Consider the following 144179-nt stretch of genomic DNA (forward strand, 5'->3'; position numbering starts at 1 on the left):
ATTTCCCCCACACAAATGGTAATTTACTGCATAGACTCTTTTTCTCCTTGCTTTTGTTTTCCAGTTAATAATAGAGTTTGGAGATCTTTCCGCATCAGAATAAAAAGAACTTCCTCATTCTTTTACAGCTGCATAGTGGTCCATTATGTGGATATGCCATAATCTATCTAACCACTCCTTACTATGGGACATTAAAGGCTCTGCTGGGATTTGAGGGGGTGACTAACAATGGCCTTACTTTCAAGGGGAGAGGGTGCTAGTCACAGTCATGGCTGAAAGGGGCTTCAACTGAGCAGCAGTAGGGTAGAGGCCAGATTAGAAAGGGATGATAAACTAGTGAGCACAGAACATTACTGCCATTCTTACAAATTCACAATTTCACTGTGCTCTATAATTTACAAAGGGCTTTCAGGCACATTTTATATTAAGATATGTTGAATATTCATTAACTTATGAGAGCCTCATAAAGACTTTGAGACAAAACAATCACCTATTATCTATAATTTGCAGATAAGTAAATTCAAGCCCAGAGAGGTTAAGTGACATGCTTGGGGGTGAATAGCAGCAGAGCCATCTCAGGGTCTTCTCCGTTTCCAAATTCCGGCATCTTGTGTCTTAGCTATTTCCTTGGTCCAGAAGGTGGAAGCAAAGGGAAGAAGAGGAGCTGGACAGAGCTAACATCATTAAATGAAGATTTTTTTTTTTTTTTTTGCTGTGTGTGTGTGTGTGTGTGTATGGGTGTGTGTGTGCGTAATTTTTTTTTTTTAAGATAAAGGAAACCTGGAAATACATGATGGAAAAGTGAGAGGAAATGGGAGAAGGCTGAGGATACAAGACAGTGGGGAGAGAATGTGAAAAATCAGGGGAGGGTTAGGCACTGCATCCTTGCTGCCAGGAGTTCTTGAACCAGAGCATCTGAGAATTCCACACCTCATATCCAAATGGGCCACACACCTTCTAGAGAGTCAGTGGGGCAAGCATTAATCAGGATCCCAGGGGTATCTGGCAACGGTAACCAGAACGCTTTCGTAGCTCGAATACACATGAATTACATTCTCATAAAATAATAAAGTGTGCTTAAGGCATCTGACATTAAGCTGCAAATGCTGAAGGAGGCCAAGGAAAAAATAACTGTGACAGAGGGGTCCTGAGTCTTGTGCCTTCTGTGAATGTGCTACCCGGAGAGACAGCAGTTGGAAAGGATTCACTTGCATGGATTTGTAGAATTCTTTCTTCAGCTGCTGGTAAAACCACTTTCTCCAATGCACAGCTTTCAGGTATTTAAGAAAAAAGCAATGAGAGAATAAGGCCAGTGGGTTGCAAGCAGGTAAGCAGGCTTGAGTCTGGTCCACAAGCCTATTTGCTGAGAGAATCATTTATCCCAAAGGGGCTGTCATTTGGGTCTCCTCAACATGGGCTTTCTCCATCCAAGCAAGAAACTGGCATAGGTCACCACAGAAATGACTGTGCAGAGGTAGCCCAAGCCCGCAAGGGACAGTTTGGGTTTTCTGAACACTGTGTTTTTCTGGTAAACGAACCATGAGGACTGATCAGCTCTGAAAGGTCTAAAACCATGGCCCATGGACCAATAACATTCAAGGATGTGGCCATAGAGTTCTGTCAGCATGAGTGGGAATTTCTCGACCCTGCTCAAAAGAAGTTGTACTGGGATGTGATGATGGAGAACTATAGTAACTTGGTCTCAGTGGGCCATTCCATTTCTAAGCCAGACATAATTGTTTTATTGGAGCAAGGGAAAGAACCCTGGATGGTTGTGAGGGAAGAAATAAGAAGCTGGAGTACAGGTTTGGATTCAAGTTATAAAATAATCAGCGATAGAAAAACTTTTATATCTGGAAAACGTTCATCTCTTTTTCTGCATCAGAGAATTCATAGTGGTGAGAAACTCTATGAAGATAAAGAATGTGGGAAGGCCTTTAGTTATGCCTCAAACCTTGCTCAACATGGAAGAGTTCATATTGGAGCAGATAGCGAGGACTCCAAGATGGCATCAGTCATACCACTGAAGGAGAAGTTCCTGGATGTCAAATTAGGGGAGCTGCCACGCTGGATACTAATGCAGGATTTCATCCCTAAATACATTGCTGGAGCATTTCAAAGAGGTTATTACCAGTATCACCACAAGTATTTTAACGTGAAGAGGGGGAGTGTTGCTGGGCTTTCTATGGTGCTGGCAGCTTATGTGCTTTTCAACTACTGCCATTCTTATAAGGAACTTATGTGAATTCCCTGGCGGTCCCATGGTTAGGACTCCACGCTTTCACTGGCTAGGGCCTGAGTTCGATCCCTGCTCATGGAACTACGATCCCGGATTTTGGGGTCTTGGTTCCCCAGCTGGGGGTCAAATCTGAGTCCCTGTGGTGGGAGTGCCAAGTACTGACCGCTGGACCACCAGAGAATTCCTGGCCCCAGGGAATATTAATTGGTGTGAGCTCTCCCGGAGGTCCCCATTTCGGCACCAAGACCTGGCTCCACCCAACAGCCTGCAAGCTCCAGTGCAGGACGCCTCATGCCAAACAACCAGCAAGACAGAAACACAGTCCCACCCATCACCCATCAGCCTAAAGTGGTACTAAGCTCACAGACACCTCAAAACACACCCCTTGACATGGCCTGCCCACCAGAGGGACAAGACCCAGCTCCACCCACCAGAGCACAGGCACCAATCCCTCCCACCAGGAAGCCTACACAAGCTCCTGGACCAATCTCACCCACTGGGGGCAGAGAACAGAAACAAGAGGAACTATGACCCTGCAGCCTGCAGAAAGGAGACCACAAACACAGTAAATTAGACAAAATGAGATGACAGAGGAATATGTTGCAGATGAAGGAATAAGGTAAAAAGAAAAGAAATCTTCCATAAACATGAGTAGCCAAATGAGTACCACTGAAGAGGGCACACTCTACATTCCTGACCATGACATTTGCCTGGCAGCCCAGAATCCTTTCATATCCTAATGGAAAATTAACAATAAAAGATGACTGGTTAAAAAAAAAAAAAGGATCTCTCAGCAACTTTCAAGTATGTAATACAGTAGTATTAACTCTGCTCACCATGTTGTATGTTACATTCCCATGACATTTTATAATTGGAAATTTGTAGCTTTTGACTACCTTCACCCATTTCACCCACTGCCTCTGGCAATCATCAATATGTTCTCTATCTATGGCTTTGGTCTCACTTTTGGGGTTTTTTTTTTTTTTTTTGGATTTCACATATAAGTGAGATCATACAGTATTGGTATTTGTCTTTCTCTGTCTGACTTCACTTAGTGTGATGCCCTCAAGATCCATCCATGTTGTCACAAATGGCAGGATTTCCTTCTTTTTATGACTAATATTTGACTGTATATATGCTACATTTTAAAAAACCCATTCATTTCTTGATGAACTCTTGTTGTTTCCATGTCTTGGCTATTGTGGGTGGTGCTGCATTGAACACTGGGTTATAGATATATTTTCAAGATAGAGGTTTTGTTTCCTTTGGATGGATACCAAGAAGTGGAACTGCTGGGTTATACAGTAGTTATAGTTTTAATTTTTTGAGGAACCTCCTCACTGTTTTCTGTGGTGGCTGCACTAATTTGCATTCCCTCCGGCAGTACACAAGGGTTTCCTTTTTTCCACGTCCTTGCCAACACTTGTTATTTCTTGTCTTTTTGGTAATAGCCATTCTTACAGGTGTGAGGTGATATTTTATTGTAGTTTTGATTTGCATTTCCCTGATGATTAGTGATGTTGAGCACCTTTTCCTGTACCTGTTGGCCATTTGTATGTCTTCTTTGGAAAAATGTCTATTCAGATCCTCTCTCCATTTTTTAATTGGGTTGTTTGTTTTATTTTCTATTAAGTTGTATATATTTTTGAAAATATATTGTGGACTGTAAATCAACTATACTCCAGTATAAAGTAAAAATTAAAAACAAAAAACGTGGGATTTCTCTGAATGTAAACGTGCTCATGGAGATTGTGCTCTCTGACAGATAGGGAAAGTGGTTTTCTTCTGGAAAAGAAAGTAGAGTCTGAGAGAGTCAGCCACTGCAAAGTAACCTGGGAAAATGAGAATAGAGAGAGGAAAGGAATAAAAAAATGTTTTGAGTAAAAATACAGACAAAAGCAAACTGGCTTGTCATTTACTTGGATGTACACAAACCAACATGTGAATGAAATTGATCATATCTGCTTCATCTTGCTTCCACTAAAGTATTTTAAAGTAAATTACAACTATCAAAATGTTTTACCGCTGAATCCTTCAGTACACATCTCTAAAAAATACGGACATTTCCTACATTTTATTTTATAAATATAAATAAGTATTGCTGTTTGCCAGCCTGGACGTGCTAGGCATGGGTGAACAAGATAGCGCTCATGTTCCTTTGGTGGGGGTGAGAGATAGAGAGGTGGGAAGAGACTTAAACCATGTACCACATCGTTAGATTTGTTTGGTGTAATCAAGTTATGAAGGTGATGCTCTGTGCTGTAACCATCACCTATGGAAAGTAGCCCCTCCCATAAGGGAAGGTGGGAGGGAGTGGTCCCAGAAGGCTTCTCTGAGGAAGGCACACTGTGGGTGGCCCTGGGGTGGGAGGAAGACCAGCATTCTGGAGCAGGGAGCAGAGAAGGATAGCTTGGGGTTAGGTATGGGCTCTGACACCACCTCCACTACCTATTAGTTCTCTGTGCCTCTGTTTCCCCATCTGTAAAATGGGGCCAGTAACAGGGGTGTTTGAAATGATGGTTGACACTTATTAAGGAATCCACAGTCCTACCCAAAACCTGTTGGTTAAGGAGATGGCATGTTGAGCAACTGAGAAGCCACTGTGGCTGCAGCAAAGAAAGTAAGGGTGAAGCCCTGGGATGGGCAGGATCAACTGCTAGACCAAGGGCAGCGAGAAGCATGGAAGGCAAGTGGCAAGGTTGGGTCTGTGTTTTTAATTTTTCAGTTACTTATTTCATTGCAAAGGTAATACATGCTTTCATTTTGGATTTCATGTCCCCCCACCTTTGTTAACACTTCACGGGATTGATCTTTTCAATTTCTTACCAATCATATATATTCTAAAATGGCAATGCTTTTTAAAAACTGCATTTCTTTTTTCTTGGCTGCGTTGCATCTTCATTGCTGTGCACAGGCTTTCTCTAATTGCAGCGAGCAAGGACTACTCTTTGTTGCGGGCGTGGGCTTCTCATTGCAGTGGCTTCTCTTGTTGTGGAGTGTGAGCTCTAGGCGCACAGGCTTCAGTAGTTGCCCTGCATGGGCTTCAGTAGCCCTGGAGCGCAGGCTCTAGAGCTCAGGCTCAGTAGTTGTGGCTCACAGGCTTAGTTGCTCATGGAATGTGGGATCTTCCCAGACCAGGGATAGAACCTGTGTCCCCTGCATTGGCAGGCAGATTCTTAACCACTGTGCCACCAGGGAAGTCCCTAAAAACTGCACTTCTGTGATAACTTACATCAAGCGGCTATTCATACTGTCCCCTGAGAAAAAATTGCACAACCTAACAGTTTGGAGTTATGTTTTTATTCAAGGAACTTACTGAGGACTATAGCTTGGGAAGGCAGCCTCCCAGATAGCTCTGGGGAACTGTTCCAAAGAGCTAAGGGAGGAGCCAGGATATACAGGAGCTTTTGCTGAAAAACACAAAACAAAACATGTAGTTGAACATCAAAAGATTACTGCTAATGCCCAAAACCAGACATTTCAAGTTAATGATTTTAGTGCTTTAGTATGGGAAGATGCAAGAGTCTGGGCTCATTGAAATTATTCCTTTGATATGCACCTTAGCTATGAAGGGCCAGCATCTAGTTTTTCTCTGTCCTGAGTTCCCCTCAGGGTGCATCATCAGGGCAGCTGCCTTGGCTGAGGGCGTGATGGCTGCAACAGTAATTGTTTACTGAAATGCCAGGCAATGCTTTTTGTCCACAATATTTACTGACAATTTGCATTTTTTCTGTGAAGTACCTGGTTCATACTCTTAGTTCATCTTTCTATTCATTTGTCATTTTAGCATTTATTTACAGAAACTCTTCATATATTACAACATTATCCCTTGTTTGTTAATATCTGAGCAAATTTTTTCTCAAGTCTGTCTCTTGTCTTTCAACCTTTCTTTCCTTCTTTTTTAAATAAACTTTTTTTTCTATTATTAAGATTCCATACATAGAAAAGTAGAAAAGACTAGTGACTCTCCATATACTCATTACCTAGATGTGGTAACTGATAACATTTTGTCATATTTGTTTCATTATCTTGTTTCTGATAAAGTATTTTAAGTATTATAAATTTTTTTTAATTTAATAAAAAATTATAGACATTAAGACATTTACCCTAAATCCTCCAGTATACATCTTTATTTTTTTTCAAAACCATAATACCATTATCACATATTTATGATATCTTTCAAAGCCTTTTACTTTTATGTAGTCATAACTGTCAGTCTTTTATTGTTTTGCATTGCTATCTGTTTTAGGAAGTGCTTTCTCATGCAAAGATTATTAAAAAACTTATCTTTATTGTCATCTGCAATTCTATAGAGGTTTTTTTTTTTTGCACTTAGATCTTTAATCATCTGGAATTTACTTTTGTGTATATTGTGAGGTAGAGATCTCACCATTTATAGAATATTTAGGTAATTCAACATTTACCAGAGTTTTGAAATGTTGCCCTTAACACAGACTAAATTCCCATGGGGACTTCCCTGGTGGTCCAGTGGTTAAGAATCTGCCTTCCAGTGCAGGGGATGTGGGTTCAATCCCTGGTTAGGGAACTAAGATCCCACATGCCGAGGGACAACTAAGCCCACGCACCACAACTACTGAGACCATGTGCTCTGGTGCCTGCATGCCACAACTAGAGAGAAGCCCGTGAGCTGCAATTAGAGAAGCTTGTACACTGCAGCAAAGAGCCCATGCGCCGCAACGGAAGGATGCCACATGCTGCAACCAAAACCCAACACAACCAAATAAATAAATTAATTAATTTAAAAACTTCCATGAATATGGCAACTTATCTTAATTTTGCTTAAAATCTTAAAGACCCACTGTCTTTAGAATAAAATTCTAATTCCTCATCTGGGCTTAAAAGGCCTCCCCCTGCTTACGAAACTCATCTACCACTCTGCCCTCTGCAGACTGTGCTCTAGCCCCAGGGACCTCCTTCCATCTGGGCACTCAGAGCTCATACCAGGCTGTTTCACACTGATTTCGCATATGCCATTCCCTCTGCCTGGATGCCCCAGCCTCTGTGCGGCTGGCTCTGGGGAAGCTTGCAGCTCTTAGTTCAAATGGCACTTCTTCAGAGTCCTTCTCAGACCACCCAGTCTAAGCACCCACCCCAGGCACTATTACATCCCTTTTATTGCCCCAAAGCACCTCTCACTATTTGAAGTTACCTTGCCTTTGTCCCTCACCCTCACTAGAGGGTAAACTCCATGACAGCAGGAGACCTTCCAGGTCTGGTTCCCTGCTGTTGGGTCAAAGAAAGTAGACTTTCATCATTTTGATAGAAGTCGCCAAATTGCCTTGAGAAAAGCTTTGCCACTTTACTTTCCCCTTGATAGTGAATCAGAGCACTTGTCTCCCTGTACCCTTGCCAGAACTAGAGTCCTTCCAACTTTTTACCACCTCCAAAATACAAAAATCAAGAAACAAAAACAGACAAACCCAAAATAACTAAGGGTATCTTATTTAAATAAATTAAAATTTAACCTCATAAATTGCAGTTCTTCATGTTTGAGTATGGTTGTTATGCTTATTAGCCATTTATATATATTTTTTTCTTAACTATCAGCTCATATCCTTTGTCAGGTTTTTCATTTGGTTTATTTCTAATAATTTGTCAGAATTCTGTTTATTAAAAAAGTCTCTATTATATGTGTTCCCAGCATTTTTCCTCATTTTGATCTTGTTTATGACCTTAAATATTTTTTGCCTGCAGAATTTTAATATTTCTAAAAAGTCAAATTTATCACATTTTTCCATTAGGATTTTCAGGTTTTGTGCCATTCTTAGAAAGACCTTCTCTATTCCAAGATAGCTAGATAGCTCTTTCCATATATGTATATGTATACACTCATTTTTTATTCTAACATTTTTATGATTTTATTTTTAAAATTTGAAATCTTTAATCCACCTGGAATTCATTTTGATATCAGGAGTGAGGTGAAGAATCTAACCTTTTTTCCTTTCCTCCCCCAGGGTGGGGAGCCAAATGTGCTAAGACCATTTGCTAAAAAATCCATGTTTCCTCATGGATTTGAAATGCTACCTTCATCATATATTCAGTTTCCATCTACATTTATATCTATTTATGGGCTGAACTATTTTTCTTTGTCTATTTTTCTTTTCTAGTTGCTTTAATCACTGTAGAGTTAGAAACATTTTCACATTTGACAAGGCTAGCTCCCCTTTAATTTGCTAGCTATTGATGCATATTTTGCTTTTTAAAAGGATTTGCACTGGGAATTCCCTGGTGGTCTAGTGGTTAGGACTCTGTCCTTCCACTGCTGGGGTCGGGGCGGGGGGGCCCATGTTCCATCCCTGGTCAGGGAAATAAGATCCCACAAGCCACGTGGTATGACCAAAAAATAAAATAAAATAAAATGATTTGCACTACGGCTGCAGGGTAAAGAGAATGGAAAAGGTGGATGTGGCTTGACCTGATGGAACTTCCTTGCAGTATTCCAGGAGAGAGATGGTAGAATAGAGAATAGAACACAGAAGTTACCATAGATTACCCCATTGTATTCCAAATTTTAGTCATTTTCCAGTATACCACCTTTCATAATTATTGATATATCTAAATGTCACCTACACTATTAATTTAATTTTTTACTACTTCAATTCACTTTAAAATTTTAAATACTTACATTAGGTGTATCCTACGTAATATCTGTAAAAGCATAGATCAGACATAGTAGTTATAATATTTTATAGTTATAAATGAATAGATAACAATGAAAATAAACATTGTCCATCTAGCACCTAAAGTTCTTTTGTGTACAACCAGTGGTTTGAGAAACGCTGATCTGAGCAAACCATTCTGATCAGTTCTTTGAAAATCTCCACTCAGCCTGGGCTGGCTGGTAGTGCCTGCTGCCTGAGCAGGACGCTGGTTAACAGGTGGGTTCAGTTTGCAAAAATCTTCAAGATGTTCACTTATAAATACTTTTCTGTGTGATTATCACCAATAAAAAGTTTAAAAAGTAAGTTTTTAAAAGTTTTAAAAGTATCACTGTATTGTTTCGTGCTAATTACCGGTAATAAAATCTATTACATATATAGGTCATGCAAAGAAACAGATTAATGAAGTGAATAACAGTCACACAAACTTAAAACACTGGTAGCAGTTCTCTTCCTTAGAATTCTGAGGTTCCTGCAAGCAAATCCATCCTCCCATAGATCTCTGAAATGGGCCACAGATGATATCCTAGATAGAATGCTCAGAGGATCATAAGATGTCAGTGAAGTGGTCTGTAGGGCAGAATTAGACAATGATGCCAGAGGCCAGAGCCTTAATATCCTTATCTCTTAGTCTTTATTAAAGGTAAACAGTGATAAATGGAAAATGCCATCCTAACTGCATGAAGATCAAATTAAGGAGCGAGATTGCAGGGAATCAAATATTTTGTACTGACCTGTCACAAGCACTTACTCAGAAACAAGTAAACACACACCACAGTCTTTTTTTACCCTAAGGTGGTCCTGGTTTTTAGACTTCTAAATTCTCTGCTTTCAGAGTTTACCTTTTTTCTGAACAGCCACAGCACTGATATTAATAAAGTTTACAAAGTCACTGATATTAAAATCTCACTGCCAAACAGAAGCTGCTGCTTCCCAGCACAGAAATTCAAATAGCTTGTATCTTTTATCCTTCAAAAACAGTATAAAATAATCTAGTTTCCTTCTGTTGGTAGCCATGGAAACTAAAGTCCAATATTTCGGTGACAGAATCATGCTACAGACTACAGCATTCAAGGGCATCTATGGATTTGCTATACATCAATAAACAATAAAACTAGCAACTTCAAAATTCAACCTGTAGATTTTCAATTATAAGTCCCCCTGGTTTCATAATTATTGGGTGGGGGGCCATTGAATTGGAGAAAATGCAGATGATTGCTTGTCAGAGGAAGACCTGGAGTCTTGTTTTCTCAAAGACATGTTCATTTCCTATTTCCTTTCTGTTAGGTCTCCTTCCAGTGGTGCCTGCCCTTCGAGGTGGATAGTCTTCCTACCTCTAATCATCCCAAAGCTGGAAGCCTGACTATGTAATTCCTGACTTTTAAAAGGGCTTCTCTCTCCAGTCAAGAGTCCCTAAGAGACCCGGCCTGAGAGGGTGCCCTCACTCTTAACATACACATGTAGGCTGATCTATTTGCATAATCTGCTTTCTGGAAATCTTACGGAGTCTTATGCCAATTAAATTTCATCCAGAGTTTCTCAAAATCAAATTGTTCAGTATTTCCAGCTTCTCTCACTGTTCCCCCAGTCAAGTGATAGAGCCCTTTCTGTCGGTACAATTTGTTCGAAGGGCCTTCGAGAGAGGGATTAGTGCAGGGATTAGCGCGAGGCTTCTGATTACAATTTCAGGGAGCTCAGTGCAGGGAGATGTCCTTCTACCAACCAAATCTCAAACGAATATTCAGGACACAGCTGAGGAGGAGAGGACCTGCCAGCACAGGCCTGCTCAGGCTATTTAAAGCTGCTCTCCATAAAAAAGAATGAAATAATGCCATTTTCAGCAACATGGATGGACCTAGAGATTGCCATACTGAGTGAAGTGAGACAAAGCAGGACACATATCATATGATATCACTTATGTGTGGAATCTAAAAGAAAGGGTACGGGGACTTCCCTGGTGGTGCAGTGGTTAAGAATCTGCCTGCCAATGCAGGGGACACAGGTTCGATCCCTGGTCCGGGAAGATCCCACATGCCGCAGAGCACCTAAGTCCACGTGCCACAACTACTGAAGCCCATGCGCCTAGAGCCCATTCTCCACAACAAGAGAAGCCACCGCAATGAGAAGCCTGCACACCACAATGAAGAGTAGCCCCTGCCTGCCTCAACTAGAGAAAGCCCGCGTGCAGCAATGAAGACCCAAAACAGCCAAACATAAAAAAATTAAATAAAAATTAAAAATATTAAAGAAGGGTACAAATGAACTTATCTACAAAACAGAAATAGAGTTACAGATGTAGAAAACAAGCTTATGGTTACCAGGGGGTAAGGGTGGGGAGGAATAAATTAGAAGATTGGGATTGACATATACACACAACTATATATAAAATAGATAACTAATAAGGACCTACTATACAGCACAGGGAATTCTACTCAATACTCTGTAATGGCCTGTATGGGAAAAGAATCTAAAAAAGAGGGAATATATGTATATGTATAACTGAGTCACTTTGTTGTACACCTGAAACTAACACAACATTGTAAATCAACTAAACTCCAATAAAAATTTTTTAAAATTATAAATAAATAAAGCTGCTCCCTGGCAAAGCAAGGGAAGGACAGGGGTGAGGGGCCAGCCATTCAGAGGGTGACAGAGGGTGCTGGCAGCAAGCAGGCAGAAGACAAAAATAATGAGAGGAACGAGTCCACTTGGGCAAAGGATTCCTTTTTCTTTTCCACCACAAATTGACAAGGCTGCATCCATCAGCCTAGCCTATCATAAGTGAGCTTACACATACTTTGGTGGGTGGTACACAATTTTTTTTTCTCACCTTTAATGTTTACAATCTGGTGGAGATGAAAAGACTTTTTAAAAAAAATTTGCAAATCTTAGCTGTCATTTTAGATGGTTCAAATGTTCCTTCCATACCCAGTTAATGTTACAAAACAGGAAACTCTGGTTTTGGAGAGGCAAAGGTATGATTAAGATGTGATGCACTTTTTGGAACCATATTTAAATCTTTGTATTATCGGGGGACGTACGTTCCCAATCACATGGTCACAGTTTTACAATTTGGTAAAATTCTTATACTTGATTCAGCATAAGGCTTTGTTCCCTTCAAAAAAACTCACTGAGGGCTTCCCTGGTGGTGCAGTGGTTACGAATCCGCCCGCCAATGCAGGGGACACAGGTTTGAGCCCTGGTCCGGGAAGATCCCACATGCCGCAGCGCACCTAAGCCCGTGCTCCACAACTACTGAGCCTGCGCTCTAGACCCCGCGAGCCGCACCTACTGAGCCTGCGTGCCACAACTACTGAGGCCCGCGTGCCTAGAGCCCATGCTCCACAACAAGAGAATACTGTAACGCAATGAGAAGCCCGTGAACAGCAACGAAGAGTAGCCCCTGCTCGCCGCAACTAGAGAAAAACCCCCATGCAGCAACGAAGACCCAACGCAGCCAAAACTAAATAAGAATAAAATAAATACATTAAAAACAATAAAAAAAAACTCATTGAAAGGAAGCCTATTTGCTTAGGTCGGCTTCTTCCAGAAGTAGAATCTGAGTCAAGGGTTCAGGTGCAAGAGTTTTATTAAGGAAATGCTCCCAGGAGACACCAGTGAGTGGGAGAGGGACAGGGGAAGGAAGGAGCCAGGCAAGAGTGAGGTTTCATGCGAAGCCCCAGCCTTGGCCTGGTCAGGGGGAGAGCTCTGGAACTTGAATCACGCCTCAGAGCATGTCCTTCCTGGAGACAAGGAAGCTGGACTTTCAGACTCCCAAACCAGTTGGTCACCAGCCTTAGGTCAAAGGGTGGGGTAGGAGATGGGGTGGCCATGGAGGCAATAAAACCCCCACACACTGCTGGCTCTCCATTTGGGCCGAATTGGTTCCAGGACCAGATCACAGATGCCAGCCTTTGCCTGCAAAGCACTTAGCTGGGGGTTGGGCACACAGAGCTGGCAAGAGACCTGAGGGGTTCTGGGTGATGCACCAACAGTCTCAGCCACAGGGCTACCCCCCATATGCTTGCTCTCACCACCAGGCAACAGTTATGGGTCTTTCATCAAGTTCTGCTGCAAGAGGAAATGAATAATTTCTTTTGAAAGTCCTGGGGTCAGCTTTTCATCCTCCAGAGATGCACTTCCTTCTCTGGTTGGGTAGAAGTGGGCGTCCCTGGAATGCTTCTGTAAGATGGAGCAGCCGTCCCGGTTGAAGATGACCCGCGCCATTTGAAAACTGCGGAGGGTGTACTTTTGGTTCTCCTTGGCCTTCAGTTCATTGATTTTCTGAGACAGGCACTGGTAGACAGATGTGGAGAGTGAATTTCCAGGGGCTGGCTGTGGATGGCCAAATACTTCATAGAATCTGTCCAGAGATTTCCGAAGTCCAGCATCCTCTGCCTTGGTCTCTGGTGGGCCCTTCCCAGAAGGGTCAAGCCAGGAGTTCTCAGAGGTCCAGGAATCATTTTGTTCAGTATTTAAGTTACTACTGTCTGCAAGACAAAACATATTCCAATACTCAAACACATATTTTAAAATATCAGAAAGCAAGGCAAGAACAGATGATGTTTCTTTTCAATGTAACACACTCATTCTTCCTGGGCAACTGGCAATGGCCAGAATTAGCTGATTTCAGAATCTGTTCCCACTATCCTGGGATTCTGCCACTTGTTTGCTCAAAGTAAGATACTTGCATGTATCAGGGGTTCTTAACCTGGGAGTCCTTATATAGAAATTCAGGGTGGCTGTGAACTAGTATGGGGGAAAAAATCTTATTTTCATTAACCTCTACCTGAAATTAGGAATTTCCTTCCATGATGAATGTAGGCAACAAACTTATTAGCAGCAGCACCTGTAACCCTGTTACCAACAGATCACAGTTCTTTTCATTTCAGATTAGAGCTTGTTGAAGATGTTTTAAAAATACCATTTATGCGGGGGCTTCCCTGGTGGCGCAGTGGTTGAGAGTCCGCCTGCCGATGCAGGGGACACGGGTTCGTGCCCCGGTCTGGGAGGATCCCACGTGCCGCAGAGCGGCTGGGCCCATGAGCCATGGCCGCTGAGCCTGCGCGTCCAGAGCCTGTGCTCCGCAACGGGAGAGACCACAACAGTGAGAGGCCCGCGTACCGCAAAAAAAAAAAAAAAAAAAAATACCATTTATGCTTATCATTATGCTATAGAACAAACTGTGTCCCTCCAAAATTTATATGTGGAAGGCCTAATCCTTAATGTAACTATAATTGGAGATGGGGCTTTTAGGAGGTTCTTAAGGTTAAATGAGGTCATAAGGGTGTGGCCCTAATCAGACAGGACTGAAGGCCTTATAAGAAGAGGAAGAGACCCCTCTCTCTCCCTATTGCCTCCTACCCCCCACCAGATGTGCAAAAACCAAGGAAAGGCCATGTGAGCATGTGAGGACACAATGAAAAAGTGACCTTCTGTAAGCCAGAAAGAGAGTCCTAACCACAACATGACCACGGTGGCAACCTGATTTCAGACTTTCAGCCTCTGGAACTGTGAGAAAATACATTTCTGTTGTGTGAGCCACCCAGGTTACAGTACTTTGTTAGGGCAGCCCGAGCAGCCTAAGACACACTACTCTGAAATCACCATAGTTATTAGTTCGGACACTAGATCTTATTATGTAAGTCTTAATAAAAAAGCATTACAGGGCTTCCCTGGTGGCGCAGTGGTTGAGAGTCCGCCTGCCGATGCAGGGGACATGGGTTCGTGCCCCGGTCCGGAAAGATCCCACATGCCGCAGAGCAGCTGGGCCCGTGAGCCATGGCCGCTGAGCCTGCGCGTCCGGAGCCTGTGCTCCGCAACGGGAGAGGCCACAGCAGTGAGAGGCCCGCGTACCGCAAAAAAAAAAAAAAAAAAAAGCATTACCTATTCTTTACAATGTCATATCTTTGTTTTTTAAATATTTTAATAACTACATTTCAATATTTTTTCCTTAGTAATCCTATATGTTTTACTTCATGCATTTAAAAACATTATTCTGAGAAGGGGTCGAGAGGCTTCACCAGATGCCAAAGGGATCCATGGCACAAACACAGCAGTGACCCCTAATGTAGATGATTCCGGGCATTTATGCAGTTCAGACATTTTCTTTTCTACCCCCTACAATAATCCTATAGACTCTTTACCTCCAAATTAAATTTACCACCTTTGTGCTTTCTAAAGGAGGGGTAACAAACTAAGTGATTTAATAATAGACAAGAAGAAACCAGAACTGAAGACAAACCCTAGTTCTTGTAACTTTCTGTAACAGAAAGGTAACTTTCTGTACCTCTCTGGGCACCCTCATTCTTAACATAGGAATCTCTTAGGTCTTTTGAAACAGAATGTTCCTATCGATGTGTTCTAGAAAAGACTTCATACAAAAAATTAATTTGCAAGTTGTAGAATTCCTTATAAAACTACCAGGTTTATTCTTTAAAATTTCATACTTTAAATAAAAATATATTTTCCTTTTTTCACTCTGATATAAGCTTTATTAAATTACTAACTTTAATTCCACACGCACCCCACCCTTGCTAATTCAACAAGTAGTTATAATAAAAAATATTTGTACTTGCTAATGATGAAGAATGTTGAATGATGCAGTGGGTGAAGTTTTAGAAAAGGAGGCAGGATTTGGGGTTTTGCCTCTAGTTTTACTACCAGGTAGATATGACACCCTTCTGAGCTTCGGCTTTCTCGTCTACAAAACAAGAGTTTTACTAAACAATTTCTCGCCTAGAACTTCTATGGTAATACAGGGAATGGAGAAGTATAATCCAAAGCATTAGAGTATCCAAAAAGAATGTGGACACACGTTCTGTGAGACACACGCAGGGCCACACGTGGACAAGCATTCACTGACTCAACACACATTTACAGAAAGGTGATGATATAAATGTAACTCATTACAAGTTGCTACAAGATAAACAGAGAATGCTGTTTCTTCACCTGAGATAGTTAGACCTTAACTAGGAAGAGGAGACATACTTCTAGACATCAAACAACTGGAAAATACTCACAGGATATACATAAATACACAAAGATGTGATGACACATTGACTGGGGACAGTGTGGATGCAAAGACAAATGCAGAGTAAGGGAAGGATCAGCATGTAGCAGAATTAGTGAGGAGTGCCTCTTTGGAGAAGGCTACGTGCAGTCTTACTAGGAAGGGACCAGAATCAGAAACTGTGGAAACAGGAGGGTTAATGAACAAGGCCATGTGGCAAGAAGAAGCAGAAACTAAACTACTCCATGGCTGGTTGTCGTTATCCCCCTCTGCCAGCTGGCTGTACCTTCAGCAGCCTGAGACCCAGCCTGGAGGCAGAAGGAGAGAGAATTCACAGAGTGGCCAGACAGGCTCCTGGGACAGACAACAGCGACCATGCTTTTTAAAGAATTCAGTGGCAGGGATGGCTTCCATTACACTGGATTTCAGCAAGCCTAGTTTATGTCCCAGGCCCCTCAAGACTAAAAAATAAAATAAAATTTTGAAAAAAGGACAAGAAATTTCCTTTGCTGCTGCTATGCCCAGAGCTCCTGCCTAGTTCTGCCTAAGTTCCTCCCAACAAGCCCATTGCTGAACTGCAGGCTCCTGGACGGGCAGAGGGTGAGGAAGGCAGAGGCTGGCCTCTTTAGAGTCCTGAGTCAGAGAAACTGCAGGAGAGGGCTTCCTGGCCACCTCACTTGGAATGCTGAACACACTTTCCAATAGCAACTTTCTTATCCACATAGGTCAATAGGTTCTAAAACGTGGAAGGTGATGTGGATAGACAGAGTGGAAAGCTGGGGATAATCTAAAGCAGAGTGATGTGTAACACAGTCTCCAAAGTCAAGCAGACCCAAGTTCAAATCCCTGCTCTGCCAAATTCAAGTTGTGCAGCACTAAGTTACTTAACATCTCTGAGACTCGGTCTCCTGGTGTGCAAAACGGAGACACTACCAGTTATCGGCTCATGATTCTCATGTTGTGAGAATTAACTAAGATAATATATGCAAAGCACTTAGCCCACCTTGAAGAATGGCTGATTCCAGGCTGGTGATAAGAAAGTACAAGATGAGCCTGGAACATCTCACCGTTCTCTAATGCTCGAAGAATGCTGGGGGCACAGCAAGGGGGAGCTGAGGCCGGCTCAGAAGGGATGACCTGGCCAAATCTGGAACAACTTGAGCATCAAAATAATGAGAGTTAACAGATTATAACCCATTTATTAAAACAGAAAACCATGAATCCATAAAATAATTGAAAGTTTGAAGAGGAATGGGATACTTACAGCCTCAGAGTACCTCCCCATAAGATACTTATTAGTTACAAAGGGAAAAAGAATAACTTTAAATATAGTGGAGAAGTGTGGTAAATATCACCATCCACAAGTCCCATCAGTAACGGGACAAATCAAAATCATGTGCCACCTGACCAGGTGTAACGGGAAGACCCAGCATCACTTCTTGGATAGTCCTGCCAAAGGTGCATCACCTGAACCAATATGAGGAAGCGGCAGACAAAACCAAATCAAGAGACATTCTACGAAATAAATGGCCTGTATTCTTCAGAAGTGCCAAGTTCATGAAAACCAAGGAAAGGCTAAGCAGTTGTTCCAGACTGAAGGAGACTACAGAGACAGGACAACTAAATGCAGCACGTGATTTCCTCTGGCTCCTTTTGCTCTACAGAACATTCTTGGGCCCCGTGAATGGGGTCTGGGGATGAGATGGTAGTAACGTGTCACTGTTAATTTCCTGATTTTGATGGTTTCATTGGGCTTTGTAGGAGAATGTCCTTGTTTGTAGGAAAATCAAGGATGGTGGGCAACAGGTTGGTGGCTTACTCTCAAATAATTCATGAAAAAAATGTTACTTGTACTTGCAAGTTTTCTGAGTTTGAGATTGTTTCAAGAAAAAAATTAAAACAAACCTCTGGAGGAATAATTGTTAACATTTCTTTGGGTGGCCTACTTTCAAATTAAAACGAACAAAACAAACTTAGTCCAGGGCTTGGCAAATGTACTTGCCTAATGAAGGTACTGCCATTAGAGAGGTGAGGGGGAAGGGGAAGGGGAAGGGTCCCATCACGGCAGGATGGGGTGTTCCTTCCCACCTTCTTCCCCACAGATGATCTGGTCCTGGGGGGTAAGGCAGGAAGCCAGAGGCTGAGAAGTGTCCATGGGAAGAGTGGGAGAGAGAAGGAGAGCTCAGCAGTGACACTCCAAGTAGCAGGGCATGTACTTATTAAGTAACTGGTCAATAACTTTGATATGCAGATTTAAACTTTTTCATCTGTGTCTCACTGTTATAGTTCATTTAATTTTTGAAATTCAGTATCCACGAAAGAACCTAAAAAACTAGCCTGTCTCCTCTATTTTACATGCAAATGTCAAGTAGACGGCAGCTCATCTTCAAAGAAACCCTCCTTCCCCTTTCTAGAAGAGTAATGACAATATGCATTGAGTTATTTACTACATCCGTTCTTTTGAACACTGCCTCCCGTTCATTTCGGACTTTGATTTCCTTTGAAAATCTGCTCTACTTCCAACTACAAAGCCATCTCTCTAATCATGTGGCTCGTGTGGCCTTTTGGGTATATTAAATGTTTGGGTAAATTATTTAAATGTAAAACATTTAATTTAAATTTAAACATTTAATATGTTTGGGTAAATTTAATCTAAAAATTCATAAGAGTTATTGTATGCTGTTCAGTTGCTAGGGAATGCACTGCCATTCATGCATGCTGCACAAAGCAGGTGTCAGCACTCACTCAGCATTGACTGTGCTCCCACTGGGTGTGAAGCACGGTCCTGGTGGAGTAAATCCAACCAAGAATGAGGCTCTGAGGCATCTAGGCTGTCTTCCTCACTCCGTCCTGGGAGGAAGGCATCCAAATCATTTTTAAATGTTTTTATTCTAACATAAAGTAAGCCATCTCTTGATCTGTTCTCTAAGACATGAACTTTTCTGTCAGCTCTATCCTGTTGCTGTTGCAGTTGAAGGGTTTTGTTTTGCTTTGATTTTTATTAATGTGTAAAGAAACCTGCTGCAATGATTTCACAGATGAGAGACAGGCAGAGAGATACAGGGGTTTAAAAATTTGCACAGCTAGTTAGTAGTGAGGCTCACACTTGACACTGGGATCCTGACATTTCATTTCTCAGATAATTCAAGGATCAGTTTTGGCTTGCAAACAACTCCTTATTTTTACATTGGCTCATACTATTTCTTAGTTATTTGTACCCACCATTCCCTTGACCCATCTCCAAAAAAGGTAAACATTTCATTAAAGAATTCCTAATTAACATTTATAGTACAAATAAAAAACATTATATCATGAAAAAAATTATTTAAATTTAAATTTACCCAAACATATTAAATGTTTCTTCACCAGTATACAAAGCCCATCACTTCTCTTCCTACACATGGACAGAAGATGGATCTCTGATAACTTGGTCAGTTCCTGCTCAGTGGAGCATCCTCACAGCTATATTCAAACCCCACTTTATTCTACCTGTTGTTAGAGCTCAGACCTGTAGGGCTCTCAACTGGGGACTCTGCTCTAGGGACAGACGGGGGACATTTTGTTGGTCAGTGCTTGGAAAGCGCTACTTGCATTTAGTGAGTGGGATCAAGGATGTAAACATCCTACAATGCACAGAACAGTCCCATATATCAAAGAATCATCCTCCCCCCAAATGCCAGTAGTGCCCTCCACCCCCAGAGAGCAACACTGGCTCAAAGGATTCTGGAAGGAGCGGGAAGTGAATGCTGAATCCCACTGAGTTGTAATAGATTGATTTGTCTTGAGCTCCCCAAGGCAGCTTTGCTACTGAGCCCTGCATAGTGAAGGCCCTTCTTGCTGGCACCTATTTGCACCATGGTTTCCTTCCCTCTCAGACCTTGAGATGGCTTTTTTTTTTTCTCAGTAAGGGCCCCAGTCCTAATGATTTTGGCATTATATAAATTGGGTGGAATTTCCCTTTTTATTTCAATATGCTTTCCATCAGGAATAGATTTCTTTAGGATTTGCAAAAAGAGAGAAGGATGGGGCTTGACGCCACAATGCTCTTACATGCATTGCTTCCAGGTCATCTATCCACCAGAACATCCGTTTGTTAAATTTTCTTCTGACCAAAGAGAGGAGAGATAACGTATAGATATTTGAGATTCTTATAAACCTAAAACTATGTTTATATCTTGAGGAGTTACAGAGGTTATTTGAGTTTAGTAATCCGAGATAGTGAATTAGCATGGAGCATTTGAGATTCATGGATGCGTTCTGAGATTAATGCCATTGGCCGTCAGAAACCCGGATATTTGATGGGGGTTTCTTCCAGTGACACTTCTGTGCCTACTCCTGCGGCTGGTAAGTGCACAGCGGGGTTTGACCTCTGCAGCACATTTTAGCTTCCGTCCTTAACAGGTTCCCTTTCAGCGGGGTTTGACCTCTGCAGCACGTTTTAGCTTCCATCCTTAACAGGTTCCCTTTCAATGGGCTTGACGTCTAACTCTGCCTCCTCCAGGCAGCAGCATCAATAGACGCCCACTCTGCCTATTTGTCCAGAGTTTCTTTTACCAGCAACTGCTAATTAGGAGGATCTGTGGCTTAAAGGCTGTACAGAGCTGAAAGAAATCTACTCTAAGACAATAAAAATATGGCAAATTATCAGGATTCAAGGAAAGAAGGAACATGTGGTTTGTATGGTCTTCTATGTTGCTTGGAGGGGAAGCTGCCCCTTTCTCAGGGCACTGCATGGCACACTCCTAAGGGCGACCCTGCTGCCTTGGTTTGTCTGTTGGAGGCTCTAAGAAAAAGTCGCGGGCATGAGAACAAGGTGAATGGGAGGAGGGCACACTTTGGAGGCACTGACTCATCTTCTTCCTGACAGCAGTCAGAGGCCTCCCAAGGTCTCCACATGGGTGAGCTACCAATTTTAGTATATTACGGTTTGTGGTCCAAGGATGTGGGGCACCACTCTGCTAGGCTGCATCTTCCTTCTCACCTACCTTTCCTTCATATCCTCTCCTATGCTTCTCATGCCTGCCTCCCCGCCCCATACTTTGTGGAGGATTGAGCAGGATCACTGGATGGACAAGAATAAGTCCTACCTCCAGCCCCACAGGCTGCAGGGTGCTGATACCTCTGCATCCTGGCTTCTTTCCTGATCCTGGAACGCATCAAGAATGTTCCCTCTTCAAAACCTTCCCACTTGCTGTTCCTCCCTGTGGAACATGCCTTTTCCACATATCTGCACAGTTGGTTTCCTCACAACCTTCAGTTCTCTGCTCAGATGTTACCTTCTCAGTGAGGCCTTCTGTATGAGTCAGGATGGGCTAGGGTATGCTACTTAACAAGCAAGCCCCAAATCTCATAAAACAACAGAGGATTATTTCTTACTACTTGCACTCTGTGTCATACTACAGGTGGATCTGTATCATCCTTGCCCTTTCCCTGGAACCCAGGCCACTGGGGCAGCCACGACCTCAACATTGCTTAGTGACTATAGCAGAGGGAAAAGAGCACGGTGGAGCAGACCGTCACCAGGAGAGCTCTGTCACTTCTGTTCACATATCATTGCCAATGTTAAGTTGTATGGCCAAACCTGATTTCAAAAGAATGAGGAATGGGGCTTCCCTGGTGGCGCAGTGGTTGAGATTCCGCCTGCCGATGCAGGGGACACGGGTTCGTGCCCCGATCTGGGAGGATCCCACATGCCGCAGAGCGGCTGGGCCCGTGAGCCATGGCCGCAGGGCCTGCGCGTCCGGAGCCTGTGCTCCGCAACGGGAGAGGCCACAACAGTGAGAGGCCCGCGTACCGCAAAAAAAAAAAAAAAAAAAAAAAAAAAGAATGAGGAAGAAAAATTCTCCTGTAGGGAGAGGCAGAGATTACTGGTGAACAATCATCTAGTCTGCCATACGTTCCTTGAGCACACCATTTAAAATTACATTTCCTTCACTCCCTAGACCCTGGCTGTCCCTATCTCCCTTGTCTGCCTTATACTTTCCATATAAACCTAATAGTACCTAATAATATATGATTTGTTTGTTTATTGTCAATCTTCTCCTACTCAAGGTTTTTTGTCTCTCTTGTCACCTGGTGTATCCCCAGGGCCAGCACATGGCAGATACATTTAAAAAATTTTGATGTTTTGTTTTATTTGATGAGTTTTACTTTCAAATGCACATGTAACTGTGTGTATTACTAGGGTGACCACTATTCACGAGCGTGACTGGGGTGTTTGCCCACGAAATCCCCAGTTTGTGCCTATTGTCTCAATTAATTATTAATAGCACCCTTTTTCACTCTCAAAAGGGCCTTGGATTACACAATCCACTAGGTGAATACATGAATCGTGATAAATTACATATATAAGCTGATGCTGGAGGAGGGGGCAGATATATCTTGGTCAACAGTGAGACGTTCCACCACACATACCTGGGGCGGGGCAGGGGGGTTGAGTTTGATGCCAGAAATAATCCCAGTCTGTGGTATAAATAATGTACCTACAGACGTTTTTTTTTTTTTTTTGCTAAACCTTCTGTGGATTTGTTCTACTGTATTCCAAGACCATCCTCTTTTCCTTTCTCCTCTTTTTCATACCTGGTATTTCTCCTACCCTCTTGCTGTCCAAGAACCTTTTTATTACTGCCCTGCAAGTGAAGGGCCTCAGTTCACCCTACCCCATCAGCAGCTTGCTTAGATTCCTCTTTCTGGCTTCATCTGACTGTCCCCCTCCTCTTAAGGTATAACACCAGCCCTGTTACTTACTTCCTATCTTATTAATAACGTAAAATTAATGACAAGAAGAATCAATCAGCTTAAGCCTCCTTTTGCCTGATGGTTTATACACTTTAGAATTTGCTGCTGTTCCTTTAAAGGACAAAAACCACATACAAGGGAGCCCAAGGAGGTGTGGACATCAAGATATTTAATCCCAGTTAACACCTCAAAGGATGGATGGTCTGGTCAGGTGCTTTTGAAACCACAGTCTAGGTCTGTACTTACTTACAGCTGAAAGTAAAAACTGGATGAATCACCCATGCTGTCACCTTTCATCCTAATGACGAACAGATGCAGTGGGCAGAGGACAGAGACCTCTAAAAGGCAACTGCTGAGAAATAAAATGAATGCTGGAAAAATACAAAAATATGTGTGATAGGTAAACAGCCCTAAAAGTAGGTGCCCAGGGCAATTAATAAGGTCAATCTCTACTGTCTGATTCATAAGCTATCTTACTTTTACCTTGGCATTTTATGTTTTTTTCTAAAGAAATTAAAATGTTCCGAAAATTACAGGGAACTATAATATCCAAGTTCACACCACTCCAGATTGACAATTAACATATGTCATATTTGCTTCAAGTCTTTTTTCCTATTAAAGAAGAATTAAACAATTCAATTAAAGTTGACATAGAAATAGAAATTCCTACATAGAAATTGATTCCTTCCAGCCCATTTTTATACCTTACATATATACGTAACCATAAGCAAGACAGTGTTGCTTTATGTGTGATGATCTTTTTAATCTTATTTTCAATATACAAAGTTTTGCCTTTTTTCACCCAACCTTATGATTTTTTACTTTTAGCCGTTATATATATATATATATATATATATATATATATATATATATATATATATATATATAAAATTTAGGGACAGGCTGCATTAGTTTTCATCCATTCTCCTGCTGAAGGACACGTAGGTTGTGCCTAATTTTTCACTATCACAAACAAGGCCTTAGTGAGCACTTGTGAGACTTTCACTGGAAATACATACAGGAGTGGAATTGCTGAGTTGAAGGAAACATGCATTTTCAATTTCACTAGATCCTGCCAGATCACTCTCCAAAGTGGTTGCAGCATTTACAGTCCCACCAGCACTGTCTAGTTTTTCCTGTTCCTCCACAGCTTTGCCAAACCCTGATATTATCAGACATTTCAAGCGGTATCTCATTATTGGGTTCACATTTCTCTGATTACTCGCATGGCTGAGCTGCTCTTCATATACTTATTGGCCACTTGAGTTTCCTTACTGTGAACTGCCTGTTCATATTCTTTACCATTTTTCTTTCTGTTTTTTGTCTCTTTTCTATATTCTTTTTAACGGCATAGAAAATGAATTATAAAGAAAACAATATCTTTCTCTGACTCTTCTCCAATTAATCTCATGACTAGTTTTTTTTTCCAGTCTGAAGGGGATTTAAAAAAAAATGTGAGGATGAAAAAAAGACTTCATGAGAAGCCTCAAGTTCTGTTTTTGTTTTAATGGCAAACCTTCTAAAGCAAAACAACTCTCTTGGTGTCAGCTTATCACTACCAAAAAGTGATATTATGTTTCTGCTCGATTTAATAAAAAAGTCATACACCAAGCCTGATCCAGGGGCAGGGATCACATCCAGCTTACCGAGTCTCATTTTCCAGGCAAGAAAATTAAGATAGGACCAAGTCTCCAGAGTCATTTAATGCAGGGATTGGCAATGAGAACAAAAAGGCTAATCTGCTCATTAATTTTCTTAATTAAAATCATTTTCATGTAACTATCATTTGCCATAATGAGGATCGCTGTTGGTTTTACATGTTGGTGATGATGAGCCAGGCAAGGGGTCCAAGAGCCTCCCGAGATGATTCATAATTGACGTTTAGCGACCACAGGCTTGGATCCTAGAAATGCATAAAAATTCTCTTCTTTACTATGAGATTGAGGATTAGCCTGAGGCTTGATTTACAGCTTGGTTTTGTATTTTGTTAAGTAGTAACCAAGTTAATGGGACAGAGAACCTGACCCTTTCACAGCTGGAAAAGCCATGGGGAGTTACCTTGTTCAACTCTCTCACTGTCTGGACCAGAACTGTTTAGCTAGAGTTGGAACAAGAACTGTGGTCCCCACAGACATAGAGAATAGACTTGTTGCCAAAGGGAAGGGTGGGTGGGGGAGGGATAAACTGGGAGTTTGGGGTTAGCAGATGCAAACTATTACGTATAGAATGGATAACGACAAGGTCTTACTGTATAGCACAGAGAACTATATATAATATCCTGAGATAAACCATAATGGAAAAAAATATTTAAAAAATGTATATATATATATGTATAACTGAATCACTTTGCTGTACAACAGAAATTAACATTGTAAATCAGTTTTTTCAATTAAAAAAATTGTTAGAAATAAAGAACTGTGATCCATTGATTGTTAAAAAAAAAGAACTGTGATCCATTGACCCCGTCCACATCTGGGTATGAGGAGCCCTGAGAAGGGATGACCAGGAGAGGCCATCAGACAAGGGACCTAAGCTCCTTCAGGAGCCACTGCAAATTAGGAGCTTCACAGTAACACTTAAAGCCTTTGTTTTAAAGTGTTTTTCCCCCAGGTGGTTTTAAAAATCTCTTTTACATGGGATGTTTCAGCAGATTTGTTTCAAATCCTGGCCTAGATAGTAAGGAACAATTGTGAGCAGAAAAAGCAAATGATTTGGATTTAGGTTGCTATGGCAACGTTACCATTTTTGAATATGGCTGTTTACTTCAGCAGAGTTGATTTAAATTTGAGCCGCTAATTAAGATGATGCTTGAAACTTTAACCTTAACCTTCACTGTAAGAAAAAAGTAAGCACTTTAAAAATGATGCTTGAAGTGTTGCTGGAGACATATTTAGCAAGAATATCATTCCCCTTTGCTGGAGAAGCAGAAACCCAATCCGTTTTCCTTGAAAAAGAATGAGGGCCTACTCACAATCTGTCCAAATCCACAAGTCAGTATTTCCTAGTTTTAAGATTTAAAGAGGAACAGAACAGAATTCCTGTCAAAACTGAGCCAGTTTCAGTGTTGACACCAGCAGTAAGACTTTCTGAGAGTGACAGACAAGGGAAGTCTGATACTTCTCTACACATAGCAGTATTTTTGTTAGACACATATTTGTGTAAACAGATTTCACTCCACATCAAATCAAAGTTAAGTACATCTATGAAGTGACAGATTGAACTGGAAACAAATACACCAGAATGTAAATATATAGCTGAGTGTTCCCCCTTCAAAGTAATCACCCTGGGGAGTGGGGGGCAAGCTCTTATTTTAAAAATGTTGATGTTGCTGAGAACATTTTGGAGCCTCTTAGAAAGTGACTTCGCTTGCTCTGGAAACTTTTTTTTTTTTTTAACATCTTTATTGGAGTATAATTGCTTTACAATGGTGTGTTAGTTTCTGCTTTATAACAAAGTGAATCAGCTATACATATACATATATCCACATATCTCCTTCTTGTGTCTCCCTCCCACCCTCCCTATCCCACACCTCTAGGTGGTCACAAAGCACCGAGTTGATCTCCCTGTGCTATGTGGCTGCTTCCCACTATCTATTTTACATTTGGTAGTGTACATAAGTCAATGCCACTCTCTCACTTCATCCCAGCTTACCCTTCCCCCTCCCCGTGTCCTCAAGTCCATTCTCCACGTCTGCGTCTTTATTCCTGTCCTGCCCCTAGGTTCTTCAGAACCTTTTTTTTTGTTTTTTTTTAGATTCCATATATATGTGTTAGCATACGGTATTTGTTTTTCTCTTTCTGACTGACTTAGCTCTGTATGACAGACTCTAGGTCCAGCCACGTCACTACAAATAACTCAATTTCGTTTCTTTTTATGGCTGAGTAATATTCAACTGTATATATGTGCCACATCTTCTTTATCCATTCATCTGTCGATGGACACTTAGGTTGCTTCCATGTCCTGGCTATTGTAAATAGAGCTGCAGTGAACATTGTGGTACATGACTCTTTTTGAATTATGGTTTTCTCAGGGTATATGTCCAGTAGTGGGATTGCTGGGTTGTATGGTAGTTCTATTTGTAGTTTTTTAAGGAACCTCCATACTGTTCTCCATGTGGCTTTATCAATTTACATTCCCACCAGCAGTGCAGGAGAGTTCCCTTTTCTCCACATCCTCTCCAGCATTTATTGTTTGTAGATTTTTTGATGATGGCCATTCTGACTGGTGTGAGGTGATACCTCATTGTAGTTTTGATTTGCATTTCTCTAATGATTAGTGATATTGAGCATCCTTCCATGTGTTTGTTGGCAATCTGTATACCTTCTTTGGAGAAATGTCTATTTAGGTCTTCTACCTATTTTTGGATTGGGTTGTTTATTTTTTTGATATTCAGTTGCAAGAGCTGTTTGTAAAATTTGGCGATTAATCCTTTGTCAGTTGCTTCATTTGCAAATATCTTCTCCCATTCTGAGGGTTGTCTTTTCATCTTGTTTATGGTTTCCTTTGTTGTGCAAAAGATTTTGTTTCATTAGGACCCACATGTTTATTTTTATTTCCAATTCTCTAGGAGGTGGGTCAAAAAGGATCTCGCTGTGATGTATGCCATAGAGTGTTCTGCCTATGTTTTCCTCTAAGCGTTTTATAGTGTCTGGCCTTATATTTAGGTCTTTAATCCATTTTGAGTTTATTTTTGTGTATGGTGTTAGGGAGTGTTCTAATTTCATTCTTTTAAATGTAGCTGTCTAGTTTTCCCAGCACCACTTATTGAAGAAGCTATCTTTTCTCCATTGTATATTCTTACCTTGTTTATGAAAAATAAGGTGACCATATGTGCATGGGTTTATCTCTGGGCTTTCTATCCTGTTCCATTGATCTATATTTCTGTTTTTGTGCCAGTACCATACTGTCTTGATTACTGTAGTTTTGCAGTATAGTCTGAAGTCAGGGAGCCTGATTTCTCCAGCTCCATTTTTCTTTCTCAAGATTGCTTTGGCGTTTTGGGGTCTTTTGTGTTTCCATACAAATTGTGAAATTTTTTGTTCTAGTTCTGTGAAAAATGCCATTTGTAGTTTGATAGGGATTGCATTAAATCTGTAGATTGCTTTGGGTAGTATAGTCGTTTTCACAATGTTGCTTCTTCCAATCCAAAAACATGGTATATCTCTCCATCTGTTGGTATCATCTTTAATTTCTTTCATCAGTGTTTTACAGTTTTCTGCATACAGGTCTTTTGTCTCCTTAGGTAGGTTTGTTCCTAGGTATTTTATTCTTTTTGTTGCAATGGTAAATGGGAGTGTTTCCTTAATTTCTCTTTCAGATTTTTCATCATTAGTGTATAGGAATGCAAGAGACTTCTGTGCATTAATTTTGTATTGTGCTTCTTTACCAAATTCGTTGATTAGCTCTAGTAGCTTTCTGGTAGCAACTTTAGGATTCTCTATGTATAGTATCATGTCTTCTGCAAACAGTGACAGCTTCTTCTTTTCCGATTTGGATTCCTTTTATTTCTTTTTCTTCTCTGATTGCTGTGGCTAAAACTTCCAAAACTATGTTGAATAATAATGGTGGGAGTGCTCAACCTTGTCTTGTTCCTGATCTTAGTGGAAATGGTTTCAGTTTTGTACCATTGAGAGCGATGTTGGCTGTGGGTCTGTCATATATGTTCTTTATTATGTTGAGGTAAGTAAGTTCCCTCTAGGCCTACTTTCTGGATGGTTTTTATTATAAATAGGTGTTGAATTTTGTCGAAAGCTTTTTCTACATCTATTGAGATGAGATTAGCTAATCCAACAGCACATTAAAAGGATCATACACCATGATCAAGTGGGGTTTATCCCAGGAATGCAAGGATTCTTCAGTATACGCAAATCAATCAATGTGATAAACCATATTAACAAATTGAAGGAAACTTCTTTTGGATGTCCTCATTGGTGGCAAATCTCCATCCACAGAGGACAGAATTATCCTTTTGGAAAACGTCAAGAGGCATTAGGAGTGAAATCTGATAAATAATGTAGGTGATCCTGCAGGGTAACTGGGCATGGGTTAAAAAGCAAGGTTTATCTCCAAAAGGAAATTGCTTTTCTTATGTTTCGCATGCTGGTTCTGAAAGTAGTTCTCACAAAGGAATTCCAAAGTCAGTTCTATGTAATAGCAAGCAGCATGGTTTCAATGTACATATATGTTCAAATTTGCTACCTTCAAGGACAGGCTAATGCGGATATAAGTTCTGGCTATTGTAAAAAAGCTCATAGTCATAGATTAGAAATCTGAATATTTTTGTCCTGACAGATAAGATGTTGGCGAGCGTGGACTTTGTATTTAGAAGACTTGAGTTTAGTCCTACCATGGTCACTTACTGCCTATGTGACCACGGGCAAGTTACTTAACATCTCTGAATCTCCATGTCTTCATCTGTAAAATGGGAATAATAGCTCTGCCTCATAGGACTCTTGTAAGAATTAAATGATTTATTAGTATAAAACCTAGCATGTAGTAAGTGCTCAACAAATATAAGCTACTTTATAATTATCACAGTGACAAGAGTAGTATCAGAAGCAGAGTTGTTACATGTAGGTATTAAGCTATTTGCCATTTAGCATCTAGGACTTTTTTTTTTTTTGGTCACGCTATGCGGCACGTGGGATCTTAGTTCCCTGACCAGGGATTGAACCTGAGTCCCCTACATTGGAAGCATGAAGTCTTAACCACTGGACTGCCAGGGAAGTCCCAGCATCCAGGGGGATGTAGTTTTTTAGGGAAACTCCATACTGTTCTCCATGTGGATGGAGTTTAAAAAAATGAATTGTAAATGCTCCTGTAGGTCTTCTCTGCAGTGATAAATTAACATTATAAGCAAAGTCTAGATGAACAAGCATTCATTCCTGACTGGAAGGAACATCACTTTTACTTACTGCTCCATCCTGGTGTCAGAGTTATTGGGATGAATCATAGTGGACATTGCCCATCTCACAGCAGTAGGACTATGATTACGGAGAGGTCCCAAGTGCATGCTCTGCAAAGCAAACACAGTCCCACTGTGGGTGGAAACAGCAGGTTCCTCAGAATGTGGGCATGTGGGCATGTCAAACACGGAAGCCCAGGCTGGTGGAGCCCTCATCTGTCCCAAGGAGCACCAGCACCAGAGTGTGGGTGGGACTGAAATGACTCAACCTCCAGGGAGTCTGTGGGGGTAGTTGTTTTAGAAGTAGATGGAGATCAAGTGAAGAACTTCAGGGAAAGTTTAGGTTAATAAATACATATGAAAGAGAAACAGGTTACATTAAAAATAAAAAAAGATTTAGAAACTAGGAAGAAAAGATCTGGGTTCACAGAATGACTGCTGGCTGAGTCAGAATTGTAGTGCTGAGTTAAATTTTAAAAGGCAAGATGAGACTGGGAAATACAATGAGAACAATTATAGGAGATAATTCTTAATTTCCTTTTCTTCTCCCTTCTCTCACTAACAGCTGATTCTGAAGAAAGGCAAAGCTTTGTGCCTTCTCTTCTGTAACAAATAACTTCAGAGAACACAGAAAACTCAGTGGAAGTGGATAAAAGCCATCAACAAAATTTTTAAATAGCATAATATACAACCTATGCAGAAAAGGCCTATAAACAGCAGAGAAATGAAAGCTAAGGCTGACTGAATGACAGAAAATATGGGCTGTGAGGGGTTTAGGATGTATTTGTGTTGAAAATGTTTCTAACATGGAAACATGAGCTAGAAGGGCTAGAAGTGGGTGCAGATATGGAATTTTGAATTTCCACCTGTACAAGGATATGACAAATCCTCCCTGTGACCAAATATCTAAAAATGCTGGCTAAGATATTTTTTAAAAATCTCTTACAGTGCATGACTAAGCTGGAATAAAGTAAAGAAAGTCCTCAGAGACCAAAAGGAAAACAAGAATGGGTGTTCCAAGAGGTAAGTGAATCCTGAGCTGGTGCCTAAACCTAGCATACCAGCTTTAATGGTCACACAGCATTCAGGACACAAAGTCTAGGTCATGGCCAGATGGGGTGCTTGAAAGGAAACTCACTGCACAAGGCCAAGAGCCCTGTAGCTCCACCCTCAGAGAAAAGATGGACTAGAAAAAAATGTGCCTTGGAAAGGGTTGTAGGAACTTCCCTGGTGGTCCAGTGGTTAAGACTCCAAGCTTCCACTGCAGGGGGCATGTGTTCAATCCTTGGTCGGGGAACTAGGATCCCACATGACATGTGGCGAGGCTAAAAATATTTTTAAAAAATAAAAAAATAAAAATAAAGAAAAGGGTTGCACTAAAAAAACTTGTCTGTCTTGGCTTTGCTCTGAGTGGAGAGAAAAAAAAAAAGAACCATCTCTCCAGAAATATAACCATGAGCCAGACCTCACATATATTTGTGGCCTGAATTGAGACTATTCTGTAGTCTAAAATCCTCTATGCCAGGTATTTATTTTAATATGGTTCCAGATTAATGTGCTCTCATATGTTTAGAGAAAGCAAATGCAAACCCTTTTTAGAAGACTGTACTCTCACTCCAAATCTCAAAAGAAACCCTACACACAAAGTTCCATGGAATATGAGTTTACAATAAAAACAATACTCACAAAATACCTATTTAAACAAGGCACCTTTGTTGAGAGGGAGTAAAGAAAAAGCACCAGCACTAGAATGAGACTAACAGAAACAGATTATTTGAGTTAATAGAATATAAAATAAATGTGCTTTTGTTAAAGAAATAAAATAGGGATTCGGAAGTTTGACTAAAGAACAAGAGACTACAAAAAATAAACAGGTAAATTAGAAAAAGAGATAAAAAAGCTTAGAAGAATGTAAAATTATAATAATAGGTATTTATACCTCAGTAGATAGGTAAAACAGAAGATTAGACACTGCTGGACAGAGAATTAGAAAATGGAAATCAGATTTGAAGATTCACTCAGAATTTACCACAGAGACAGAGATGGAGAAAACAAAACAAAACTGAGATGTGTAAGTCAAAGTGAGATGTTCTAACGTGCATCTAATGGGAATTTCAGAAAAAGATAATAGAGAGAATGTAGGAAAGGCAATGACAGTAAGTTAATGAGTGAGAATTTCTTAGAACTGATAAAAGCATGAATTCTCAAATTGAGCAATCACAGTGTTTTGCAAGCAGGATAACTAAAAAGAATTCTGTGGCTAGGTACCAGAAAAAACTGTAGATTATCAAAGGCAAAAATCAAAATCCTAAAACCAGCCATAAAGAAAAGACAGATTACCTATAAATGAATGATAATTAAGTTGACTGTTGATGTCTCAATTGCAGCAATGCAAGCAAGAAGGCAGGAGAATAATATCTTCAAAGTTCTAAGAGAAAATAACTGCCAACCCAGGGCCACTCAGGAAATGATGAGGAAATTAAGACATTTAACTGGCCATTTAACAAAATCATAAATGTCATAGCCAGACTGCCCTCATATCCAAAGCTCATTCTCTAAGAGTGCTTAAAATGGACAATATTCATACCACCTAAGTCAATTTATGGAGATTTTATCTTAAGGCAGAGGAATGAGCTACATAGAATTTTCATGTTTTCTATTCCTTTTGGTGATTCACTAATATAGTTCAGCTATCCTTGAAATGGTATTCCAAAGCTAGACTTTGATCCCAAATCACAGGTGATCACCTTAAAAGTGTAGCTTATTCTACATTTTGTTTCCCGAAAGTTTCATTCTGTAGTGAATTAATTATGCAAAATCATTCAACTTCAAAGTTGTTCTAGTTGGTTTTATTAAAAATGTAGATGCTTTTAATGTTTTGCAGATGTCATTTTCTCTCTGTAATCAACTGTTTCCATATGTTTTTCAAAAATTACTAACTTGATCTTCCTAAGTAAGCTCATGCTGCTACTCTAGTGCCCTCAGTATTGCAAAATTAATTGTGCAGCCATTGGCCTACAGACCAAGCACTCTTTTGGGAAAAAAGGGAAAATAATTATTTTTACTCTCTCATGATATTCACTCTCTTTGAAGAGATCACGTGAAATAAGAAATATAGCTTAATTTTAAGAAAGCAAACTTTCTTTTAGCCAATGAACTATGCCAGTCATAAGAAGATAAACAGAATAGAGGTGATGACTCACAAACTTATTAGCGGTAACATTTACTGCCTTATTGATTTTTTGTTACCTAAGATCCTTCTTAAATTCATTTCATTTCACATATAAATGAAACAGTTTTCTTGCATAAACCTAGAAAGTGGTACAAATTTGTAGGGGATTATGAAGAAGGAAAAAGAGGAAAATGACCTAGTTATACTGGTCATTCCAAATAACTAAATTTCTTTGACCTCTGAGTGGCAAAACCTCAGATGCATTTGAAACTTCAGCTCTTTTAAAAGGAGCCCCCCCAAACCCCATGCACACAATAAATCTTTCATGCATATTTCTGTTTTCCTGTACCCTGACCTAAGTAGTAGATAATTGGGTATAAACATATGTAAAAATCCACCAAGCTGTAACACATAAGACTTGTGCACTTTATAAGAATTGTATCTCAATTAAAAAAATATCTACACAGAGACACACACACACACACACGCACACACACACACTCTGTCTTCAATAAGTCTTGAATGTGGCATAGACGTTAAGATTTTTTTTTAAAAAAGATTCCCAGATGATTCTAATGTTCATCTAATGTTCAGTTAGGATCAGCTGCCCTAAGATAGCTGGAACATGTCTTGATTAGAATAGCCATTCAGCAAATATTTGTTTCAATAAATGTATGAATGAATGAATGATGAACCAACAAACTAATAAATATCTATGTTATTCACAGTTGTAGGTACACCATTGATTGAGGCCAGAAAAAACCCTAAGAATGTCCCCCCCACAAAAAAAGGCATGCCACATGTTTTAAGCACTTTAAATGCCTTATCTATCCTCACAACAACTCTGTGAGGAAAGTTTACTGTTCCTGATCTTTAGCTGCAGCCAACATCAATCACTTTGGCTACCTTAAGCAGAAAGAGAGGTATTAAGAAGTATAACATAATTCACAGCATTGTTAGGAGAACTGCAGAGACAGACTCTAAGCTAAACTTTTAGGAATTATTCCTCAAATCAGTAAGCAGAACTGAACAGCCAAAGGGGCTGCTGGAACCTAAAGAACCAGGAAGCTGCTGCTACAGATGCTGCTCCAAGCTTCTCAATCAGGAAGCTGCCTGTGAAGTCAGGAAGCTATTACTACAGTTGCCAGTTTCAGAACCATGCTGCCTCTGCCATTATCCACACCAGCTAGAAATGAAGGTCTCAGCCCCATCTCTCTTCACACATAATCTAAGCCTGAATTCAGAGGTTTATAGGAATGCATTTGATTAGCAGATCTAACTCACATCCAGAACACTAGCTGCAACAAGTTCTAGAAGTGAAAACTGCCACTCTCTGTAAGACAAGAAATGATGCTAGGAGGAGGTAGGAATGGGCATTAAGTGGGCTAATTAATAGACTCACAGATAATAAAACTGAGGCACAGAGATTAAGAAACTTGGTCAAAGACACATAGCTAGTAAGTGGCAGGGCCAGGATTCAAACTCAGGAAGTGGCCCCAAAGACTAATAAGGCATTGGAGAAAATGTTAATAATTCAGTGCACAGGCAGGCTCATGGGTGTGAGGTTTCCAGTCCTGACATACAAACTTTTTTGCTTATAAAGAGCAACTTCTAATTTACTATACTTATTAATCCTGACATCACCTCTAGAATTTTAAGTCTGGTAGTTTCTCATCTTCAAAATTCAAAAATATATCACTAATTTATTTGACCATTTTAATTTTGGTCTAGAAAGTGTTCTTAAGTGTTTCAGGGTGGGGAGGGGGCAGGGGAGAAAGCTGAAAAAGGTTATGGCACCAACTAGTGACGGAAGACATCCATACTCAGGCTTCAATGACCACCTCCAACTCCAGCTCCTCATATTACTTCCATGGTACAAATTAAAAGAACATTTAAAAGTATCTTGAAGTTATTTAGGACTTTCTAATGGAACATCTTACTGATTCTACTTTCATCAAAAATTTTGAGAAACTATATTGCATGAAGTAGAATGATGGTTGTTTAGCCTCTGCTTGGAAAGCTGACCATTATACAGCTCTTATGGACTGGAAACCTTGAGAGTAAAACTGCGGTGTATTCTCTGTTATCCGGAACTGTATTTCCACACATCCTTAGCACAGTTCCATCTGTCAGTCTGCCTATCCCTCTCTCTCTCCATCTATTCACCCACCCATCCATCTCTCTATGAGAATGACCCAGATAGCCGAATAAAAACACTAAACTGTATCCAAAATAAATATATCAATAAGTACGGACTAAGGCTGAGAGGAGTGAGAAGGGTCATTTCCAAATCATAGGATGGAAATGTTGAAAGTTCCCCACAGAGGAGAATGTATTAGCTACTTTTTAAAGACTATAATTTGGAACAGAAACTCTTCTGGGGTGGGGGAAAGAGGAAATGCTTCATCTGACATGACAAGTTATAAATCACAAAACTGTCAGTTTGGGAAGGGTAAATATTTGCTGAAGATTAAGTACATGGCAAAGGCACGTCATTAAATCTAAAGTGATTAAAAAGCTCAGTTTGTTACCACATACCTCTACTCCATCTTTAATGAGCACACAGCCTCAATAACCATGAGCTGTAGTCTTATCTATCTCCAGGGTGCAGAAGGAAATGATAAATGTTTTCAGCATGACTTCCAACAAAGTGAGTCTGAATTAATTATTCCGTGTGCAAGTGCAAATGGATTTGGTTAAACAAATGAGCCTATCCACCAAAGACATCAGCCAGATACTGGACTGAATTCATATTAATCAAACGTACATCAGACTGAATCAGTGACGTGCACAGAAGTAGGACTGCTCAACACTTATATTTTATTGATAATTCCTAACCAATTTTTATGTTTATAAAAGTAATATGTGTTCAGAGCTTTTAAAAGTCAGATGAGGCTAAAAGTCTGACAATGAGCAACAATACTTTGGAACATCCCTGGTGGCGCAGTGGTTAAGAATCTGCCTGCCAATGCAGGGGACACAGGTTTGATCCCTGCTCCGGGAAGATCCCACATGCCACGGAGCAGTTAAGCCTGTGTGCCACAACTCCTGAGCCTGTGCTCTAGAGCCCACAAGCCACAACTACTGAGCCCATGTGCGGCAACTGCTGAAGCCCGTGTGCCTAGAGCCCTTGCTCCGCAACAAGAGAAGCCACTGCGATGAGAAGCCCGCGCACTGCAACAAAGAGTAGCCCCCACTCGCCGCAACTAGAGAAAGCCCGCACGCAGCAACAAAGAGCCAACGCAGCTAAAAATAAATAAATAAATAAATAAATAAATAAATAAACAAACTAGCTTAAAAAAAAACCAATACTTCCCTGCCTCCTCCATCCTCCTCCCCATTCCTCAGAGTCTACATTCCAACTTGCTGTTCCTCCTGGTTTTTAAAATCTTTTTATGTCTAATGACCATGATCCTATATGATAACTTAGTCTTAGACACTATATGTTGATATCATTAGGCCTCATCACATACACTTACACATGCCCCTGTGCATAGAGACTTACCTTCCCCTGTTCTCTAAATACAATTATGTCACATTTTTAAATTAAATCAACATTCAGTGTTTACGTTATTATAACTATATAAAGTTGATCACTGCTTTATTGTATGATATTATTGTTTCTGTGCTCAATAGTTATTTCTCTTTTGCATTTGCTTGCTTTGCTTTGTAACTATCCCTAACTCTACCTACACCCCCCAAGAGCCTCTCAGTGTAACGTCCACATGTCCACCTGGCAGAACAGGCTTTCAGTTCCCCAGCCTCCTGAGCACTTGCCTTTGCAGCTCTCCACCCTCCAGCTCCAGGCCTGATCCACGGCTGTTACCCAGGTCTCCCCTTTGTTGCTCTCCTAAATTTTTTGTATTATTTCTATGATGATTTCCTCTGCCCCACTTTTTGTTTTGTTTTTTGCGGATTTCTTCTGCTCCATCATCGTCTCTGTTTCTTTTGAGTTCTTTATTTCATATTAGTCTTGGTTTCTACATTTTACAATGGAGGATTTCCACAAATACCTGGTGATCTTTGGCTATGAGTTCATAATTTAAGGGTGAGGTATTAAAACGCTAATTGGAAGCTCTTGCCATGGGTAGGGCTTATAGACTGGTGGACTTCATATAGGGTGACTGATTTTCATTCAGGTTTTCCAGAGATGGATCCTCTCATCTCCGCAATGGCCAGGGAGTGATGCATGAGGATCCTGTTTTAGACAGAAAGGTCCAGACAGTCCTCTTTGATGAGATGACATTGAACTGGGAAGCCCTAAATGCAACGAGGGAGGAAGCAATGTAAGTATCTGGGGCAGATGGGTTTCAGCAGAGGAAATGGTAAATGCAGAGTCCCTGAGATAGAAACAGGTTTAGCAAGTATGAGGACCAGCCAGGAGGGCCCTGTGGCTAGAGCAGAGGAAGCAACGGGGAGACAGAAGGAACGATGTGCATTTATAATTTATGGAAACGATTTTCACATAGACCTTGTCAGAGACATTAAAAAGCCTAATATCAAAATATTTAGTGACAGTTTATAAAAACGAATCTGGGGGCTTCCCTGGTGGCGCAGTGGTTGAGAGTCCGCCTGCCGATGCAGGGGACACGGGTTTGTGCCCCGGTCCGGGAGGATCCCACATGCCGCGGAGCGGCTGGGCCCGTGAGCCATGGCCGCTGGGCCTGCGTGTCCGGAGCCTGTGCTCCGCAAGGGGGGAGGCCACAACAGTGAGAGGCCCGCGTACTGCAAAAAAAAAAAAAAAACCGAATCTGAACCATTTTTATGGTACTTAACATCAGACAAAAAAGATCACGATGACTTGCCTTTGTTTGGTTAATCAGGCAAGCTTATAGTTATGTGAAATTATTTACCCTTGTTCAACCTTGTGAAGATTGTGAAAATTGAAAAATCTATACCTCATAAACACGTACACTAGAGACTCTGAATAAGATATAAACCTGTCCACACATCTTAGCTAAATCAAAGGAAGCAGCTCATGTTGGGAAAAATCGAAAGCTTAAAAAAAAAAAAAAAAACCCAACCAGTTGCCAAGGCAACAAGAAAAAAAATTAGACAGAAAATATATTTTCCATCTCAAACACTATCACATTCGAAAGCTGAGTATCTTCTGGCCCTGCTTTCGAAGTTTTATTTAACCTTTATTCAGTCATTCCCGGAGACGGTGGAAGAATTGAGAATCCACAGAACCCAGGCCTCTGTCAAAGCTGGGGGGTTGGGCAACACACTAGTAAAAAGCACTGTAAGGGGAGGGGAATAAACCCTCTGGTTAACAGGCTAAGGCATAAGAACTACCTTCTTTACTTGAAATTATTCTGCAACTTTTCCTGTATGACACGATTTTGCAGAGAACTTCCACTTATGAGTTAGACACCAAATGGTTATTGAGAGACTGGAAGGTCAAATAATGTGCTGGAGCATTTCCAGATCCTTCCACTTGAACTTGTACAATTTCAAAGGGTGACTCAGAGCTGACATTAAACACCATCTGTGCTCCTCAACCAGCCACCCCGCTAAAAGCCCTGCCGCCCGCAGGCTGCCAAACACGGTCCCGACTATCCCCTTGCCAGCTTTCTCCACCTGGAGGCTCCAGTCCTTCTTGGGTTCCCTGTGCCCCCTCCTCTATGAAGCCCCCGCAGGTCCCCAGGCAGAGCTGACCGGCCCGCCCCATGCCCCGCAGGGTCCAGTGTGCCGCACCCAGTGGCTCTTCCACATCCTGCTGAAGGCCTGTGAGCAGCCATTTTCTTAGATCTGATTGTGGCTTCCTCGAGACAGGGACCCTGTCCTAGCTACAGTGAGACACTGGGCCCAACACGAGCCTGGGGAAAGTGGTTTTAGCGAATGAGACAGAATGAATTAATATACTGCTCTAGATTTTAATGCTAAAGAACAATCTCAAAACACCACCAACAAGAAGCGGGAAGAATCTGGAAAGTTGGTGGAGGGTAGAGGGAAGCAACTGTGTGTGGCCCCAGCTCAGGCCCTGGTCAGCCGTGTGACTGCTGATCCTCTCTCATTTTCCAAACTGAGTCTGCAGAACGCCTCCTGTGTCCTGAGAGATGGTGGCAGGTGTTCCATGAAAAAGGGGCTCAATTTTCCAATAAGTTCCAGATGGTGGGGTCAAAAGCATAAGTCATGTCTTTTTACCGCAGGCCTTTGTGCAATAGTGTCTCACCTGGAGGAGGATGGAAGAAAGCGGAGCAGGCCAAGCCCCTGAAAACACTGACTCTCATTTTCATTATTGTTCCTCTTCTCATCCATCTACACTCTGTAGATATTTTTTTCCATTATGACTATAGATTATTTTTAATTTTAAAAAAAGCTATTTTACTAAAAGAATTAGTCAAATTAGAATGAACCTGGTTGGATGAGCTTGTATTTATTTTTCCTGTATTATTATAGAAATTATCCTTTTTCTAAAGTTACACACTCTTAGTTTCACTATCAAAATTTTTTTTTTTAACTTTGGAAAGTTATATTTGAAGAAAAGCACTCACAGGATAGGAGAACCTCTCACCCTGGGTATGGGAAGCCTCCACCATAAACCTTCCTCCTGGCAGGCAGTTCTGTTCCGGCCTCCAGAAGGCTTGGGCTTAGAGGGTAGCTCCCAATCTGCTTTCCCCAAAGCTGTCACTGTGTTCCTGACAATGAGGGCATAAATACCACATCTATGAACACACACTTAAGCAGATATCTGCATTCCAAGGGTCACAAAGATGAAGGGAATCAAATGTAAACACACGTGAAGTTTTGTCTCCTCAATGCCAAGGACAGCAGGCACATCTTAGATGAATGGGTTCTAGGCAAGAGAATTATAGGACCACTCAGGTAACTGAACATAGGCCAAGGGTTAGACAAAATGGAAATGATAAAGATGCAAATCCAAACTTTAGCCTCTTTCTCTTTTCTATAACTATTTCTACAGCTAGCTTTTATATAACTATTCTGTGTGTGTATGTGTGTGTGTATTTCTCTGTCTGTCTCTCTCTCTCTCTCTCTCTCTCTCACACACACACACACACACACACACACACAGCACAGGACCCGCATTAGATGGACTCTGTTCAGGACAATCATTTATATTAACATGGTGAAGCAGAGACCTAGAGATAATGCAGATGTCACGAGGCCCCCAACCAGAGCTGAGCTGAACAAACAGTGTTCCCATTAAGGTATTTTAAAGATCAAGAGAAACAGTTTTTCAGGGTTACAGGGGTGATTTTTCTTCTTACCAATGAATAATCTCATTTAAATGAGTACTATTTAAATCCTTTAAGAGTCTAAAGAGAAACTAGGGACAATACTCAGAGGAATCTGGAGCAAAAAACTGAAGAAAGGAAGAGGAGAAGCAGAGGCGCCTATTTTAGGACTATTTTAAGAGGAAAAAGCAAAAGTACAACACTGTAAGGTGTGTGCACCCAAGGGCACGACAGATGGGGAGCTCCGGGTGTGACGGGGGACAGACCCACCAGCCACATAGCACTGCTGCAGGAAGGCAACGACCACCTTGCTCCAGAAATGTAAAGAACAGCACAGCCTTGGACAGCTGCCCAGAAACCTCCACCTGGAGAAGCAGATCTTCTGTAAGACTCTTGAGCAGAGACCTAGGATGAATGGGATGTTAAGGTCTAAAAGATGTTAAACTCTAAGAGATCTAAAAGATCTCATCCTGCTTTCAGCATGAGACTGAGAACAATACTATTAGTAAACAGAATGGCTCTATGCTGGAAGAATTCTAAGTCTTTTCAGTGATTTGGAGTATAATATACCCACCAGCCATGCTAATCTCAAAAATGTAAGCAGTGGTGAAGAGAAGCTTCAGTTAAATATCATGAAATACTATTCTACGGCCTAGCGCTCCATCTAAGCTCCCCCTTCACACAGGGAGAGTAAAGGAAACCGAGGCAGGAACACATGCAGTTTCCATTCGACCCAAGAATCCTTCAAAAATGTGGAGAAGTCTCTCCTAGGCTCACTTCCATTCCTCTTACGAAATGAAAAAAAGAAAAAAATAGGGGGAGAGGAGGACAGGGAGCATGAAAGCAATGCATTGTAAGAAAAGAAAAAGAAAATATAGCAAAATTGTAAGAGTTTCTCTCTGAGTGGAAGGATTATGGGTGTTTATCTTTTTCCTCTTGTGCTTTTTTATATTTTCCAATCTTCTACAGTAAACATGTAAACAAGAAAATGTTTAAAGAGAGAGAGAGATCAAAGGGACTAGAGAAATCAAATTGAGACAACTCAAAGGAAGCGACACAACTATTGCCACTTAAAAGCAAATGCTGGGCTTCCCTGGTGGCGCAGTGGTTGAGAGTCCGCCTGCCGATGCAGGGGACACGGGTTTGTGCCCCGGTCCGGGAAGATCCCACATGCCGTGGAACGGCTGGGCCCGTGAGCCATGGCCGCTGAGCCTGCGCGTCTGGAGCCTGTGCTCCACAACGGGAGAGGCCACAACAGTGAGAGGCCCGCGTATCGCAAAAAAAAAAAACAAAAACACAAATGCTTGCTCTGTCTCAGGCAGTGTCTCTGTTCATCTTCCTGTTTCTTCCAGGACAACAGTCATTTGTCAAATATTTATTAAATGTGCACCAAACGCCTGACCCTGGATGGAGAAATGAAAGGTGGGGCTGTTGTCCTCAACAAACTTGCAGTCAAGAAAGACTCAAAAAGAAATAAAACACCAAGAGCACTATAAAATGCTAAACCATGTTCTTTTGATGACAGCTATACTCAAGAGCTTATAGAGAACAGAGTCAGAGGTGCCATAAAGAGTTCACTGAACCGGGACCCCAGACCTGGCTCCTAAAAGAAATGGGGATTTGGATAAACTCCCATGGTTCTCCACAAAATGATCAAGGCTAGGTTGAAGTGTCTCTGCTTTCTCTTGGTAGTTAATTAATATGGTCCTGTTTAAAGACAATGCAGGTCTTGTGTGCCCTTGAACCTTTTGTCAAACTTCTACCATTTCTAATGAGTTGGCATGAAAATTATAGCAATGTTATATTTGCAAATTGATATGTTTTTAACTTTTTATAAATTATACGTATATGAAAGTGCATAAATCATAGCTCTATTCATCTTCACAAACTGAACATACCCGGTATAACCAGCACCCAGATCAAGAAACAGAACAGCACCAGAACCCCAGGAGCCCTTCTTGTGCCCCCTTCCAGTTACTACCCTTCCAAGTGTTACTCTCATTCTGACTTCTAACACCTAGGTTGCTTTGTCTTTTTCATAGTGTATATAAATGGAATTACACAGTAGATACATTTGATATCTGCCTTCTTTCACTCAAACTTCTGTTTGTGAGACTCATCCATGTTGTTGTAGAGAGTAGCAGTTAGTTCATCTTCAATGATGTATGTGTTCCATTGTATGAATTCATGACCATTTAGTAATCCATTCTACTGAAGATGGGAACGTGGGTGGTTTCCACTTAGGGATGTTATAGTTGGTGCTGCTATGACTATTTCAGTGCATGCTTTTCCATGAACATATGGGTGCATTAACTGCTGGGATACAGGGTACACAAATGTTCAGTTTTTAGAAATCCTGCAAGTAGGTGTCATAGCTTATCTGAGAATTAAGGGCCCATCTCTGCTTTTTCCTGTTCCTGGCTCTAATGATGGAGTCCTATATCAGGCCTGGTCCAATCTGATCTATCACCGAAGATGGGGAGCCCCCAAACCATTCTATTTTCATCTACCTTAAAACTACTGTCTTCATAGACATTGCCTATGCTTATTTTGTCCTAAAGAAAAGGCTGTTAACTAAGATGGGCAGAAGAAATTACATTGTTATTATAGGCAAATTATAAAGGACAAGCTGTCTAGTAAAACACAACTTATAATTACAATTATCTTCAAAATAAATCAAATTATCTGCATAAACCCAATGACTCACTGGTAAATTAATGAAAAATATGACAGTGCTGAGCTTTTAATTGCTTCTATTGCAAAACCCCCAAACCCAAACTTCGGTTATCAAGTAGAAAAGAGGCAATTAGTTTGTAACAGATGTGTCAGTAAAAACCTGTTACAATGTGGCCCCAGAGTTAATAGTTTCCAAATTTATGAAGTCCATCTGTCCAATTTTTTCAGGTTTTCACTTCAGAGAATCCTACTTAGATAGTCCCTCCAAACGAATTGCTTTTTGTTTTGTTTTGCTTTTGATCGGGGTCTTTTTTTTTTTTAATATTTCCAGTATATAAGCTTCATATGAGCCCTGTTATCTCAAACTCCAAGTTTAATTTCTTTTCCAGAACATTTTTTTTCATAATACTAAACCTCAGAAAAACAGCAGATGACAAGATTATTGAGCAATGGTAGGGCTGAAACAAATTAAGGCTTTTAGGCTGTGTTGCTACTTCTGTTTGCAAAAAGTAATCTTTTTCAGGTTATCAAACATCACTTGTGACCTTTAAAAAGAACTCCCTGAAGTCATTCATTCATAATAAAATCTGGTTAGACTATTACAATAGTGAATAATGTAAAATGATGCCAATTTTCAATTATAAGACCTGATAATGCTTATTACACGTCTTCAATATTACTGAATAGGTTTGAAATGATCCAAATAACAATCAAATATATTTTGCTTGGCACCATCAGATGAAGAAACTACAAATAAACACAATAAGGAAAGAGAAATGAGAAATAGAATAATTTCAGGGAAAAAAATTCCCCCAATAGTATATCTCCTATGGAGATGGAAGGAAAAAAGAATTTGCTCTTGGTACAAGATCTACTCCTATTCGAGTAGAAAGGGTGGTTACTCTTACTTATGGGAGAGTGGGGTCATAAAGAAATGACCCCTTAAAGCATTAAGGAATAACTTGAAAGGCATGAAAAGGAACTTCATGGGCCCTTACATGGCACCTAGAATCCCTACTCTGTTAGCTTCCTGAGGTTATGACTTGCCACAGACCAATATGTTTATTCATTCAACAAATATTTATGAAGAATCAATTATGTACCATACACTGTTCTACAGTCTGGAGATTCTGTGATGAACAGCACAGCTATGGTCCCTGCCCTCATGGAGCTAAAGATCTAGAAGAGGAGGTAAGACAAGAAATAGATAACTCCACAGATAAATTCTAGTAAGTGACATATAGGGTGCCCCAGACAGCAACTAAATACTGGATATTGTAGGGAGAGGTGGTCGGGGGTGACTTAGTTACATGCGACATGTGATACCAAGTGTTAACCAAGTGTTAAATATGCTGAATCCATTATTCAGAACTAACACCATCTGTAGCCAGGTAAGTGATGTCAATATTTACTGCATCTTTCCATTAGTCATTTCAATATAACTATTTGGGGGGGGCACTTATTTTTATGTCAACCACAAATAAAGGCAGAGTTGAGTATGGTGTCATCTCTCTTCAAAGAGTGGATGATCAAGTCTACAGAGGAAGCAGCCCCACAAATAACCCTCCAGACCACAACATGAAAGGCACTGTAAAGAAGCTGTGAGGGAATCTAACTGAAGGCAGGGTGAAGACTGCAGAGAACGAGGGTATCCAGGCTGGACCCTGTGAAAATGTAGCCCTTCTCCAGGCCTAGAGGGAGGGAAAGGCCTCTTGGGAAAGGGAATGGGCATGAAAAACCTTAAAGTGGTACACAGGTCATGGCATGTTTTATGGGCAGCCTGCAGACTGTCTGAGCGGCAGGGAAGGGGACCAGGGTGGTGGATTCCAGGGCCGAGACAAGAGGGCCTATGGGTGGAGAGATGGGTGTGGGCCAGACTACAAGGGGCCATGACTCAAGGCCGAGTGGGGGCTGCAGAGCAGGGGTACCACAGGGCACTATGCAGACATTTTCCACCCACCCCCTTACCTAGATCCACTCTTTACCTGGCTCCACCTTGCTCTGCCCTGGGAGGCTGACCACATGGACTGCACAGATGGGCACCCCTGCCCTCTCTCTTGGGGTTGAGAACCAAAGAGAGGCCTGCCAGGAGATGCAAGGAGGGAGAAAGGTAAGGTGGGACTACTTCCCTGGCTCCCTTCCTGGGTGGTTGCCATGGGCTGACTGCATCCCTCCTCCAAGCTCACAACTCCCATCAGGCAGCCCACTCACCACGACTCCTGGGAGCACGCTCTCTCAGGCCCCGGCCATGTTTCCCCTTGTGGTTTTCTCACTCCTGCTCACAGCTTTGTACATAATCTCTTTATTAAGCTTCCCTCAAATTACCTGGTTGGGCTGTGTTATCTGTTCCCCACCGAGACCTGAACGGATGCAGTCATGCAGCAAGGAAATCGGGAGGTGGCTGAGGAAGGCATTAGAGGCAAATGCAGAGAGGGAGATGCCTGTGGGAGAAGGAGGGGACTGGGGGATGGAAGGTCATGATGACAGAGAAGAGTGGGTCATTGGGGATGTGGAATGCCAGACTAGCCACAGACTATAGCACTTATGTGAAAACTGCTGTGTGCCAGGCACTATGCCACAGGCTCTAACAAAACTCACTTAACTCTTACAGCTTCCTAATGAGGCATCCCATTGAACAGATGAGGAAACTGGGGCACAGAGAGGGTGAGTGACTTGATTAAGGTCCCAAGCTAGTAAGGGGTGAAGCTCAGATTTAAAACCAGGGAAGTCTAGTACCAGAGTCATGTCCTGAAACCTCTGTGCTAGCCTGACTGCTCTGGCTGGGCAGAGAAGGGCCCTTCAGAATTCAAGATCTTGGAGGAGGCAAGGCAATGGTGACAACAACTCTGGGGAAAGCCACCTGTGTAGATTGCTGAAGTAAGGCTACTTGAAGAAAACCTTGCTACCCTGTACAAACTCTGCCTTAGTGACAATGTAGAATCTTGTGCAGAAATCTAAAAAAAAAAACAAAAAAAGACTATGTCCAAATAAATTACAGTCAGTTGGGAATTCCCTGGTTAGGATCCTGGGCTTTCACTGCTGAGGTCCCAGGTTCAATCCCTGGTTGGGGAACTGAGATCCTGCAAGTTGCGAGGTGTGGTCAATAACAGAAACAAAAAACCCCACAGATCTACCATAAAACCATAATTATGTTCCTAAGAAACCTCACACTATCAAAACACATATCACATAAATAGTTATTTCAATATGGGAAAAGGAGGATGGTGGTGAGAGCTGGCAAGACTAGATAATTTTTCCTGTAGGAGCTTCGACAATAAAGAGTTTAATTATATTTTGTTTACCATCTAAAAAGAATAAATGCCTTGATCACAGACCAACAGAGAACCAAAAGCAAAACCTGAACAGCACAGAAAAATAACCTGCATCCAAGTTCACAACCAACGAAGACAAAGAAAAGCTGGCCTTGGGCCACTCACATAGTGCGGCCATGTGCCCTGTGCTCCACGGGCAGCCGCTTCCTTCCTCCAGCCCAGGGGAGCCTGTGAGGGCGCTCACATCACAACCGCTACTGGTCCAGAAAATGCAAAACATGCTTCCAACACACTCAGATGCATAATAACCAGTTCTCAGAATGAACTTACACCGTAAGGAAAATATTGGTCAATAATGTTTGTATGGGGTCTCCTGCAGCAGATAAAGTCATGAAATCAACAGGGCTCTGTGATGTGTAATTACAGCAGGGCATGTCCCGTGACTTCTTTTAAACGGCATCTCACCATCTCAACTCACTACCTTAACTCAAATAACTTCCATAGCAACAACTTTCCTTTCCTTAAGGAGAAAGAGAGGAAGGGAAAATGCTCCCTAGCCAGACTTGGGTCCGCTTCTGTGGTTGTTCCCTTGACATCAGGGCAGGTTGCCATGACTGTGTGTACACTTAACTTCTTTTTGCAAGAGGGGGCAGCTGGCAGATGACATCTGTTAATCAGTACTGTTCCATACACTCATATTAAAAGGAGCCAAGAAAACCTACGCTACTGTGAATATTTATCCTTTCAGGTTCAAACTGCTAATTTGTTTTAAAGGAGGACACCCTCTCTTTGCCGTATAACAGGAGACAGTCAATAAAGGACTTTGAAAGGGATATGGTTTAGCTGAGTGTATTGCCAATGTTTAAAACCTCCTATTTTCTTGATATCTCAACAACCCTGAGCAGAGGCTGTGAGCACCCGCCAGGCGACCAGAGGCGCAGTGTGATGAGGCTGGTCCCTTCTTGCCCTCCCCTGACTGTGACTGAGTGACATTCAAACACACCAGTAAAAATCCCTTCACACCTTTTGCTTGTGTGGGGATCCTGCCTGAACTTGGGTGCTCAATCTCTCTCAGCTCCTGACCCTCTTGCTGAGTCTGTTCCTCCAGTGCTCCTCCCACGAGGCCTCCTGCCTAGCCTGCATGCCTCCCTCCTCTAGGACCTGTGAGTATATAAACTCTCTCACTTCGTATGCTTCTCCAAGTGTGGCTGTGCTGACAGCATCCTTAAGGACCCCATGAGGGGCACTGGCTCCCCATTTTTAACACACTAAGCAATCTGGTGGTTCTGAAAAGGAAGCTAAGGCCTCTGATGACTGTGGCAGTTAGGAAGACACAAACTTCAATCCACATTGCAGAAAACTGGAGATTTCATCATTAAATTCTTCCATGGGAACATATTTCCCTTAAAAACGCCAGTTTGGGAAAGAGAAATTATTTTAGCCTGGATATGGTCAATTTATATACAAATGTATATAATTTTAACTAATTCTATTTCTTATGTTTCTGATCTATTTTAAAACATTGAATCCAGATTTCTTTTAATATGATTTATCCAATGACTGGTAATATTTCTCTCCCTGTTACCATTTGCTTTCAGCTCACTCAATTCCCTAAGCCCCCTCCTTTTTCCAAGAAGGAGAGGTTCATTTCACTCAAACCATGGTCATGGGTAAAATTCATAGTCAAAATTCTAGTCCACTATAAACTACGTTTGAGAGCTACCATAAAGAGTAGCACCTCTAGTCCTCTTGACTAAAGGGTAAAAGTAGACAGTAGATAGCTGTAAGCTTTAGATCCTTGTGCAAGATGGTAACTTGGGCTGAATCTTGTAGATTCTACATTGCTACTGCTTCATTTGGGAAATAACACTTTAGATCAAGGCAAAAAGTAGATACACAGGTTAATATTTCATCCCAGATCTCTACTGCAGTGTTTAAACGATAGCTCTTCAACTATGGTGGAAGAGGAATATTAATTAATTCATTCATTGTTTAACACAAATTTCTTGAGCAGCTGTTATGTGTCAGGCATTATTCTAAATGTTGAGGATACAGCAGTGAATAAGGGAAACAAACAGCTTGCTCTCATGGAGCTTATGTTCCCACTGGTAAAACAGACAATAAACAAGCAAATAGAGACTTTAACTAGAGACAGTGATAAATCCCATGATGAAGATAAAGTAGAGGAAGGGGATAGAGAATGATGCGGATGGGGAAGCCAGGTTGGATGGGGTAGGCCAACAAGTCTTCTGGGGAGTCACATTTGAGTAGAGATCTGAAGGAAGAGAGGGAACAAACAATGTTCCAGTGGAAGAACATTCCAGGCTAAAGGACCTGCAAGTGCAAAACCCCAGAGGTGGGAATGAGCTTGTGTGTGGCTGGTAAGAAGTGGGTGAGGAGGAGGGGGCATAGCCAGGCAGGGAGGGGCCAGATCACGTGGAGCCCAGAGACCAATGGAAGAGATTTGGATTGTGTCCTCAGTACACTGGAGGGGTTTAAGCAGGAGAGTGAAGTGGCAGAACTGAAAGTTTACAAAAAAGTTGCTCTGGCTGCTGCTGGGGAGTGGATCAAAGAGGGCAAGAATGTGACTGGAGACCAGTTAGGAGGCTACTACGGAGTTAGTGCAACATGGCAGCTTGGGCTTGGGTGGAGTGATGAAGGTGGTGAGACATTGACGTACCTGGAACACATCTTGGAGATAGAGCCTGTGGGACTTATTTGCCCTGGACACAGAGGATAGGTTTGGGGCCTGAAGAACTGGGTGAAGAGAAGAAAATTAGGAGAGAGGCTGAGTTGTTTGTTTGTTTGAGGGGGATCAAGAGTTCTATCTGAACTTAAGTTTGAGGTGCTTATTAGATGGCCATCTAGAGCAACTGAGTAGGTAGCTGAATGCACGTGTCTGGGGCTCAGGGATAGCTGGCACCAAAGAAGTTAAAAGAGATCACCGAGGGACTGAGGCAGAGGGGGAAGGGAAGAGGCCTGAGGTCTGAGCCTGAGATGCTCCAAGGGGCTGGAAATCAGTTAGAAGAGCCAGAACCCAACAAAAGAAGCTGAGAAAGAGCAGCCAGTGAGGAGGAGGGAGAAACAAGAGGAAGGAGTGTCCCAGAAGCCAAGTGAAGAACACGTGTCCAGGAAGGGGGTGAGCAGCTGCACCAACTGTGCTGTTTGGTTAAACACGATGAGGAGTGAGAACTGACCCCAGGATTTGGGAGACAAAAGGCACCACAAGTCCACAATAATAGCAGGGGTGTAGTGTGTGGAGGTAGGGGAGGGGAGGGCTGGTGGGGAGGGGAGGCAAAAGCCTGACTGAGGGGGTTGGAGAGAAATTACGAAGAATGAAGAGAGTGTGTCAGACAAGCTAGACTCCTCTTTCACAGCCCCCCTTTGCTATAAAAAGGAACAGAGAAATGGGGCAGTAGCCGAAGAGCACTACGGGGTGAAGGGAGGATTTCTTTTTCTCAAGATGAGAGATTTTATGCTGGAAAGAATGACCTCGTCAAGAGGGGAAAATCAATAATGCAGGAGAGAGGAGATAATTGAAGGTGTGATGTCCGTGACCAGGAGAGAGGAGTGGGAATTGCGTACGAGTGGAGGGAATGGCCTTAAACAGGAGCACAGACTTAGTCACTGTAACAGACAGGGGCCTCTGGGGACAGAGGCAGGTGGTAGGAGATGAGAGAGTTCTTTTTCTGCTGTTTGAATTTTCTCAGTAAAATGAGAAGCAAGAAGCAAGGTTTATGGCTCATAGGGTGATGCTTAATAGAGAGTGAAATGACCCTGCTTCCTCTAGACCCGGGCAACAAGCAGCCGATGGTCCGATGGGGGCACCAAAGCCCACTGGGCAGCCCAGCTCCCCACGTGAGAACTGGCAACTGCCAAACCCAATACTTTTTCTTTGTTTCTTTTTCTTTCTGTCTCGCTCTCTTTTTTTTTTTTTTGTGATTGATTCCCATTGTGGAGTTTACTCATGTTGTAAACTGAGCTACAATTTAGTTTTAGCAAAATAATACAGTGTATAACATTTAAATTAATGCTGTTAATGTTTTAGTTTTGTCGTTTATTGCTTTGGTTTTTTAATTGTATTAAGCACAGTAAGCCTAAGGGGCTTTTTTTTTTTTTTTTTTTTTTATGTTAAGCATTCTTACCACACACACACAAAACTTAAATTAACTCTGTGAGGTAGTGAATGTGTTGATTATTTTGATCTTGGCAATCATTTCACAGTGTATAAGTATATCAAACCATCACACTGTAAACTTTAAATATATACAATTATATTATTGTCACTTATTTCTCAATAAAGCTGTAAAAAAAATTGCTGAGCCCATTTCTAAGAAGAGGAAACAGTTGGGAGAACCTGACTTAGCAGCCAGGAGAAGGCAAAAGAAGGCAAATCTCTGAGGAATCAAAACCAGGCAGGGAAAAACTACTAATCCTTCAGCAACACTTAAAAAATTAAAAAGATTTGATCCATTTGCTTTCAATTTCCCTAGTGAACCTTTCCTACTTAGTGAGAAAATTACTAATGTTCCAATAGGGAAAATAGGCTAAGGCCATTTACAAAGAATTCATAGGTAAAAAATGTGAATGGCCAATCCATACGAAAAAATTACTGCATTTCACCCATAGAGGCAGAAAGTAGAATGGTGGTTGCCAGGGGTGGGGGTGAGGGAAATAGAGAGTTAGTGTTTAAAGGGTACAGAGCTTCAGATTGGGAAGAAGAAAAAGCTCTGGATTTGGATAGTACATAAAAAAAATTCTGGATTTGGGTGGGATAAAAAGTCCTGGATGGTACAATGTACTTATTGCCACTAAACTATACATTTTAAAAAATGGTTAATATGGTAAATTTTATGTTATATGTTATATACCACAAATTTTTAAAATTTGCATTTAATTGGTAAAGAAATGCAAATTAAAACAACGAGATGGGGACTCCCTTGGTGGCGCAGTGGTTAAGAATCCACCTGCTAATGCAGGGGGCACGGGTTTGAGCCCTGGTTTGGGAAGATCCCACATGCCACGGAGCAACTAAGCCCATGTGCCACAACTACTGAGCCTACACTATAGAGCCCGCAAGCCACAACTACGGAGCCTGTGTGCCTCAACTACTGAAGCCTGCGCGCCTAGAGCCCCATGCTCCGCAACAAGAGAAGCCACCACAATGAGAAGCCCGCGCACCGCAATGAAGAGTAGCCCCCGCTCGTCGCAACTAGAGAAAGCCTGCGCAGCAACGAAGACCCAATGCAGCCAAAAAAAACACACAAAAAAATAATGAGATGACAGTTTGCACCCATACTCTATCCTCAGTGAGGTCACCGGGTGGGTAAGATCCCTGTGGAAGAGGTGGATGTTACCCAGGATGCAGGTAGACCAGTCCCCTCCCAGTTTGCTGGGTGGAGGATAAGCAGTGTCACTTTCCCAGAGGGCTATGGGACTCAAATGCTTTGACACTGTAATTTGGCTGTCAAGAGTCTATTCTAAAGAAAGCATCAGTAGCCAGGCTCAGAATATCTAAGTGCACATGTATGCATCCACTGTATGCTGGAAGGCCAGGAGGGCACCACCGATGGATGACAACTTGGAGGAGTGTCTGGAAGACACAAAGCACAATGGGCAAGATAGACCATAAAACTCAAAGGTGCTGGACACCCACAGCCCACCCAGCTGAAAGAAAATGGAATGCAAAAAGTGAGTTTTCTAGCAGAATCTGAAATGATCCTGCAGTAAGCAGCAGGAGGAGCTGGAAGGAGAAAGTGTGGGGAAGGGAGGAGGAGGAGGTCTGTCTGGATATTATTTAAAGGGATCAGTAGAGTTGAGCCAGGTCTCCCCCATCACACACCATAAACATGTTCCTTCTCAGAGCTGCCAGCTCTGGTGTGTGTCAGCAGGATGTGACAAGAAATGCATGAGACACTGATGTGCACAGTGGCATTATTTGTAAGAGTAAAAATATTAATAATAGCTGGCAAAAATGGTTAATAAATTATGGCATATCTATATAATGCAATATTTTTCAGCAATTAAAAATGATATTTTGGAATTTAGATGATATCAGAAAAGGCTCACAGTATAATGTCTAAAGAAAACAGACAACTGGCAAAAACTGAATCAGGTCTGTGGAATAATCCACAGTGGAGCTCTGTATAAATGTTGATTTTTCTGATTTTGATAATTGTACTGTAGTTGTATAAGAGAATGTCCCATTTTAGGAAATACACACTGTACTAAAGTATTTATGAGTAAAGAAGCATTATGTCTACACTTACCCTCAAACAATTAAGAGAAAAAATAATATAATTCTCAAATGAATAAGAGAATGATGAAGCAAATGTGGCAGAATATTCTCAATGGGAGAATATGAGTGCAGGGTATAATTTTTTAGAAAAGCAAATAACCCAATTTAAAATAAAGAGCCAGTGATATGGACAGATATTTCACAGGAGAATAAATTAAAATATCTAAGAAAATTATATAGGATGATGCTCAGACCTTACTAGTAATCAGGGAAATGCCAATTAGAACAATGAGTTTTTGTTTTTCACCCATATCAGTAAGGATGTGGGAAAACAGTCACTCTCAGACATTTTTGGTACAGGCTTTTGGAGTGTTAGCAGTACTTATGTAACAAATTTGGAAATGTGCATGCCCTTTGATGCAGTAATTCCATCTTCTATGCACCTATTCTACAGAATGAAAAAAAGCAGCGTGCAAAATTATACATAGAGAATGACCCTTATTTAGTTAAAAAAAAAAAGAGCTACAAGTAAATCACAAAAATGGTAACAATGATTAAGGATTATCTCCAGGTTTTAAAAAGGAGATGGTTTTCTTCTCAGCATTGCTTTTAAAAATATATGAAATACTCAAACAAGCAGAAAACATGCAAAACTGAAAACAGCAAACCTCCATGTACCCAGCAACTATAGTTAAGTGATGTTAACAGTTATGAGAAAATAAGTCATTAAATATACTTGAAGACCATCCCAACTTCTTTCCATCCTTTTTATCCTAGAGTTTCTTCTTTCTAAGCTTTTTTCTTTAAGCTTGTTTGTATTTTACAATATTAACCTATTACCATTATAACAAACACGAACCTTTTGAAAAGCAGCATTGAATGGAAACAAGCCAATCATTTGCACACTGCTCAGAATGCCTGGGAGACCTCGGTAATTCCCTCTATTTGTTATTGGAGAAACTGGGGTACTGTCAGGTACCTCCACTTGCATGCCATAAGATTGGCTAGTTACAGGTCTCTGAGTGGAAACAAAATGCCGTTTAGAAACCAGTAGATTTCACATCTGAATGCCCAGGTAACTCTTCAGTGGATCAGTACCTGGTGAAACAGCAGTTGCAACATGACTGAGCGGGAAGGCAGGCCTGTGAAGATCACCTTTCTTTCTAGTACAACCACTTTGTTACTGTTGAAGAATTTAAGTTCTAGAGCAAGCATGTGACTTGCTCAAGACCAGACCAGGAACTCATATAGGGGAGAAAAAAGGAAGGGCTCTACCAGCAGCCTGGTACTGGATCTCTCTTTCCCTTTTTGGAAAATGAGGGCTAAAAGGCACCATAGCTTTGAGAAGGTATTCCCAGGATGTTCCACTGAAAAGAGGTTCCCTCCAGATTTCCCACACCTTGAGCCTGGTCAGTGCCCCCTTCAGTGGACACAAGAGAAGGGGCTTTTCCCTTGTACTGGGTCCCTGGTCTTATTCAGGTTGAGATTGTTCATCCAAATCCAAAAGTCTGCTTGGTGATCAATCTGTGCCTCTCAAGTGTCAGCTCTCTGGCCCTACTGTATGATAAGAAACTGTATAATTGGCCTCATTGTTGGGATTTAAGGACACACACATGAACGCACACATTCACAGTCCCACAGCTCTGGATTTTCACTTTATATCTCTCAAGAAGATGAACAACAGAAGCAGTAAATATCAATTCACCTGACCCAATATGATGGACTTTTAAATGAAATGACCACCTGACCAATAGCCCATGTGGTTGCCAAGACTCCAAGATGACCCTTAATGATCCCCATCTCCTGGTATTCACACTCTTGAGTAGCCTCCTTCCATGCTGTAGTGGGGTAGGCCTGTGTGATGCATAGAACATGGGAGAAGTGATGGTCTGTTGCTTCCAAGATTAGATTATAAAAGGCACTGTGGCTTCTGCTTCGAGCACCCTCCACCTCTCTCTCTCTTTCTCTCAACTCACTTGGGGAGAAGTCACGTGCTATGTCTTGAGGACACTCAGCAGCCCTGTGGAGGGGCCTGGAGAACAGAAAACTCCAGCCAGAAGTGACATGAGTGAATCTTCTTGGAAGCAGATCCTCCAGCTCCAGTCAAGGCTTTGGCTTGACTGCAACCTCATGAGAGACTTAGAGCCAGAAGCCCCCAGCTAAGCCACTCCCAGATTTTTGACCCCCAGAAACTGTGAGGTAATGAATGTTTGTTGTTTTAAGCTGCTGAATTTTGGGGTAATTTGTTTTCACTCCCAATAGGTAACTGAGCTCACTGTCCCTCAATACCCAGTATGCTACAATAAAGTTTTTACCAAACTGTATTTTAGAGGTTAAGAAGTGTTGGTCACAGACTTCCACATGATATTTTTTGAATTTTATTTTATTTATTTTTTATACAGCAGGTTCTTATTAGTTATCTATTTTATATAAATTTATTTATTTATTTTTATTTGTTTATTTTTGTCTGCACTGGGTCTCCGTTGCTGTGCACGGGCTTTCTCTAGTTGTGGCGAGCAGGGCCTACTCTTCGTTGCAGTGCGCAGGCTTCCCATTGCGGTGCCTCCTCTTGCTGTGGAGCACGGGCTCTAGGCATGCGGGCTTCAGTAGCTGTGGCACACGGGCTTAGTTGCTCATTGGAATGTAGGATCTTCCCAGACCAGGGCTCGAACTGTGTACCCTGAATTGGCAGGCAGATTCTTAACCACTGAGCCACCTGGGAAGTCCCCATAATTTCTTATTTTCTCAGTTGATTAAACTCTGATTGTAAAAGATGTTTCAAAGGACTACAGATTGTTGCCATAACCCAATACCTGAGCAAACTGTGCCTTTCAAAGTAGGACTGGGAAACTCTCTCATAAAGGTTTTCAGGGTGCTGCCTCCCAGCAGGCTCCCCCTGAGCAGGCTGCTGAAATCCTCCATGTGCCTCTCAGATGGCTCTGGATCTGGGACAATACATCAGGCTCTTAGGTATGGCCTGGCTGGCTTTGTCATCCCTGGTCTCTTTCTCCAGGACACGGTAAATCAAAGGCCCCGGCTAAAGCTTATCCATTAAACCCGGAGATGAAAAGAAGACAAGGCGAAAGGAGACATAAATAAAACCTTTCCCCTGTGAGACAGCCTGGCAGCAGCCTAAGCGATCATTTAATATCAGCCTGAAGTAACATTTTCCTTTCTTTATTTTATGAACTTTACTTGGACTTCCACAGTCATTTTTTTTTAAACCTACCCGTGACAAACAACTCTTGAGTTTGCTGATAAATATATCACTGTGGGAAAATGTCTTCTAATCTGGACATTTCAGAAATGGGTTGCTTGGGTTTTCTATCACTAAAGGGTAAATTTAAATTCTAAGACAGCAGAGACTGTATCTAGTTCACACATTCTGCCCAGGAGCTAGCACAGTGCATTTATTCACCAACTATGAATTTACTTTCCCTCTTTGAAGGCCTATCAGTCAAAGGGTATCTGCTGAGTGCCTATGGGTACAGCATGGTGGAAGGAGCTGTAAGAGCCATGAAACTTAACATGGCATAGACCTGAGGCACTGAAAAATACTATCAGGTCCCCATGTGTGTCCACTGGAATTCAGTAGTTCTTTAGGCATAAACACGAACATGTGACTTTCTTAGCAAATTACCTGCTGTTTAAATAGTCTATAGAGCTGCTATGGTGCCTGAAATCAATAAACATTCATTGAGTACTTATTATATGTAATGAAGGCAAAGCAGTTACAAAGGTGAGCATTACAGTTAATAAGCAAAGTTTGAGATTGAAAATAATGGATAAAGGTAAGAGTTTAGATGATTTTTTTCCTTCTAATGTTCTGTATTTTCAAAGTGTCCTAAAATTATCATGCATTGGTTTTAAAAATCAGAAGAAAATGAATGGTATTCCTGAAGGGGTGGAATTAGGTGAAAGGGGGAAAAATATTAGGCAAGTCAGCAAAAATGAGTCAGGGAAAGGCGACCTCTGCTGGTGAACCATTACAATGAAGAGCACGAGCTTTGGAGTCTGCAGGTCTGGGTTCAAATCTCAGCATTGCTGCAATATTAGCTGTGTCTGTGGGGAGGTAATTTTGCCTTTCTGAGCCTCAGTTTCCTGATCTATAAAATAGGGATAATAGTGTCTTCTTTAGGTAGAGAATGAAGATTAAATGAGATAATACACTGAAGGATCTCAACTCAGTAAATGGTGGCTATCATTTCTATATTATTATGGGTGACAGTGAGTGATATCTGATACAGCTCTTGGTGTTACTATAGCAACCCCAGATTTCTCTCCTGATACACAGCTGTAGAGCTCTCTCCTACCCCATTCTTCTACCACCTTTCTTTTTTTTTTTTTTTTTACTGTTTTCTCTTCTCTTTTCTCCACTGCTTTTGTCTCTGCCAGTTGGAACCAGTAACACTCACTGGGGTGCTTAGGTCTGCAGGCGGGATGTGGTTTAGTGAGGCAGGGCCAGATAATGTGGTCCACAGTTCCTGCCATCCTGCCAACTCAGTATGTGATCTCAAACCTCTTAATCACTCTTGGCAACTCTGTCATCTAACTTATAAAATGGGGACAAGAGCTCTGCCTTTACTTACTACAGAAGAATAGTAGAAAAAAAAAATCTAAGTAAATAACCTCCAGCAATGACAGACTAACTGGTACCAGACTTGCACTTCTGCTGTAAACAACTAGAAAACAGGACAAAATGTATGGAACGACTGTTTTCAAATATTGGACACGGGTAGTATAGGACTTTGACCTCTGAGAAAAGGGAAACAAAACAAGATGTGCCTGCAACTGCCCCAGCTTCCTGCCTGGAGGCACTTTTTGGACCACAGTGCAGGGAGTGGGATCCAAGCAGAGCACAGCAGTCTCCACAGTGAGGAGACAGAGATTTGAGCTTAAGGTACCTGGAATTTGTGAGGCTAAGTCCTAGAGAGAAGGGAGCTACACAGAGAAATAGCTCCAGAGACTGGAACAAGGATTCTTTTTGAGTCTTCCACTGAACACTAAGCTGTGCATATTTATGGTGAAACTCCATAAGGCCAGGCAAAGCCAGGGAGGGAAGCTGAGCTGAACAACTCCAAGAACTTGCACAGGGCTGGGAGACCTCCATGTTCTGACAACCACAGTGGAGAGACCTTGTTGAACAGCCAGTGTATTCAGTAGAGACCCAGCAAGGGCACACCTTGGTAGTAAGCTAAACTAAGTACAGAGTAAAGGCTACTCCAAAATCTCTCTAATGAACTTAAAAACAAGCCTGAAACCATCAAGTTGATAAGCAAGTATCTTAACTGCCTGCCAAAACAAACTTCAGTACTTTTTAAAGACAGCAAATTCCAGACACTTAACAATGTAATATCATGAAGTCCAACCATCAAGTAAAACTTGATGGAGAAGAAGCAGTAATAGGTATTTTGAAAAAACCTGGCTCATTTCTAGATAAGTCCCAAACAACCATCAGTCCTTTTTGTTTGTTTCTTTCTGCTTTGTACTTTGAGGAAATAGTGCTGTAAATATATGACGATTTCTCTAATTGTTATTTTCTGATATTTGCATTTTCTCCTCTTCCATAGAAAAGTATAGAAGAGGCTCTTTATCACAGAATTAACTTAACAAGCAAAGGAAAAATGTACTAATTTACTCCACTAAAACTAAAATTCCTCCAGCCTCTCTGCGCATGTCACGTGTCAGAGGACTTTCCTGGCCATGGTGCTTAAATTGCACCCCATCTCTTATGCTGCATGCCTTTTCTTCATAGCACCAGCTGATACAGTATTTATTTATTTGTTTTGTTGTGTATTTACCCCTTCTGTACCGCCTCCAAACAGGACCCTGGTAACTGGAATAAAAGCTCCTTGAAGGCAGGGTCTTCATCTATTTTGTTCACTATGTATGCCCAGTGCCAAGCACAGGGCCTGGCACATAGTAGATGCACAATAAACATTTATTGAATGGATAAATGAACAACAACCACTGCATTTTAAAGAATCCAGTCATCAGGGGTTCAGGTAAACAACCGATTACAATATGGAGAAAACAGTAAAGAACTCAGCATGTTGGTGAGGCATTAACACCTGGTGAGAGAGCTACACATGGAAACATTACTTCTCATTAACCTAATGATTTGCTCTAGAAAGTAGAGAGACATTTTAACTGAGCTTGAATCTTGGTATAATCTACTAAAAATATGACCCACAAACTTTACAGAAATCTCTCCACCACAGAAAATTTAATCAACAGAAACGAATAGCCAGCCACCCATTCACTTGTTCAAAGGTATCAGAATTTTTTTTTTTTTTTTTGCGGTACGCAGGCCTCTCACTGTTGTGGCCTCTCCCGTTGTGGAGCACAGGCTCCGGACGCGCAAGCTCAGCGGCCATGGCTCACAGGCCCAGCTGCTCCGCGGCACGTGGGATCTTCCCGGACCGGGGCACGAACCCGTGTCCCTGGCATCGGCAGGCGGACTCTCAACCACTGTGCCACCAGGGAAGCCCAGATATGAGAATTTTTAAAAATTGAAGGACTCAAATTTCATGCATCATAATCTCTAAGAAATAGTTATTAATAGTATTTATTACCATTTTCCAGTTGCCTATTAAGTACCAGGGCACAGTAAGCAGTGCTTTATATGCTCTGTACATCAAAGCGTCCTGGCCTATAAACTCATGCTGGGCCATGATGAAATTCTCACCAGTCCACGGCCAAGTGGGAAAACTAGTGACTAGAGACTAGTTATTTTGGGATTAGGTTCTTCTTCCATTTTGGATATTAAAATATCCTTCCTTGGGCTTCCCTGGTGGCGCAGTGGTTGAGAGTCCGCCTGCCGATGCAGGGGACACGGGTTTGTGCCCCGGTCCGGGAGGTCCCACATGCTGCAGAGCGGCTGGGCCCATGGGCCGTGGCCGCTGAGCCTGCACGTCTGGAGCCTGTGCTCTGCAGCGGGAGAGGCCACAACGGTGAGAGGCCCACGTACGGCAAAAAAAAAAAAAAAGAAAAAAGAAAAAGAAAATATCCTTCATTTCACAAAATGATGGGGGATTTGTGGAGTGACTGGTATAGGCTGTTTTTAAGATCTTTCGCTAGCAAAATAAAAAGTTGGGCCAATCTCTGTTGGGCCTCAAAAAAAGGAGGAGGAGGAGGAGAGAAAGGAGGAGAACCCAAACTGTATCCAAACACTGCCAAATGTCTCCAGGGGACAAAATCACCCCTGGTTGAGAATCACTGGTATGGAGTGAAAACTTGAGTTATCTACACAAGTGAGGGAGCATGGATGCATTGTTCTAAGACATAGAATAATAGTAATTAGAAGAAAATTTGTCCTGGCCTGTAGCTGGAGCTGCCGAGGGCCATTCTTAGTGGCAGAGTGGCAGTCCCCTCAGGAGCAAGCTGGAGTGTGGCACTGGGGACCCACCTCACAAGAGACACACAGCTTTCCCAACGTGGACGGCGCTAATCAGACACCTGACAGAAGGGATGTGCCCACAAAGGGAAAAGGGGATTTAAGTGTGAACGCGGAACAAATAAATCTAATTCTAAGGATCTGTTTAAGGAGAGCATATCTGTTCCCCACTCCCGTAAATTATTTTTTTATTTTTATTTTATTTTTAAAAATATCTTATTGGAGTATAATTGCTTTACAATGTTGCATTAGTTTCTGATGTACAACAAAGTGAATCAGCTATATGTATACATATATCCCCATATCCCCTCTGTCTTGAGCCTCCCTCCCACCTCCCTATCCCACCCCTCTAGGTCATCACAAAGCATCGAGCTGATCTCCCTGTGCTATGCAGCAGCTTCCCACTAGCTATCTATTTTACATTTGGTAGTGTATATATATCAATGTTACTCTCTCACTTCGTCCCATGTTACCCTTTCCCCGTGTCCTCAAGTCCATTCTCTACGTCTGCGTCTTTATTCCTGCCCTGCCACTAGGTTCATCAGTACTATTTTTTTTTATATTCCATGTATGTGCATTAGCATACGTTAGCATAGTATTTTTCTCTTTCTGACTAACTTCATTCTGTATGACAGTCTCTAGGTCCATCCACGTCTCTGCAAATTGAATAATTTCGTTCCTTTTTATGGCTGAGTAATAATTGCATTATTTATATATGTATCACATCTTCTTTATCCATTCTTCTGTTGATGGACATTTAGGTTGCTTCCATGTCCTGGCTATTGTAAATAGTGCTGCAATGAACATTGTGGTACATGTATCTTTTTGAATTATGGTTTTCTTAGGGTATATGCCCAGTAGTGGGATTGCTTGGCCATATGGTAAATTTATTTTTGGCTGCGTTGGGTCTTTGTTGCTGCACACGGTCTTTCTCTAGTTGTGGCGAGCTGGGGCTACTCTTCACTGTGGTATGTGTGCTTCTCATTGTGGTGGCTTCTTTTTGTTATGGAGCACGAGCTCTAGGTGCGCGGGCTCAGTAGTTGTGGTGCACGGGTTTAGTTGTTCCGCAGCATGTGGGATCTTCCCAGACCAGGGATCAAACCCGTGTCCCCTGCTTTGGCAGGAGGATTGTTAACCACTGTGCCACCAGGGAAGTCCTTATTTTTAGTTTTTTAAGGAAGTTCCATACTGTTCTCCATAATGGCTGTATCAATTTACATTTCCACCAACAGTCCAGGAGGGTTTCCTTTTCTCCACACCCTCTCCAGCACTTATTGTTTCTAGATTTTTGATGATGGCCATTCTAACTGGTGTGAGGTGATACCTCATTGTGGTTTTGATTTGTATTTCTCTAATGATTAGTGATGTTGAGCATCTTTTCATGTGTTCGTTGGCAATCTGTATGTCTACTTTGGAGAGGTGTCTATTTAGGTCATCTGCCCATTTTTGGATTGGTTGTTTGTTTTTTTGATGTTGAGCTACATAAGCTGCTTGTATATTTTGACGATTAATCCTTTATCAGTTGCTTCATTTGCAAATATTTTCTCCCAATCTGAGGGTTGACTTTTTGTCTTGTTTATGGTTTACTTTGCTGTGCAAAAGCTTTTAAGTTTCATTAGGTCCCATTTGTTTATTTTTGATTTTATTTCCATTACTCTAGGAAGTGGGTCAAAAAGGATCTTGCTGGGACTTCCCTGGTTGCACAGTGGTTAAGAATCCACCTGCCAATGCAGGGGACATGTGATCCAGCCCTGGTCTGGGAAGATCCCACATGCTGCAGAGCAACTAAGCCTGTGTGCCACAACTACTGAGCCTGTGCTCTAGAGCCCATGAGCCACAACTACTGGCCACGTGCCACAACTACTGAAGCCCATATGCCTAGAGCCCGTGCTCTGCAACTAGGGAAGCCACCACAGTGAGAAGCCCGCACACTGCAACGAACAGTAGCCTCTGCTCACTGCAACTAGAGAAAGCCCGCATGCAGCAATGAAGACCCAACACAGCCAAAAATAAATAAATAAATTAATTAATTAATTAATTAATTAATTAACTTAAAAAGAAAAAGGATCTTGCTGTGATTTATGTCATAGAGTGTTCTGCTATGTTTCCCTCTAACAGCTTTATAGTGTTTGGTCTTACATTTAGGTCTTTAATCCATTTTGAGTTTATTTTTGTGTATGGTGTTAGGAAGTGTTCTAATTTCATTCTTTTACATGTAGCTGTCCAGTTTTCCCAGCACGATTTATTGAAGAGGCTGTGTTTTCTCCATTGTGTATTCTTGCCTCCTTTGTCAAAGATAAGGTGACCATATGTGCATGGGTTTATCTCTGGGCTTTCTATCCTGTTCCACTGATCTATATTTCTGTTTTTGTGCCAGTACCATACTGCCTTGATTAACGTAGCTTTGTAGTATAGTCTGAAGTCAGGGAGCTGATTCCTTCAGCTCCGTTTTTCTTTCTCAAGAATGTTTTGGCTATTCGGGGTCTTTTGTGTTTCCATACAAACTGTGAAATTTTTTGTTCTAGCTCTGTTAAAAATGCATTAGTAATTTGATAGGGATTGCACTGAATCTGTAGATTGCTTTGGATAGTATAGTCATTTTCACAATGTTGATTCTTCAAGTCCAAGAACAGGGTATATCTTTCCACCTGTTTGTATTGTCTTTGACTTCTTTCATCAGTGTCTTATAGTTTTCTGCATATAAGTCTTCTGCCTCCTTAGGTGGGGTTTATTCCTAGGTATTTTATTTTATTTTTTGTTGCAATAGTAAATGGGAGTGTTTCCTTAATTTCTCTTTCTGATTTTTCATTGTTAGTGTATAGAAATGCAGGAGATTTCTGTGCATTAATTTTGTATCCTGCTACTTTACCAAATTCATTGATTAACTCTGGTAGTTCTCTGGTGGCATCTTTAGGATTTTCTTTGTATAGTATTATGTCATCTGCAAAGAGTGACAGTTTTACTTCTTCTTTTCCAATTTGGATTCCTTTTATTTCTTTTTCTTCTCTGACTGCTGTGGCTAAAAATTCCAAAACTATGTTGAATAATAGTGGTGAGAGTGGACAACCTTGTCTTGTTCCTGACCTTAGAGGAAATGGTTTCAGTTTATCCCCACTGAGAGTGATATTGGCTGTGGGTTTGTCATATATGGCCTATATTATGTTGAGGTAGGTTCCCTCTATGCCCACTTTCTGGAGACTTTTTATCATAAATGGGTGTTGAATTTTGTCAAAAGATTTTTCTGCATCTATTGAGATGATCACATGGTTTTTATCCTACAGTTTGTTAATATGGTGTATCACATTGATTGATTTGCATATATTGAAGAACCCTTGCATTCCTGGGATAAACCTCACTTGATCATGGTGTATGATCCTTTTCACGTGATTCTGTTTGCTACTATTTTGTTTGCTAGTATTTTGTTGAGGATTTTTGCATCTATGTTCATCAGTGATATTGGCCTGTAATTTTCTTTTTTTGTGACATCTTTGTTTGGTTTTGGTATCAGGGTGATGGTGGCCTCGTAGAATGAGTTTGGGAGTGTGCCTCCCTCTGCTATATTTTGGAAGAGTTTGAGAAGGATAGGTGTTAGCTCTTCTCTAAATGTTTGACAGAATTCACCTGTGAAGCCATCTGGCCCTGGGCTTTTATTTGTTGGAAGATTTTTAATCACAGTTTCAATTTCAGTGCTTGTAATTGGTCTGTTCATGTTTTCTATTTCTTCCTGGTTCAATATTGGAAGGTTGTACTTTTCTAAGAATTTGTCCATTTCTTCCAGGTTGTACATTTTATTGGCATATAGTTGCTTGTAGGAGTCTCTCATGATCCTTTGTATTTCTGCGGTGTCAGTTGTTACTTCAAGGAGAGCATATCTGTTAATGCTATCAAGATTTACTCTAAACAGTAGTTAGTATTCATTTCATGGAATTAAAATGGGTTGTCCATTTTTGTGCAAACATGTACATTCAGCTCCTTTCTACTATTTAGTTGTACATCTAGTTCTTTAGTGACTTTTTACAAAGCTGTCACTTTAATCACTTATGAACACAGTTTTAGAAAGAAGAATCCACCCCAACACTTCTCACCTCCTCTTATGAAAAATTCTTTTATAGTTCCACCTCTGGAAGGACATTATAATGATGCATGTGCCACAGCTCTGTATCTGCCACTATGGAAACTCATTTAAAAATGCCACCCCCCTTAAATTCCTTCATGGCATATTAATTTGATGTTCTAAAACAAATATTTTACCACGAATTAACTCCTAGCAAATAGTAAGATCAACCTAACTAACCTGACTTCTATAGCCCTTCCGCCATCTGTAAATGTGTTTCTTATACATTCTTAAAGGGATCTTTTGTTAGTCATTAGGCTTTATTATAAATATTCTCCACTAAAATCTACTAAATCACTAATATTTAAAATAAAGCAATATAGTTCTCAAGATATGATTCTATTAATGAGAGTATTCATTCACCAAATGCATTGGGTAAGATATGTTATGAGGAAACCCACTACCAGATTGTCTGTGAGAGTTAAAAAGTGGGGATGACCTAAACATCCACCAACAGACATCACATCAGATAAAGTATGGTCCAACCATACAGTGGAATACTCTGCAGCCACCCAAAATATGAGATTTACATGTACTAAAATGGCAAGATGCCTTAATATAGCATAAGTGAAAAGAGTAAGATACAAAATGGTAGGTATAGTAAAATCCCATTTGCATTTCTAAAAAACAGATATATGAGCTGTTTGTGTTATGTGTAATATATGTGGTGTATGTGTATGTGTGTATATGTATGTATGTGTAAGTATAACTATATGTATGTATATGCTTATAATTGCATAGAAAATATCTGGAAAGATGCACAGAAGTTATTTATGATGATCTCTAGGGAGAAGTACTGAAGAGACACGAGACTTTTATATTTCATTTCATACCCTTCTGTGTTATTTATTTAAATAAATTTTTTAAAAGGATGACTGTCTTCATCACTAATATCATAACTATCATACATATACCAAAGTGGGGACCTCCCTCCAAAAATGTAGCAGCAAGTCTGCAACAAGAAAGATATGCTTTGGATTTTCTCTACAGCTCATTTCCTGAAATCACTAATGGCTTCCAGGGAGCACGAATCCTGAAGCCTGACAAAGAAAGGCTATATCTTTAAAAAGGAAGTCTCCAGGGCACTGCTTTTCCAGTAGTGTTCAAATAATTCTAGGGTTATCTGGTTTGCCAAATTGGGAACATTCCACAGAAATAGGACTCTAACTTATGAAACTGCTTTGAATAATGCAGTATCCTATATATTATTTTCAGAAATATTTTCAGAAGTCAGGAGTTTACACTGTATTTCTGGATTTTAATTTTTTTAATACCAAAATGGTATCATTGTCCCAATTTTGAATCACAATTCAAGCAGAATCAAATGTGGCCAAGAGCTGCCCTTGGCCCAGCATAGGAAAGGGACCCAAGACAGACAGCACAGCCCTGCGGGGCTGCAGCTGAAAGCAGTGGGCGCTGTCCCACCATGTGGCTGCTAGCCAGCTGACTTCTAAGCTAGTGTGCTCATGAACACAATGAGGATTCAAGGCAGAAAATTACAGGTGATGGTTACAGGACAACTCACTTGCTCTCAGGTACTAAAAGCAAGTCTTGCAGTGAAAGACACAATGTGTGGCATATTAGTGAAGAAGATGGTGACAGAGGGCTGGCAACCATCACTGCCACTCCACACCCTCTCTCACCCCGAGTCACTCAGTTTACATCCCCTGGGTGCACAGAAACAAAAACAGGGGATACAAATAAGGAATGTTGGAACCTTAACTGATCAGCACAGCATAGGCAGGCAAGATGGCTAGGAAAGTCAATTCTCCCATCACTCTGAAGAGACATAGTGATGCTGAATCTCTCTGTCCATGGCCAGAAGCAGATGCCAGCGACCTCAACAGATCCAGGGACAGCACTGTGGGCCTCTGTTCCACTTCTATCAAGATTATTGTTTGATTTCTTTTAGCCCTAAACCCAATTCCTTCAGAACTTGGGAAGTAGTTTATCAGAACTCAGGCCTGACTGGTAAGAGTAGAAATGGGCAAAAGGCATTTATTGCAGATAATACGCTTTCTCACAGTAATACAGGAAAATGATCAGTGCTCTTAACCATCACAAGAGATGGATATATGATAGAAGAAAAAGAGACAAGTGTCTTAATTTTCAACAGGGAGGAAGAAGGTATAATCCAGAAATCTATACATTATGGACCATTGAGCCTGATGCTTAAACAAGAGTTAAAAGTATAGAGGTGAGGACTGTCATTTGTGACACCTGTTGTGTGTCCAACCCCATTGGTTAGGTGTTATTAGCCCCATAAAACAGATGAAAAACCTGAGGCTCAGAGAAGTTCTTAACATGCCTAAGGATACCCAGTAAAAAATGATAAAGCCCTTTAAACCCCAAAAGCTGTACTTTCTCCCCATTCAACAGAGAAAAGGAGGTCGCCAGGCCCAGCCATGTGTCCTACAACATTAGGCTCACCTCTGTCTGATCACAAATTTAGCAGACAGTTCAAATATTTACATTCTTACTTTGTTGCCTGCCCCAAAGTACCTTTTTCCTGTCTAAAGAAACCGAAAAATGTACCACTTGTAGAAAGGTCTAATTTCTTTATTTCAAGAAACTAAAAGGGTGATGGGGAACTGATTGATAAAGGACAGTGAGCAGGGGAAACACAGTCATGTTACAGCAGCTTCATGACTGTTAGACCAAGAGTTGAGCATCAGGTACAGCTTTCCTAGGTCTGGCAAGACAAGATTATCTTCTGGGAGGGAAAGGGGGTATTTGGGGACAGTGCTGTAAGATTTTTGTTTTTCCCTCAGCTGATCACCGTGGGATGCTGCCAGGGTTCCTGCTGCCTGGACTCCACAAGATTTCCCGGGCTGGGCAAAGGCCCTATTCACCACCAGCACATAACTCTCTTTTCAGTAAATAAACTGCCAAAGAGTCTGAATATGTGGCATCTCTTGGGTTGTTTGTTGTTTTTCCCCTTGTCTTTAAACACTTCAAGTTTACCAAGTCAATAGGAAATATCTCATGCAAAGCTGAACAAGAGGGCTTCCCTGGTGGTGCAGTGGTTGAGAATCTGCCTGCCAATGCAGGGGACACGGGTTCAAGCCCTGGTCTGGAAAGATCCCACATGCCGCGGAGCAACTAAGCCTGTGAGCCACAGCTACTGAGCCTGCACGTCTGGAGCCTGTGCTCCGCAACAAGAGAGGCTACGATAGTGAGAGGCCCGTGCACCACGATGAAGAGTGGCCCCTGCTTGCTGCACTAGAGAAAGCCCTCACACAGAAACGAAGACCCAACACAGCCGAAAATAAATAAATAAATTTATAAAAAAGAATTATTATTTTAAAAAAGGCTGAACAAGATCCGGCTTCTAAACATAAATCCCTGTTAGATGCACCAGCACATGTATCCACATATCCATGTCAGTGGAAAAATGTCAAGTGCACTGGTCTACAGGGTTAGGTAGGTGACAGACAGCTTCATCTAGGGCAATGTCTGCAATGGAATTCCTGTTAGGCCATCACGGAAATGTTCTTCTACAGTCCCAGATTGGTTCCAAGACAGTGAAAGATTTTTACAGGATGTGGCAGACCCTGAACAAACAAAACTAGCCTGCAGGGACCTTAAAGTCACGTAGAAAACACACAAGAGACCGAGTGGAAGATAGATTATTCTTTTTGGGAACTATACTAATGTTTTGCATTAATTTTAATGATCAAGTCATAGGAACAGGCAACTTCCTCTTTTGATTGAGGAGGAAGGAGACAGCCTCCCAACCCCTAGTTAGCAAGCCCACCAACACCTCCTCTTGTCATTGTTGTTTTATTCCTTTAAATGTTAAATCAAGGCCTAGGCTTCTGGCGGGGGTTCCCCCAAAACTGCATGCTACATTTGAGGCCCCCTTTTTCCCCCCGTGGGGAAAGTTTTCATTTTTTCTATCAGATTCTTTTTTTTTTTTTTTTTCCCCTCCGGCTGCGCTGCGCGGCTTGCAGGATCTTGGTTCCCCGACAAGAGATTGAACCTGGCCCCAGCGGTGAAAGCATCGAGTACTAACCACTGAACAGCCAGGGAATTCCCCAGATTCTTTCTTTTTAAAAACCATTTTTAAAAAATTGAAGTATAGTTGATGTATAATGTTGTGTTAGCTTCAGGTGTACAGCAAGATGATTCATATATATATACACACATCTATCTATCTATCTATATACACATCTATATCTATATATATATATTCTTTTTCAGATACTTTTCCATGATAGGTTATTATCAGACATTGAATATAGTTCCCTGTGCTGTACAGTAGGTCCATGTTGTTTATCTATTTTATACATAGCAATGTGTATATGTTAATCCCAAACTCCTAATTTATCTCCCCCTTTGTCTCTGCTATGCCCTTTGGTAACCATAAGTTTGTTTTCAATGACTGTGAGTCTATTTGTTTTGTAAATAAGTTCATTTGTATCATCTTTTTAGATTCCACATAGAAGCAATATCATATAATATTTGTCTTTCTTTGTCCTACTTCACTTAATATGATAATCTCTCGGTCCATCCATGTTTCTGTAAATGGCATTATTTCATTCTTTTTTATGGCTGAGTAATATTCCTTTGTGTATATGTACCACATCTTCTTTATCCATCTATTAGATTTTTGAAGGAATCTTCAGTCAAACAAGGTGAAGAACAAATGTCCTCATGCCTCTCTGGTCTTCAAGAATGTTGTGTTGAAATTCAGCCCCTCTTGAGTTACAAGTGTTGTGGGCTTATTGAGCATATGCTTAGGGTGAGAATAAGCCCAGGACAGTGAAAAGGGAAGGCCAGGGCTGGTGATCAAGCCAGATGAGAGCCAGAGCAAAAAGTCACCCATTTCCCTTTATCCTGGCCCTGGCCCAGGAGTGTGTGTGACAGAGAACTTGATGGTGCAAGTCTCGGAGGAAACCTCGAGAAGCACTGCTGCTTGAGGGAACCACTTGGGCAATATTGTGTATGGTGGTCACTGACAAAGCTCTGGAGTGAGACTGCCTAGTTCTACCATAGCCTTGGTTAAATAACCTAGCTGGGCCTCAGTTTTCTCAACTCTAAAATGGGGATGAGGGAGTTCCCTGGTGGTCCAGTGGTTAGGACTCTGTGCTTCCACTGCAAGGGGCACGGGTTTGATCCCTGGTTGGGGAACTAAGATCTCACATGCCACACAGCCAAAAAAAAAAGAAATCTCTAAAATGGGGATGAAAACAGTATCTCTCCCCTTGCTTATTGAAGGATTACCTGGGATAGGGCCAAGGAAACAATAAATGTCAGCTATTGTGATGACTATTTATAAGTGACTTTATACTCCCTTTGTAATCATTCTTTTGTGTGAACTTTGCAGTGAGCACTTCCTGAGGGTGAGAGATGTATTATAATCTCTATGTTAATTCTTCTTTTTAAGAACTTCCAGCCACATGTCTTAAAAGTATATTCTAAAAAAAAAAAAGTATATTCTTAGCTCTGCTACTTAACTATTTCAGAACTTCTATCTTCAAAGGCCCAAATAAAGTTTATTTCATCCACATTTTTCTAATATTTTATCTTCTGTAGATATCGCATGAAGTCTACAATGATTTGAACATTTCTAACCTAACAGACAAAATGACAAAGTGGATTTTCCAACCTCTGCCATTGATAACACTCACTGGCTAAAAATTTCTCATATGTGTGATGCTTTGAACTTCTTTCAGTGCTTTCATAACTACTCTTTATTTTATTTATGTGGTTCTTTACTTACTTATACCTCTACCTTTTCCCATCAAGGACTGAAGGTGGCTTTAAGGACACACAAAATCACAAGATAGCATAAAATAAAGACAGAGCCAAGGAAGAAAAACAAGGAAGAAAGAACACCAAAATCCCTGGGAATTGGGAAGAAAAAGGCCTTGTTCCTATTTCATAAGAAGGAAAGCAGGGCACAGAACCACTAAATGACTTTTGAAGCTGTGTGGGTTAAAAGCTAGAAATATCTGAGACTAAGGCAGTGTTAAAAATGATAACCTGGGACTCTGGAGTATTGGGAAATTAATTCAAAACAAAACAAACTAATGTCAAAGAGACACCATCCAGGTCAGCGGAGCTCCAGGGAGAAGTCCTGGGAGCTAGATGTGGATGGACCTTGGAGGGGAGGTGGTGTAGACAGCCATGATCATAACCGTTGGTACTAACAAAGTGCTGGGCACCATTCTAAGAACTTTCTGAGCATCACCTCATTTAATACCACAGTGCCTTATGACATATATACTAGTATTATTCAGATTTTGTAAATGAGGAAAATGAGGCCCAAAAAGATGAAGTAACTTGCCCAAAGTCATGGAGTGAGTAGGTGGCAGATTTGGGCCCAGGCAGTCTGACCAGAGCCCACTCCCAACCTCCAGTATCTCCAGAGACCTGATGCAGACAGAGGTCACCAACAGGAAGGCTAGGCCTGGAGGACCAGGGACATCCTTTCTCAAAGCTGAGAGGGAGAGAAGAGCAGGCATGGTGGGTGGGTCAAGAAAGTTGCAAGGAAAAATGAGGACTCAGCTAGATAAAAAGGGAACTCAGGATCTAAAGCCCCAGGCTTCAGTGCCCTTTATTTGGACCTGCCAGCTCGCTGGGCAGGAGAAATTCCTTAAAGTGACCTCCCAAGGGGTCAAGACACTGACTTGTTTCCAAAACCAAATGTATCCCTGAGACAAGAGGATGATGATGATGATGATAAATAATAACAACAATGCTTGCTTTTTCCTATTTTCCTAAGTTTAGAGCCATCATTCAATCAATTAGTATTTATTGAGCACATACTATCTACCAGGCACTGCACTAGGCACACTGACTTTGAACACAGGACTTTAAGGAAGGAGATTTTTTGTCATTTCCATAGCACATTAAATATTTTTTAAACATTAAAAAATTTCTAGGGACTTCCCTGGCGGTCCAGTGGTTAAGACTCTGCCCTTCCAATGCAGGGGGCCTGGGTTCGATCCCTGGTCTGGGAACTAAGATCCCACATGCCACATGGTACGGCCAAAAAAAAAAAAAAAGAAATCTAAATTTTAAAATAGAACACCCCTACTTCTCCCAGCTCTAGGGTATGGGTGGCTATCAATCTCCCAGGCTATTCCCATTACAGAACTCTAAAAAATTGCTCTATTTTTGGTACAGGTTCCCTCCTCCTCCCAGTGTCTTTAGGAGCCACTCCACCTCCGCAGTTCCTCTCTGTGCACACTCTGAGCTGTGGCTTCTTCCTTCCGTTAGATCCCCTCTACCTTCGCCTTTTAGGGATCAGTAAAGCTATATGCCAAATATGTCTAATTCTCCCCTCTCCAGGCCACTGACAGGATTGCACTTCCTGGCTTCTTTGTGGAAACGGGGCCACATCATTAGTTTTGGGCAATGAGCTGTGAGTAGAATTCCTGATTTAACTTCCAATGAGAGGCTCTCTGGAGTTCTTTTTTTTCCCTCTACATGACAATGGCAGCATGTGAGATGGTGGCTAGGTCCCGGGGTGATGAGCCATCCTAACTGCCCAAAATGAACGTGCAACGTGAGTAACAAACTATAGAGTTTAAAATCACTTAGATTTGGGGATTGTTTGTTATCACAGCATAACTGACTGACTGACACAGCCTTTCAATGAGGCTCAAAGTTTCTGGTCCATAGTTTCTGATCACCCCTTCTTTTCCAAGAAAGAGACAGAGATACATAGAGTCATATATAGATATAGTCACAGAAATAATTTTTTCTTATTATTTCTTAGATTTTGAAGTGGGAGGAAGAGGGTAGAACATGTGGAAAGCCTACCAGCCATCTCAAACCAATCTCTGCATATAAATGATTTCAATACAAAAGTAAATAGAAGGGCTTCCCTGGCGGCACAGTGGTTAAGAAGCCTCCTGCCAATGTAGGGGACACGGGTTTGAGCCTTGGTCCGGGAAGATCCCACATGCTCTGAAGCAACTAAGCCCGTGTGCCACAACTACTGAGCCTGTGCCCTAGAGCCCGCGAGCCACAACGACTGAAGCCTGAGTGCCTAGAGCCTGTGCTCTGCAACAAGAGAAGCCACCGCAATCAGAAGCCCGCGCACCGCAACGAAGAGTAGCCCCCACTCGCTGCAACTAGAGAAAAGCCCGTGTGCGGCAACTAAGACCCAATGCAGCCAAAAATAAATAAATAAAATAAATGAATTTTTAAAGAAAAGTACATAGAAGTTGCAGCTTTAAGAGCCCTAGAGAAATCTCACAATTTGAATCTGGAAATATACAGATAAAAGATTTTTTTAATCTATAAAATGAAAGGCACAATAGATGTCTTGGAGTATAAAAAGCAATGTGCTCTGTATGAACTTACAAGACAGTATGGGAAGAATCTTTGCTCTAGCTCAGTGTTTCTCAACCTCTGAACTATTAACATTTGGGGCTGGAAAATTCTCTGTTGTGGGGGAAGGGCCGTCCTGTGCACTGCAGGATATTTAGCATCACCTCTGGCCTCTACCCACTAGATTCCAGTGACACTGCCCCCAACCCATTTTGACATCCAAAAATGCCTTTAGGCATTGCCAAATATTCCCTGAGGGACAAAGTCACCTTCAGTTGAGAACTTCTGCACTAGCTATGGTCACAAATAGACTTAAACCTTCTCCTACAGACTGGATAACAATTTTCTTTCATAAGAGATTAGATAGTACCATGTTTATGTACTGACACAACCGGACCCAAAACAAATCAGTCCAGGTTCTGATGTTTAGGCCAATGATGTCTCACCACCTTTTCCAGAATTGCTTCTGGGACATGAACCTTGAGCCTGTGAGTGTCCTTTTAAAAGATTTAGACTCAAGGCAAATTTAAAAGAAAGTGAGGTTTACTATGTTGTAAGATGGTCACTCATCAACTCCTTCCCCGCTCTGTATGTCATTCCCAAATCAAGAGTGGAGTCAATTCCTTCCCCCATTTGAGTTTGAGTTGGCCTGTCACTGCTTTGACCAGTAGATACAACTGGTCAAAGAAGTGAGCCAAGCTCCTGAGAGGACTGGGAGTTTCTGATTTTCTTCTCTTGGAATGCTCACTCTTGGGATTTTCCCTGTAGGAACTCAGCCACCATGTTGTAAGAAGCCCGGGCCACCTGGGCATGGAAAGGCCACATCCAGGTGCTGCAGCTGACAGCCTACCTGAGCTCCCAGCTGATGCCCATCATCAGCTGTCAGTGACATGGATAAGCAATCTTGAATATTCCAGACCATTCAAGCTCCAGGTGACTGCAGCCTCAGCCAACATTACTTGGAGCATAAGAACCATCCACCTGGGACTTCCCTGGTGGTCCAGTGGTAAAGAATCCGCCTTACAATGCAGGGGATGCAGGTTCGATCCCTGGTCAGGGAAGTAAGATCCCATATGCTGCGGGACAACTAAGCCCACGCACCACAACTACTAAGTTCACACGCCACAACTACAGAGTCCACGTGCCCTGGAGCCTGCACGCCACAACTAGAGAGAAGCCCACACACTGCAATGAAAAGCCTATGCACCGCAACGAAATTTCCTACATGCCTCAACAAAGATCCTGCGTGCCACAACTAAGACCCGACCCAGCCAAAAATAAAAATAAAATAAATAAATGATAAATAAATCTTTAAAAAAAAGAACCATCCATCTGAATCAAGTCAACCCACAATATTGTGAGAGAGAATAAAATGTGTTTCAAACCACTAAATTTGGGAGGAGCTGGGCAGCAACAAAACCAAAACATGACCTCAGATCCAACTGTCGTTAGTGACAGAGACCAGACGGGTCACATATACATGTGGGACAGGCATAATGTTCAAGGAGTGGCCCAGGAAACAGTGAGTGGAGAAGCCTGTGACAATGGCAGGATCTAGGATTGCATGGCCAGGAGTGTGAAATTCCCAACTATCTCAGAGATGTCAGTGAAATCAAGTGATTGAATGTGAATGAGTGGCAAAGTAGAAGGTGACTTGTTAAACAAACGTAGACATGTGTTCGAATACTATTCCCTGGGATGTACAATTTTACATGACCATCATCATGGCAGATATTATTAATAGTGTGTCTAGCATGTATGAACACTGTACTGGGTGCTTTACATACATTATCCTTAATCCTTGAAACAGTCTTGGAAGATAAGCACACTTGTCTCTTCCTCCACCCTCCTCCTTCCCTACCACCCTTCCTGCTTCCTTCTTTTATCAAGAGGGTAGTTAAAGATTTTTTTAAATCGTATCATATACTGTTAGACAAAAGAAAGCTTCCTGTCACTACTTTGAGCAAAACACAGAATCCAGAGCTCTGTTTTTGTTTTTCTTCCCAGGTCTTAATATGCTGAAAGACACTCGATAACCCTTTTTAGGTTCCGGGCTAGTTGCAAACAACTTCAACTTCTCATGCCTGTTGAAGGTTAATATTTGAAAAGTTATATGTAAGTTTGTAGTCTAATACTGGGAGAGACCAAGTATCTTTCAACTCACCTCCCATGTTCTAACTCACGCTGTAATTGTTTACTGAGTGCCTGCCACATGGGTACACATCATGTCACCTCCTCACTAGATGAAATCTAGAGACAGATCACAAGTAGGAAGATTCTATTTGGAAGGACTTAAACAGCTTCAGGTAGTGGCAAGGGTTGTAGCCACAATCTAGCAGTAGGAAAGACATTTACTTTCTACCATTCTGTAAAGCTCCTGGATATCCAATACAAGACACTATTCAAAACAGAGCATGCACTTATTCAGTGCTTACTGGATGAATAAAAAGCATTAAATAGACAGTAACGTGAATGTGTGGAAATAATGTAAGACAACTGAGTTCACTGTATAGAATAAGTATGATTATCTGATATTATTAGTTCATACTGACCCCACAAAATTCACCTGAATGTATAAAAAACTTCTCATTTACAGCATTATATAGCCAATTCCAAACTTGTTTTTCCCAATTTCTGAATCCTGCCAATTTCTATATTTTTTCAGGCTGCTATTATCTTAGGATACTTGCAGGGAGTTATCACATAATCCACATCCATGAGCTCCAAGTTTGAGAGACAGCACATTTTGATCACCCATTCTTTGAAGGAAGAAATCATGATTAGCCATGGACTTGGCCACAAAGATCAATGATCTTCTCATCTTCACAAAGTAACTCAAATTCAAATTTAGGAAAGCTGAGTTTATAGGCAGAGGTAAAGCAGCAGGAAACTCTAGGGTATCTGAGATGTACCATAAAAGGAAAAACTCAGCTGGGACCACCTTAAATCATAACTGAGCAATTACCGATTCCTTATTATGACTATTTCTCACTATATTTTTATTAATAATATATTAAAAAAAACTATAGCCAACTGGGCAATTTAAAAAAATAATTTAAAACTCTACAGGTAATTTTGAGAACACTCACAATAAGAAAACTGAGGTCTAGTAATAAAATTATAAAAATGTTTCCTCTAAGATCTGATTAAATTTGGTATTACTGCTCTTCTGCCATAAATGTAAAATAAGATGCTAATTTCTAACCCCTGAGTAATATTTTTTAGTGTCACGAGAATGTAATAGATTCAACAGCTAATCTTTTCATAGAGGATTCTGACATGGGAAAATAAGAAGACAACTGCTCTTTTTAAAAAATTTTTGGCCATGTTGGGTTTTCATTGCTGCGCGCAGGCTTTCTCTAGTTGCGGCGAGCAGGGGCTACTCTTGGTTGCAGTGCGTGGGCTTCTCATTGCGGTGGCTTCTCTTTTTGCAGAGGACAGGCTCTAGGTGTGTGGCCTTCAGTAGTTGTGGCACGAGGGCTCAGTAGTTGTGGCTCGTGGGCTCTAGAGTGCAGGCTCAGTAGTTGTGGCACATGGGCTTATTTGCTCCATGGCATGTGGGATCTTCCCAGACCAGGGCTCGAACCCATGTCCCCTGCATTGGCAGGCGGATTCTTAACCACTGCGCCACCAGGGAAGTCCCAACTGCTCTTTTCTTGAATGAATTTGTTCATTTTATTTGTTCTGTGTAGCCTTGAAAGTTACACTGCCTGATTTTGTCCCCTCTTATTTTAAGTTTTATTTAAGATTTTGCATATCTTATTTTCCTAACTAGACCATCAACTCCTTGTGTACAGGAATCATGTATTCTGAGTATTTTATATCACCCTCAATCTATAGCATGGAGCTTGACACAAAGACAACAATCTAAAAACTGTTTCATTTGACTAGTGAGACCTGTAAAAAAAACATGCCATGTAATACATTCTCACAGACCCAGCTATACTTAAAGCCACCTCAAATTAATTGAGAGCCTTCATCATAAGATTATTTATAAAGACTACTTAGCAAGGAGCATCTGCAAATACTAATCAAAGCACTTTGCAAATGAGAAGGCATCTGTTGACAAGCACATTTGAAATGAAGAGTTTATATGAGAATAGGATTAGATGATTTGCCTAAAAATATATCCAAAGTTAGTGGGCTTCCCTGGTGGTGCAGTGGTTAAGAATCCGCATGCCAATGCAAGGGACACAGGTTCGAGCCCTGGTCTGGGAAGATCCCACATGCCGCGGAGCAACTAAGTCTGTGTGCCACAGCTACTGAGTATGAGCTCTAGAGCCCGTACTCTGCAACAAGAGAAGCCACCGCGATAAAAAGCCTGTGCACCGCAACGAAGAGTAGCCCCCGCTCATCACAGCTAGAGAAAGCCCGCACAGCAACAAAGACCTACCACAGACAAAAATAAAAATAAATAAATTAAAAAAATACATATATATATATATATCCTCCAAAGTTAGTAGAAAACATATACGTTAATAGCAAATGCTAGGAAGTAATTCTACAGATACTTTGGGTCAGTGTTAATAACTTCTCTGTAAGGGCTCTGTCCAGTACAAATCCCTTTTTTTGCCCAGTACTGAGCAACTTGAAGGGGGACAAGGCTTGGTCTCCTCCTGAAAGGAATTCAGTAACGAAGACATGGGAGTCCAGAAACATCCCGAGAGGCAGTACTAGTTCTAACAGCAGCAGCTGTAATGGCTGCCACTCAGTGTGCTAAGCTCCAGGTGCCTCACTCAATTCTCAGGACAACCTAGGAAACAGGCATTCTCATTCTACCAGTGAGGAAACTGAGCAAAGCAAAGTACAGCAACTTGCCCAAGGTCAGAAAGCTAGTAGGTATAGAATCAAGGTCAAACCCAAACTACTCTGGCTCTCAAACCAAAAATAAAGAATAATTTTTTTTTTTAAGTCAGGACACCATTTAAAACCAGAGCGAAAAGGATAAAAGTAAATAAATAGCATTAAGACAATTGGTTTCCATTTGGAATAATAAAGCTATCACCTTGTCCCACACCTTTCACCAAAACAAAGATTTCAAAGTACAAAAAAAACTAAACCTTAAAAATTCCAGGAGGGACTTCCCTGGAGGTCCAGTGGTTAAGACTCCATGTTTCCACTGCAGGGGGCACGGGTTCGATCCCTGGTCGAGGAACTAAGATCCTGCGTGCCACGTAGCACAGTCAAATAATAATAATAATAACATCAGGAGGTATCTATTTATATAATCTTGGGAGTGAGAATGATTTTCTAAATATTACACCACAGTAGAAGCACTGATTGATAAAACTAACTACACAAGAACCTAAAATCTCTCACATCAATAAAACAATGTATTTATTTGTAATTATCAGAACTTGGAGATGCATTAATGGCCATTAATAGGGAGATAGTTAAAATAGTATAGGATATTTGCACTCCAGAATACTATGCAGACATTAAAAGGACTGAAGTATTAACATTTAATAATGGCTGTTATAGAATGTGGTATTTTAAAAGACAAGTTGTAGAACAATATGTTTTTGTTAGAGATATTTTGGGTAAAAATTGTGCATAAACAACTTACTAAAATACATAATTCACATGCACAGATTTACCCACACTGAGACATATTTATGGGTACACTACCAAAAACAAAATACACGCAACACTACAGGTTACTACTAGGACGTAGAAAGGGGAGAGTGAGAATAGAGAATGTCCCATTTCTACTTCCTTTTGGTCTTCAGTATTTTAATTTTTTTTAAAGTACATATTACTTTGGTCACTTTAAAGAAAAACTTTAATCAATACATACAATTAATAATCAATACATTAAAAGGCAAAACTGGAAAAAATATAACTGCATTCCTGATGTATAGAGAACTGTCACAAATTAGTAAGAAAAGATGAAAATTTTAATAGAAAACAGGTGATTCATAGAAGAAAAAACATGTCCAAGAAAACACAATCAGAGAAATGCAAATTGAAACAAGAAATCATTTTTTGCCTATAATAGAATTATCAAAGTATTTTTAAATTATAATACTAGTGTTGATAAAAGTCTTGAAAAAAGTGATTTTTTTTTGGTCCCCAAAGCACTGTATATAAGTGGTATCAAACTCTATGTATCCTTTTGCAACTTGCTTTTTTTGCTCACCATTAATGATTTATATAAGTTGACACTTTGTGGGTAATAATGATACAGGTAGCTCTTGTTCATTCATCTTAACTGCTACATCATATTCTGTTATACATTTACCTTAATATGTTTACCCGTTCTCCTCTGGTGGACATTACTTTGTGTCCATTTTTTCCTTCTGTTTTAAACAATGTTGCAATAAATATTGCTATAAATGTAGGAGCAAAGGTGCTAAGATTTCTCTCTTGGATATTTACTGAGAAGAGTAAACTGAATAGGTGGGGCAAAGACTATGAGCATCTTCACTTTGCTCTCCAAGGGCTTATACCAACTGACTCTACCAACCATAAAGGAATTTCGTTCCTCTACATCTCCATCAACAGCTGTATTGTCAGATTTTAACTTCTGCTTAGGTGGTAAATGTAAAATGGTATCTCATTGTTGTTTTATTTTGCAATTTCCTTGATTACTAGTGAGGCTGATTTATATGTTTGTTGGTCATTTGGGGTTTTTTTCTTCTGTGAATTGCCTCTTCATTTTTTTTTTTTTTTTTGAAAAAAGTGATTTTTATCCCTTTCGTTCTGGAGAACAAACAAGCAATGCGTATTAAAAAATTTATTGTGATACAGCAATTTTTCTTATAGGAACATAGCTTGAAGAACAATTTAAGGTATATACAAGGGTTTAACCATAAGGATGTTGAACACAGCCCTTTATAATAGCAGAACATTAGAAACAGTGAAAATGATAAAAGATAGGCAACTGTTTATTTGTATAATGATTTTAAAAGTTGTTTCAGAGAAATATAAGGCACAACGAGGAAAAGGTGATCTGACAAGCATTTTAAAAGAAAAGGGACCAGTATTTCTTGAGATGTCCAACAGATTTTTTCACAGAAAGTTTTATTGAAATAAGCCTGAGAAATAATGCAGATAGACCCTGTGAACTTCTACCCACTTTCTCCTAGTGTACTGTACTTCTAACTGTAGTATATTGACATTGATAAATCCAACCATCTTATTCATATTTCTCAGTTTTACTTAAAATCATTTATGTGTATCTATACGATTTTATCACATGTGTAGATTCACACATCCACAATCACCACGAAGATACAGAATATTTCCCTTACCACAAGGATCCCTCATGTTGCCCTTTATAACCAGGCCCACATCTTTCTGCCCACCCCAAACCCTGGTGTCCACTAATCTGTTCTGAAATTTCTAAAAATACTGTCATTTCAAAAATATTATATAAATGGAATACAGTAGGTAGCCTCTGGGAATTAGCTGTTTTTTCCCATTCAGCCTAATTCCCTGGAGATTCACCCAAGCTATTGTGGGTATGGCTAGTTCATTCCTCTTTACTGCAGAGCAGTGTTTCATGGTATGAATGCACCACAATTTAACAATTCTCCTATTGAAGGATAACTGGACAGTTCACGTTTTTAGCTATTATGAATAAACCTGCTACGAACATTCATGTACAGGTTTTTGCACAAATCTAAGTTTTCAATTCCCACAGATTAAATGTCCAAGAGTCCAATGACTGGATCATGTGGTAATTGCATGTTTAGTTTTACATAAGAAACTGCCAAACCATTTTCCAGAGTGGCTGAACCATTTTACATTCCCACCAGCAATGTATGAATGATCCAGTTTCTCTACCTCCTCACCAGCATTTGGTGCTGTCATTATTTTTTATCTTAGCATTCTGATAGGTATCATTATGGTTTTAGTTTGTATTTCCCTGTGGCTAATGATGTTGCACATATTTTCACATGCTTATTTGCCATCTGGATATCCCCTTCAGAGAAATGTCTCTTTGTGTCTTTTGCCCATTTTCTAATTGGATTGTTTATTTTTTCTGTTGAGTTTTGAAAGGTTTCTACATACTCTAGAGATACTGGTCCTTTGTCTGATATCAGATTTGCAAATACTTCTCCCAGTGTGTATCTTACCTTTTCATCCTCATCATGTGGGCTTTCAGAGAGCAAAAGTTTTTAATTTTGATGAGGTTCAATTCATCAGTTTTTTGGCTGTTGTATTTTTCATTCTACCATTTACATTTGCTTCTTTTTCTAATTTTCTGCTGAGATTTTCTATTTTTCATTTATTTCCAGAGAATTTGTAATTGATTGTCAAACATTTTTATGTTGGTTGCTTTAAAACCCTTGTCATTTAATTCCAAATCAGTGTGATTCATCTCACTGTTGGTGTCTGTGACTGCTTCTTCATTCAAGTTGTCAATTTTCAGCTCTTGGTTTGACAGGTGATTTGGGGTTGTATCCTGAACATTTGTCCACTATGTTTAGAGACTATTCTGTTTAGAGAATCTTGGTCCTATTTAAATCCTTCCTTTTAGCAGGCAGCCGTTCTCTTTAGGTTCAGCACTCAGGTTCTGGCCTGCTTTCATGGGCTGCGGTCTAATTTTCAGAGACTCTGCTGTTCATTGTGGTTTGTCTGGTGCTGCTGAGGCCCCCACAGGTCCCTGCTGGTATTGTCTGAGGGCCTGGCTTGGCCTATAGGTGTTCCTTGGCAGGGGGAGATCTCAGGTCCCTGGGCAGACTTCCCAGGCAGGACTGCTTGTAGAGGTGGGGTTCCCCTTTACAGTGCCCCCCTCTTTGCTGCTCCCCAGCTGCCCGAGTGAATGTGGGTAAAGGTGAGTCTCAGGCCCATGAAGATAAAGGGACTTCCCAGGCTGGGTCACTTGCAGTGCTGGCAGAATCCCCCTGTTTGTGCCTCCTGGATGCCTAGGTCTGGCTTAGTAGGGGAGGGGCATCTCGGGCCCAGTGGAGGAGAGCGCTTCCCCTGGTCACTTATTGCTACGGGTCTCCTATAGGCTCCCCCTTGCTGGGTGCTGGGTTCTCCTGATGATATTGGACAGACAACCAGTCAATCATGGGGCAAGAGGAGCCTAAGTGACCCCTTCTTGTTGCTAGATGTAGGTCAGGGTGCACTGGTCCTGGTCACCTTCTCTATGCTGTTCCTTCAGTCCTGGGGCCCCCAAACCAATTCATCTTCTTCTTACCACTGCAAATGTTCTACTTTGGATGCCACTTGTGTTTCCAGGGTTTATAGTTGTACTCAGCAGAGAAAAGCAGGGAGAAATAGGTCTACACTATTTTGTCAGATTACAAAAGATTTTTTAAATCTCTTACCTTTTAATGCTCCTATAATTTCATCAAATAAGGCATATGTAAATCCTTTGATCTTATCTTTTCAGAAGAAAACATAACATTTACTTGGCAAATGTACAAAAAAATCAGATAGTATTTTTATATCTGTATTCTACCCTGTAATCAATCAAGCAAGATATGTGAAAATGTGTCCTCAAATTATATAACAACATGTGCAGTAACTAGGCCTAATTAATAAGTTAGCTTCTCAGACTTCAAAAGAGTAAAATAATCTCTAACAACTTTAAGTTTTAAGGTGAAAAAAAACTCTGCAAAGAATAAATTACAAAGGCTTAACACATATGGTACATTTAAATTCTTTTTCTCTGTAAGGCTCAGGAACATGAAAAAAGTGGCCACAAGAGGACAGCAGACTCAAACTCTGCCCCATAGCAAGAGCCTGCCAAGCACGTGTCCAGGCTTAAGTATTACTGGCTAAAAACACGGGATATTATTTTAACCCATTCTCCCCTTACACTTCACTTCTAAAATGGCACTGGTCCATGGATAACGTCCTCATCTTTTTATCTATACTGTGCTTAACATGCCCCAATATTTTCCCAAAAGTTCTTTGTAAAAGAAAATTCTGGACATAACAATTACTGAATACATTGTAAAGAAATGAAGTTAAACCTCTTTCCTTGTTTGTTTTTAGAATTTATCTTAATTTTCCACTCATTTGTATTATTTTGTAAGCAGGAAAAAACTCACAATACTATAAAATATAAGAATGCAGTTTTCTTAAGAAAATAGCTTAAAAAGACAGTCTTTAGGGGTATCCTTAAAACTGTAATCTCATGTACTACAATGAGAGAGATTTTTTGCTAAAAAAAAATGAAGGAAACAACATACTTTCTTCATGATGGGGAAATGTAGTGATGATTCTCTACTCTCAGTAGCATTATAGCTCCTCACATATATTCATTTCTCGGCTGTTTTCTTGACTTTTTTAAAAAAAATTATTTATTTGGTTGTGTTGGGTCTTCGTTGCTGCATGCAGGCTTTCTCTAGTTGCATTGAGTGGGGGCTACTCTTCGTTGCGGTGCGTGGGCTTCTCATTGCAGTGGTTTCTCTTGTTGCAGAGCTCAGGCTTTAGGCGCCCGGGCTTTACTAGTTGTGGCACGTGTGCTCAGTAGTTGTGGTGCATGGGCTTAGTTGCTCCGCAGCATGTGGGATCTTCCTGGGCCAGGGATCCAACCCGTGTCCCCTCCATTGGCAGGCGGATTCTTAACCACTGCGCCACCAGGGAAGTCCCTCAAAGAAAAAAGCTGGGGGCTTTAGAGAGAGACCAGTCTGGGCTAGTCTGAACACTTCATATGAGAGTTGAGCAAATCTGCAGGACTTATGTGAGAGTACACGCTATTTTTTAAAATTTTATTTATGTTATTTATTTTTGGCTGCGTTGGATCTTCGTTGCTACGCGTGGGCTTTCTCTAGCTGCGGCGAGTGGGGGCTACTCTTCATTGCGGTGCGCGGGCTTCTCATTGCGGAGGCTTCTCTTGTTGCAGAGTATGGACTCTAGGTGCATGGGCTTCAGTAGTTGTGGCTCACGGGCTCAGTTGTTGTGGCTCGCGGGCTCTAGAGCACAGGCTCAGCAGTTGTGGTGCATGGGCTTAGTTGCTCTGCGGCATGTGGGATCTTCCCAGACCAGGGCTCAAACCCGTGTCCCCTGCATTGGCAGGGTGGTTCTTTACCACTACGCCACCAGGGAAGTCCCATATGTGCTATTTAACTTAGAATCTTCTTTGTCCTATAGTACACATAAGCTCAATCACAGCTTAAATTTGATGGTAAAGTTATAAACTGGTGAACAAGGTACCATGATACTTGATATCTATTTTAAAATCTTGTCAAATTTCACTTAAGTGTGTTGTTCATTTATTCAACCAGCCTCCGCTGAGCACCTACTATGTGACAGGCACTGTACCCTTATTCCTTACAGGCCAGGGTTCAGGTCTGGACAGTGGCTGCAACAGGCACTGTTCTTAGACCAGGCAGAGAGCAAAACAAGAACCCACACAGGGAAGCACCAGGCTCCCAGGAATGAATTAAAAAACACTTATCCTTGCAAGTTATGCCAGTAAGATGGGTTTTTGTAACTTCGAGCATGTTAGCAAAACCTAGCTCCATCAAAAACTCCAGGGAGCTGGCGGGTTGGGAAACAGCAGCCGCTCAGCAAACAAAGAGCATGATTTACAGCTTCAAAGGGCAAAGAGCCAAGAATAAGAAGAGTTCCGGGTCCAGGTGAGAAAATCTTTTCTGGACAGAAAGAGTTATCGAGAGTTCCATCCATTCCAGCAAAGTTAAAAAACCCTGACTTTATTTTCTTCCTTCAGTTTTAACATAAGAAGTTGGAACCTGCCTGGTGTGAGAAATTTATCTGTAAAGGAAATGCCTTCTTTCCGACAGGTCTACAGGTAGGCAGAGCTTCTTCAGTGATGGGAAGATGAGAAGCTGAAAGGGGAGCTCAGTTGGCAGTGGACATGATGCTGGTCAATGAACCAGAGTCCTGGTGGCCCGAGACAGTGCTGAGACTGCTGTGAAGATATTCAGAGTTAGAGAAAGAGGCCCACAAGGACTTTCCAGAAGAGGTAACTGCAAATATTTAAGACAACATTTATTACTTAGTACTTACTCATACCTTGACGTTTGCATTTCTTTAAAGTTCTGCCTTGAAGTCAACGTAACCCAGATTTGAGTCTCAGTTTTCCGAAGTTTGTGGAGTAAAACATTAATATGTTACATATTAACCTTTCTATGGCTCCATTTCCTCATGGGTAACATGGAGATCATAACATTATTTACTGCTTGGGGTGGTTGTGAGAATCAGAAGGAACAATGCATGTAAAACGCATAGCACAGTGCCTGGAATGCAAGTGTACAATAAATGATAAACTACTGATCTTCCTGTTTCCCCTTAATTTTTTTTGTGTTTTTTATTTGGCTGTGCTGTGCGGCTTGCAGGATCTTAGTTCCCTGACCAGGGATCCAACTAGGGCCCCGGCAGTGAAAGCACCAAGTCCTAACCACTGGACTGCCAAGGAATTCCGTCTCCCCTTAATTGTATATGATCTTCTTTGTCCTACCAATATATGACAGTGAATGCAACTAGTGATGGTGTATGTTTGACTGTTTCCACCGAGTTGTTTCCTCATATTGTAAGAAGACACAGCTGAGTGACGAGTCAGGAATGAATGTTCACTTGGAGAAGCCCCTGAAGAGAGTTATATGGTCAGGCCACAGCGCCACTGCTGTATGCCTGGACTGAACAGTAAATGCCTGTTGGTGCAGCTCTCGACAGGAACACAGTCTGTCTTTAAAAAACTGTAACTGCAGGGGCTTCCCTGGTGGTGCAGTGGTTGAGAGTCCACCCGCCGGTGCAGGGGACACGGGTTCATGCCCCGGTCTGGGAGGGTCCCACATGCCGTGGAGCGGCTGGGCCCATGAGCCATGGCCGCTGAGCCCGCGCGTCCGGAGCCTGTGCTCCGCAACGGGAGATGCCACAACAGTGAGAGGCCCGCGTACCGCAAAAAAAAAAAAAAACCCAAAAAACTGTAACTGCGGGCAGAGTGCACAGAAGTAAACAAGCCTCTTCCCCCACAGCGAGTGTCCTTGACACTCAAAACTAAGGATGATGAGAGACGGCACAGATCACAAATAGCATTCCTGAGCCTTAAAAATAATTCTACTCGGGCTTCCTTGGTGGCACAGTGGTTAAGAATCCTCCTGCCAATGCAGGGGACAAGGGTTTGATCCCTGGCCCGGGAAGATCCCACATGCCACAGAGCAACTAAGCCCGTGTGCCACAACTACTGAGCCTGTACTCTAGAACCCATAAGCCACAACTACTGAAGCCAGTGAGCCACAACTACTGAAGCCGGCGTGCCTAGAGCCCGTGCTCTGCAATGAGAAGCCACCACAATGAGAAGTCCGCATACAGCAACAAAGACCCAATGCAGCCAAAAATAAAGAAATGAATAAATAAATTTATTTTTAAAAATTCTACTCAAACTGTTATCACCTCTACTATTTAACATTGTCTACGATTTAGCAGGCTAAAATACAGAACTATATGTATGTATGTATGTATGTGTATATATATATATATATATATATATATATACATATATATATATACATATATATATTTTTTAAGGGATAGAAAAGTCACAGAAATAGTCTATAAAGAGGGTCTCCAAGGAAATAGGAGTTGTCAGGTCACTATGTGACTTTGGGTGACTTTCTTCAATATCCTGGGGTTCAACTTCCCCTTGGAGAAAATGAGACAACTAGGAGACCTTGGTAGTTTTCAAACCTTTTTTTTCGCCCTGACATCCTTTCTTCCAATGAATAATTATCTGGAGGATGAGCAAGAGTGGAGAGTCCAGGGCTCACTACTATCTCCCAGTCCTGACCTGTAGCTCTCAGAAAGCTGCCTGGAGCACAGTTTGGGCACACTGGCCCAGAAGCTGTACCATTCTCTAACTCTGTGGGCCTTAATCATGTAGGGTTTACCCTTCACTCCTTGGGCCACACAATTAGGGCACATTGCTGCCTTCCAACAGTGGCAAGAAAAGAGTTCAAAACCCGTTTAGAACCTGAAAATTAAGCCTAGTTGGCTGAATCTGCATAACTCAATCCAGGAAGTGGTAACAAAATGCAGAGATGCATTGCCATGAAGAATACTCAAACTTTCCAAATAAAACCCATCAACTTGATATGTGATAGGAAGTTTCAGACTTTGTTCTATGATTTCTCAGAGAATTGGCTTATCAGTCTCCTTTCCCTTCCTGAGTGTATCTTAGGTCCAGTTTAGAGGAGGCTCTGTCATTAGCTACTAGGTTGGGTACTATTTAATGCAGCTATAAAGAAAATGTCTTTAACATTATTTCCATGTCTGAAATATACCCTGACTCCTGTTTTAAATGACAACACTACATCCAAAATTCCACAGTTATTATGCAAATTCTATTTTGAGATTTTGAATTTAAGAGCTTATAATTTCTTATGGAAATAAAATTTTCAAGAATTACAAATGGATACCACATGCATAGCAGAAAGGAAAAAGACATACTTATCTACTCTTAAAAAATAAATTCCTGGGCCTCCCTGGTGGCGCAGTGGTTGAGAGTCCGCCTGCCGATGCAGGGGATACGGGTTCGTGCCCCGGTCTGGGAGGATCCCATATGCCGCGGAGCGGCTGGGCCCGTGAGCCATGGCTGCTGAGCCTGCGCATCCGGAGCCTGTGCTCCGCAACGGGAGAGGCCACAACAGTGAGAGGCCCGCGTACCACAAAAAAAAAAATAAAATAAATTCCTTAGATGAAATGCCTAAATACACAGGTTATAAAATGGCCTTTGAAGATTGGGATGTTGACAGATTCCAAAAGAAGAATACGGAGCATCAAACCACCATTTACTTTAAACTTATAACCACTTGTCAGCAGGGCCTTTAATCATCAAAGACACTGTGTTTAATATTCAACTTGCTGTATACACTCAACCAATTTCCCCAACAACTGCTCTTAGAAGTTCAAGTTGGAGGAAAGGGCTGAGGTTTCCCACCTCCACGCTGCAATGTCAAAGCAACTGCAGAGGAACGCTGTGTCCTGCATTAGAATACATGTTGGGTGCTCTCCAGGATAAAGGTTTGCGAGGGCTCTGGTGAGACAGGCCACGTGAGCTACCCAGAGTTTATCAAGCTAGAATGGTACACACAGGACTGCACCTCCAGGAAGCCTTTGTGACCTTGAGTTTGAGAGGTTTCTCCAAGACTATTTGCCATTTCACTCTGCACTTTCATTCTGTTTACTATATGCTTTCTTTGAGCCCAGTAATGAAAGAGAAAGGACATGTGTACCTAAGAGGCAGGGAGTTCAAGTCCATCAACAAAAATGTACTTGGGACTAATTGACAGGTTGAATTCATAAGTCTCTGGAGTGGACTGGAGCTAACCGGGGAGGGGAGAGCACACTTCAATGAGGGAAACAATGCAGCTGAGGCACCAGGGCCTGACTCAGCATGGAAACAGGCCCAACTGGAAAGGCAGGCCTGTGTTAATGAGTACTTAGACACCAGCAGGGGCTTGTATTCAGCTGGTGTGCACCTGCACAGCCTTGCCAGTTGTTAAAATATTGCAATACTGTTGAATTGGTTGTTAAATATTTTGAACAAATACCCCAGACATCAGATTACCCAGTCCTGAAAATGAGGCACAAGATCCTTGAGAGGAGTTGGCAGGAAAGTGAAGTGGATCAGGACATCTCAAGGGGATTAAATAGAGGACGTGAAGACAACTGTGCTTCGGGAGGAACTTCTTGGCGTGTGGCTCTTCTGCCTGATCTCCCCAGGAAGCGCAAAGGGCGGGGGTTTCACAATCCTGTGCTTGGCCAAGGTAACAAGTTGATGTTTGCTCCCCAGCAATTCATAGGAAGTGGCTAATCGGTCACTTCAGGACAGATGAGCTCTGTTTATTTAGACAGAGCCCGGCCTCACCTGCCTTTGGTACCCAGACAGAAACGACCAAGGCTTTGAGGTTTTTTCTGACTAATACTCTCAGATTCTTATCAACCCGCGCACTTCTTGGAAAGCACTCTCAAGCCTCACGTCCTTTGCCACGAATCCCCTCCCCCGGGGCACGGGCAGTGAGGTGGCAGCTGGGCACAGCAGATAAGGGCAGAGGAGTATCTGTTTCGCTCCCGGCACCTGAGCAGGAGCAGTTGGGGCGGAGGTCACGGCCGGAGAATGAGGAAGAGTCTTGCGTGAGGTGACGAGGGAGGCGGCAGAGCAGGGCCTCCTTCCAGAAGTTGGGTCAGTGACAGGCCCACAACAGAGGCAGCTGCACGGTGACACGGGGAATCCGTACAAAAGGAGCCAAGTGCCGTGAGTCCCAGGTTGGATGCGCCCAATGCTGGGCGACCCTGGTGTCTGCAACTGGAAACTTTTGACCGTTCACCAACCCCCAGAGGAGCAATTTCCTAACAACACACAGCAGCAAAAAGCAAACCAAGAATGAAGTTGGCTTGGGAAGTGGATGTGTTGAGAAGCTGAGACGGGATGGCCACCATCAGGACACGTGCAGATAGGCCAGTTCTCTGACAAACTAGGGATCCAGAGTTATTGGGCTAGATTAAAACATGGGCCAAAGTCTCCAGAGGGCTGGTGAGGGAGAGAGCCTGTAACCACAGGCACCTAAGAACATGCAGTGAGGGGAGGAAAGCGACTCAATTTACAAGTAGAAAGTGAACCCTCAGGCACCTGGACAGTCTGAGAAACACGTGGTGGAAGATGGTCAGCACAGAGCCCATCGGCTGGGCACACAGGGCAGTGACTCCCCCAGAGGTTAAGGCTGTCCATCTCAAGTTCATGGCTTGCTAAGGGCCAGATTACCAGTGACAACCTAAGTTTACTTGGTAGAAAATCTTCTCACCAAAGGCAGATCTGGAATGTTTACAACAAAATAAACAGCTTTCCATGTAAGCATCTCCTACTGATGTCAGAATGAAGTCCTTTTGTGGTGGATAAACCTGAGCCCAGTTATTTCCATTTAGCATAAACTCTCAGATACGGGCTGTTAAATAAACGGATGGCTGCCTCCCATTTGACCCCAGCATAATCCTTGCTCCCATCAAGGCTCAAAGATACCATTTCCACTTAGTTCGCAGGAACCTCTGGGTGATCTGGTCCGTTTTTAAAACAGTCACGAGTATTGTCAGTAAAAAATGGCATAACCTACAAAAGTACTACAGAGTGGCCGAGTGTACAGCCAAAGAAAATTTTTGAAAATATTTAAGTCTGAATAAAATAGTATTAAAACCTAATATTCCTCCCTAAAATTACCCCCTCCCAAAATGAGCTGTTTGCTCTATCAAGCTAACAAACTTGCCTACATTTATTTCCAGTAGCTCCTTGTCCCAAGGCTATCAGCCCCTTGGTTACTTTCCAGGTTAGAAAAAAGCAAACTTGTCTCAAAGTATGACTCAAAATGCTGCCTTTGGATTCACCCCGGCTCTGCCATTTAATTAGTGACACTGGGCAAGTTTCCCAACTTCTCTAAGCCTCATGTCCTCATGTATAAAATAGGGCTAATTTCCATTTCTCAGGTTTGTGGTAAAAATGGAAAGTGGCAAAGGTTTGTGAAACACTAAGCGTGGAGCCCAGCAGCACAGAACCTGACGGGCAGCAAGTCCTCCACAAACAGAAGCAATCATTGCTCACCCATTCTAAGACATTCCAGAACCCTGTTGCACAGAGAGAAATGCCCAGGCACAGAACCTTCCTTGGGGGACTGTGTGCGGCCCAGCGGGAGTGTTGGGAGTGCTGCAGAGGGTCAGGCACAGCCACGGGCAAAAGGCGGGAGATGGACACTAAGGGTGGTTCCACTGGGAAAGGTCAAGCTCGGGGGTGGGGAGGGGAGGGGAGTGTGAGAAGGTGTGGGGGTGGGAAACCTAAACAGGACGCTTTTCAAGGACAGCAGACAGGCAAATCCCCAAATCTCTCTCCTACCTGCCCTGATTCCAGAAATTGAACCTCTCTTTTAGGTTAAGGCTCAGTACTCTTAAGAACTGGGACTCCGAGTACAGAGGCGGGTGACTCACCTGTGTGTGTGTGTTTGCCCTGACAGAAGCGACAGAGTTTAAGCCGCTGCACAAGAGTCTATAACTTACTTTACACATGACATATATATATATATTTTTGCGGTACGCGGGCCTCTCACTGCTGTGGCCTCTCCCGTTGCGGAGCACAGGCTCCGGACGTGCAGGCTCAGCAGCCATGGCTCACGGGCCCATCCGCTCCACGGTATGTGGGACCTTCCCGGACCGGGCCACGAACCTGTGTCCCCTGCATCGGCAGGCGGACTCTCAACCACTGCGCGACCAGGGAAGCCCCACGATATATATTTTTTTAATATTTATTTATTTGGCTGCGCTGGGTCTTAGCTGTGGCATGCAGGATTTTTGTCACCGCGTCCGGGATCTTTGTTGCAGCATGGGGGATCTTTTCTTTAGTTGCAGCATGCGGGATCTTTAGTTGCGGCATGCAAACTCTTAACTGTGGCATGTGGGATCTAGTTCCCTGACCAGGGATCAAACCCGGGCCCCCTACATTGGGAGTGCGGAGTCAGACACTGGACCACCAGGGAAGTCCCACTTTGCACATGTTAAATGGCTGACAGTTCTGCCGTGTCTCCATCAGTTACACATTTTGACTTTTCTTTTGGGAGGCAGAGGAAATCTGACAATCTCCTCCTCCAACACTGACCATGCTATGGGGCTAAATTTAGGCTTTGAAACTGAGGAGGACCCTGTGGGGCTCCCGGGCATGGAGACTTTTCTGTCCCCCGTTTCTTGTGAGCAAGACTCCAGCCTCCATAACCTTCCCTGAGTTCCAAAGGGCAGATTTGAACTGCTGCTAATCAAGGGAGGAGCAGCCAAGAAACCACCTGAGGCAAGATGAAAGGGACCAGAGAAGCTCATCAAGATGAGGAGATCACCTGAGACCCTGCACACACCCTCATCTTGTCAGCAACCCCACCCTTGAACTATTGCTATAAACTCATCAAATCCTCCTAGGTGGGGACACATAGTTTTTCAAGACAGGAGCCCGCTGTGTCCCCCTTTGCTCAGCAAAGCAATAAAGCTATCCTTTTCTTCTTCACCCAAAACACTGTCTCCAAGATTCACTTTGGCACTGGTGTACAGAGAGGCTGAACTTTCAACATCAGCTTCACCTAATTCAGTGCTGCCTATGACTCCCAACCCTTATTCTGGAACCTTCCAAAGTTATCCATAAGCATCCTTAAGCTATGTATGTGCATGGGGAGTGGGGAGGGGAATGGAGACATTTTATATTGTGCTCAACTTCAGCCCTAAATAAATGTGGGCCTGTCTCGTAATGAAATAATAACAGCATTTACTCATCCATTCTTTCTTTTTAATTTTTGTTTTGTTGTTGTTGTTGTTTTTATTTTTACTCATCCATTCTTCATACAGTACCTGCTATCCTGGAATTTATGTTCTAGTTGGGGGAGACAAACAAATAAATTAACAATAAAATACATAGGGTGCCCAGTGACACTAGTGCTGTGGAAAAGAATAAAGCCAGGGAAGGACATGATGAGGGAGCATCACCAGGAGAGAGGCAAGGCTGGGCCTCTCTGAAGGGTGAGCATGCTAGGCAGCAGCCCAGCCTGGGGTGGGAAGGGTGGGTGATGGTACACGGTGAGGTCAGAGAGGCCAGGCCCAGGGCCCCAGGGGTATGGGGCCAGGTTAAGTCCTCTTAAGTTTGGCTTTGGCTCTGAGTCAGATAAGAAGCCACCAAAAGACTAACATAATATGATTTACACTTTAAAAGGGTCCTCTGGTCTCTGTGTTAAGAAGAAACTGTAGGAGGGAGGAATCAAGATGGCAGAATAGGAGGATGCAGAATTCACCCTTCCTCACAAGTACATCATGAATACATCTACAGGTGTGACCCTGTTACCTTGGAGAGCTGAAGGGGTCTGGAGGTCCTGTGATGGTGTTCTGGGACAGAGATCTAAACAATATAAACATTAAACAGTACAGCTGCCTCAAATCCCTGGGAATTTCAGAATGACTGACACTTCTGAAGCTGTTCCAAATTTTGAAGAGATGTTTGCCAGTAGATTCACAGAAGATGACAAAGAGTACCAGGAATACCTGAAACGCCCTCCTGAGTCCCCTCCAATTGTTGAGGAATGGAATAGCAGAGCTGGTGGGAACCAAAGAAATAGAGGCAATCGGTTGCAAGATAACAGTTTAGAGGCAGGGATAGCAGACGGGGGTGGCCCAGTGACAACTGACCCAATCAATGGCATGGACGAACCTGGGGTAACAATTGCTCACAGCACAGACAAGAACCTTACTACCCCCATCAATATGGACACTACGGTCACAACCAACGGCTTCCCTGTGGCTGCTACTGATAGAAATGTCAGCAGCTTTTAGTAAAACCATTTACTCTGTTAACATGACAAAAGTTTATGTTGTATTTTCTGTTGGTCATCGTTTTACATCTGATTGTAGAGAGTGGATTGATTTTTGGGAACTTGAGACTTTTTTTAAATTAGATCTTACTGGAGAGATATGCTGGCTGCTGGAAATATCAATAAATACTCCCCTAAAAAAAAAATACATCTACAAATGGAACAATTCTCACAGAGCACCTGCTGAACGCTAGCGGAAGACCTCGGACACCTAAAAATGCAATTAAAAATCCCCACACAACTGGGTAGGATGAAAGAAAGAAAAAACAAAAGAAAAGAAATGAGAAAGGACAGCATCCCTGGCGGGGAAATGAAGGTGGGGAGAGGTTCCTGCGCTCAGAAAAGCCCATTCATGGCGGGAAAATCAGCCGGGGCAGAAAGAAAGGGACCTTTGGGGGATTGGAGGTGAACACAGCAACCGGTCTGTGGAAGGCAGGACAAAGTAAGAACTGCACACATGGTCCGTGTCACAGCCCTGCACACTCCAGCCTGAGTTATGTGTCTCCTGGTGTGGAGGGGGCTGGGTGCTGGAAACTGGGGTTTGGAGAGTGGACCCGGGGAGGACAGCGATTGGCTGTGAAGAGACAGCCTGAAGGGACAGGAGTGAGGAGCTCCACAACAGGGAAGGTTTTGGGAAGAAACCCGGGCTGCTACAGAAGTAAGGTATCATTGTTGAGTGGCACACAAGGAGCGGAGCTGCCATTGCAACCCCCTTCCCCCCTGCTGGCCCCTGCCTCCACGGGCACTGGGAGGGACTCCCACCAGAGCGAGCATGTCCCAGTCTGTTGCAACTTCCTGCCAGTCTCTGTCACCTCAGACACTTTACACGACCCAGTTGTGGCTGCCTTATCCCTCCACAGCCTGAGTAAGTTCCCCAGTTAGCCTGGGTGCCTCAATCACCGCTACTTTCGCCACCTTTCGCCTGGGTGGGGAAAAGACACCTAATGGTAGCCCACATGCAGAGGTGGGACCAAAACCAAAGCTGAGCCCCAGGGGCTGTGCTACTAAGGAAGAGGAATGGAATTCTCTCTGTGCAGCTGCACAAGCTGTGGATTAAATCCCTGTGATCTGCTTGGTAAACCCTGCATCTGCGGAATATCTGAATGGACATGTGCTCCCACAACTAAGACCAGTCTAGCTTTAGCAGCTGTGGACTCTGGGGGCAAGTACATGTGGGAGATGGGCCAGGTCAGAGTCTGAGCTGCCCCCACAGGGCCCACAGCGGGTCCAGAGACCTACCTAGAGGTATTGAAGGGCCTCCTGGGGAGGCAGGGGTTGGCTGTGGCTCACTGTGGGGTCAAGGACACTGAGAGTGGAGGCCTCAGGAAAATATTATTATTACTATGGTTTTTCTATTTTTTAATTAATTTTTATGGGGTATAGTTGCTTTACAATGTTGTCTTAATTTCTACTGTACAGCAAAAAAGTATGGAACGCTTCATGAATTTGCGTGTCATCCTTGCACAGGGGCCACGCTAATATTCTCTGTATCATTCCAATTTTAGTATATGTGCTACCAAAGCAAGCACTCTTTTTTGGTCTGTTTGTTTCATTTTCTGTTGTTGTCTTGTTTTAATTTTATTTAATTTTTAAATATATTTTTTACTTTTCTATTTTTACTTTATTGTGGTTTTTTTCTTGTTTTTCTTTTTGTTCCTTTTTTAAATCATCTTTGTGTGTTTGTTTTATGTTATCTTTGCTTTTTTTTTTTTGCGGTACGCGGGCCTCTCACTGTTGTGGCCTCTCGCGTTGCGGAGCACATGCGCCGGACGCGCAGGCTCAGTGGCCATGGCTCACAGGCCTAGCCGCTCCGCGGCATGTGGGATCTTCCAGGACCGGGGCACGAACCTATGTCCCCTGCACCGGCAGGCGGACTCTCAACCACTGTGCCACCAGGGAAGCCCCATCTTTGCTTTTTTAGCTTGCTTTCTGTTTTTGTTCTGTTTTGCTGTTTTTGTTAATTTTTTATTGTTTCTTTTTGTTTTTGGGTTCTTTTGTTTGGTTGTTCTCTTGGGTTTTTTTGTTTGTTTGTATTTTCTTTTTTTCTGTTTGTCTGTTTGGTTTTGTTTTTATCACTTGTCTTGGGTTTTGCTTGTCTGCTTGTTTTCTTTTCTTCTTTTTTTTGGCTGCGCAGCTTGTGGAGTCTCAGTTCCCCAGCCAGGGGTTGGGATAAGAGTGCCAAGTCCAGGACACCGGACCACCAGAAAACTCCTGGACCCAGAGAATATTAGTCAGTGTGAGCTCTCCTGGAGGTCTCCATCTTGACACTAAGACCTGGCTTCACCAAACTGCCTGCAGATTCCAGTGCTGGATGCCTCACACCAAACAACCAACAAGACAGGAACACAGAACCACCCATTAGCAGACAGGCTGCCTAAAAGTCGTACTAAGCTCACAGACACACCAAAACCCACTACCTGACACAGCCCAGCCCATCAGAGGGAAAAGACTCAGTTCCAATCAACAAAGTGCCGGCACCAGTTCCCCCTATCAGGAAGCTGACACAAGTGCCTGGTCCAACCTCACACACCAGGGGGAAGACACTAAAAGCAAGAGGAACTACGACCCTGAAGCCTGTGGAAAGGAGACCATAAACACAGTAAGTTACACAAAATGAGACAACAGAGAAATATGTTGTAGACAAAGAAGCAAGGTAAAAATCCACAAGACCAAATGAATGAAGAGGAAATACGCAGTCTACCTGAAAAAGAATTCGGAGTAATGATAATAAAGATGATACAAGATCTTGGAAATAGAATGGAGGCACAGATCGAGAAGATACAAGAAATGTTTAACAAGGACCTAGAAGAACTTTCAAAGAATAGTGATAAACAATACAATAACTGAAATGAAAAATACACAGAAGATAGAATAAGTGAGCTGGAAGATAAAATGGTGGAAATAACTGCTGAGGAGCAAAATAAAGAAAAAAGAATGAAAAGAAATGAGGACAGTCTCAGAGACTTCTGGGACAACATTAAATGCACCAACATTCGAATTATAGAGGTCCCAGAAGACGAAGAGAAAGAGAAAGGGTCTGAGAAAATATTTAAAGAGATTATAGTCAAAAACTTCCCTAACATGAGAAAGGAAATAGCCACCCAAGTCCAGGTAGCACAGAGAGTCCCATACAGGATAAAGCCAAGGAGAAACATGCTGAGACACATATTAAATACACAAAAAAAATTACAAAGAAAAAATATTAAAAGCAGCAAGGGAAAAGCAACAAATAACATACAAGGGAATCCTCAGAAGGTTAACAGATGATCTTTCAGCAGAAACGCTGCAGGCCAGAAGGGAGTAGCAAGATATATTTAAAGTGATGAAAGGGAGAAACCTACAACCAATATTACTCTACCCAGCAAGGGTCTCATTCAGATTTGACAGAGAAATCAAAAGCTTTACAGACAAGCAAAAGATAAAAGAATAAAGCACCATCAAACCAGCTTTACAACAAAAGCTAAAGGAACTTCTCTAGGCAGGAAACACAAGAGAAGGAAAAGACCTACAAAAACAAACCCAAAACAATTAAGAATATGATAATAGGAAAATACATATCAATAATTACCTTAAATGTGAATGGATTAAGTGCTCCAAGCAAAAGACACAGTCTGGCTGAATGGATAAAAAACAAGGCCCATATATATGCTGTCTACAAGAGACCCACTTCAAACCTAGGGACACATACAGACTGAAAGTGAGGGGATGGAAAAAGTTATTCCATGCAAATGGAAATCAAAAGAAAGCTGGAGTAGCAATACTCATATCAGAGAAAATAGACTTTAAAATAAAGAATGTTATAAGAGACAAGGAAGGACACTACATAATGATCAATCCAAGAAGATATAACAATTGTAAATATTTATGCACCCAACAGAGGAGCACCTCAATACATAAGGTAAATACTAACAGCCATAAAAGGGGAAATCGACAGTAACACAGTAATAGTGGGGGACTTTTAACATTCCACCTATACCAATGGACAGATCATCCAGACAGAAAATTAGTAAGGAAACACAAGCCTTAAATAACACATTAGACCAGATAGATTTCACTGATATTTATAGGACATTCCAACCGAAAGCAGCAGAATACATTCTGTTCTCAAGGCCACATGGAACATTCTCCAGGGTAGATCACATCTTGGGTCACAAATCAAGCCTTCGTAAATTTAAGAAAATTGAAATCGTTATCAAGCATCTTTTCCGACCACAACACTATGAGATTATAAATCTATTACAGGAAAAAAAAACCTAAAAAAAATAAACACATGGAAGCTAAACAATACATTACTAAATAACCAAGAGATCACTGAAGAAATCAAAGAGAAAATCAAAAAATACCTAGAGACAAATGATAATGAAAACATGATGATCCAAAACCTATGGGATGCAGCAAAAGGAGTTCTAAGAGGGAATTTTATAGCAATTCAATCTCACCTCAAGAACTAAGAAAAATCTCAAATAAACAATCTAACCCTACACCTAAGGCAACTAGAGAAAGAAGAACAAAGAAAACCCAAAGTCAGTAGAGGGAAAGAAATCATAAAGATCAGAGCAGAAATAGAAACAAAGAAAACAATAGCAAAGATCAATAAAACTAAAAGCTGGTTCTTTGAGAAGATAAACAAAATTGATAAACCTTTAGCCAGACTCATCAAGAAAAAAGGGAGAGGACTCAAATCAATAAAATTAGAAATGAAAAAGGAGAAGTTACAACTGACACCGTAAAAATACAAAGCATCATAAGAGACTACTACAAGTAGGTATATGCCAAAAAAATGGACAACCTGGAAGAAATGGACAAATTCTTGGAAAGGTACAACCTTCCAAGACTGAACCAGGAAGAAATACAAAATATGAACAGACCAATGACAAGTAATGAAATTGAAACTGTGATTAAAAATCTTCCTGCAAACGGGACTTCCCTGATGGTGCAGTGGTTAAGAATCAGCGCTCTCAATGAAGGGGGCCTGGGTTCAATCCCTGGTCAGGGAACTAGGTCCCAGATGCATGCCACAACTAAGAGTTTGCATGCCTCAACTAAAAATGATCCAGCATGCCACAACTAAGGAAACAACGTGCCACAACTAAGGAGCCAGCAAGCCACAACTAAGACCCAAGCAACCAATAAATAAATAAAATAAAATAAATATTAAAAAAAAATCTTCCAGGGCTTCCCTGGTGGCGCAGTGGTTGATAGTCCGCCTGCCGATGCAGGGAACACGGGTTCGTGCCCTGGTCTGGGAAGATTCCATATGCCGTGGAGCGGCTGGGCCCGTGAGCCAAGGTCGCTGAGCCTGCACGTCCAGGGCCTGTGCTCCACAACGGGACAGGCCACAACAGAAAAAGGCCCATGTACCACAAAAAAAAAAAAAAAATCTTCCAGCAACCAAAAGTCCAGGACCAGATGGCTTCACAGGTGAATTCTATCAAACATTTAGAGGAGAGCTAACACCTATCCTTCTCAACCTCTTCCAAAAAACTGCAGAGGGAGGAATTCTCCTAAGCTCATTCTACGAGGCCACTATCACCCTGACATCAAAACCAGACAAAGAAGTCACAAAAAAGAAAATTAGAGGCCAATATCACTGATGAACATAGATGCAAAAACACTCAACAAAATACTAGCAAACAGAATCCAACAACACATTAAAAGGATCATACACCATGATCAAGTGGGGTTTACCCCAGGAATACAAGGATTCTTCAATATATGCAAATCAGTCAATGTGATATGTCATATTAACAAACTGAAGGATAAAAACCATATGATCATCTCAATAGATGCAAAAAAAGCTTTGGACAAAATTCAACACCCATTTATGATTAAAAACTCTCCAGAAAGTGGGCATAGAGGGAAACTACCTCAACATAATAAAGACCATATATGACAAACCCAAAGCAAACACCATTCTCAATGGTGAAAAACTGAAAGCATCTCCTCTAAGATCAGGAACAAGACAAGGAAGTCCACTCTTGCTACTTTTATTCAACATAGTTTTGGAATTCCTTGCCATGACAATCAGAGAAGAAAACGAAATAAAAGGAATCCAAATTGCAAAAGAAGAAGTAAAACTGTCACTGTTTGCAGATGACATGATACTATACATAGAGAATCATAAAGATGCTACCAGAAAACTACTAGAGCTAATCAGTGAATTTGGTAAAGTTGCAGAATACAAAATTAATGCACAGAAATCTCTTGCATTCCTATACACTAACAATGAGTGATCAGGAAGAGAAGGAAACAATCCCATTCACCACCGCAACAAAAAGAATAAAAAACCTAGGAATAAACCTACCTAAGGAGGTAAAAGATCTGTACTCAGAAAACTGTAAGACACTGATGAAAACAATCAAAGATGACACAAACAGATGGAGATATACCATGTTCTTGGATTGGAAGAATCAATATTGTGAAAATGACTATACTACCCAAAGCAATCTACAGATTCAATTCAATCCCTATCAAATTACCAATGGCATTTTTTACAGAACTAAAACAAAAAAATCTTAAAATCTGTATGGTGACACAAAAGACCCTGAACAGCCAAAGCAATCTTGAGGGAAAAAAATGGAGCTGGAGGAATCAGACTCCCTGACTTCAGACTATACTACAAAGTAACAGTAATCAAGACAATATGGTACTGGCACAAAAACAGAAATATAGATCAATGGAACAGGATAGAAAGCCCAGAGATAAACCCACACACCTATGGTCAACTAATCTACAACAAAGGAGGCGAGGATATACAATGGAGAAAAGACAGTCTCTTCAGTAAGTGGTGCTGGGAAAACTGGACAGCTACATGTAAAAGAATGAAATTAGAACACTCCCTAATACCACACATAAAAATAAACTCAAAATGGATTAGAGACCTAAATGTAAGACCAGACACTATAAAACTCTTAGAGGAAAACAAAGGAAGAACACTCTTTGATATAAATCACAGCAAGATCTTTTTCAATCCACCTCCTAGAGTAATGGAAATAAAAACAAAAATAAACAAATGGGATCTAATGAAACTTAAAAGCTTTTGCACAGCAAAGGAAACCACAAATAAGGTGAAAAGACAACCCTCAGAATGGGAGAAATTATTTGCAAACTAAGCAACTGACAAGGGATTAATCTGCAAAATATACAAACAGCTCATGCAGCTCAATATCAAAGAAACAAACAACCCAATCAAAAAATGGGCAGAAGACCTAAACAGACATTTCTCCAAAGAAGACATACAGATGGCCAACAAACACATGAAAAGATGCTTAACATCACTCACTAATTATTAGAGAAATTGAAATCAAAACTACAGTAAAAAAAAAAAAAAAAACTACAGTAAAGTATCACCTCACACCAGTCAGAATGGCCACCATCAAAAAATCTACAAACAATAAATGCTGGAGAGGGTGTGGAGAAAAGGGAATCCTCCTACACTATTGGTGGGAATGTAAATTGGTACAGCCACTATGGAGAACAGTATGGAGGTTCCTCAAAAAACTAAAAATAGAACTACCATATGACCCAGCAATCCCACTCCTGGGCATATATCTGGAGAAAACTATAATTCAAAAAGATACACATGCACCCCAATGTTCATTGCAGCACTACTTACAACAGCCAGAACTTGGAAGCAACCTAAATGTCCATCAATAGAAGAATGGATAAAGAAGATGTGGTACATATATATAATGCAATATTACATAGCCATAAAAAGGAATGAAATTGTGCAATTTGCAGAAACGTGGATGGACCTGGAGACTGTTATACAGAGTGAAGTTAGTCAGAAAAAGAAAAACAAGTATCGTATAATATTGCTTATATGTGGAATCTAGAAAAATTATACAGATGAACTTATTTGCAAAGCGGAAATAGAGACAGAGACATAGAGAATGGATGTATGGTTACCAAGGACGAAAGAGGGGAGTGGAATGAATTGGGAGATTGGGATTGACATATGTACACTACTATGTATAAAATAGATACCTAATAAGAACCGAGTGTATAGCACAGGTAACTCTACTCAATGCTCCGTGGTGACCTAAAGAGGGGATATATGTATACGTATAGCTGATTCACTTTGCTGTACAGCAGAAACTAACACAACATTGTAAAGCAACTATACTCCAATAAAAATTCATTTAAAAAAAGGAAGAAATGCAATTTTTTTGAATATTCATATTTAGTTGACTGGGTGTACCTAGTCAACCATTATTATTAAATTATTTAATTATTTGTTTGTTTATTTATTTATTTATTTATTTTGGCTCCATTGGGCCTTTGTCGTCGCACACAGACTTTCTCTAGTTGCGGTGAGCGAGGGCTGCTCTTCATTGTGGTTCGCGGTCTTCTAATTGCAGTGGCTTCTCTTATTGCAGAGCATGGGCTCTAGGTGTATGGGCTTCAGTCACTGCAGCATGCAGGCCCTAGAGAGTGTGGGCTTCAGTAATTGCAGCACATGGGCTCAATAGTTGTGGCTTGCAGGCTCTAGAGTACAGGCTCAGTAGTTGTGGCTCACGTGTTTAGTTGCTCCGTGGCATGTCGGATCTTCCTGGATCAGGGATCAAACCTGTGTCCCCTGCATTGGCAGGCGGATTCTTAACCACTGCGCCACCATGGAAGTCCCTGTTCAATGTTTAATTTAGTGACAATTTACTGTAATTATAGATGTCACTATACACAAAGCTTATTTTTATTATGAATTATTTCTTTAGTTTTGGTTAATATAATTGGAATTCCTGCATGAAAAGTAAAATATTTCTAAGCCCATGTATATGTATTTCCATATAGTTTCTATATGAATATGTGAAAGCACAACTTATGAGTGAAGTTTCTCTGCTTTTATATATTCCATTAAAGATAATAATAGAAATAAATAAAATTTTTAAAAAAGAAGAAGAAACTATAGGAGGATAAAGACCAGATGTGAGAAAAGCCAGTTATGAGATTAACAATAATCCAGAAGACAGATGTTACTGGCAGGGACCAGGGTGGTGGCAGTGGAGACAAAGGAGAGCTGACAGGATTTGCTGATAGACAGGATATGAGATTAAAGAGAAAGAAAGAAGTTGAGGATGACTCCCAGGTTTCTGCCTTCTGAACAGAAGGATGGAAGCACTTTTTTGAGATGAGAAAGCCTCAAAGAACAGGTGTGTCTATGTATATATGAGACGGTAGAGGAATCAGGAATTTGGTTTAGGATATGTCAAATTTAGGAAGTCTAATAGAAATCTAAGTGATGATATGAAATACATAGATAGTATAAATGTCAAGCCAGAGATCCAAACTAGAGAGAGAAATCTGGGACTGAGCGGGGTACTGAGAGCATATAAGGCCCCGAGACTGGATAAGATCACTCAGGGAAGGGTGTGATGACAGAGAGGAGAGCTGAGGACTCAGCCCTGGGCTCTCCAACACTAAGGGGCTGGAGAGGAAGGAATCAGGCAAAGAAGACTGAGAACAAATAAGACAGAAAAGTAAGAAAAAAACCATAAGATGCTGCTTCCCAGAAAGCCCACTGAAGAAAGAATTCAAGAAGGAAAAAAGTCAATGCTGCTGACAGATCAAGAAGGAGAACGCTTGAGAAGTGACCACTGGATTTAACAATGTGGAGGTCATGACCTTGACAAGAGCTATTTCCATGGAGTGATGGAGATAGAAGCCAGGTTGGAGGGTTTTAGGAGGAACTGGGAGGAGACGAACTGGGGACAACAGGTGTAGATGACTCTTCTGAGGGTTTTCTGTAGAAGAGAACAGAGGAATGAGTCTGTAACTAGATGGGGATTTGGGGTCTAGGGTGGGCATTTTGTTAAGATGGGAGCTATTAAAGCACGTTTGTATGATCATGAGAATGGCCAGTAGAGGTGGGATCAACGATGCAGGAGATTACTAGAAGTGACGACCTTGAGTAGATGAAAGCAGACAGGAAGAGAAGGACAGGCAGGGATGGGTCTCCCACGAAAGGAGGGAAGGAAGCTGATGGATGTGAAGTGTGAGTGTGTGCTCATTCTCTTTTGAGTGCTTCTGTTTTCTTGATTAAATAGGAAACCAAGATTATCAGCTGAGAGAGAGGTTGGAGGAGGTAATGGGGATTTGCAAAGAGAGAAGAAGATACTACAAAGTCATCCAAGAGTGCAGGAGGATGAACGTGCTAGGAGAATAGTGTGTGATGGATGGGCAGCAAGGAGGCTCAACTTGAGGTAGGAGGTCATGAATCTAATGGATCTTGTCATGAGGATGTGGAGAAAAGGCAACCCTCCTACACTGTTGATGGGAATGTCAATTGGTGCAGCCACTGTGGAAAATAGTATGGAGTTTTCTCAGAAAACTAAAAGGAGAATTACCATGTGACTCAGAAATTCCACTCCTGGGTACCTATCTGAAAAAAACAAAATCACTGATTAAAGAAGATACATGTACCGCAATATTCATAGCAGCATTACTTACAATTACTAAGATATGGAAGCAACCTAAGTGTCCATCAACAGATGAATGGATAAAGAAGATGTGGTACACACACACACACACACACACACGCACAATGGAATACTGCTCAGCCATAAACAAGAACGAAATTTTGCCATTTGCAACAACATGGATGGACTTGGAAGGTATTATGCTAAGTTAAAGAAGTCAGACCACTTCCATGTAGAATCTAAAAAATAAACTAGGGACTTCCCTAGTGGTCCAGTGGTTAAGAATCCGCCTTCCAATGCAGGGGACGCAGGTTCAATCCCTGGATGGGGAACTAAGACGCCACAGAGCAACTAAGCCCGTGCGCCACAACTACTGAGCTTGCATGCCTTAACTGGAGAGCCCATGTACCACAAACTACAGAGCCCATGCGCTCTGGAGCCTGTGTGCCACAACTAGAGAGAAGCTCACGCACCACAACTAGAGACAAACCCACGGGCCACAACTAGAGAGAAGCCCAAGCACCGCAATGAAGAGCCCAAGCACTGCAACGAAGAGCCCAAGCACTGCAACGAAAGATCCCACATGCCTCAACGAAGATCCCGCGTGCTGCAACTAAGAACCAATGCAGCCAAAAATTTTTTTAAATAAATAAATAAAACAAAATAAATTTAAAATAAATAAATAAATAAAACTAGGGAGTATAACAAAAAAGAAACAGACTCACAGATATAGAGAACAAACTAGTGGTTACCAGTGGGGAGAGGAGAGAGAGGAGGGGCAAGATGGCGTAGGGGATTAAGAGGTACAAACCATTATGTACAAAATAAATACGCTACAAGGATATAGTATACAACACAGGGAATATCGCCAATATTTTATAATAACTATAAGTGGAGCATAACCTTTAAAAATAGTGAATCACTGTGTTGTACACGTGTAACATATAATATTGCACATAAATTACAGCTCAATTAAAAAAAAAATGGAGCCTAGTCAGCGTGGTGGTGTGTTGAGGCGCCCAGGTGCTGAACTCATGAAGAGCTGGATTTCCAAAGCCCACCACATGCCAGGCATTACTCCTCATACACTTTGACCCTCATTATGGCTGCCCCATGACAAGGTAGGCATTACTATCTCCATTTTACAAATGAAGGAACCAAGACATGGAGGCCAAGTGACTTGCCCAAGGCAAAACCACAGAAAGAAGCAGAACCAGAATTCAAACTAGACAGTCAAATGCAGCACCGCCCCTCCCCATGCCGTGCAAAATGGTTGTCTCAGGATACGAGTGCTCCTTCCCATGTTTAGACCTTTATAAGGGCTTCCAAAAGAATCTTTTTTCATGAAATGTCTAGATTTTAAACAAGTACTCCAATATAAATAGTTCAATGGTCAACTCAATTCAAGTTAATAACAGTTGCTTTCTCTGGGATGGAAAGTAATGTAGAGGCAGCAGGATGGTTAAGGGGAAGAGGAAAGGTTAAATGAACTAAGATTCTGAGCCTAGAAAGAAAAAGGATAAGAAATGATCTAATTCTTGCTCTGGAACTAAATTAAACAGGAATCTGACTGATCCTGATGACTATGTCCTGAAAATCAGAACAGAATCATCAGGGAGTTTAAAAGTATTTTTTTCTTTCATAGAATTCTTAAAGATAATGACAGGTACACACCCTACTTACTTACCAATGTTGAATTCATCTTCATTAAGGCCCACATTTTCTTAGTACCTGCGTGCTCTTTAAAAATATATATTTGGGTTTCTGAATATTAACAACAACAACAACAATAATAATAGCACCAGAATACTGTAATGGCAATTGACTGAGCACCAATGTATGGCAAACACTATGATGTGTCCCTGCACTGTTCCCTGAGTTAAACCTACTCCATGAGGCAAGCATTTTGATCCCCATTTTGTAGATGATTCTGGAACTCAGAGGGGTTAAGAAATATGACCTGAGTCACACAACCAGTAAGTGGCAAAGCTTTGAATATGTGGACCTACAGGCCTGGATTAGGCAATAAACAGGGAGGAGATGGGCTTTACAACCAGAGATGGTCACTAACTATATCAAAGAATTATCATTAAGCTTAAAAAACAGACTTTTCGGCAATTCGGTCAGGGAAACTTACAGAAAAGTTGTTACCTAAATCCAGAGTATACTTCATAAGAGGAACACTAAAGTCCCTATGACACACAACAGGCCCACATGGCTATTTTCTGAAGTTTTAAAAGAACAAAACAAAAAAAACAAGTCTACCCTCTCCCTAGTGAACCAAGTGCTCCCTGCCTCTAAATGGATTTGGATGGAGATCAGAAAGGGACTCAGACAAAAAGGCCTCCAGGAAACAGCTCCTTGTCCTGGTTCCACCAGGGAGGCTGTCCTTTGAAGTCTCTCCCAACAGTTTTGCTTAGATAAGATGTTTTTCTCCCTGAGACAATGAATGATTCTTCAGAGATCTGCCTTTGGAAGACAGAGAAACAAACTATCACATATAGGTATATGTCAGGATTTGTTTGTTTGTTCAATGTTAGTTTGTTTTAAACTGTGCTTCTTACCTGGATCCGTATCAGAAGAGCAAGGAATAGAAAGGGCTTCCTCAGAACTAAAAGCCTCACTGTTGGCCTCCTGGCTGGGTCTCTGCAACACGTAATCCCTTATGTCATAAGCTGATGGCAGGTCCAAAGCATTGCTCTCCTCTGACTGGCTTCCTGGAGTGGCTTCCTGATTTGCCATAGTCCTGCCATGGAAGAAATAAAACAATTCAATAGAGAAGGCATTGCGTAAGAGGAGCCTCCATTATAGCCATGGCTTAAAGCACCTTAAAGGCCAAACAACAGTAGAACCAAAATAATTTACTTTCCTGTTATTAACAGTCTTCCTTGTCTTCACTTTACTTTCCTGTTATTAATGGTCTTCCTTGCCTTTGCTTTAGACCCAGTATTTGTTTACCATGTTTCTTCATCATGAGAAACAAATAACTCTCAGCAGAGAAAGAAACCATGAATCATTTCAGCTGGAAAGTGAACTGCTTGCCTGATAAGGATGAAATACTGTACAGCACTATAATCCAAGGACTACACAAATATTTAATGAGATGGGAAACTGTCCATGATATGTTAAATGGAAAAAGATTTAAAAACTATAGGTAGGGTTTGATCCATATTTTATAAAATATCGTGTGTGGGATGTGTGTGTATGCAATATGCAGACTTATAGCTAGAAAAAAAGGTCAGAAGGTTATATCCCAAATTAATTCCAGTGATAATTAACTCAGTGGTTTAATTTCTGGGTAGTGAAATTACAGGTGATTTGCATCTTCTTCTGTGGCCTTCAGACAACTGTTAACATGCCAGGCCCCAGGGATGCAAAGATGAATGTGATAGACACCTCCTTTGAGTTGCTCAGGTTGGGATGATCCAAACACAAAGACAGACAGTGCTAACACCATGATAAGATGAAGAGGCGCCCAGAGAGGGGCAGCAGGCTTTCTGGAGGAGGCTGTCCCCAAGTGTGGGGCAGGCCATGGCCAGGGGACAGTATGAACCCCAGAGGAACCAGCTTGGGCAACCACAAGTGGCAAGAGGTGTTGAGAGTTTTGGACATTTCTTGTTAGAAATTAGGTGTCCCTCACCCCTCCTGGTTGATGTCTACGTGTGGGCTGGAGGGCTCTTTGCAGTACATCCAGCCCTGCCCACCTCTCTGTAAAATAATTATGGGCCTGGGGAGATCCTGGACCCTCTGCTACTCTCTGCCTCTTACGTTGTCATCAGTAAATCTTACTATGGTCAACAGCACACGCTGTGACTACCACAGGCCACCATGTACCATGCAGAGGAGACACATGGTCAGATCTGCAGATTTGGCAGCTGGACAGCAGGCAATCTCAGGAAAGACAGGAATTCAGACAACTGTTGGGGTCCCAGTGAGAGAGGAAGAGGAAGAGCATGTGAATGAGGGCAGGGCACCAGCAGCCAAGAGCAGGGGACAGATTAAGAAGATATTTAGGAACAGAAATAAGAGTCGAACCTAATAACTGAATGGACAAAAGGACTAAAGAGGAACCAGAAGTCAACAAAGAGTGGTAGCTTCAGTGACAGGGTTGTATTCTCAACTGAGTGAGAGCAGACAGGAGAAGGATAGGTTTGGGAGGAGGCAGTATTCCAAAGTATGGGATATTATCCAGCTGTTAAAATGACAGTCAGAACTTGAAAGATCTATGTCTGAATGACAGAAGCAATTTCAGAATAACATGAACAGTATAATAATACGCGTAGTTAACATTTATTAAGTGCTTTTTGGTGGCCAGGCATTGTGCTAAGAGCTTCATCTGCAACAGCCCTATGAAGCAGGTAATCTTATTACTACCCTCATTTACAGATAGTCAGCCCCAAACACAGGAGAAGTAGAGTAACTAGCCCAAGGAAACCCGTCCAGAAAGTACCAACCTAGGATGAACCCAGCTCCAGAGCCTCCCGACTGCAGCCCAAACTACCACCTGATCAAGCAAAGATAGAAGGTGTAAAAACAAATCAACAGAGAGACCTGGCAAGACCCCTCTCATTTGAGGACACCCAGTCACATGCTGTTGTGGACATTCACTCAGGCAGACAGTGAGCCAAGACATCAGCTGATTGCTTCTGGAAGGAGTGAGGTGATCAAGATTCCCAAAGAAGCAAGAACATCCTGTCTTTGCACGCTGCTATATTAGCCAACCAAGCCCGGCGTTTCAGCAAACACCTCTGCTGCAGGCATCTGTGGCTCCTCTTTCTGCCCTCATCTTACCAAACACTGCTCTGGAGGTTTCTGGAAGGGAACAAACAGGTTAATAAATGACAGCCACGCATCCTGCTTGCCTACAAAGGTGCCTTGAAATCAGCCAGCAACAGAAGTCGTTATTAATGACATGGAACAAAAGGAATCCTTTTTGAAAACACATAGCACCTTGATGTGATATCTATCTTTTCTTTTATAATCACTTATATTAAATGTCAAATACATCCCAAACTGGTTATTTGAACAAAAAAGAAAAAACCATCTACTGAAAGGCAGAATCCTGTTTATTACAAAATAAGGACCTGTGCATGTAAAACAGTATTTGGGACTCAATGAATTTGTACAGGAGAAATCAAATAATAGCGACAGGTGAGACCCTTCTAATGATCTGAAACTACCTAGGCTGGCCAAGTAGAATGCAATGATTATCCTTTGCCCCAAAACTTTTGATATGTGGTTTAATTTCCTTCTCCAGAAGTACTTATTTTCTTCTCTTAAAGGTGCTTTAATTACACAATCTAAATATTATTTTCCAATACTTGTGAGTATAGGATGCCTTGTGACTGCAGGCACAAGAAGTTTCTCAGTACATAAATACCTGCTTACCAAGAGAAAGCAGCCATTGCTCTTCAGATTCTTACAAATCTACAAAAACAACTCAGTCAGGGTCTGTGTATAAGAAGCAGTTTAATTTCATTTACTTTTTTCTTTTTCTTTTTTTTGGCCGCACCATGTGGCTTGCGGGATCTTAGTTCCCCAACCAGGGACTGAACCCAGGCCATGGCAGTGAAGTGCCAAGTCCTAACCACTGGACTGCCAGGGAACTATGTACTTTTTTTGTTTTTTTCCAATTAAGTCTCTTTCCTCCCAATATTTTACATGAAAAATTTCAAACAAAGGATAGTGGAAAGAATTTAATACAGTGACCATCCATATAGCTACTGCCTAGATTTCTTTATTCTTACTCAAGTTACTTAAACACCAAAACAAAACCAAAAACAGTTCACCCATTTCTTCCACCACTCTCCCCCAGCCACTTCTGACAACCACCAAGCTGCTCTCCGTATCTATAAGCTTAATATAAAGTATTTGTATTTCTCTGACTCATTTCACTTATAATGCTCTCAGGGCTATTCATGTTATTGCAAATAGCAAGATTTCATTCTTTTTTATGGCTGAATAATATTACACTGTACATATATATCACATCTTCCTTATTCACTCATCCATCAGTGGACCCTTAGGTTGTTTTTCTATCTTGGCTATTATAAATAATGCTGCAATGAACATGGGGGTGCATATATCTTTTCTAATTAGTGTTCTTGTTTTCTTTGGATAAATACTCAAAATTGGAATTCCTGGATCATATGGTAGTTCTATTTTTAACTTTTTGAGGAACCTCCACACTTTTCTATAGTGGCACCAATTTACATTGCCATGAGGTTTCCATTTTCTCTACATCTATGCCAATACTTGTTATTTCTAGTCTCTATTTATTTATTTATTTATTGGCCTCGCCCTGCGGCCTGTGGGATCCTAGTTCCCTGACCAGGGATCGAACCTGCACCGCTGCATTGGAAGCGCAGAGTCTTAACCACTGGACCACCAGTCTTTTTGATATTAGCCCTTCTGACAGGTGTGAGGTGATATCTCATTGTGGTTCTGATTTGCATTTCCCTGATGATTAATGATGTAGAGCATCTTTTCATGTACCTGTTGGCCATCCATATTTCTTCTTGGGAAAAAATGTCTATTCATATCTTCTACACATTTTTTAATTGGATTGGTTGTTTTTTTGCTATTGAGTTATATGGGTTCTTTATATATTTTAGATATTAGCCCCTTATCAGATATATGATTTGCAAATACCTTCTCCCATTCAGTAGGTTGCCTTTTCATTTGTTGATGGTTTCCTTTGCTGTGCAAAAGATTTTTAGTTTAATATAGTCCCACCTGTTTATTTTTGCTTTTGGTTTTGGTGTCAGATTCAAAAAATCATCATCAAGACCTATGTCAAAGGGACTTCCCTGGTGGCACAGTGGTTAAGAATCTGCCTGCCATTACAGGGGACACGGGTTCGAGCCCTGGTCTGGGACGATCCCACGTGCCACAGAGCAAATAAGCCCCGTGCACCACAACTACTGAGCCTGCGCTCTAGAGCCTGCGAGCCACAACTACTGAAGCCCCTGCGTCTAGAACCCATGCTCCGCAACAAGAGAAGCCACCACAATGAGAAGCTGGTGCACCGCAATGAAGAGTAGCCTCCACTCACCGCAACTAGAGAAAGCCCACAAGAAGCAACTAAGACCCAATGCAGCCTAAAATAAAGAAATAATTTTAAAAAAAAGACATATGTCAAGGACTTTATCACCTCTATTTTCTTCTAGGATTTTTACAGTTTTAGGTCTCAAGCTCAAGTCTTTAATCCATTTTGAGTTAATTTTTGTGTATGGTGGTCCAATTTCATTCTTTTGCATGTGCTGTCAATTTTCCTAGCACTATTTATTGAAGAGGCTGTCCTTTCCCCATTGGACACTCTTGTCTCCTTTCTCATAAATTAATTGATATATGCACAGGTTTATTTCTGAGCTCTCTATTCTGTTCCACTGATTTATGTGTCTGTTTTTATGCCAATACCATAGTGTTTTAATTATTATAGCTTTGTAATATAGTTTGAAATAAGGGCACATGATGCCTGCAGCTTTGTTCTTTCTCAAGATTGCTGTGGCTATTTGGAATCTTTCATAGTTCCAAAATTTTTGTATTTTTTGTTTGTTTTATTACTGTGGAAAATGTCATTGGGATTTTGCTAGGTACTGAATTGAATCTGTATATTGTTTGGGGTAGCATGGACATTGTAATATTAATTCTTCCAATCCATGAGCACAGAATATCTTTCCATTTATTTGTGTCTTCTTCAGTTTATTTCATTAATGTCTTGTAGTTTTCACTGTACAGGTCTTTCACTTTCTTGGTTAAATTTATTCCTAGGTAAAAACAAAAATCTTTTAAAAAGAAAAAGAAAAAACTTATTCCTAGGTATTTTATTTTATTTATTTCATTTATTTTATTTATTTATTTTTTTTGCAGTACACGGGCCTCTCACTGTTGTGGCCTCTCCCGTCATGGAGCACAGGCTCCGGACGCGCAGGCCCAGCGGCCATGGCTCACGGGCCCAGCCGCTCCGCGGCATGTGGGATCCTCCCGGACCGGGGCACGAACCCACGTCCCCTGCATCGGCAGGCGGACTCTCAACCACTGCACCACCAGGGAAGCCCTATTTTATTATTTTTGATGCAATTGTAAATGGGACTGTATTCTTAATTTCTCTCTGTGATAGTTCATTATGCAACCGACTTTTGTGTGTTGATTTTGTATCTTGCAACTTTGCTGAATTTGTTTATTAGTTCTAACAGTTTGTTGATGGAGTCTTTAGGGTTTTCCATATATAATATCATGTCATCTTCAAACAGTGACAGTTTTACTTCTTCCTTTCTAATAGAGATGCCTTTTACTTCTTTTTCTTGCCAACTGCTCTGGCTAGAGCTTCCAGTATTATGTTAAATAGAAGTGGCAAAAGTAGGCATCGCTGTCTTGTTCCTAATCTTAGCTGTGGGCTTGTCACATATGGCCTTTTCCTAGATTTCATAATTAACATTTTACTATGATTTTCTTTATCAGATAACCACCTATCCAGCTCTACTTTCATCCATCAATTCACTTATTTTTATACATATTTCCATTTAAAAATTGATATAATGAAAGCTTCTGAGGGGATGTGTATGATATAATCAATTTGCATCTTCAAAGGCTCACTCTGTCAGCTGAGTGAAACACAAATGAGAGGAGGGTAAACGTGAAGTAAGGAACACAGCTAAGAAGCTCTGCAAAAATGTCCAGAGATGTGCAGGGGCTCTGGAGTTGGAGAGACTGCTCTCACTTTTTAGCGGTCACCTTGGGCAAGTCACTTAACCTCAATTTCCTCATCTATAAAAATGGCTTGATTACTATGCTTACCTCATAGGGTTGTCATAAGGATTATATAAAATGAATGCATGTAAAATACTTAGTACAATCTCTGTGCTCATGATGGCTAGCTCCAATAAGTAAAACAGTAATAATTAAAAAACAAATCACAGGCTCCTCTCTTCCCAGCCAACCACCAGCCCATCTGCCCCTCTACTTCCCATCCTATAGCCATCTTGCTTCTTTCATTCTTTTCCAGTAGATTCTATGGTTCACAGTCTTGTTAATACCCTGAACTTCCCTGCCCTGCCCAGTCTGTCTTTTCATCACACTCCTTTGGCAAAATTCAGCCTAGACGACCTCAACTATCTCCCTATTTTCTGTGTGCTGGACATGAGAGTCATCAAATAGGTCAGGGCAGACTGGCTCACTCTAAGTGTCTGAGCACCCACCTGGAATGGGCTATCTGGCTAAATGAATCCTGAGATGTTTATCTCATAACTTCCTCTCAACCCCCCTCCTTGACTCTTTCATATTTTCTCCACTCTTCTTCAACTCAGACCCTCTCCATCACTCACAGACCTTCCTCCTCTTTTCAGCATATCATCTCACTTCCTAATTGACAAGGGAAACAGAAGCCAGCAGAGAGGAACTTCTTCAGTTCTATCAACATAACAAAGGCTCCCACGTCTGCACACTGCTTTACCTCTCCGTAAAACAGGGAGCTGTCCCTTGGGTGGCAAAGGCCAACCACTCCACCTGGGCTTTAGATTCCACTCTCTGGACCTTTCCAGAAGCCTTCAGAGACGATAATCCCTTCTCTGGTTTCTGTTCCACTGGATCTTCACTTACGCTGTTCAACAGGCCCAAATCACTCCCATTTTCAATAAAACCTGGTGTGTAAAAGAATATCCTTATTCTTTGGAAATACCACTCAAATATTTAGTGTTAGGGAGACATGATGTCTGCACTATATATATATATATATATATATATGAAAGAGAGAGAATGATAAAGTAAATGGGGCAAGTGTAGACAATTGATGAATCTGGAAAATGTTATTTGGGAGTTCCTTGTACTAGTCTTGCAATTTTTTGAAGGTATAAAATTATATCAATATGAAAATTGTCAAGAAAGAAAATCAAAAAGAAACCCTTTGACACCTGCCTTCCTCATAGCCAATCTCCTCTCACTTCCACAGACTTCTCAAGAGTCTAGAATTGGCTCATTTCCTCATCTCCACCAACTCAATCACTCCACCATAACTTCTAGAAATTCCTTCTTCTGACATTCTTTCTTTACTTTTCAGGAAGCCACTCACCGAGCTGACATCCCAGCTCTGTCTGTTCCTTCCTGCCTGCTCTGTGGCTCATCTTCCATCTCCAATTGGACTTCCTCAAGGATATCCCAAGGTTTTCTCCTCTCCTTTCCTCCTCTGAAACATTAATTACCACCCAGAAACTTCTAGCTTAGTTCCCCCAACCTCTGACCCCACTGCTTTCTTTCCATCAGGTTTTCCAATAAGCCTTGCTTCTTCCCACTGCACCTGTCCTTCCCTCTTGTGGATAACTATTCTAAAAAATGGAAGAGGGAACACTTCCCAGTTTACGCAATGAGCCCACCGTTATCCTCACACCAAAACTAGACAGAGACATCACAAGAAAACTATAGACCAGTATTATGAATACAGACACAAAAATCCTTGACAGAATACTAGCAAAATGAACCGAGCAACATATAAAAAGGATTACACTCCCTGACCAAGCAGAACTTATCCCAGAAAGCAAAGTTGCTTTAACATCTGAAAATCAATCAATGTAATACACTATATTAGGATAAGGGGCAGAAACCACAACAGACACACACAAAATCAACTGACAAAGTCAAATACCCATTCATGATCAAAACACTCAACAAACTCGGAATAGAAGGGAACTTCCTCAATCTGATAAAGGGCATTTTTGAAAAACCCATAGCTAGCATCATACTTCATGGTGAAAGACTGAACGCTTTCCTCTTAAGCTCAGGAACAATTTAATATTAACTGCTCTCATCACTTCTATACAACATTGTACTGGAGCTAAAACCTTTAGCTGCACAATTAGGCAAGAAAATGAAATAAAAGGCTTCCAGATTGGAAAGAGAGAAGTAAAACTATTTCTATTAGCAGAAGACATGATCTTGTGTATAGAAAGTCCCAATGAATCCACTTAAAAAAAACTACTAGAATAATTAAAGTTAAACAAGGTTGCAGGATACAAGATCAATACAGAAAAATCATTTGTATTTATATACACTAGCAATAAACAACCTAAAAATGAAATTAAGAATATAATTTTGGACTTCCTTGGTGGCACAGTGGTTAAGAATCTGCCTGCCAATGCAGGGAACATGGGGTTCTAGCCCTGGTCTGGAAGATCCCACATGTTGCGGACTAACTAAGCCCATGCACCACAACTACCGAGCTTGTGCTCTAGAGCCCGCAAGCCACAATTACAGAGCTCGTGTGCCGCAACTACTGAAGCCCACGTGCCTAGAGCCCATGCTCTGCAACAAGAGAAGGTACAGCAGTGAGAAGCCCGTGCACTGCAATGAAGAGTAGCCCTCGCTTGCTGCAACTAGAGAAAGCCCACATGCAGCAATGAAGACCCAACACACCCAAAAATAAATAAAATAAATAAAATTTTTAAAAAAGAATGTAATTTCATTTACAATAGCATCAAAAAATAAAATACTTAGGTACACATAATGAAAAATATGTAAGTCATGTACACTGAGAACTATTTTAAAATGTTGAAAGAAACTAAAGCTCTGAATGAATGGAAAGACATCCTATGTTCATGGAAGTGAACACTTACTATTTTAAAATGGCAATATTACCCAAATTGATGTACAGATCAATACGGTTCTTACGAAATCTCAGTTCGTTTTTTTTTTTTAATTTGCAAACATTGACAAAACTGTTTAAAAGTACATATGGAAATGCAAGGGGCCCATAAAGCCAAACCAATCTTTTTTTTTTTTGCAGTAGGCGGGCCTCTCACTGTTGTGGCCTCTCCCGTTGCAGAGCACAGGCTCCGGACGTGCAGGCTCAGCGGCCATGGCTCTCGGGCCCAGCCACTCCGTGGCATGTGGGATCTTCCCGGACCGGGGCATGAACCCATGTCCCCTGCATCGGCAGGCAGACTCTCAACCACTGCGTCACCAGGGAAGCCCAAGCCAAACCAATCTTGAAAATGAAGAACACAAATTTGGAGTACTCATACTTTCTGATTTCAAAACCAATTACAAGCTGCAGTAATCAAGACTGTGTAGTATTGGAATAAAAACAGTCAGTGGAATAAAACTGAGAGTCCAGAAGTAAAATCTTACAGTTATCGACTGAAGTTCCCCAGGATGACAAGACAATTCCGCAGGGCAAGGACAGTCTTTTCAACGCTAAGACAGCTGGATATCCACATACAGAAAGGTAAAATGGCTCAAGTACTTTGGAAAACAGTTTAGCAGTTCCTCAAATGGTTTGAGTTACACTTGGATCAGGCGATCCAACTCGTAGGTATATGTGCTCAAGAGAAATGAAAACATGTGTCCACACAAACTGTACACAGATGTTCACAGCAGCTTTATTCATAAGAGCCAAAAAGTGGAAACAATCCAAATGTCCATCAACTGATGAATGGATGAACAAAATGCGGTATATGAATACAAGGAATATTTTTCTGCAATAAAGGAATTAAGTTCCGATACATGCTACAACAAGAACAAACTTTTAAAACATTATACTTAGTGAAAGAAGCTAGTCAAGAAAGACCACATACTGTATGCTACTATTTATATCAAATATGCAAATTGACAAATCTATAGAGACAAAAAAGTAGACTAGCAATTGCCTAGGACTGGGAGGCCATAGTGAATAGAGAGTGACTGCTAATGGGTACAAGGTTCTTCTTAGAGTTGATGAAAATATTCTAAAATTAGATTGTGGTGATGGATGCACAATTCTGGGGATATATGAAAAACCACTGAATTTTACACTTTAAATGGGAAATTTTTATAATATGTCAATTATGTCTCAAGAAAGTTTTTTTTAAAAAAGAAGAACCGAAGCTCATTTAGACACACTGCACGCAAATTCTGGGGCTTCCCCAAGGCGCTCGCTGCAGAGGCCGCCCGTGGTGGGGGAGGAGAGGTTTGGGAGCAGGCCAGGGAAAGCAGCCGTAACTTCCCAATTAGGAGAGAACGGCCTGATGCCTTGCGGAGACCCCCTCCCTTCCCCCAATCCGATCCACTCGTGAGTCCGCAGAGAAAACTGGCCCAGAAAATCACCCGGCCCCGATTTCACTCACCGCCCCGCAACGGTAGCCGCCTCAAACCGGAAGCGGTGGCTCCACGTTTGTTACCGGAAAAGCAGAGTTTGAAAGGAAGTCGCAGGAACCATCTTTGCTGAGGTCAGGAAAGAACGAGGGAAGGCAGTTACGGCCATCTTGACTGAGGGCATTGTCTCCGCCAACACTGCTTTCCACAAATGGCTAGTTCGGGCAATTTCCAGAGGTTTATTGATAAATGTGCTTGGTGGACACTAAAGGGAAAAGGAGAAATATTTTAAACGTTTAAAAACTTGGACGTCTACATTTAAATAAACATTAAAAAGTAGAGTGAAATTAACAAAGAGAATGTTAATATTTCAACATGTTGCGTTCAGGTAGCTGGACACAACTGTCAGAACTGCAGGACCACGTGAAAGAGATGAGGGTTATTGTTCCATTTCATCATCTTCTTGAAAACGTCCTGTACACTCACAGCCTCCTATAGATGCCTACACTGGGATAGAACCCCATAAATCAGGAGTCCTACACTAGCTGAGGTTTGGCCAATTACCTGCCAGATACTTTGAGCTTATGGCAAGTGAGCTGACTGATGTAGTGACCTTTTGAAGGCAAATTTTTTTTTAATAAATTTTTTTTTGGCTGCTTTGGGTCTTCGTTGCTGTACGTGGTCTTTCTCTAGTAAGTTGCAGTGAGCAGGGGCTACTCTTTGTTGTAGTGTGCAGGCTTCTCACTGCAGTGGCTTCTCTTGTTGCAGGGCACGGGCTTTAGGAGTGTGGGCTTCAGTAGTTGTGGCGCACGGGCTTTGTTGCTCCACAGCATGTGGGATCTTCCTGGACCAGGGCTTGAACCTGTGTCCCCTGCATTGGCAGATGCTTTTTTTTTTTTTTTTTTTTTTTTTGCAGTACGCGGGCCTCACTGTTGTGGCCTCTCCCGCTGTGGTGCACAGGCTCCGGACGTGCAAGCCCAGCAGCCATGGCTCACGGGCGCTCCGCGGCATGTGGGATCTTCCCGGACTGGGGCACGAACCCATGTCTCCTGCATCAGCAGGCGGACTCTCAACCACTGCACCACCAGGGAAGCCCATATTTAGACAAACCTAACAAAGTGACTGTAAATTTCACTTTTGCTTCCAGCTTTGTGCTTTGATAATCAGTGTATAATTTTTAAAAATATTTACTTATTTGTTTATTTGCTGCACAGGGTCTTAGTTGCAGCATGTGGGATCTAGTTCCCCGACCAGGGATCAGACCCAGGTCCCCTGCATTGGGAGTGCAGAGTCTTAGCCACTGGACCACCAGGGAAGTCCCAATCAGTGTATAATTTTTTTTTTTTTTTTTTTTTTTTTGCGGTACGAAGGCCTCTCACTGTTGTTGGCCTCTCCCGCTGTGGTGCACAGGCTCCGGACGTGCAAGCCCAGCAGCCATGGCTCACGGGCCCAGCCGCTCCGTGGCATGTGGGATCCTCCCGGACCGGGGCACGAACCCGTGTCCCCCGCGTCGGCAGGCGGACCCCCAACCACTGCGCCACCAGGGAAGCCCTCAGTGTATAATTTTGATTTTCACTTTTTTCCATGTGTATCTCACAAAAACCACTCTTCCAAAGTAGCATGATAGATTGTGATTAGAGAAAGCCTGGAATGACATTAAGTTATTTTCCTGTCCGTTTTAGGAACGACAAACTCAAATATAATTGAATGAAATTAATTATCTGATTATGCAACCATTAAAACTGACTTTAACAACTTGTTGGGGAACTACGATCCCACATTCTGTGAGGTGAGGCCAAAACAAAAATTATGACTTGCTACAGGACTTCCCTGGTGGTCCAGTGGTTAAGACTCCGTGCTCCCGATGTAGGGGGCCCAGGTTTGGTCCCTGGTCAGGGAACTAGAACCTGCATGCTGCAACTAAAGGATCCTGCATGCTTCAATGAAGATCCCGTGGCTCACCCAAATAAATAAAAAATAAATAAATAATATATATATATATATATATATATATATATATATATATAAAGAAAATCCTGGATCATGCATTGCATTCTCAGTTTTCATGTCTCTTTAGTCTCCTTTAACCTCCGTTTCTGTCTTTGTATTCTTGACGTTGACATTTTTGAAGAGTACAGGTCAATTATGTTGTAGAATGTCTCTCAGTGTGAGTTTGATGCTACCACCTGGTTCTCAATGGCATTGAACATTACTGACCACTCCCTCCCTCTGGAAAGCCCTTGTCCCTGAGTTCCCCTGATACCACCTTCTTCCAATGTTTCTCTTTTGCCTCTCAATCATCTAAATCACCTTTACAAACTCTTTCTCTTCAACGTGGACCTCTCTCAGTGTTCTTAAATTGTCTTCTCTTTTCCCTCCCATGCAGATGATTCCCAAACCTCTAAGCCAGTCTCCTCCTGCGATTCAACTTAACATATCCTCCAGTGCCTTTATCTCAACCTCCGCCACCTCCCAATCAACCTGCTCCTGTTGCCTGAAAACGGGGTTCTCCTCTTGGTGGGTGTGGAGCCAAAAATTGTAAGAAAGAAGTGTTTATTATTTGCCGCAAGTAAGAAAAACATCAGGATCTTTCCCAAAGCAGTGTCTCCCCGAACAGCATAATTGGGGAATTTTTAAGCTAAGCATACGTGCCTATTCATGGAGGGGTCTGAGCAGAGGATACTTAGCATAGAATTGGGGCAAAGGTTGACAGAGTCCAAGCTTTCATCGACTGAAGTCATGAAGGTCAGTAAATGTCAATATCTTCATCCCTTAAGTTCCAATTGATCTGGTGGTTGAGTGCTGGTGGGAGCAGTGGTTAAATTCTGCAAAACAGCTCAAGAAATTGCTTCAGGCTAATTTTTACCACTGAAACAGAACTGGGAGTATTTACAAAAGATTTATTATCTTTGTTACTGTTACTTCTCTTGCCTGATAATAGTCATTTGTTCCTGCATTCTTTTGTTCCCTTAAGATCATTAATTACTGAGACTCGTTCAAGGGCAAGCATTGTGCCCAGGCTTAGATCACAAAATTGGCTTAGGCCAAAAATGGCTTCTCTTATGTCAAGAAAGCCATGCCTGGTTCTCTGAGGAACCCCTATCCTATCTGCTTACACTCCCCCCCACCCCAAATCTCCTGTCTCAGTGAGTCAGACCGTTTAGTTGCCAAAGACAGAAACTTTTTCTCCTCCTTTGTCAGCATGTCCCATACCCATCAGTAATCAAAGCACCTTACAGATTCTTTCTCTTAAAGATCTACTGAGTAGATCTTAATTCTCTCCATCCTCACTGCAACTTTCTGAGTACAGCTCACCATTATTCACCACCTAGATGACCAAAGCTTTCCATCTCCCCCTGAAGCCAGAGTTTTCTTTCTCTTCTTTTTTTTTTCTTTTTTCTTTCTTTCTTTTTTTTTTTTTTTTTTTTTGGTCCCATGGCTCAGTGCTGAGCCCTAACCACTGGACCACAAGGAAACTCCCCAGAGTTTTCTTTTCTAAATGAGGAGGAATCATACCACTCTCTTGCTCTCCCTCAGGTTGAAACTCAAACTTTTTTTTCTTTCAATTATTTTTTATTTTTTAAAATATTTTTTGGGGGGCCATGCAGTGTTGCATGTGGGATCATAGTTCTCTAACTAGGGATTGAATGCAGGCCTCCTGCAATGGAAGGGTGGAGTCCTAACCACTGGACCACCAGGAAATTCCCTGAAACTCTTAACCAGGCTTAGAGGACCCCTACTCCTTATCTCCCATTACTATCCCCCAACTCTCCACCTATGCACCATTTTCTTTTCCTTAAATACTCCACACTTGCTCTCTCTCGCCTCTGAGCTTCTTACCCATAAAATTTCCTCCATAGGAACACTCTCCTCTCCTCTTCTTCTGTCTCTCCCATGCTTCTGATCTCAGCTTTAGGGAATTCTTCCAGGAAACCTCTGACTTGTCAAATATGAGTTAGTTGTCCCTCCCAGGAAAGCTCACACTCCTCCTGATTATACTAAACTCCTTTGCCTTTTCGGTTTCCCCCACTATTGAGGGCAAGTACCATGCCTATTTCAGACTTGTAGTCTAGAGCTCCGCCTAATGACTCACATGTAAGTACTCAAGAAATTTGTGTTATATGCAGGAATAAATAAATCTCTTCCCAGATCTCCTCCAATCCCCACCCCACTCAACACTTACATCCTCCAAGAAGTGTAAAAAACATGACTTTTGGGCTTCCCTGGTGGCGCAGTGGTTGAGAGTCCGCCTGCCGATGCAGGGGACACGGGTTCGTGCCCCGGTCCGGGAGGATCCCACATGCCGCGGAGCGGCTGGGCCGGTGAGCCATGTCCGCTGAGCCTGCGCGTCTGGAGCCTGTGCTCCGCAACGGGAGAGGCCACAACAGTGAGAGGCCCGCGTACTGCAAAAATAAAAAATAAAAAAATAAAAAAATAAAAAACATGACTTTTTCCTGACCTGTTATCAGTGAAACAACCCTTGGAGCCTTTTGCCACTGTCACTCTTTCCCTGAAAAACAAGTTTGTTTGCTTATAAACTACTTCTCATTTCTTCTCCTGTGGCCTTTCTGTGATCAGTTTTATCTTTCTGATGGGAGCAATTTTCTGGAGCAATTTCTGAAGACTAGAGTGACTTTCTTTGCCATATAGCATGCCTCGGACCATCCTTTTTGGTAATACCACTTTCACTTGGTCAGTGCACAAGAAATGAAAACTAATTGAAGTCATCAGCGAATCAGAATAGTTAATAATTGGGATCTTTAATCTGCAGAGACGGCAAAACAGTTTATTGCATTCCAAAAGGGCCAAAAGGGAATGCTGTTTGGCCATTGATTGTATAATGACTGTATAAATTGAGTTATGTTACAGTTTTATGAAACTCTTATATTTCATAGTTGATTTTTCTACCATCAGCTAAGCAAGTTACTTTAGCCAAATCTATTTCAGCAGAAAGAAGTCATTTTAGGTGAAAGATCAAAATAGCTCTTTCAAAATAGAATAATGTTGTTTGCAATGACCTTATCTCTCTCTGTCATTCTGAACCTTGATCTAATTGCTCTTCCATCCGGGGATTTACCTTTAAGAAAGAAGAAAGGAAAACATACTTCAAGGGTTAGGTAACTGATGAATTTCAAGGCATTTTATTGTTTTTCAGTCATGCAATATTATAAAACCATAACTAAGCAACAAGTTGATAACAAAGGAAAGAATATCAGATAGATATTCCCTGACCAGACTGGAAGATCCATAAGGGTGGAGGTGCAGGTTTTATTTGCCAATGAATACCCAGCACTGGACAGTGTCTCACTCATTATAATGAACATAAGCTTGGACCTTAAGATCTAAAAATCAGTGCTAGCACAATACTAGGCAAATAGTAAAGACTTTAAAAATACTGCTTATTGGACATTCCATGATACTGGAGAAAAACGTCTATTCCTAGCACTTCGACCCTATGAGGACTTAACAAATAACATACGATTTCATGATGAAGGGGACAGATATGTCTGACCAACAGCCCAGAGCCACCATGGACTGTCTACACTCAACCGTGGAGCAACAGGTGCCTGAATGTGCTGTCAGGAGACTGAGCTTCAAACCTAGCTCTCTTACTAACCAATTCTATGAGTGTAGCCATTTAACCTCTGTGAGCCTTAATTTTCCCATCTCTAAACCCTTTCCAGGACTATTTAAAAAAAAAAAAACTGCTTGATGGAGTAAATGACTGGCTGATGGCCAAAAATTCTAAATTCACTTTTCTCCCAAATTAATGATTTGAACAATGCCAGTGTCTCCCTTGATGTAACAGGAAGAGGAGAACGACCAAATCTCTAGAAACTCTTATCAACGGAGAAGGCACTGACTTAAATCTGCATAACAGCCTTTCCCTTGTTTACTGTGCTTTTCCTGTGCTCAAAACTGACTGGCCCCACCCTCAACATCCTCTCTTGTCTTTAGCTGAGGGTATTCTTTAAGGTGAGAGTTTGGGCCATTTTGGTGAGTTACTCAGTTTTCCTGGGTCTCTCCCATGTACACATGTTATTAAACTTGTATTTAATTTTCTCCTGCTATTCTGTCTCATGTCAGTTTAATTCTAGACCAGCCAGAAGAACCTAGAAGGATAGAGGAAAATGTCTTCCTCCCCTACAGAGGCTTATTATCCCTTAGGGTTTCTGTGGGCCAGTTTTCTGGCAGTGGCATGGTTAGATGCAGTCGTGTCCATACTGGCCTCTTCACAGAGCTATAAGAGTGTGCTCACAGCAAGGTGCCTGGATTCCTCGAAGCAAGGGTAGCAAACTTTTTCTGTAAAGGACTAGATAATAAATATTTTAAACCTTGTGGGCCACCTCCAGGTTCTGTCATAAATTTTTCTTTTTTTAACTATAGTTTAAGAATATAAAAACCAATCTTAGCTCACAGTTTATACAAAAACATTCTGCAAGCTGGATTTTGTCCATAAACCCTAATTTGATGGTCCCTGCCCTAGAGTACACAATCCAAGAGACCAAGATAAAGCTGCCGCCTCTTTAAAGGCCTAGCCTGTGAAGTTACACACCGTCCCTTCCACTGTATTCTGTTGTCACTTATGGCCTGATTCATTGTGGAAGGAGAACTACACGAGGGTTTGAAGACTGCTGAAGGCAAGGATCATCTGAGGCCACCCTGGAGGCTGACCCACATGGTGTGTTTAAACCTGTCTGAGAAGCATACATTTGATTGTCTCCAAATGATTTTTTTATTATCTTTGACAATGACCTTCTGAAAAAAGGAGAGATCATGCAGAAAACTGTGCTTACCATAAAATAATCTGCTCCTAATTGCTTGGTATTCTTCTAAATTATTCCCTGAAAAGCTTTAGAAAATAGCAAAGAATATAAATAACTAGATAGTGAGTGGAGACTATGATTTCCTTTTTCCTTTTAAAAAAACTTTTTGGCCATGCTGAATGGCATGTGAGATCTTAGTTCCCTGACCAGGGATCAAATCCGTGCCCCCTGCTGTGAAAGTGCAGAGTCTTAACCACTGGCCCACCAAGGAAGTCCCAAGACTATGATTTTCTATTTTCAAAAACCCCACAACTCCTAACAAAATTATTTTGAAATAGTAGACATTAATAAATGTTTGTTGAATTAAAAATATATATATTTCTTTCCACAAAATAGCCCTTCTTTTTTTAATTCCACCCAATTATTTGGTACTCTGTAAGCCAGATGTAAAGATTTTTAAACTATTTTTCAGCTAGTTGTACTGACTTTATACAGATACAATATGATTTTTTTTCTGAGAAAAAAAGAAAAATGTAGGAAAAAGCATGTTTTAAAAAAAGTAGAAATGCCTCACCGTCAAAGATACAGCAATCACCCTTTTTTTTTTTCTTTTTAAATATCCACTTGTTGGGACTTCCCTGGTGGTCCAGTGGTTAAGACTCTGGGGACTTCCCTGGTGGCATAGTGGTTAAGAATCCACTTGCCAATGCAGGGGACACAGATTTGATCCTTGGTCCGGGAAGATCCCACATGCTTCGGAGCAACTAAGCCCATGTGTCACAACTACCGAGCCTGCGCTCTAGAGCTTGTGTGCCACAACTACTGAAGCCCATGCACCTAGAGCCCGTGCTCTGCAACAAGAGAAGCCACTGCGATAAGAAGCCTGCACACCACAACAAAGAGTAGCCCCCCGCTCGCTGCATCTAGAGAAAACATGCGCACAGCAACGAAGACCCAACACAGCCATAAATAAATAAATATTTTAAAAATACAAAAATAAAGACTCTGTGTTTCCACTGAAAGGGGCCCAGTTTCAGGGAACTAATATCCCACAAGCCTCACAGGGCGGCCAAAAAAAAAAAAAATTAAATATCCACTTGTCTTTTTGACATATACCTTTGAGTGATATTCTCAACAATAAGTCTCAATGCCCAGATGTGAGCAAGTATGCAGCAGACTTGGTGGACCTTGCAAAGAACTACTGGCTTTGGCTGGCTTTATCAGTCACTTTTGAGTCTCCAATTATTTTGCTTGTCATTATCTTTGACAATGACCTTCTGAAATAAGGAGATAAGGTTAAACCACTTTCTTATACACCATGATGGTTAAATCACAGGTTCAAACATCAGGCACCAAATTACCGACCTTCTCCTTCCTCTCAACACCATGACGTAGAGGAAGCCCGTGGGGTACAATTCAGAGACCTGTGCAGATTGTGGTGTCCTCAGGCCTGCATTTCTCATCATTAGCTGAAGATAGCATTCCCCATGACACCTAAAAGCATTTCAGTCATTTGCCCTCTTCCAGGAAAAAGTAAAATACACTCACATTAATGGATGACAAAATTTAATGTCGAAACTGTTGTCAACCCAGGTACATGTGCCCGACGCACGACGCACGGTGGGGCCAAACAAACTGAAACGTCAGAGTTCAGAGCAGAGAGAGGTTTACTGCAAAGGCCAAGCAAGGGGTATGGGCTGCTTGTGCTCAAAAGACCCGAACTCCCCAGTGGTTTGGGGGGAAGTTTTTAAAGACAAAATTTGGGGTGAGGGCTATAGGCGTGTGACTTTCTTCTGATTGGTTGGTGGTGAGGTAACAGGGTGGTGTTCCAGAACTCTTGTGCTGGACTTGAAGTTACCATCCTCCACCTGGGCGGGGGCCTTAGTTCCTGTCGAACTTAGAGATTGTATCAGGTTGTTCTCTATATCCACGGAGGAGGAACTAGAACTCTGCTTTATTGATGCACTATTGTGCGCCCTAACTAGTAACTATTTGAATCTGCACTTTGGAACTCAGGGAAGATCTAGGAAGCTGAGGCCTTTGTTTACAAATAAAGAATGGGGAACGCAGAAAGGCTTTTGTACCTGTGATACAGAGCAGGGCTCTGTGGGGCCGCTGGGCACAAAGTCTTTCTGTGTCCTCCATTTCTTTGATTACAGGAAATAGCCTTCATTCAGCCTCCATGACCTTCCCTGAGTTCCAAGGGGCAGATTCAAGCAGTTGTTAATTAGGGAAGGGAGGATGTGAGACAAGCAAGAAACAGTCAAGAGAAGCAATAGTGCAGCCTTAGGGCAAGGTCCTCAGTCCCCATCAAAGGATACACACAACAATATCTTTGAGCTGTTTTGCAGATACTGAAACTCCCTCCAGGCGGGAGAAGTTAACGATTAACAATGATATGCTGCCCACAATCATGTAGACCCCAGACCAGTTGGAATCTGAAGGTTGATGATGCTGACTCCTACTTACCTCACCACCAACCCATCAGAAGAATGTCCACGAGCTGATCACCCCTCTTTGAACCATTACTGTAAAACTTCTGACTATCCTCTCCAAGTGGGGACACATTGTTTTCAAGGCAGGAGCCCGCTGTGTCCCCCTTTGCCTGGCAAAGTAATAAAGTTATCCTTTTCTACCTCACTCAAAACTTGGTCTCTGAGATTCGATTCGGCACCGGTATACAGGGAAGCTGAGCTTTTGGCATCACCTGGGGGAGCTTTACAGAGCCCTGCTCGGTTTCAAAACTGAGTCCCCCTAAAACCGAATTCCATTACCCAGTTTATGATTAAGCTCTCTATTCAAAAGTTTATTCCCTTTCTTGTCCCCTCTGACCTCAGTCCTGTGCTAACTGAACACTAATCAAGCAGAGTCAGATGACTAAAATTGCTGTTGTCAATAACATCGTTAATGTACTAAAATTGCTATTATAGACACCACCATTAAGGTACAAACTCAGGTTGTTTCTCCAGGGCAAGATGAACTCACAGACCCCCGAGCTATGGATGACCTGGCCTGAGAATCATAGACTGGAAACATGCTGACTCCCAAAACTGGGAACTGTCACAGAAACATCACAAAAGAGTGATTAATCCCAGCCTTTTTGTTTTTCCCTTTAAAAAACCCCCTAAATCAAAGGCCAAGTTGGACTGGATCTGAGGCTTGTCTCCTACTCCCTTGCTTGGTGCCCTGCAATCAATGATGTACTTCCCTTCACCACAACCTCCTGTCAGTAGATTGGCTCTTCTGTGAGTCGGGCAGGCGGACCTGAGTTCAGTATGGTCCACTTTGTATGTTCCAAAAGTTCTCTTGAGTTGTGCAACACTTTGTTTTCCAGTCCTGGGAAGTGTATTTCTAAACGCTAAACACAGAGAAGGTCTTCCTAAGCATTACAAACCCCATTAGGTGTGAGAAAAAGAGTGAGGATTTGACTACAGAGAAATGTGAAAGGCACCTAAACACATAATGGAGCCACAAACAAATCAGACAAGGAGCTAATAGCCATGTTATGTAAAGAGGCGGCTCCACAGGATCTGTTCTGGAAGGATGTCCATGGTTAGTTGTTAGATGGGACAAGCAAAGTTTTAAGGCAGTTGCATGAACGTGCATAGAAAAATTGCAGTCAATATACACTGGTTATCTCTGGGAAGTATCTCTAGGAAGCAGAATAGGGTGGGGCTGAGTGAAGAGTGAATACTATCAGTTTTTACTTTATAAACATCCATATTTTTTAGATTTCTTTTTACAAGCACCAATTGGTAATTCAATACAACTATAATGTGCTAATAATAACTAAGTTTGGTAGAGAATTCTAGACTGTGCTTGAGCATCAATGAAATGGATTTCCTCACTTAATCATTTATAAAAATGCTATGAGTAAGGTACTATTATTACGCCCATTTTACATATGAGGAAACTGAGGTACAGAGAATGTAGGTAACTTGTGATAGAGCTCGCAAGTAGCTGGCTAAAAAGATGCAGTTTAAAATATATAAACTGCAAAGAATGTGATTGACTATCCTAAAAAGAACCAGAGCTACTATTCCCAGCTTTAGAGAATAATTTAAAAGTAAGTTTTAATTAAACAAAATTGAAGTGGAGCACACTGAACTCATAAGCATTTTTTAGAAACATTATTAAAATAGAGCAGATGCAGTCCTGTACTGGATATCTGTGACCCAAATCCTTTGTGTGTTTTAGAAACATCCCTGTGTGTGCCATAAATCCCCCACGTCAGAGTGCCTCGTTGCTAATGTGGCCCGTTTAAAGGACAAGAGAGGGAAAATCACTAACAAAGCATAAATGAGAAATGTGTAATTACAAAGCGTAAGTGCTCCAAATCAGTTGATGTTGAAAATAAAAATTTAAAAACATCCATTTCACTGGGTTTACTATCTTAAATTGGCTCCCTCCTTTGTTGTGAAAGAGGCAGTGCTTGCTTGTAATCTGCAGTGACCCTCCAGGATCAGCAGTCTCACAGTTCCTGTGGATCCTGATGCCCCTGTTGTATAAAAAGGAGATAATAAAACCCATCTTCTCTAAGGCCTTAGGGCAATGTAGTAAACATATCCTCCTTTTGCTATCAAAGTGATTGTCATGGCTCACTCGCTGCTCTCTGAAAAAAAAGAAGCTCTTACCTACTGTCCCCTGATAATGTCCAGTTATAAATACCCATTATCAGGAAGTCCTTTGAGCAGACTGAAATCCATTAACCTCCAAAGAAGACAATGAGTCAGTTGTTCCTAAAGTTCCAAAGGGCAAAGCCAACCTCTCAGGAGGGTGAAATGGGAGGCTACCTATTAGGTCATTTGAACAGCACAAGGTAGAACATTCTGCCTCAGAGTATCTTTCATCACTTTGTATGTGAAGTTCCACCTTTAGAAATGAATTCCTTTGAAACATGTGGAGCCCTCCTTAGAATGAAAATACTTTCCCATCAACTCTCCACACTGGTAGTCAGTTTGAAGTTGAATCATTGGGAATAATGCCTAGAAGGCCCCTGGTCCTCGAGTCCAGAGGTGTGAGGGGGCTGCCCAGGAGAGAGACATAGACCATCTCGCCTTGGGCCACCCTAGGATCCCAAGGGCTCTAGACCTTCCAGGTTAGCATGTCCCTACATAAACAAGGACAAGCTGACAAGCTGCTTTCCAACTGCACGGAAACTTCCAGCTTTGGCTGGGTTCCCCTGAAGTCTCCTCCCTCCCCACCTGGGAACAGCAGTTTCCCAGCACAGAGCTGGACTCAGGCAGTGCTTAGATGTAGACCTGAGCTTCCCAGGCAGGACACTTAGAGGCTTTTCCTTCCTTTGAACCCCAGAAGACAGTTTTTTTTGTTTTGTTTTGTTTTTTTCTTTTAAATTATATTGTTACTAGAGATTTCCTAATCCTTTCCACAGAGAATGGGTCAATATTGTGCTCTGATTAAGGATCATTAGGTCCTCAATAAGCATGCCTTTTCCCCTCCACAAAAAGAACTCACTGCATCCACATTCTTTCTCTGGACATATAGCCTAACATCCCCTAAGCTCCAACACTGCCAAACTAAGGGCCATTCCCCCCAGCCCGGATGGGAAGAGGTTTTCATAACAGAAAAACATTAATGCACATTTAATCTATAGAGTGCATGGGGCTGGGGGATGGGCAAGGCGGGAACTAGCAAACTGCAGATGTTTATTTAGATGTTGACTGCCCCACAGTCAGTCATCCAGCCAGTTGAGAGGTAGACACACCCCATGTACCAGCCCCTTCAGAGAATAATCTCAGAGATTAATAGCGTTAGGAAGAATTAGGACTTTGAGCTCTGGACAAGGATTTACTCAGCCAGCCATGTCACAAAATGCAGTAAGCTCTAGGAGTTTTCTGGTAGCATCTTTAGGATTCTCTATGTAGAGTATCATGTCATCTACAAACAGTGACAGCTTTACTTCTTCTTTTCCGATTTGGATTCCTTTTATTTCTTTTTCTTCTCTGATTGCTGTGGCTAAAACTTCCAAAACTATGTTGAATAATAATGGTGAGAGTGGGCAACCTTGTCTTGCTCCTGATCTTAGTGGAAATGGTTTCAGTTTTTCACCATTGAGAACAATGTTAGCTGTGGGTTTGTCATATATGGCCTTTATTATGTTGAGGAAAGTTCCCCCTATGCCTACTTTCTGCAGGGTTTTTTATCATAAATGGGTGTTGAATTTTGTCAAAAGCTTTCTCTCCATCTATTGAGATGATCATATGGTTTTTCTCCTTCAATTTGTTAATATGGTGTATCATATTGATTGATTTGCATATATTGAATCCTTGCATTCCTGGAATAAACTCCACTTGATCATGGTGTATGATCCTTTTAATGTGCTGTTGGATTCTGGTTGCTAGTATTTTGTTGAGGATTTTTGCATCTATGTTCATCAGTGATATTGGCCTGTAGTTTTCTTTCTTTGTGACTGGTTTTGGTATCAGGGTGATGGTGGCCTTGTAGAATGAGTTTGGGAGTGTTCCTCCATCGGCTATATTTTGGAAGAGTTTGAGAAGGATAGATGTTAGCTCTTCTCTAAATGTTTGACAGAATTTGCCTGTGAAGCCATAATTCAAAAAGAGTCATGTACCAAAATGTTCATTGCAGTTCTATTTACAATAGCCAGGACATGGAAGCAAACTAAGTGTCCATCATAGGATGAATGGATAAAGAAGATGTGGCACATATATATAATGGAATATTACTCGGCCATAAAAAGAAACGAGGGCTTCCCTCATGGCACAGTTGTTGAGAGTCCGCCTGCTGATGCAGGGGACATGGGATTGTGCCCCAGTCTGGGAAGATCCCACATGCTGCGGAGTGGCTGGGTCCGTGAGCCATGGCCACTGGGCCTGCACATCCGGAGCCTGTGCTCCACAACTGGAGAGGTCACAACAGTGGGAGGCTTGTGTACTGCAGAAAAAAAAAAAAGAAAAAAAAGAAACGAAATTGAGATATTTGTAGTGAGTTGGATGGATCTAGAGTCTGTCATACAGAGTGAAGTAAGTCAGAAAGAGAAAAGCACATACCATATGCTAACACATATATATGGAATCTAAGGGAAAAAAAAGGTCATGAAGAACCTAGGGGTAAGATGGGAATAAAGACACAGACCTACTAGAGAATGGACTTGAGGATATGGGGAGGGGGAAGGGTAAGCTGTGACAAAGTGAGAGAGTGGCATGGACATATATACACTACCAAACGTAAAATAGATAGCTAGTGGGAAGCAATCGCATAACACAGGGAGATCAGCTCGGTGGTTTGTGACCACCTAGAGGGGTGGGATAGGGAGGGAGATGCAAGAGGGAAGAGATATGGGAACATATGTATATGTATAACTGATTCACTTTGTTATAAAGGAGAAACTAACACACCATGGTAAAGCAATTATACTACAATGAAGATGTTAAAAAAAAAAAAAGAACAAAGTTGACCATACACCAAAAGAAAAAATATTAAAATGGCAGTGAAAGCCTGCTCTGATTTAAAAGTGATAAGGTAAACTTATTGCTAGTCTTCTTCTAACAGTTGTACCTAACATTCCTCCCAGAAGGTTCTTTCTCTGCCTCTCTCTGTGGCTGATATTGCTCACCTGTTTTACTGGGCAAATTTAATGAATTGGGCATAATATTTTTCATGTAAATTAACTGCTTCCTGCTGACTGGTACTTCTTTTCCTCCCTCCTTCTGGTTCTCCAGGAAAAAAGTGTTTTTTTTGTTTTTTTTGTTTTTTTTTTTTGTGGGATCTTAGTTTCCCGACCAGGGATCGAATCCAGCCCTGGCAGTGAAAGGGCTGAGTCCTAACCACTGGACCACCAGGAAATTCCGGAAAAAAGTTCTCACAAAGATGAAGTTGAATTAGAAAGAACCTCTTTCCCCTGAGGAGAAAACAGAAAGTCAAATAACTCAGTTTTCAAGGACTGCCAGGGAAAGTCACTCATGGAGTACAATGGCTCCTTTGTAATTTCACCCTCAACAACTGCACTCACCCAACAGGGTCTGGTCTTTGCTCGCATTTCTTTGGTCAGTGCAGGCTCCTCCCCTTCATTTCAAATTTCTCTCCTCTCCCTCTCAGCTGCTAACTTGCTTCCTAATGCTATTAAACATCCAATACCATCATGATCCGGACCACCTGCTTCTCTTTCCCTCCATTTAACACAGAAGTTGCTAACAGTCCCTTTTTGTCTTTCTTTGCCCTGTCCTCTCTCCCACAGTTTCACAGGACGTCGGTCACCCTAGCAATCTTCTCTCCCCGCTCCCTTTCTCTGGCCAATTGCTCCCTGTCAACTGATCCTTCACATCTACATCTATGTATCCATTCCTTTACCTGTAATACACATAATATAAATAATACATGTTGCAAATATTTTCTCCAAGTTTGTCATTAGTCTTTTGACTTTGTTTATAATGTTTTTTGTTTGTTTGCTTGCTTATTGTGTTTTTAGCCATGCAAAAGTTTCTTCTTTTTAAATAATTCTGTTTATCAATCTTTTCTTTTATTGCATCTAGATTTTGAGTTACAAATACCTTTTCCTGCCCTCAAAATATAAAGGAATTCACACATGTTTTCTTCTAGAACTTACATACTTGCCTTTTTACATCCAGTCCATTTGGAATTTATTCTTGTATATGATATGAGATGTGGGTGCAATTTTATAATTTCCACATGGCTATTTAGGCATCCCAACACCATTTATTAAAAGATATTTTAATATCTTTATATTAAAAAGATTTGAGAGATTTGAGATGCCACCTTTATCATATTCTAAATTTCCATTTGTATGAGTCTATTTATAGATTTTCTGTTTGTTCTGTCTATTCATGTCTGCCATAATAACAAAACAAAACAAAACAAAACCAACCATCCCTCAGCCTTACATCCTCGTCTAGATTTTGCCTTAACTCTCTGTCCCCTTCATAAACTTTTCAAAAGAATTTTCCATACTCTGCTTCCATTTTCTTACCATTCACTCCTCAGTTCCCTCCAATCTGGCTTTCACCCTCATTATTCCATCAAAAGGTCTGAGCTTGAGTCATCGCTATAGGCAGTTTTCAGCCTCACCTTATTTGACATTGTTGAACACTCTTTCTTTGAAATGCTCTCCTGATTGGCTTTCAGGTCTCTACCAGCTCTTGGTTTTCTTCCTTCTTCCCTGGCCAGTATGGCACAGTTTCCTCTGCAAGTTCGTGCTACCCTATCAGGCCATTCAGGATTGGTGAATCGAAAACTCACTTCTTACCCCTTTCTACACATTCTCTCTAGGTGATCTCCTTCCTGCCCACAGCTCCGGTTCTTTTATTTATTTATTTATTATATAGCAGGTTCTTATTAATTATGTATTTTATATATATTAGTGAATATATGTCAATCCCAATCTATCAATTCACCCCCCACCCAGGTTTCCCACTTTGGTGTCCATACGTTTGTTCACTACATCTGTGTCTCTATTTCTGCCTTGCAAACTGCTTCATCTGTACCATTTTTCTAGATTCCACATATGTGTTAATAAGCGACATTTGTTTTTCTCCTTCTGACTTACTTCACTCTGTATGACAGTCTCTAGATCCATCCACGTCTCTAAAAATGACCCAATTTCATTCCTTTTTATGGCTGAGTAATATTCCATTGAATATATGTACCACATCTTCTGTATCCATTTGTCTGTTGATGGGTCTTTAGGTTACTTCCATGACCTGGGTATCGTAAATAGTGCTGCAATGAACATTAGGGTGCATGTGTCTTTTTGAATTATGGTTTTCTCTGGGTATATGCCCAGTAGTGGGATTGCTGGATAATATGGTAATTCTGTTTTTAGTTTTTTAAGGAACCTCTATACTGTTCTCCATAGTGGCTGTATCAGTTTACATTCCCACCAAAAGTGCAAGAGGGTTCCCTTTTCTCCACACCCTCTCCAGCATTTGTTGTTTGTAGATTTTCTTATGATGCCCATTCTAACTGGTGTCAGGTGATACCTCATTGTAGTTTTGATTTGCATTTCTCTGATAATTAGTGATGTTGAGCAGCTTTTAATGTGTTTGCTGGCCATCTGTATGTCTTCTTTGGAGAAATGTCTATTTAGGTCTTCTGCCCATTTTTGGATTGGGTTGTTTGTTATTTTAATATTGAGTGGCATGGGCTGTTTATATATTTTGGAGATTAATCCTTTGTCCACTTGCAAATATTTTCTCCCATTCTGAGGGTGGTCTTTTCGTCTTGTTTATGGTTTCCTTTGTTGTGCAAAAGCTTTTAAGATTCATTAGGTCCCATTTAATTATTTTTGTTTTTATTTCCATTACTCTAAGAGGTGGATTGTAAAAGGTCTTGCTGTTATTTATGTCAAAGAGTTTTCTTCCTATGTATTCCTCTAAGAGTTTTATAGTGTCCAGTCTTATATTGAGGTCTTTAATCCATTTTGAGTTTATTTTTGTGTATGGTGTTAGGGAGTGCTCTAATTTCATTCTTTTACATGTAGCTGTCCAGTTTTCCCAGCACCACTTATTGAAGAGACTGTCTTTTCTCCATTGTATATCCTTGCCTCATTTGTCGTAGATTAGTTGACCATAGATTAGTTGACCCTTATCTCTGGGTTTTCTATCCTGTTCCATTGACCTGTATTTCTGTTTTTGTGCCAGTACCATATTGTCTTGATTACTGTAGCTTTGTAGTATAGTTTGAAGTCAGGGAGCCTGATTCCTCCAGCTCCATTTTTTTTTTTTTTTTTTTTTTTGCGATACGCGGGCCTCTCACTGTTGTGGCCTCTCCCATTGTGGAACACAGGCTCTGGACACGCAGGCTCAGTGACCATGGCTCACTGGCCAGGCTGCTCCGCAGCATGTAGGATCTTCCTGGACTGGGGCATGAACCCACGTCCCCTGCATCGGCAGGTGGACTCTCAACCACTGCACCACCAGGGAAGCACTCCAGCTACATTTTTTCCCCTCAAGACTGCTTTGGCTACTCAGGGTCTCTTTGGTCTCCATACAAACATTAAGATTTTTTGTTCTAGTTCTGTAAAAAATGCCATTGGTAATTTGATAGGAATTGCATTGAATCTGTAGATTGCTTTGGGTAGTATAGTCATTTTCACAGTATAGATTCTTCCAATCCAAGATTATGGAATATCTCTCCATCTGTGTGTCATCTTTGAATTCTTTCATCAGTGTCTTATAGTTTTCTGAGCATAGGTCTTTTATATCCTTAGGTATTTTTATTCCTAGGTATTTTATTCTTTTTGTTGAAATGGTGAATGGATTTTTCCCTTAATTTCTCTTTCTGATCTTTTGTTGTTAGTGTATAGGAATGCAGGAGATTTCTGTGCATTAATTTTGTATCCAACTTTACCAAATTCATTGATTAGCTCTAGTAGTTTTCTGGTGGCATCTTTAGGATTCTCTATGTATAGTATCATGTCATGTGCAAACAGTGACAGTTTTACTTCTTCTTTTCCAATTTGTATTCCTTTTATTTCATCTTCTTCTCTGATTGCTGTGGCAAGGACTTCCAAAACTATGTTGAATAATAGTGGCTAGGTGGACACCCTTGTCTTCTTGTTCCTGATCTTATAGGAAATGCTTTCAGTTTTTCACCATTGAGAATGATGTTTGCTGTGGGTTTGTCATTTATGGCCTTTTTAATGTTAAGGTAGGTCCTCTCTATGAACACTTTCTGAAGGGTTTTTATCATAAATGGGTGTTGAATTTTGTCAAAAGGTTTTTTTGCATCTATTGAGATGATCATATGGTTTTTCTTTTTCAATTTGTTAATATGGTGTATCACATTGATTGATTTGAGTATATTGAAGAATCCTTGCATCCCTTGGATAAATTCCACTTTATCATGGTGTATGATCTTTTTAATCTGAGGATTTTGGCATCTATATTCATCAGTGATATTGGTCTGTAATTTTCTTTTTTTTTAGTATCTGTCTGGTTTTGGTATCAGGCTGTTGGTGGCCTCATAGAATGAGTTTGGGAGTGTTCCATCCTCTGCAATTTTTTGGAAGTGTTTGGGAAGAATGGGCATTAGCTCTTCTCTAAATGTTTGATAGAATTCACCTGTGAAGCCATCTGGTCCTGGACTTTTGTTTGTTGGAAGATTTTTAATCACAGTTTCAATTTCATTACTTGTGATTGGTCTATTCACATTTTCTATTTCTTCCTGGCTCAGTCTTAGAAGGTTATACCTTTCTAAGAATTTGTCCATTTCTTCCAGATTGTCCATTTTATTGGCATAGTGTTGCTTGTAGTAGTCTCTTAGGATGCTTTGTATTTCTGCAGTGTCTGTTGTCCTTTTTCATTTCTAATTTTATTGATTTGAGTCCTCTCCCTCTTTTTCTTGATGAGTCTGTCTAATCGTTTATCAATTTTATTTATCTTCTCAAAGAACGAGCTTTAAGTTTTATTGATCTTTGCTATTGTTTTCTTTGTTTCTATTTCATTTATTTCTGCTCTGATCTTTATGATTTCTTTCCTTCTACGAACTTTAGCTTTTATTTGCTCTTCTTTCCTTTAGGTGTAAGGTTAGATTGTTTATTTGAGATTTTTCTTGTTTCTTGAGGTAGGATCATATTGCTCTAAACTTCCCTCTTAGAACCGCTTTTGCTGCATACCAGAGGTTTTGATTCATTGTGTTTTCATTATCATTTTTCTCTAAGTATTTTTTTATTTCCTCCTTGATTTCTTCAGTGATCTCTTGGTTATTTACTAACATATTGTTTAGCCTCCATGTGTTTGTATTTTTTACGTTTTTTTCCCTGTAATTGATTTCTAATCTCACAGTATTGTGGTCAGAAAAGATGCTTGGTATGATTTCAATTTTCTTAAATCTACTGAGGCTTGATTTGTGACCCAAGATGTAATCTATACTGGAGAATGTCTCAATTCCAGGATTGTAGAAGAAAGTGTAATCTGCTGTTTTTGGATGGAATGTCCTATAAATATCAATTAAATCTATCTGGTCTATTGTGTCATTTAAAGCTTGTGTTTCCTTATTAATTTTCTGTTTGGATGATCTGTCCATTGGTGTAAGTGAGGTGTTAAAGTCCCCCACTATTATTGTGTTACTGTGAATTTCCTCTTTTATAGCTGTTTGCAGTTGCCTTATGTATTGAGGTGCTCCTATGTTGGGTGCATATATATTTATAATTGTTATATCTTCTTCTTGGATTGATCACTTGATCATAATGTAGTGTCCTTCCTTGTGTCTTGTAACAGTCTTTACTTTAATGTCTATTTTATCTGATATGAGTATTGCTCCTCCTGCTTTCTTCTGATTTCCATTTGCATGGAATATCTTTTTCCATCCCCTCACTTTTGAGCTGTGTGTGTCCTTAGGTCTGAACTGTGTCTTTTGCAGACAGCATATATATGGGTCTTGTTTTTGTATCCATTCAGTGAGCCTGTGTCTTTTGCACCACCCTCTGACTACCTTCCCCTGCCCCTTCCATGCTCGCCTGAACTAGAATCAATGCTCCCATCATATCTTCTCTGGGTACCATGTACCTTCCCTTGGAAATGTTATAATCACAGTTAGCATTTTATGTTTACATGGGAGATTTATGTTTAATATCTGTGAGGACAGGACCACATCAGTCATTTTTGTCAATTTATCCCAACATGTACCTCTGGGCCTGACATATGGTAAATAAATGAATGAATGTAAATAGACTCTAATTCTTTCAAACTCTTTATTTTCTTTACTTTAAACTTTTAAAGTGGGAGTTCCTTGGCCGTCCAGTGATTAGGACTCATTGCTTTCATTAAGATCCTGCAAGCTGTGTGGTGCAGCAAAAAAACCCCAACAAAACAACAAACAAAAAAACCCCAAAAACCCAACCAACCAAACAAACAAACAAAAAAACACAAGAAACTTTTAAATAAATAAGAGTTTATTTTTTGAGATGTTTTTATGAAACATGGGATAGCAGCCAAGTGTGGAAATTGTTATTATGGCTAGGATATTGGGAATCAGGAAACTCAACTTCTAATTCCAGTCTTAAAAACTTCAGTAGTGAGTTCAGAAAAAAAAATTTAAATGTTGCATACTTACACAAAGCATACAAAATATGGCTTCCTTGCTTCTCTTTTTATTATGGTAATTGCTTCGTATTCCTCTCTCCCATTGGATTGTCAAATTCTTAATGGAATACACCATGTTTTACTGATTTTTGTGTCTCCTGGTGTCCACCATTAAAGAGCACATAGAAGGTGCTAAATCAATGTTGTATAATTTAATTAATAAAATGTAAAATATGATGGCATGGTTATGAATAGCACTGTGAAAATAATGCAGTGTTAAAAATAGTTGAGGAAGGATCAAGGGACTTTCCATTACAATTTAATCAGAAGTAAAATATAAGCAGAATTGCCCCAAATATAATAAACCATTAGTCAGAGATTTGAACAAGCAGAGCTGATGTCAGTTCAAACCATGGGTATCTGTTCAGAAAGACATTAGAATAAGCTTAAACAGGAGGTTGAGGATTACAGATGCATCTGGAATTGACAGAATATAAATGTAGGTGAGGCTCTTCAAGAGAGGAGTAAGTATGCATAGTTTAGTATTAGCTTCAGCTATATATAACAGAAAATTTATTTAAACATAATAGAAGAGTTTTCTTCATGTAAAGGAAGTCCAGAGGCAGGTGGTCCAGTGATTGTCTGGAACTAAAACTCCTTTTATCTTGTTGCTTTGCCATCTAAATATATAGGCTTCTCCCTCCTTATCCAGAATGGTTGCTTGGGTTCAAGCCATTGTATCTGCATTCCATCCAGGGAGAAACAAGAAGAGAGAAAGATAGCCATGCCCAATCCTTTAAGGACACTTACTGGCATGCATATTCCATTAGTCACATGGCCACATCTAGTTGCAAAGGAAGCATGGAAATGTAATCTTTGCTCAACAAAGCCACATGCTCAGTTAAAAGTTAAGGAGAATGAATAATGGAGGTCAAACAACAGTCTCTTCCCCAACATGTAATCAGAAGAACTAAAAGAGGAGTTTGTGTTGCTGGGAATGAAAGTAGGAGAAACTTCATGGATTGAGCCAATATTCACATTTCTGGTCCCTACACACCGACTGCCAAGTGCTACACAGCTGCACAGGTAGTAGCCAAATGAGTGTTCAAGGAGCCTTAGGTGGATCTCAGCACCCCAGTTAATCCTTCACTTGGGCCTAGTCAGCTCCCTCCTTCACTCCCATAGAGGCTGTTCCAAACCTTCACCATTCTTCTAAAACCACTGTTCTCCCACCTCTCTGACCTCTGTCAACCCAGAAAAAATGAACGCTTTCATGGATGGGTACCTCAGCTTTCCATCCCCATATTTACAGCTTTATCTCTATCATTCACCCCCAAAACACCTATCCTCTAGGTTTTTTGCTTGTTTTCTATCTTTCTTTGTTTTATGGTGCCCTCTCTCCTGGTCAAGATAATTCCTGCCCCTCAGGAATCACTCTCTATATTGAAAAGATCTTGAGATGGAGAGATTATCTTAGTGGGACCAATGTAATCACAAGGTCCTTATAAGAGGGAGGTAGGAGGGTCAGAGTCAGAGAAGGAGATGTGAAGATAGAAGCAGAAGTGAGAGAGTGAGAGAGAAAGAGAGTTAGTTGAAGATGCTATCCTGTTGGCTTCGGAGATGGAGCAAGGGGTTACAAACCAAAAAGTGCAGGCAGCCTGTTGAAGCTGAAAAAGGGAAAGAAAGAGATTCTTTCCTAGAGCTTCTAGAAAGAATCCAGTCTTGCTGACTCATTTTAGACTTTTTTTTTTTTTCTGTACGCGGGCCTCTCACTGCTGTGGCCTCTCCCGTTGCGGAGCACAGGCTCCGGACACGCAGGCTCAGCGGCCATGGCTCACGGGCCCAGCCGCTCCACGGCATGTGGGATCCTCCTGGACCGGGGCATGAACCCGTGTCTCCTGCATCGGCAGGCGGACTCTCAACCACTGCGCCACCAGGAAAGCCCCATTTTAGACTTTTGACATCCAACACTGAAAGGTACTAAATTTCTGTTATCTTAAACCACTAAATTCGTGGTAATTTGTTACAGCAGCAATTGATAAAAACCACTTATTTTTGTTGTTTGTTTCAGGAACTAAACAAGACTTTTGGTAAAAGCATTTGGGGAAGAATTCTTTTTACAAATATTTACAGATTGAGATTGGGTCAATGTGACAGGGAGTTTAAATGAAGCCCTGGACAGTGACTTCTGGAAGCAACACATGAAGCTATTGAGAAGAACAACAGTCTGAGATCACTGTTGGAAAATCAACTATCCTTCTGCTTAGGACACAAATACTTACATGGCGTGTAATGTAAATATACCACATTTGAAACTTGAACTGGTTAAGCTTGTTGTGACAGGCCTGGATTATATTTATGTAAATTAAAATAAGCTTTAAATTTGTCCAGGAATTTATTCACACTTCTGACCCCGGGTGTATGAAACGGTGATGAATACCAGATCTCAATAGACTATTTAGATCTCCAGAGTAATACTGTGAAAATGGGCATGCCCAAATCCTACAATTCCCTACAACTAAAAAATGGAATAATTTACTTTTTCATATCTGTGCTGGGGTATGTGAATAACAAGATTCTCTTGAGAATCCCTCCCTTCCTAAAGCCTTCCTACATCCAGCTCCGGGTCTGTGAATTATGCTAATATAGGGTATAATATAGGTCTAAATTCTGCCTTGTCTCTTAAGTTAGCTCAAGTAACTTCTATAACATACTACAAATAGTCAATTAATCCAGAAAAGTACCATAAAATTACACCCATGCTCTCAGTGAACCAGAAAGTTCTGCTCCACTACACAGCCTATGAGAATTTCTTTCTCACAGTCCTGAAAACACAATGCTTGTTAATCTCCTCACAGGTAAATGAACAAGTCTTCAACTACCCTCCGGCATTCACAAAACCTGGCCTGAAGACCTGGCTGTCACATAGAGCGAGATGTTTGTGGTCTAAGGCAACCCAGCATGGAACAATTTATTCCCTAATTACTCTGGCTGGAGCAGTGCAAGCTCACCAAGCTGCCCAAGATTTAGTGATACGTGGCAGGAGGAGGAAGTCAGAGGAAGTCAAACATGCATGAGCAGGAACAGACTGATACCAATTCTGCAAGCTCCTCAACTCCTACCTGCTGCCTGACAGGGTTCTGAATCCAAACCTCTCTATCTCTACTACTGGACCACCTGCATTTTGATGTCATAGGTAGCCCTCCACATGATGCTATTTTGGGGGAAGAGCAGTATTCTGACCAAAAGTATCCTCTTTCTAGCAGCCTGTCATGGTTCATAAAATTCTCATTATTGACTTGTGCTTTTGGTTAAGATATTATTTTTAGAATGTCACTGCTAAAGTATGGATATACTATAAAAGTACAGAAAAGGACTGGAAACATACTCATTACCGATTGAGCTCTGCTATTCTGGATAGGCCATGGAGCAGCTTGGTGACCCCAGGCTTGTTGGCTGAGATCCTCACTACCACTCCATCCTCCATAGATGTCCATCCACACAAATCTGTCCCATTGAGGTCCTGCCACCTCTTGGGAAATCTCACATGGGCAGGGGCTGGCTCCACCTCCTCTTCTTCTCCCAATGGGAGGGTAGAGTTTAATGTGGTCAGAGTGGGAAATCCAACGTCATCCTCCACCTTATCCTGGAAAAAGAAAATCTCTTTCTCTTCCCTCTCTGGGACAATCGATATAATGCCCCAATGGACCACCCCTTCTAAACAAAAGTCGGAGACTGGAGAATGTCTTCAACCCCTATGTTCTTGGTCAAAGGAAACTTGACCAGCATGTCCTTGCTGTTAAGGGTAGGGTGGCAGCAGGAATATTTCTTTTCATACATTTTGGTGACCAAGAAAGGGACTGCACAAAAGAAGAAGCATTAAAGTGTCTTAAACTCGGTTGGAATTAGATTCATTCATTTGTTGAGTGCCTACAGTATGCAATGGGAATACAAGAAAGAGGCTCCTGCTTTTGTGAAATTTAGAGATTAAAGGAGATGGATATAGATCAAATAGTCACTCCAAGATAGTGTTTCCAACGAGGGGCAATTTTGCCTTCCAGGGGACATTTGAGAATGTCTGGAGACATTTTTGTCACAACTGGAGGGGTTGCTACTGGCTTCTAGTAAGTAGAGGCCAGGAATGCTGTTAAACATCCTCTAATACACAGAACAACCTCTCCATAGTAAAGAATTATCTGGCTCAAAATATCAATCGAAGGAAGGATGAGAAACCCTGTACTAAGGCCGTGGTTCTCAATTTCTCAGCATCAACATCACCTGGGAACTTGTTAGAAATGCAAATTCTTAGGCCCTACCCTAAATCTACTGAATCAGAAATTCTGGGGTGGAAGCCAGCATTCTGTGTTTTAACAAGCCCTCCAGGGGATTTTGAGGGACACTAATGTTTGAGAACCACTGAATTAAGGAATGAAAGAATCTGAGGCTTCCCTGGTGGCACAGCGGTTAAGACTCTCAGCTCCCAATGCAGGGGGCCTGGGTTCAATCTCTGGTCAGGGAACTAGATCCCACATGCATGTCGCAACTAAGAGTTTGCACACCACAACTAAGGAGCTGGTGAGCCACAACTAAGGAGCCCACTGGCTGCAATTAAGGGGCACACATGCCACAACTAAGACCTGGTGCAACTAACTAACTAACTAAATAAATAAAAATACACTAGAATCTATCATTACAAAATGAAATAAATGCTCTAAAGGAAAAGTACCCTGCACCAGTGCTACTCAAAAAGTGGTTTGCCCACTACTGGCAACATCAGCATCATCAGAGAGCTTGTTAGAAATACAAAGCCTTGGGCCTCAGCCTAGACCACCTGAGTCATGGGGAGATATGTAGGGGCCAGATCAAAAAAATCACTGGAGGCCATTCTAAGTAATTAAAACTATACATGATGGGAAATTGGGGATCTCTGAATGATTCAAGTTCTGGCAATAAACAGGAATAGGTTGGAGAAAAGATTAGAGACAGGGAAGCCAGTAGGGAGGTTAATGAGATGGCTCCATAGGCGTGTGAACTAAGGCAGCAGGGATAGAATGAAGTATATGAGAGAAAACCTCGGGAGGTAGAGTGCAGAGGATGTGATGACTGATTGGATTAGGGTATGAAGGTGTGTCAGGAATTCTTTTGATTGCAAGTAACATGGCTTTACACAAGAGGAGTTTATTTTTCTTTTATAACAAGAAGTTTACACCGAGGCCACTGCCACCTTTAATTCAACAATATCAATTCTGTGATCCAGCAATACCAGGGTTGGTGTCCTTGTGATTCTCTTGGCCTTTCCTTAATATTTGTCACCTCATAGTCACAAAATGGTTGCTGCCTCTCCAGATATCTTGTCTGTGTTCAGAGACAGAAGGAGGAAATAAGAAAGACCGAATGTGCTCCTTTTTTTTAAAAAAAGATTGTTTTATCACTTTATTATTTTTCACTTGCTTTCTTGGCTGCAGGCTTTCTCTAGTTGCAACGAGCAGGGACTACTCTTTGCGGCAGTGCATGGGCTTCTCATTGTGGTGGCTTCTCTTGTTGCAGAGCACAGGCTCTAGGCATGCGGGCTCAGTAGTTGCAGCTCACGGGCTCTAGAGTTTAGGCTCAGTAGTTGTGGCACACGGGCTTAGTTGTTCCACGGCATGTGGTATCTTCCTGGACCAAGGATCGAACCTGTGTCCCTTGCATTGGCAGGCAGATTCTTAACCACTGCACCACCAGGGAAGTCCCTGGGGTGTGTTCCTTTTAACAAGAAAGCAAAAGTTTTTGCAAAACCACTTGCGGATTTCTATTTATTGGAGTGTTAGAAAGTGTTTATCATCAACTTCTCCATAGCAGAGAAAGCTTTTGGGAATTAAGCCATTCACCTATAGTACCTGTAAGGGAGGAAAGAGTAAACTAGAATGACTCTGTCTTGAGTGAGTGGGGAGACACTGGCACCATTTCCTAGGCTAAGAAAGAGATGAGAAGGAAGAAGGTTGGAACAGGAAGAGTCACCCCTGCAAATTCCCTTTGCCAAGTAAGGGAACATATTCAGAGGTCTCAGGGGTAAGGACATAGATATCTTGGAGGGCCATAATTCCACCCACCACATTGTTATTGGGGTTATTCCATTGATATCACAATTTATAAACATTCCAAATTAATTTAGAAGGAGGAGCTCTGTCACTGTACACATTTTCAGGTGATTGTAGGAACACCTATAGTGTTCGCGTCTACCAGCAGAAATTTATAGGAAATGCAGTGGGCTGAGAAAGCACCATTCCCAGCAACTCACCAGAGGTGCTTGCCCCTTTGGAGTTGAGAATGAATTTGGAATAGAGTTGGGTGCCAGAGAAAGCAGGAGGAGAAAGAGGAGCAGGAGAAATAGGGGCAGAAAACTCTCTTTCAGCCAGCTGCCAGGAATGGTTGCACGGAGCCTCTAAACAGGTAGAAAATTTGGTTCTGGGAGGGAAAAAAGCATGTTAGGCCTTAGTGCTGCATTTAACCCAAGGATTCATTTGTTAGTTTGGGAGTGATTCTTCAGAGAGACTTCCTGCTTCAGTGATTCTTGGCTTTGCCGAATTTTGTTTTACCGAAGCTTCTCCCCGAGGCTGCTGTTGATCTGACCAAGTTTCCCATCCCACTCACTCTAACTGCTCTCAGTTTAGATTGAATATATTTCCAGGTTTAAAGGATACTTTTTATTATCAAAGTATGTGTACTTACCAGTCATTCGCACTTTATCTTGTCTCTTTATAAATAAACAAAAGGTGGGCTTCCCTGGTGGCTCAGTGGTTGAAAGTCCACCTGCTGATGCAGGGGACACGGGTTCGTGCCCCGGTCCGGGAAGATCCCACATGCCGCGGAGCGGCTGGGCCCGTGAGCCATGGCTGCTGAGCCTGCGCGTCCGGAGCCTGTGCTCTGCAACGGGAGAGGCCATAACAGTGAGAGGCCCGTGTACCAAAAAAAATAATAATAATAAATAAATAAATAAACAAAGGGTTATATTTTTCCCTTCACCAGTCTATAGGAAAAAAGATATTAATTATTTTTTTTAAACTAAGCAAACAGATTCATAGGCCAGAGATATTCTTAGTCTCTACACTACCATATGAGAAAAATTAAGATACATTTTATGCCCAGTATGGCACCTTGTATTTTCCTATTTTCCAAACATGGTCACAATGAACATCTCCCTTCTCCCTCGTTCTTATGATGTAATTGACACTCCTTCCCTCAAGAGGTGTAGCCTGTGTTCCATGCCCTTCAATCTGGGTGAGCATGTGACTGTGGTGGAACTAACTCTGTGTGGCCTCTAAGGCTAGATCATAAAGGATAGCACAGCTTTGCTCAGGTTCTTTTGGGATACTTGCTCTTAGAACCCAGACTCCTTGTTGTGAGGAAACCCAGAGATGAGGACGGACCATAGGCTGGTGTCCCAGCCCAGCCCTGCCCAGCTGAGTTCTCAGCCAACAAGCACTGCCATGTATGTGAGTAAGAAAAACCTCAAATAATGTCAACTTCAAAGTGTCAAGTTACTCCCTGATGTTTGAATCTTCCCCGATGGGGCCCCAGGCCCTATGGAGCAGAAACAAGATATCCCTCTGTGCCCTTTCTGAATTCCTGATCCCCGGGATTCATAATTATTAAAAAAATGGTGGTTGTTTTGTGCTATCAAGCTTGGAGCAGTCTGTGAGCAG

At 41.4% G+C, this 144179-nt stretch overlaps 1 protein-coding gene, 1 long non-coding RNA gene and 1 pseudogene across 4 annotated transcripts; 1 reads left to right on the forward strand and 2 right to left on the reverse strand.

Moving 5' to 3' along the window:
• Positions 1-12966: 12966 nt before the first annotated feature.
• Positions 12967-107277, reverse strand: SHLD1 (shieldin complex subunit 1; the record flags this gene model as incomplete). 2 transcript variants are annotated; one of them, XM_079719491.1, is made up of 3 exons in its annotated part: positions 12967-13409; positions 105209-105390; positions 107149-107277. In XM_079719491.1, 2 exons carry the CDS (start codon positions 105384-105386, stop codon positions 12967-12969), a joined length of 621 nt encoding a protein of 206 aa, XP_079575617.1. The 2 variants fall into 2 exon arrangements, with proteins under 2 accessions (XP_079575617.1, XP_079575618.1); XM_079719492.1 differs by having other exon boundaries at positions 107196-107248.
• On the forward strand, positions 91817-92169 carry LOC307063382 (RNA guanine-N7 methyltransferase-activating subunit-like protein; annotated as a pseudogene). Its single transcript has one exon. The product of its transcript is annotated as an RNA guanine-N7 methyltransferase-activating subunit-like protein (transcript).
• On the reverse strand, positions 100513-104546 carry LOC307063383. The gene is made up of 3 exons (XR_013811245.1): positions 104332-104546; positions 102573-102607; positions 100513-100655 (listed from the first exon to the last, which is right to left on the reverse strand). It is a non-coding gene; the product is annotated as an uncharacterized lncRNA (long non-coding RNA).
• Positions 107278-144179: the final 36902 nt, after the last annotated feature.

This window comes from Hyperoodon ampullatus, assembly GCF_949752795.1.
Source record: "Hyperoodon ampullatus genome assembly, chromosome: 14".
In the NCBI taxonomy this organism is placed as follows: Eukaryota; Metazoa; Chordata; class Mammalia; order Artiodactyla; family Ziphiidae; genus Hyperoodon; species Hyperoodon ampullatus.